This window comes from Gallinula chloropus (assembly GCF_964237585.1).
Source record: "Gallinula chloropus genome assembly, chromosome: 1".
NCBI lineage: Eukaryota > Metazoa > Chordata > Aves > Gruiformes > Rallidae > Gallinula > Gallinula chloropus.
The window spans coordinates 205,647,343-205,769,238 of NC_140085.1; the positions used below are offsets into that span (position 1 = coordinate 205,647,343).

At 43.4% G+C, this 121,896-nt stretch overlaps 3 protein-coding genes across 3 annotated transcripts; 2 read left to right on the top strand and 1 right to left on the bottom strand.

The window, feature by feature from the left end:
• Positions 1 to 20,053: 20,053 nt before the first annotated feature.
• On the bottom strand, positions 20,054 to 40,463 carry SLC35F2 (solute carrier family 35 member F2; the record flags this gene model as incomplete). The annotated part of the gene is made up of 8 exons (XM_084277680.1): positions 20,054 to 20,272; positions 24,735 to 24,889; positions 25,560 to 25,612; positions 26,398 to 26,554; positions 28,249 to 28,408; positions 33,466 to 33,589; positions 34,116 to 34,295; positions 40,327 to 40,463. The coding sequence occupies 8 exons, from the start codon at positions 40,461 to 40,463 to the stop codon at positions 20,054 to 20,056; spliced, it is 1,185 nt and encodes a 394-aa protein (XP_084133806.1).
• Positions 40,464 to 66,408: 25,945 nt separating this feature from the next.
• On the top strand, positions 66,409 to 74,278 carry RAB39A (RAB39A, member RAS oncogene family; the record flags this gene model as incomplete). The annotated part of the gene is made up of 2 exons (XM_084280345.1): positions 66,409 to 66,731; positions 73,852 to 74,278. 2 exons carry the CDS (start codon positions 66,409 to 66,411, stop codon positions 74,276 to 74,278), a joined length of 750 nt encoding a protein of 249 aa, XP_084136471.1.
• Positions 74,279 to 84,645: 10,367 nt separating this feature from the next.
• On the top strand, positions 84,646 to 119,804 carry CUL5 (cullin 5; the record flags this gene model as incomplete). The annotated part of the gene is made up of 19 exons (XM_084265853.1): positions 84,646 to 84,669; positions 91,707 to 91,816; positions 94,024 to 94,123; positions 95,819 to 95,995; positions 98,983 to 99,124; positions 100,192 to 100,337; positions 100,414 to 100,494; positions 101,683 to 101,776; positions 106,388 to 106,518; positions 107,246 to 107,353; positions 107,923 to 107,987; positions 111,455 to 111,587; positions 112,126 to 112,257; positions 112,889 to 113,012; positions 113,767 to 113,942; positions 114,040 to 114,201; positions 114,880 to 114,998; positions 116,288 to 116,411; positions 118,329 to 119,804. 19 exons carry the CDS (start codon positions 84,646 to 84,648, stop codon positions 118,521 to 118,523), a joined length of 2,343 nt encoding a protein of 780 aa, XP_084121979.1. The 3' UTR covers positions 118,524 to 119,804.
• Positions 119,805 to 121,896: the final 2,092 nt, after the last annotated feature.

Genomic DNA, 121,896 nt, shown 5'->3' on the forward strand with positions numbered 1-121,896 from the left:
TATCCTTTCCAGAGATGAGGTACGCTCAAGGGTTTCTGATGACAACTAAATAGCTTTGATTTTTTTTTTCCTTTTATTTCTAACTCTAATTTTTTCCTGCCTTTGGGATTATACAGCACCTTCTAGGTACGAGCTGTCAAGTTGCTCTCCCCAAGATACACTTATATTTGACAAAAAACCAGACTGAAAAATAGCTGCTTGTAAGAATTTGGAGTGGGGAAGGAGCCAGAGGGCGAAGAGCAAGGCTTGAATTCCTGTTTTAAAGAGAGCAATGAGGGAACCTCAGCTCCTTCAATTGAGGGTGGTGAAGTCCATGCATTTCCCCTGAGGTGTACAGGAGGCCAAAAGCAGCATCCGTCTGGCACGCCCTGGGCTCTGTGCCCTGCCGTGCCAGGCAGGCTGCAGTGCTGCCCTGGCTTCTGCTGCAGGCTCCAGGCTGCGTGGCTGGTTGGACTCTCTCCAAGTTGCCCGGCCTTGACGTGCCCTCCCCACGGCACCGCGGACCCCACAGGTACGTTGGCTCGCCCCGTGCACCATAGGGCTGGCACCGCAAGGGGAGCTGAGCAGGAACAGCAGCAGCCAGGGCTGCTGGAGACTAATCCCCAGGAGGATTTATCACCAGGATTTGCAAGGTGCAGACAGGCTGCGCGCAAGTGCTAAGCTGGAGCCGTTTGCAGCAGAGCTACAAGCGCAGTGAGCGCAAGGCTGGGCACCAGGACCACGGCTGTAAGTGGGCAGCAGATTCGTGGTTGCATGTAGGACCCCTCCAGTGAGTCACAGCATGTCACCCAGCACCCAGCACTGCCAAGGGCCCCCCTTTGGGACTTCTTGGATGCTGAGTGCTAATTCTGTTGTACATTCCTCACCACTGAGAGCAGTTGACAGATCTTGGGGAGGAAACGTTTCAGTGCCGCTATTGAAGACCCAAAAGGTCTGTTTCCCCAGGGAGCTTTAGGGAATAGCTCAAGGGAAATCACAGTGGAGTCCCCACACGGGTCTCCACTACATGGACACCCACACTACATGGACACACCTGAGAAAAATGCCTCATGGTGCATTACAGCAGAGCCTGCAGACCCCAGTGCCACGGTGAAGTGGTGAAGGCCATGCTGAGTGAAGGGCAAAGTGACTGTCCTCCCTTGGGCAGCCCCATGTGGGAGAGGGAAGCTCCTCTCCCTACCTGGCCCCACAGCCCAGGCAGAGCATCTTCCCCGACCAGCCTCACACAGGGCTGTCTCCCCCCAGCTACGGGATCTCTGCTTCCACAGGGTCACCCTCCAGTTTGCTTTAAGACATTAATTTTCCTCTTTCAAATATGAGGCCAAGCAGGGCTTTCCCTGGGGCAAGTCTGGGACCCCAGCAAGTCAAATCTTGTTTCGATCACCACTGTCCAGCTTTTCACCATTGAGCAAGTCTCTGAGGCATCTTCTCCCCTGCAGCCTCTGAGATCCACACCAAACCCTTTCTCTCCTGGCCACACAAACCACTACCCCACCATGCACCAGTTTCTAACCAACCTCTCAATTTCCCAAAGCTCCGGAGACTGAGGATAGGATTTATCTGGTTCCATGCAGACATCTCCTGAAGACAGGAGCTGGAGCATGGGGCTCCACTGCCTTTTTCTTTTTGATTCTGCTGCTGCTTGTGGGGACTATGGGTGGCCAAGGACATGCCCTGATAAGCTATGACCAGAAACTCATCCTGAATGAGAGGATGAAAAATTATTTAAGATCGATCAGCTCTCAGCCTTTGAAACAATGCCAAGAAAGTAAGACTGTATTTAAAATATGAAGAGCTCTCCAGCAAAATGTGATGTTTATTAATGTGATATTTCTTTGCATGAAACCAATGATGTTTATTAATACTTGTCACTCATAATGGACATGTTTTGCAGAAACTCGTTTTGTTCCATCATTCTTTGTCACCTGATTGCTGTTATTAACTGCCATGGCTTTATGATTTGTTCCTTTTGGATATCATAGATCACTTGATTCACACGTGATTGTCATCTTCTTGACTGAGCACTGCAGATTTTATGAACAAGAGTCCCCTTATCTCCTCAAGGAGGACATGCAGATAAGTTCAAAATTTTAATGTCTGCCTCTAATTTATAGTCTCTTAACCATTTGATAAATAAAAATTGTTCACAACACCCAAAAAGCAATTTCAGCAAGTGCCCTGACAAAGACATTATTATCACCAGTATATTTTACTACTATAATGGTAGTGTCTAAACATCAGAACACCACCACAAAGTACCGACCAGTTAAAGAACAGTAATATACCTTCCTTAAAGATCCTAGATCTATGCACAACGGTGTAAAAAGGGGTAGCTAAACATGTAGATTTTATTTGTATTTAAGATGCAAATAAATTCATGAGGAAGCCCAAGAAAACTAACGATGCTGCTGGTTGAGGGGCTGGGAAAAAGACATTTCCACTGACACAATCAGTGAGGTTGTTCTTTGTTCAAATTGTCCAGCAGAGAGAACCTGTTCATTCAAACACCTGGAAGATTGTGGCTCTCCTGATGTGTACTGGTCATAGTATCCTCTATGTCATTTTTTGTTTCCCCTATTTATGCAGTCCTCATCTTCAGGACAACCTGCTTTGTCCCACCCCAGCACTGGAGCACTCATCACCCTGCCACAGAGATGTACAAGGAAACTAGGGCTGTGGATGGTAGTGATAAAACAGGGAAACTAGCCCGATCTGGATTAGTTGCATCTTTTGACTCTAGAGGTTAAACAGACTTGAAAACGGTTTCTACAAGGAAGAACAATTTCCAAGTCTGTAAAAAGATTTTCCCCTGAGAGTAAGAAGAGACAAGCAGCAACACAAACTGTCCCTGGCCATGACTCTTTCTACCCAAAGTTTCATGCTTTGTCTTTTTCTCATGGTTTCACAGAAAGCACCTCTCTGGTTGCCTAGAGATGAACTTTGATGGTTTCCCTCCTTCTCACAAATATGCAGTGGCTACCACACCTTTCCTTCCTCCTGAGATTTTTCCATCAGGGGAAACACCTCAGACCCCAGGGTCCAAACTCATCACCTTATCATAGAATCATAGAATTGCAGAATAATGAAATGGTCTGGGTTGGAAAGGACCTTCAAGTCTAGTTCCAACTCCCCTACCATGGGCAGGGACATCTTGAACTAGACCAGGTTGCTTAAAACCCCATCCAACACGACTGAACCACGGCAATGATGGCGCATCCACAACTTCTCTGGGCAACCTGTCTTGGTGACCCACCACCCTTACCACCTTGCCAAAAGGCAGTAATTTTCCATTGCATCTAACCAAGGGGGACATTCAGTTTTGTCTTCTTTCCCAAAGGGAAGGCAACTGCCATGGACAAAAACTTCTGCATGTTGATACAACCGCCCAACCCCCCGGAACACCAAGGATTCACCCATTCTCCTTCTGAGTGGTGGTGTTTTGAATGCATGAACAGGCACAAGTCCAGGCCTTGGGTAAGGCATTGTCCCTTCAAAACACAATATATGGGGGCCCAAAATAATTAAATGCTTTTGCTATTTCTGCCACATCAGTTTTGACCTGGACCAGACCCAGGACAAAACAGAGCCAACTCAGGGTGAGGGAATGGATAATTTGGCCATGAAGCTTTAGATAGGCACCAGTAGCACTTAGTAGCATGGCAATCAGAGGACTATCTCACAGGCAGCATACCTCCTTTGTCCACTCTACAATGACAGTGTCCTTTTAGCTGTCACACATCTTTGATAGGAAGGAGGTCTGCCCTGAGGCATATTAGAATGTAAACTACCAAATTGTGTTTGGTTTTGAGCTTCTTACTTCAAAAAGACAGAGGAAACCCTTAACATGAAAATCCTTGCTCTGTTTTTAATTAGCAGTTAACATGGACCTCAGTGAATGAAAACAACATTGGAAAAAGGAGAAAATGCTTCACAGAATTACATTATGCAAATTGTTTTAATGGAAAGGCATGCTTGCTTTATTAGAGCCCATATTGCCTGCTCTGCAGCCATGTTTTTAATCAGACTAATTGCTCTTGCTTCTGCAGTTTAGAGGAAAGGCAGGGGTGCATGCAATTGTCAATGTAGATACAAACTCATTTACAGGCTCAGAACCTGCAGCAGCTCAGCTGAGCCACAGACACCACCCTGTCCCCTCCTCCGCCTGAGTTTGACAACACTGAGATGTGACAGTTTCTTGCAGCAGAGCTCAAGTGTGGTTGTGCTAATGCACTTGCTCCCCTTTTTAATTTAACCAGGCTCTCTCTCAGAAGATGACAAGCAGCCCAGGAATTGAAGTGGACGTGTATGGACGTCTATTGGGTTCATAGTAGCAGTACTGGTCTAAAAAACTTGTCCCCGAGATGATAAGGGCCTCTGGAGCAAATTCAGACATGCAGAATTGTTACAGAAGCCCCATCCAACCTGGGCTGCTCTGGAATAGTTTGTGGCTGCCCCCTCCCTGGCAGTGTTCAAGGCCAGGTTGGATGGGGCTTTGGGCAACCTGGTCTAGTGGAGGGTGTCCCTGCCCATGGCAGGGGGTTGGAACTAGATGAGCTTTGAGGTCCCTTCCAACCCAAACTATTGTATGATACGATTCTAGGATTCACCTGGAACACTCAATATGAAACTTTAGTAATTTTTTATTCAGTAATAATTCCATTGGTATACATTTCTGATAGCATCAAAATAAGGTATCTGCAAAAGCACAAATGATTTTCGGCTGGAAACAATGTGAGAAACTTCTCATTTCCTACCTACAAAGCAGATTTGTTGCTAAAAGAGCTGGATCTCAGTTTGAAACCTAAATAAAACCTTCAGATCATCAAGTCCAGCTCTCTGCTTTTGCAGGATTTTACTTGGAGAATGGCTCCAAGCCAGTTAAATCAATGTACAATTGGATTTGGAGCTCAGCATTATTTTCCCTCTTGCCCTGTTTTTGAAACACCAAAGGCCAAAGGTGTGCCATTGCTGTGAATCCTTGCACAAACAGGGAAGACTCAGGGCCCTGTGTTTTGTCAGCACCATGATTACCTTGCAAAGAGCCTGTGGAAGTTTTAAGTGGAGAAACAGAGAGTTGGGGTACTACTGCCAGCTTCGAATATTTCATTAACATGAGTCAGATTCTCCCAAATCCAAACAAGCAGTTGGCTTTAAATAGCAGCAAGTAAGGAGCTCTCATGACTTAAACCGTGATTATTCCTTTGGATTACATTTCCTCTGCAATCACAAGGGCAAAAAACTTACTTCTTGTAAGAGGCAAAACCTCATCTCAGATCTCCAGGACCCACAGGTCTAAAGCCTCCTATGGTGACAAAAAAAAAAAATTAAAAAATCATAGTGTTAAATAAACCTGTCTCCAAATGCTGCCTCAGTTTCCCAGTGCACTGACTCAGCACCCAGCTGAGCGTGGGGTTTCTTCTCTTCTCTTCAGCATTCTTTTGTTTTACACGCAGGGGAAAAGGGAGATGGGAGAATAACACCCTTGCACATAGGTCCAGAGTCTCTTTTTCCCCGTTGAAATGCCTTAGATTATGAGATATTTTCAAGTTAAAGAATTGTCAGGGAAGGATATTTCTTCAGAAGTGTCCTTTGAGTCAAAGATAAAAGTGATGCCCAGCAGGTATAGGCTAGCAGTAGTCAAAGAAAAATGAACTCCCAGCAGAAGCTGTGAAATTCACTCCCTCTAGTTCTGCTACTGTATAAGACCACACAATTCTCTATTCCTAATCTTTCTTTTTTTTTTCTTATCCACTGGGTGTACCAATAAATGTGCAATAAATCTGCCTGTGAATTACCCTAATTATCCTGCTGTTTTCCCTGCGAACAGGACTTAGACCACCAAGCATTTCATACAGTGGCCCAAGTTCCATCAAGAGGTGGCCCATCTGGATGCCTCTGCAGCAGGTGGAGCTGACCCCAGGGCTGCCAGAGTGGGCATCAATTCGGGCCTTAGGAAAGTGATCTTTAACTTCCAAATTCTGTAGAATGACAGTCTGGTTTGGGTGGGAAAAGACCTCAAAGCCCATCTAGTTCCAACCCCCTGCCATGGGCAGGGACACCCTCCACTAGCCCAGGCTGCCCAAAGCCCCATCCAACCTGGCCTTGAACACTGCCAGGGAGGGGGCAGCCACAGCTTCCCTGGGCAGCCTGTGCCAGGGCCTCACCACCTTCACAGGGAAGAATTTCTTCCTAACGTCTAATCTAAACCTGCCCTCTTTCAGCTTGAAGCCATTCCCTCTTGTCCTATTTAGCAATGATCTTCTTATACATCAGTGAGCATTTAACATCTGCCTTCATAAATCTGAGATTTTGGGAAAGTTCATTGATATTCTGTGGCTTTTACATTTGGATGTAATTCTGTGGATGCAGGAAACACTAAGATCCTTTTGCAGAAGGGAGAAAATTAACCTGGAAAGGCAGGACAAGCACCCAGACCAGCTACCAGGAGAGATGCTGGTGGTGAGAGGAGTGTTTCTGAGAAGTCTGCTGCAAATCTCTATTACCCTTTCAGCCTGTAGTCCACATTTGCTCTGATCCCAACCATGTTGGTTCTCACTGTAATTTAAACCTGTGGCAAGCCAAGGAGAGAAACTCAGCCCCAGGTCTGTGCCCCTGACTCTCTAATGCCACTCCAGCTTCCCTGAGAAAGTCAGGGATGCAGAGGAGAGTGACACACACAGAGCCATACATTCCCATAGGGAAATTATCCTGCTGGATTCATCGTTGCTACAACATAAAATCAATGTTGCACATTAAAGTATGCTTTAGCAGACTTCAGGAAGGAAATGTCATTCTTGTCTGGCTAGATAAAATAACTTTTAGAAATTAACTACATTCCTAGCACATCTCCAACTGCCAGTCCGTTAAGATTGTTGAGGACCAGACTACTCATAAGGTCCTTCTCATCTCTAACCCCAGGAGCATTTAAAAAGGAAACTGATGTCTTCTGGTCCCAACTTGAGTTTGGAAGTTCAAATTACTTTCTCCAGCCACCTAGCAGTCCTGTGGGCAGACTGAGTCTACCTGGCTCAGCTCCTGGGGTCCCGGCTATCAGTACAGCTGCTCAGACCACAGCAGTTTCATTGTGTTACCTGAGAAGCTGTAATAAAATACCTCCTTTCCGTGCTTTCTAAGTAACCTGCCCTCCACACACCCCCTTTGTGCTGGTAGTGCAGGCAGAAACCCAATAAGCCTGCACTGACTCTTGCATACCCAAACAGCAGCCAAGCAGTGCCATAACCCCTGTGTGCAAAGTGGCTTTAACACACTTCTTGGTTAACTAAATGCTGCTGATGTTCTTTGATAAATAAAATCCCTATAAACTGTTCCCAGAGGTACAGAACTGATCAGGGAGATGCGTATCTCAAGGCAACCCCTTTACACTGAAGTTTTCTATCAAGAACATGCTGAAGCTTCATTATAAATAATTAAATATCTTGCTCAAATATTCATGCAGTTGGCTGATGGGTTCTGTTTTGCTTATGGTGTTTCAAAGATGTTGACTGTAGGCAAGTATAGATCTTATCTCTGATTTTAAAAAAAGCTTTGAAAATAGTCTAACAGCTTTGCAGTTGAAAATGTTTCTCCAGACAGGGACTTTTAACTGAAGCGTGCTGTCTGCAAGGCAGCACTCCTAAGGAGAAAGATCTAAAGATGAAAACAGAGCACAGTAAAGTCACTGCAAACAAATCCATTCCGTGTTTGACCAACTAATGTCACCCGCTTGGAAGTGACAGAAGTTTGACTCTGTAAGGCCACTTCCAGAACTAGGCTGGTCTAGACAGAGAGGGTCTGAAGCAACAATTGACATTATGTCCAAAGAAACTAATTCAGAAAGTGGTTATTCAAGACATTTCAGTGCTGAACAATCAGAGACTGAGCACATTATTACAGTTTCCCTCCATTTGGGAAGAGCTTATTGGTATCAAGGCTGATGGCATCTAACAAGAGAGCACCATCCCACTTTCTGGAGCCAGTCATGGCATCGCAGGTAATCAGAACTGCATTTTTAAACCTGGAGAAATATGACAAGGCTTTTCCAATTATTTTTCTGTTTGGAAAGATCTGATGTTTCCAGTCAGCTGATGAGGGGTGCAGAGATAATGTAGAGGGAGTATTTCAGTTTGGATCCTCCTCCAAGCAAAGGGCACAAATGACACATCTGGTGCCAGATTTTTGACTGAAATACTCATCTAAGATCACTTTTCTAAACTGATCCAACTTGGCCATAAGCAACTTTTGTTGAGAACCACATGCCATCCGCTCCCAACAGCTCCAAGCTGATCCACTGCTAGTACTTCAGCGCACTTGATGATGATAGTTTCTTGGTAAGAGTAAGTGTCCCAGTGGCTTGCACTGAACACTAAGGATTCCGTTAAGGGAAACAGAGCAAATGAAGTACAGAATCAAAAAATCTCCCTGGGGATGAAAATCTGGCAAAACTTATGAGTCCCAGATGTGGAAAAGCACCCCCCAAATCCTCGCCTTTGTGCTGCCACAGTAAAACAACCACTTTCAAAATGCCAAAGTTAAATAACCTCCTGCTACTGAGGCAAACCAGCATCACTGATCTGTGGTACCAAACGTGGGAAGCTATTGTTTGTGTGCTGAGCAGAGGTTCCAATGCTGCACACAACTGCAGGGCACTGCTATGCTGGAGCTGGTGTTTATGTTAAATGGGTGCACCTAAGTTCCAGTGTAAGTGGTCAAGCTCATTATTCCCTCCTAGGAATGTACTCTCTCTTCTTAAAACAAGAAGGAAGTGCTTCTGTAGACTCCTGTAGCTTCATGGGACACCCAGAGCAAGGTCTGTCTGCAGATTGGTCATTGCAACATGACCTGAAGTCAAGTAGGTCATTTGAAAAAAAGAGACTATTGAATGTCACTGCTCTGTGCTTAGTAGATAAAGTCTACAGACATTTTTGGGCAATGGGAATGAAAAGAATAAGCAGATAGAACTGAAATGTTGCTACACTTTGGAGTGGGAACACAGTTTTCTGGGGCATATTCTGCCTCGGCCAAGCAAGAATAGCGGAGCAAGGAGGAGTGGTGTCAGAGGAGGAGTTCTCCTGCAGCCTGCCCTGAACCCTGGCCCTGCCTGCATCACTGAGATTCCTTCCCCAGCAGCCGCCACCCGTGACAGAGCCAAAGTGGAATAATCAAAGCCTTAACTGCTTCGTAGCTCAATCCATCTACCTGTATGAAGAAGGAAGGACACGCACAGCTTCCTCCCAGCTTTGGACAGCACCCATGAGCCTCCCCGCAGTGGTGATGGGGCACAGGTCGTTTTCTGAGTGCCTGGTCCACCGTCCAAAAATGACACTTTCAAAACTACTGAAGTACCTTCAAATGGCTTTTGTATAATATTGATCTAGATTCTTAGCTTAGCAATTTAGCTTCAAAATGCCACTGCCTGATCAAAGCACTGGAATTCATGCTATTTTCCCTCTGCTTGAAGAAGTAAAATTATTAACTAGGTTATTAGAATCAAAACACAACCCTGTATGTATTCACAACGTTTTGCTCCCACTAATTAATTTCTGACTGAATTCCTTGCCAGAGGATCAACTTACTACTGAGCTAGAGATCACAGCACACAGCAGCTTAATTGGATGGGAGGAAGTCCCAGAAGGACACAGCTCCTCTACGGGGTGATGCTGTGCCAGATCAAAGGCTGCCGCGGGCCTGGCAGAGCTGGGACGACGTCAGCCTGTGCAAACGCAGTTGCGAGGTGATGCTGGTGGTGGGGCTCTCACTCCAAGCATCAGAGCATGCCCAGGAGTGTGCATCCTTCACAACAAAGAGGGGTTTTAACCAGCTTTGTATCCTGGAAGCAGACAGGGTTGCATCTCACTAACGGGACTGTCAGGCGTTCAGCAGCACCGTGTCCATGCCAGGGGTCAGACATCAGCGAGACCCACGTCTACCTGTGCAGGGCACATCCCCAAGGCTGGCTGCTGTAACTCTTGCTTGGGTGACTCTGAATTGCCCCATCACACCACAGCATCCTTCCAAAAAGCCTTTGTCCATACAAGCTTCAGCAGGATAGGGGCAAGACAGTGGAACCAGGGATGGGCACCTTGCCCGTGACCTTTGCTACTGGGGCCCACAGGACTACTTGGGACTGCACCCCACCTCCTAGACCATGCTGTCAGGAGCCACCAGAGATGGACATGTCCAGAGTCAGGCAGAACTAATCTCGCCGTGTTTGATGGCAGAAAGGGGAGACCAAGTTTGTTTCAGCCATTATTAGTCATTCAAACCAGGAATGTCATCAAAATTTATCCAGCAAAACCATCCATAGGTCAATCCCTTACTGGGAAAAATTAGATTAGCAGCTGTCATCTCTTTTTATTTTAAGGGAAGAGTGTGAAGTATTTATCCACCTGTCCTGCACTGACCTTTAGGCCACAAAGAGTTCGTTTCAGTACATGGTCAGTACTTGATGGACACAAATCCATCAGCTCTGTCTGGAGGATCTGGGGTATGATTCCCAGAGGAGCTCTTCCTTGAGACAAAAACTGATCCACTAACAACTAACTGAACATGCAGCACGCCCAAATTATAATCAAAACTCAATATTGGATCGTTAATGAAATTTTTCTGATCCATCACTTCTGCTAACTGAATGACTTTTGAGTGACATGGGGCAAATTGAGACAGTTCCTGTGGAAAACCTTGCAACATTATGAAGCGAAATGCAGACCTTCCTTAAAACAACCTTACCTCAGTTTGTTACAAACCTGGCTCCAAGTTCTGTCAGCGTGCAAAAATGCTACTACAAGACAGTTGTGCTCCTTTGCAGAAAGAAAAGTGTGGTAATTGTTCTATTCTCCTCATTCAATACTGAGATGAAAGGGCCTTTTCTTTAAAAAAAAAAAGTTGCTAGCTCTCAGTAGACCATAACCCTCATGTTGGAGTCAAAGGGTTAACAGCCTGGGTTGGGACATTTGTCTTTTGAAATGTTTTTTATGCCTGGATAAATCATTTCCTTCCCTGGATGCAGGATCTTTTTTCCCAGCAGTCATTCAAAAGCGATCAAAATGTCTGTGGAGGAATTGTAGATGAGACAACAGACACCTCTGGATTACAAGGGCTTTTGAACAGAAAGCCCAGGTGAGTGTTTGATGCAACATTTCATGCTTAACAAGCAAGTGTGATAGTAGCTAATGGGAGCCTCTGAAGCACTTCACTGACTCCTCTGGGTGACTTGTTTCTCCCCTAACCCAAACACTACTGCCCATGACAGCTTCTATTGCCATGGTGGAAGCTCTTTGCAAACACCAAGGGACACACACCTTTGGCAAATGATGCTCTACTGGAAACTGAGTTCCAGAGAAAAACCACTTCAGCTGCAGGGCATCCCAGCTGAGGGCCAGGCTCCTGCAGATCCCCCCCATTGCCCCAGGGGAAGTCCCATGGCAGCTCCTGCCAGGGTTAGGGGTGGGCAAGTGGTGCCGATGCCTTGCCCTGCCTCCTCGTGTTTCTGCACAACCAGAGCAACCACGTGCTTCCTGCCAAACCCCAAGACTAAGGACAACAACCAGAAAAAAAAGCAGAATCTCTCTGACAGAGCACAGCGTGTGTCACGGTCTGTGAGCTGGTGCAACACAGAGATAAGGTGGCATTTCCTGTCTGAATGCATGAAATCCATAGGCAGGTGGTCCTCGGATTGTCATCCAGCTAATGTAGACATTTCTCATGTTAGCAGGACCAGACAAACATTGTAGGAAGGAAGGAAGGAACCCTGTCTCTGTGCACAGGGATCCCTGTTTCACTACATTCATAGCCTCAGCGTCACGTTAACAGCCTGTGTGCATCCACACTGTAATTGCATTCCAGCTGCCAGAACGCTCCTCTTAATTTACTCATGCACTTGAGCTTTGTTGTGAGCTATAAATCATTCCTGCTCTCCAGAAACAAATTAATTTACAGATGTTACCAGAGATAGGGTTACCCAGCAGGGTTCCCTTTTTTAACACACGTGATGTATAAACTTCATTAAGTGAAAGCAGTTTCTTCACAGGCATTTACACTAGTAGCAGAGGGAGACAAATTTCAAATATTTTTGAGCTTTGAGGTGCATCTCGGTCTCCTTGCAACTGATGTGAAGGAGCTCTGCTGCAAACAGCACAGCAAAGCAAGAGCACCAATACGGGTGTGCTGGCTTTGGCTGGGGTAGTTAGTGCTCTTCCTAGTAGCTGGTACGGGGCTGTGATTTGGGTTTGTGCTGACAACAGTGCTGATAGCACAGAGATGTTTTCATTACTGCTCAGCAGGGCCTGCACAGAGCCAAGGCCTTGTCTGCTCCTCACGCCACCAGCGAGCAGGCTGGGTTTGGGAGGGCACACAGCTGGGACAGCTGACCCCAACTGACCCAAGGGATATTCCATACCATATGATGTCATGCTCAGCAGATAAAGCAGCAGGAAGAAGGAAGGGGGGGGGGGCGGGCATTCAGAGAGCTGGCACTTGCCTTCCCAAGTCACCGTTACACATGATGGAGCCCTACTTTCCTGGAGATGGCTGAACACCTGCCTGCCCATGGGAAGTGGGGAATGAATTCCTTGGTTTGCTTTGCTTTGCTTGCCCACACAGCTTTTGCCTTACCTACTAAATTGCCCTTATGTCAGCCCGTCAGCTTCCTCACGTTCACTCCCCTGATTCTCTCCCTCCCTCATCTTACCGGCAGGGAGTGAGAGAGCAGCTGCATGCAAAACCACAGCAATGGGGTTTTAACTACTCACTGGTTTTTCAGGGGCACAAGTATTATGCACAGGCACATATTAGCAGACCGTGGCTTGTTCTGGTAACACAGCTTGTTTGAGGTTGATCACATCTTTCTGCCCTGAGCAAACTTCTTAAGTCGGCTCAAATTTTTGTCATGGTTTTGGTGGATTTTTCAAGGAGGGGACGTTTCATTGGCTGTTTGATGGCTAAAATCTAAACCATTGCCCACTTCGTTCCAATGATCTGTGTTTGGGCAAGCTATCTGGTTTATTAGGTACTAATAATGAATTGAAGTAAACCCAGTCTTTTCTGGAGTACTGGCAAGCAGCCATACTCTTGCACAGCCCTCTTCCTGCCACGTTCACTCTATTTCCAACCACCCCCTTGGTCACACATCTACTGGGTTACATCATGTTGTGCAAGGTGCACTTTTACCCATCAGAATCCCGTTCCTAATTAAAATAATTAGATATGGTGTCAAGAGATGGTGCTGTAGAGCACTAGCATTACCCTGAGCATCTGTAGTGCCAAGAATATTCCCAAAGAACTGCACCCACTGTCACTAGCTGCTGTTTACATAAACTTTCAGTGACCGGTACTTCTGGAGATGTTTCTAACCATCAGTACATAACCTTTGGTATTTCTATAAAAGCATTTTAACATTCTTAAATAAACACAAAAGCTTAATTTTGTGCAATGGCAATATGCTCCCATAATTTTTTTTAGCTATCCTCTTCTATGCCTTCTTTGGAAGCTGTCTATAACCTAGTTTCAGAATGCATTGCCTGCTCTTTCAGAGTACTCTGCACACCCTGACACTGTGATTTATGAGAACAAAACACACCTTTCACCTGTATGTAGTCCCAGTGATCTTTCTGCCTCGCCGCCCGAGCTCTGCTCCTGGTTTTGACAGCTAGGGAGAATGGCTGGAGATGAGCCAGTGAAATAGTTTATTTTGGACAGGGTGATGTCATGGGCTTTGGTGATACTGACCCCAGGCCATACATTTAAGATTAAAACATCACAACTGTTCCCAGATGGTAGCTTAAGAAAAATACATTTGTCTTGAAGGGCATGGGAACCCGCTCCTGGAGGCTGCACAACCTTCTCTCTCTGATCTTTGTATATCTACTTTCAGAAGAGATTAATTTGCTATTGCTTTGGGAATGTAGCATCAAGATTTTGAAGAGATGCTGCAACTTAACTAAAACACACACATCTGATTCCGAGCAGTCAGATGCAATGTGCTGACCTGTGTTGTACACGAAGTCAGGTTTTTCCTTCTGGCTCTTTTCTAGAAAATCTGTAACTTTCAGTCTTGGGTGCTCTTATACAAAAGAAAAAATCAAAGCATATCTGGAGAGGAGCAAAGGATGCACGCTCTGGATACCCCTGCACACAAATCTTATTGAACCTGTCATAGCATTCCCATTGCTGCTAGACAAATCTCTCTGTGCCTCTTTCCTCTCTCACATGCATGGTAAGCTTGGGTAGCCCCTTACCACGGACACCAATGCCTGTAACAACAGAGCACTGCACTTGGTTGGGGTCTCCAGACTTGCTCAGTTTCAACTAAAACTAGACATCCCAACCAAGAAACAAGCATCTCCAAGGAGAGCTGAACTACTCCCTCTGAGGACTGCTGGGAGCTCAGGAGGACAGGACTCCAGCACCTGGATACTGTTTGTCTGGTGAGTGTAGCCCCAAGTTAAAAATGAACTGCTGTAACATCACAGCTCATCAGATCTGGCACAGAAATGGCAATAGGCCATACTTTGGTTAAAGACCAAGACAGTCCCATGATCCTTCACTTTGCATTTTTAGGAATCTGTCTGCTTCCTCAAAATTGTTCATGATTGACCATAGAGCTTGTGCAGCTTCCCTCTGTCAAACTTCCCATATTGACTGAGAGAGATCTGGACAGGAGAGATATGAACAAAACAATGAAATAACCCACAATACATAAAGCATGAGTGAATGGTGCTGACAAGAGCTGATATGCTTGTCCCCGACATCACATCATATAGAACTGAGTATGTGCAACTTAGGAAAGGTCAAAACTCTTAAAATAGCTGCTGTCCAAAAGCTCATCCTCCCCTTCAAATTCCAGCACAGATAATGTCAACACTCAATTACTGCTGCACTGATTTTCTCTTTTTCCAACACACCATGACATTCAGATGCCAGATAATTTTTGACATCTTGTAACCAAACCTTGGAGGGAAGCTGGATGTCACACATTTTTATTTGGATATTTGGGATTAATGCAAGTGGCAGCTGCATTTTTTTCCTCCGTCTTACAGCACTGTTTCAAAGATATATGTTAAAGGCTCCTCCATGCACCTTGTCTCAGAGGTACCAGATGATCTGGCACATGCAATTCATTAACTGAACATTTGTTTTCCTGGGAGCAATGTGTATGTTGCTTGTCCTCTGAAGCAATGTATCTCTCCTAAAGAAGCTGCACCTACTTCCTTCTGATCCACAGGAGAGGGGGTATGTCTGTCCCCCCATCACATACAGAACAGTTTTGGGGGACCAACATCCCATGGCTAGGACTTTGCAAGGTCAGGTTTTATGTACTTCTTCTGTCCAGAGCCTGGACCACTCTGCAGTGCCAGTTTGTGATACAGGTCTGTTCTGCAAGTCACCTTTGACTCCTCTCCACCCAGGTAGCTGGTAAACAGGGATGGGAGTAAGAATTTAGGGTGAGGCAGGGTAGGACACCAGGCATGCACAGCTATCAGCATGTGTCTGGCTGCCCTCCTGAGCTGTCAGAGAAGCCCCCAGCATCCAGCGGGATCACAAGGAGAGAAACGAGAGCCTTGTAGCATGGAGACAGCAATGGCATGGAGTCACTGACAGAAGGATTGTCCAAAAATGCCAACCTTGTCTTCACTGAAAGATTGCCCAGACCTCCTTCAGTGCATTAACACTTATCCTAGCATTAGCTATGAACAATATGGCTCAAAAATGTTTTGTACAAAGTGAAGTGGCAGCCTGTGAAACAGTTTTCAGTACAGAATGTAAGCCAGGCAAGACAGAAAGCTGTCCCAGTGTACGTGCTGGGGATTCTGAGATGGCAAGCTGCCCTGTGCCTCTCCCCTCTCCTTGCAGCTTGCCCAGTTTGTTTAAATGAGATCACAATCGATTACAGCCATATTCTAAAACCCTTGGAAGAACAAATCCATAATTAATGGGCTGCACTTGTAAGGTCACCTGTTTTACCCAAGTTGGGTTTCACTGGTCTATATACTGAGGATATCAGTTACTGCCTGTGCACTCACATCCTGCCACAAGAAGGTCCTGTGTTTTGAAGACCAGCCAAAGTCTGAGTCAATACACACTCTTATGCACTTTCATACATTATACTGCTAATTACAGAGAATAAAACAGCATCCCAAATGCTCAAAGGGAGCATTGTACATGGGAGGGGACTGAGTATCAAAATTAAAATGAATACAAACCTGGTTATAATACCATGTTGAACATAGCACACTGCCACAAGCATGATCTTTGTCTTGTCATGGTGACAGCATGGAATAACCACCTAATTAAAACTGTTTTGAGGTTGCACTACAAATATAGTGGCATCTAGACTTTGATAATCAAATGTAGGTGTTTCCCCCTTGATTCTGCTGCAATGGAGCATTATTAGTCTTCACACATGGCCTGTTGATGATGATGGGTTTAGCAGCACAAAACCTTTAGCGAACTGCTCGCACTGTAATCCTACAACAAAGACATCTGAGGAATAGTCTATTTCCTTTCACAATCCATCAAAAATGTAGCCCCTAAATAAGATCTCTGCAAGTTTTCAGAAGACACTGTCAAGGTTACACTATTTCTTAACATATAATCGATATCTAATCCTTACTTTAATTCAGATTCATAAGGTGGGATAACTGCCCTTCCTGAAGTCTTAACAGCCGTGGCATTTTCTGCCCCAGACAAATACGCAACAGCCAGTGCCTATCTAATTCAGACAGATTATTGTCCAAAGAAAGCAATACTGCAGATTAACACTTGAGCCAGGTGCGCTTTTTTTGGCACAGAAAAGCTCTTAAGTTCTCCTGATGTTCTCCAGTATGTTCTACCATTCAATACATCGTTCATTCAAAATTAGTGAAGCCACCTCACCACAACTCAGCAAGACGACCAGCAAGTTGTGTTGAAAACATCCCAAAGAGGGAAACGTGATTTCTACTTCTCACATGGAAATATCACTAGAAATGTTCTTGGGTTAGGAATCTCTGTGAAGACAGCTGCAAAAACATCCCTAATGTCCTTCCAGTGAGTGGGGTTGGGGCAGGGATCACTCTAGATGCCATGGAGTGATACTCAGGTCCAAGAGGGAGCAGGCATAGGCACGGGGACATGGCCCCGCAGCAGGACCTCCTGGGGAAGCATGGCAGCTGGAGGGACCCTGGCAGGAAGCAAAGGATCCACTATTTTCAGGACAAAAGGACACAGTGCTGCCTTCATCAGTAAACAGGATTTCCCCAGAGCTTCAGCAACACACATCAGTGGTCTCTCCTCAAAATATCAACTCATGGGCAAAAGCCACGCCATGGCCTTTCATTTCAGCTGTTTCTTGGTTCCTTGCTGACTGAGGTCCCTTCAGCATTTGCCTTCAGCGTTCATTCTGCCACTTCCAAACACCTTTCAGGGTTTCACCTCTTCCGTTGTCCAGGCTCAGGTTGTTCCACATCCACACTGCTGCAGACACTTGACCCAACTTCATCCACCCAAACGTGCTGTACCTGTTTGCTATTTGGCACTAATGGAAAACCTCCAAGGTTGCCATGTCCCCTCCATGTCAGTGCTGCTGGGCACCAGCCAAGCATCATCTGTTGGGAGCTGCAACATTAGCAAATGGGTCAAGCATCCCCTTTTATTCCCTGCTTTGGCACAAAGGAAAAACCTCCCCATTTTTCTCTCAATGGAACTACCAGAAGGGATGCCATGAACTTCAGCACTAACTTATCTTTACTATTGTCACTTGCCAAGGTAATGCTTTCACCCATCGACACCAGCCTTTGCTTGACCCTACTTTCTATTGTGCTTCTGTTACAGCTCCAGCTGCTGCCTCATGTTTCCCCTTCTTTGCACAGCAATTCAGCTGCCATCTGTGCAAAGCACCCTGCTACTTTTCCTGAGGTGCGTAAAATGAGACCAATTTTCATGCTGTGCTGCACACAGGGCGTGCAGGCACACCAAAGCACTCCCTTAACCACTGGACACACACAGCTCTTCTAGCAAACACTGAAATGCCACCCAGCGACCACAGAAAGAGCATGCTGCTGCCTGGGCCATAAGCTTTCTCTCAGACTCGTCTCACCCAGTTTTAGCTATGTACATGTTAAGCATCACAAACAATCACAAATGGCCATGTGCAGTCACCAAGGAAGCACTGTCTCAATGTGCAGAGACTCTTCAGAGGTCCCAGGGCATCTCATCTGGCCTCCACAATCTGCTCGGGGTCACCGGACTCCTATAGATCTGAGGAGCTATCTGCCAACACCTAGAGATGCCACAGACTCCACAGGGTGCCTCAGATGACATCAAATCATGCTCCACAGAAGCACTGTTGCTGAGGTCCTGTCTAAATTCTGGCACAAAATACATTACTAGCCCCATTTAGAAGCTGAATCCTGTAACATTCACCTACAGACCTATAGGTTCACATGCTGTTTGCTTCATTACCGCACAGTTAGCCAATCACACAGGTAACAGTAGATGGGTTTTAGTTCCAGGTTGAAGGCAACTAAAATGTGGTATGAACTACTTGATCCAGATGATCTTGGGCATCTACTGCCACCAGACTTCCTTAACCCACTTGGTCCACAGCTGCTTATTCCACTTTAGACCTTCGGAGATCTATAGGTGCACCAGTTCTGGTGAACCTAACCCTGAATCTAACTCCAGTGCTAAAGCAAAAGGTAACTGGCCCAAAAGCTTTTCACAAAACATCAGCTCCTCTTCATCCTTCCATGCATGAACTACTCAGTCAAAAGGCAACACTCGCTGCAGTATCATCAGAAAATGTCATATTTACTTCTTATAGCAAAGCTCTGCCACTGAAAGAATCATTTGGTCAGTAAAATCAATTGATGTAGTGTTGAGCAATAAAGAAACCCTAACTTAAAAAAATACAACAAACCAAGAGCCAATTCTTCAGCTGCAGAATACTTTATTCTTTTGTTACTTCACACACCTGAGCTATGAAGGCTTGTACAAAAGAAAAAGATCCCAAGAAAGTTTTACTGCTGTTAAAACTGCAGCCTGGTATTTTTTTAATCCTTTTCTGTAAATACGAAGACAGGGAAGAAAACTGCTAATGAATCAACTGAAAGCACTTAACCTTCTGGAGATTATGTCATATTGTTGCAGTGAGGACTGACTAAGATGCTTCCTTTTTATTTTTTTTTTAAGAAACACCAGTTTTATTCAAACCTTTCTGCAGAAATATGTCCCATTTCAGGGAGAAATTCACTGAGAAAAGAACTTCAGTTTAAACCCCTTTGCTGTCTCATCCAGAAAAAACAAACTTTTAGTCCTTAGTGAACGAACAGAAGGAGGACTTGACTTTGCCTCCTCCAGCCAGTGGGAATGCACCAAACAGAAGGGCACTGACAGAGAGTAAAAAAAAAAAATACATGAGAGCATGTATTGAAACCTTCCTTACCAGCACAATGCAAAAAATACTTGCAGCAGCCCCAGCTGTGCCAGGGAGTGCAGCAGCATGAAGAGACCAGGTGGAATGTCAGAAGGAAATCCTCCAGCAGAGGAATGAAGTCCATCAGCACATGGAAGGTGTGTGTACGTCATATGGCTTGCAGAACTAGAGCCTGGGAGAAGCTGAGGGGCTTTTGCAAGGTGCTCTCTGAGGGTACCCAGCACTGAGGTGTGGGAACTATGAAGCCCTAGGATTGCATCTTGCAGATTTAGGTCCCTAATGCTATATAAAACTTAACTGCTCTAGTTAGTGACCTGACAGTTTGCTTTGGCTTCGTTTTCCCCCCCAAGCATTTGCTGCTAAGTTAATTAAGAATTTAAAAATAAGTCTCTCACTTCCCAGAGACTCCACAAAAATACTACTCTCTTCCTCTAAGGGCCAGATTCTCTGCAAGGGTAAACCAGTAGTTTCACTGACTGAGGATCTGGCCTTAAAAGTCCATCCAGCACATTAAAACCAGTGCAGCATGACATATGCCTTGGCAGCAAAACAATTCTCCAGATTAATATTTGAGGGAAATTTGGCAGTAAAAAAACAACCCAAACAACTGGAAAAAAAGCTCTGTTTTGAAGTGCTGCCATTTTTTTAATCACTTCTGACCACCACAGTTTCTCCTCTCGTGAACTGTACGGTTACCACCGGAGCTTCACTGTCATTCTCCTCGAGCTTCAGCGCAGCGTTGTCCAAGCCGGTGCTGCCAGCCTGCGGCAAGGCCGTGGGTTCTGCCGTCCGAGTCGGAGTGGAGCAGTACAAGATGAAACCCACCATGATGATAACGAAGGACAGGATATAAAGACCTGAAAACTGGCAGAGGAAAGAAACATGTGAAGTCTTGTCTGATGTAAAAACATACAAATGTTGCCTCGTTTTAAGAATGCAAAAGCTACTCTTCCTTGTGAAAAGTATTTTCATAGAATCATAGAATGATCTGGGTTGGAAGGGACCCCTAGGATCATAGAGCTCCAACCCCCCTGCCACAGGCAGGGACACCAACCTCCAGGCCTGGATCTACACAAGGTTGCTCAGGGCCCCATCCAACTTGGCCTTGAACACTTCCCGGGACGGGGCATCCACTACTTCTCTGGGCAGCCTGTTCCAGCACCTCACCACTATCTCTGTAAAAAACTTCCCCCTAATATCTAATCTAAACCTTCCCTCCTTTAGCTTTAGTCCATTCCCCCTTGTCCTGCCATTATCTGCTCTTTTAAAAAGTCAAATCCCCTCCTGCTTATAAGCTCCCTTCAGGTACTGGAAGGCTGCAATGAGGTCCCCCCGCAGCCTTCTCTTCTCCAGGCTGAACAAGCCCAGCTCCCTCAGCCTCTCTTTGTAGGGCAGGTGCTCCAGCCCTCTAATCATCCTTGTGGCCCTCCTCTGAACCCTCTCCAACAGTTCCACATCCTTCTTGTATTGGGGGCCCCAGATCTGGACACAGTACTCCAGATGGGGCCTCACGAGGGCAGAGTAGAGAGGGACAATCACCTCCCCGTCCCTGCTGGCCACTCCTCTTCTGATGGAGCCCAGGACACCATTGGCCTTACGAGCTGCAAGAGCACACTGCTGGCTCATGTTCAGTTTCTCGTCCACCACAATCCCCAAGTCCTTCTCAGCAGGGCTACTCTCAAGAAGCTCTTCTCCCAGTCTGTATCTGTGTCTGGGATTCTTCCAGCCCAAGTGCAACACCTGACACTTGGCAGTGTTGAACCTCATTAGGTTCCCCCGGGCCCATCTTTCCAGCCTGTCAAGATCCCTCTGGATGGCTTCCTTTCCTTCTGGGGTGTCGACCACACCACTCAGCTTGGTGTCATCCGCAAACTTGCTGAGGGTGCACTCAATTCCATCATCGATGTCATTGATAAAGATGTTAAAGAGCACCGGTCCCAAGACAGACCCCTGGGGGACACCGCTTGTCACCGGCCTCCACCTTTTCATTTTAATGAGGATTATCACCAAGATCCATATTCAGGTCTGAAAACCAAAATTCAACAGCTCCATTCACTGACAGGCTCGAGCTGCTGGCTGGTTTTCTCTGCATCTCAGCCTCAACTCTGATGGAGAGGGAGGTTCCTTAGGTCTACACACAAGATTCTTAACAGAGCGCGCCACAGGCTGTGAAACGGTGACAGTGAAGGACAGCCCCTTACACATGTGAATGCTGAAGAACTGAACCCCCAAGAGACTTTTGTTTCAGCACAGCCCAATATTTCACCTCCTGGCAAGAGATGAACCTCCATCCTGCTGCAAGTTACCAGAGCAGCTGGTTCTCTGCACAACTCTTACCCATCTGAAGGGCTAGATAAATGTAATTACAGGACCAAAAGCAGTTTGCTCACTATGCCCAGAAAGTCCTTGAAGGGAGGGCGAGTGGGGCTCCGTTCACAAGGTCAGTGTTTGTGCTCCATTGGAGTGGTGTGAGGTGAGAGTATGAACTGCTGAGACATGTCAGGCATTTGACTTGCTATCGCTCACTTGCCTTTTGAAAGTCCAGATATTGCTGAGATTCAGCCACTTTGACAGAAAAACAAGTGTTTGTGTCCTAATACTAGATTCAAAGATAAAAGGGGTTCAAGAGATCCACAGACAGGAACATGTTTTCAGCAGATTTGTTAAAATCCTCTCTAATCAGTGTGGTCTGGCAAAGGCAATAAACAGCAGGATGAAGGACACAGCAGATCCTACATCCCATTGTCAATATTCCCATACCTCCTCAGCTTCCTGAGGCATGCTTGAAATATATGTTCTGATTTATCAAGCAGCCAAGCTGGATGAAACGAATGGTAGGACCCCAACAGTGGAGTCTGATCCAAAAGACAGAGAGTCATCTACAATGAAAGCACTGCAATTCCTGGCTGGTAGTCACTTGGCTCAGAAACCCTCAGCACCACCCAGAAGGAAAAGCAGACTGAAACACAGTGCCCTTGTGATACATGTCCTCTCCCCTCACCCTGCTGGCTGCTTGCCTGGAGCAGCTTGGACTCAAGCATTGACTCCACACAGGAGGAAGCGTCAGGCCCTTAAGTGTCCTGCCAGAGGGCAGCAGCATCCAGGGTCATTTCCCTGGCTGTCCCATTCCCTTCAAATGGACAGAGCCTGGGTCTGTACCAAAGCATCCACATTTCTTCAGAGCACAACCTAAGGCCACAAGAGAACGTGTGGCTGGAAGGTGAGACTGGGCAAGGCACAGGAATGGCCAGACCCCCTCTCACCGCATGTGCAAGGCAGTAGCTGTCCCTGATGCTGCTCAGAATTAATCCCTCTGAGTGATGCACAGTTATGATGCCAGGGTGCCACAGCTGCTGCAGCACAGCTGTGACTGAAGGCCTGGCTGTGTGCAGGCAGCTATTGCCACAGGCAAACTGTAACTGTGCTCTTCAACAGGCCTGCAATCTTTGTTTCTTTCTTCAGTTTTGGGAAGTCATTTTTCCTGGTGTTTTTTTTTCTTGGGTTTTTTTTTTTTAACCCTTTTCAAATATTGCAGCAACTTTATTGCTTCACACAGTGGCTTCAGCTGTCCCTGGGCAGCTTATATCCACATACTCACTACCAAGCTTAGGGTACTTCGAATGTTACTGGAGGACTGTAACTCCATCTAGTGTCTGTATTTGCAGTGTGCTCCGCTCCACAGGAGTTTATGCAAAAGCATTTGGAGCCTTCTAGAGATTACAGGTATCTATATGATGAGTTTATTAAGAAAAGCTCAGCAAAGATAAAAAAAAAAAGCTCATCAAAACAGATAAAATCCACATTTCACCTTAGACACAGTTGGGGCTGAGAAGTACAGTGTTTTGCTCATGCACTCAACAAGACAAAACTTCTTAAATTCCTGGGACTCTGCTGCAGCAGCTGCACGTTTGTGCTGCTTGTTTCAAAGCAGGTGCAGTGGTGAGATGCTGGAACAGGCTGCCCAGAAAGGTGGTGGATGGCCCATCCCTGGAGGTGTTCAAGGCCAAGTTGGATGGGGCCCTGGGCAACCTTGCCTAGATCATGCCTGGAGGTCGGTGGCCCTGCCTGTGGCAGGGGGTTGGAACTCTAGGATCCTTGGGGTCCCTTCCAACACAGACCATTCTATGATCCTATGGCTCACCCTGCTCCACAGCCCAACCAAGCATTCAGTGACTTGCTGTGAAACATCACCTGGTAATGGGGAATATGGAACAATCCCTCACATTCTGGTTTGTGCCCAGGGTGCTTTTTAATCCAGAAAATGTCCTGCCTGGTATACTGTAAATATAGTTCACTTCCTACGTTAATTTTTAATCTTAGTTAACAGATGCTTTGTAGCTTGGAGCAAATTTTGGAACCCAGAACAGGGAGAAAACCTGAGCTAAAAGACTCTTGAAAAGGAAAATCTAACTGGTGTCAGACCCTAACATTCCCAGACCTTTGTGCTGTAAAATAAAAATTGGTCTTCCTTTTCAGAAACAAATCTGACTTAAAAGCTTCTGGCTCTCCATAAAGCTGAAGAGAAAGCAGCCACATGGAATAATGCATATTAAGTTCTTAAGCAAAGTTCACAGGCTTCTGACTAAGCCCTTCCAGTCACCAAGCAACTGACTCGGTTACTCCAATCGCAATAATGAGCTAGGTTCCCACAAGTGATCCTGGATGAGAGCGTAGGGTGGAATGAAATCTTTTTAGCACTGTCATTTAGCTTGAATAGACATTACCAAAAAGTATTTTAGAGAGTAATAAGAGTAACTGCCTTGTGGACAGTGTACAGAATAAGGTATCTGCCATTTTTTTTCGGTTCTCCTTTAGCATCTGCTCAGCAGTGGTACTGAGGGAGCTTGATTCTTATCCCAAGATGTTGGTAGGTAATGAAACTATTAAATTTCTAGGAGAAAATAATTTCTGGAAATCAAGCCAATATGATCCTACCTCAGATCCCAAATGCCTTTCAGGAAAGGGAGATTCAAACCCTCTCTTTGGGCACTTGGAGAGACAAACCAAATCTAACACACTTCCATATAGGGCGTACAGCAAGAACTACCATTTGAGCACCTCAGGAAGTTATTTACTCTCTCTTAACATTGACATATTCTATCAAGTGTGAAATTGCTTGGAAATCACTATCCGCCAAATGACACAACGCTGTGCAATTAACTAAGCATGGCTCCTCCCGACTGACATCTGCCTTACGATGAACAACCCAAGCTGTAGAAACGTACAACTGCAGACGACTGTTCAGGGGCTTTTAAGAGCCTTATGCTTTATTTATCACTTTGGAGTGAAAACACAACCGAAACAGTGGTGCAAGGACAGTACTTACCTTATAGAAGAAGAGGAAGAGCCCAATAAACAGACTGTAGAGATCCGCAGTCAGAATTCCCAGGTTCACCGAGGTTGCGCTGGTAACTTTAATCACCACTGGCATGAAGCTGTACAGCCCAAACATACACAGGGCAAAGACCGTGAACAGTAATGCTGTAAAACAAGGTGACAATTCACTGCTAAGGCATGGAACAATTATTTTAAAGAACACTGGTACTCTTCAGATGCTTGAAAACCACGTGGTTTTATCTTTAAGGATAAGGTCTCCTGAAAGATATGGGAATGTAGATTTAAGAAAAACATGGAAGAAATACTTTTTTTCTGAGACTACCCTGTATTGCAAAAATTACTCTATCTATATGAGAAAGTTCCCATTTTTTTTTCCTAGTTAACGCAAGAGCTGACTGAAGAAATTTAGAGCCACATTTCTTGGTAACACACAGTTCTGTTGAGGTCAAAATGTGTCACAAAAACTTTTCCAGTATTTCGTTCAGGAAGACAACAGAAAAGTGTTCTTGTGATGTTCCAACACCAAACAAGTCTGTAATTAAGCAGGTTCAATTTTTACTTATTTCAATTTATTCTGAAAAATTCTTTCACTTGCTATATAAAATGCAAAACCCAAGCTCAAAAGTCTTAACGTTCAAACTTCCAAAACTTACCTCTACGGAGATGCTAGTTTGCAGAAAATAAGTTTGTGACAATATTATATGAATGCTGTTTAAAACCCAGAGAAAGGAAATGAAAACCCCAACATTCAAAGTCTAAACTATTATTATTTTCCGGTGTTCTGTAAAAATGCACATCACTGTTATGCACATACCAACTTTCCAGTTCCACTGAATTCTCATTATCTCCCTGTGTTCCACAATGGCTCTAGAGTTAGAGGAAAGAAAATATAGTAAAAAAAAAAAAAGTGTTATTTTCAAATAGAGAATTTAGCTACCAGAATACAGAACATTTTGATTTATAACCCCTTATGTATTTGTTTGAAGCTTTATTGAATGGCACTAACTCCAACATCTAACAAGCACAAAAAAAGACCCGAAAATTAAAGCGCCTGAAAGTCCAGAGCATTTTTATTTAATTTTCATGCCTTCTTCCCAGGCCTTTTCATCCTTCAGAGATTCAGTTTTATTTGATATGCCGTTTGAGGAAGTTATTAGCCATAATGATGAGAAATGAGAAACACAAAGTTCAGACTTAACTGTACATGGTCTGTTACTTGAACGTGGTTATTTGCATGAGGCTTCATTGTAAACTCAAGTTTAATACAGAAGACCTCCTGCAAACAATTATCTCCTCAACTTTTCCACAGAGAAAATCTATTAAGAAATACATTCCTGTGAACAGTCCTCAGCATACTGAGTGTCCTCATGAAGACCAATAAAATAAGAAAATACAGCCAGGTATCATATGCATTCAAACTGCAGCATTTCAGCCTTAGAATTGCTGTAGTAAGAGTAGTGCAATTAAAGAGGATATAAACCAGATGCTGATCAGCAACAAAAATAAAACTCAAGCAGAAGGACTCCCATATAGGCCAAATGTAGATGTAACGAAGAATTAATTTAATAACAACAACAATATCATTTCATGTAGACAAGCAATCATCTGTAGAATATTCTTAATTAGTTTTAAAATAAATATTAGATCCTTACAGCTGTAGACCGCTGATAACAGTCCCAAACAAGCCCACCATTCCTAGAAACTCCACTCTGCTCAGATTTTTCACAATGTATTCCTCACTCACATTAGAAATGGCATACAAAGAAGCACCAAGAAGCACTAAGACATCTCCAATCACCACGTCACTACCTGTACAGAAATATTAATCCACAATAAGGGTAATGCTGTAAACACTTTTTAACTTTCCTTAAAAAGACAAGCAAGTTTATCTCTAACATCTGTATCTTCCTAGCACCTCCTAGCCTACAGGGAAAGGAAACATCCCGTGTGTGTGCAAAAAGCTGCTTGGTATCTGAGTGTGGACTCTGCTACCTGCTCACATCACCCTGCAGAGTCTGGAATAAGCTAAGTGCAGAATTTAAAACTCATCCTAACCAAGCCACTACTGCATAGCCTGCTTCAAGTCTACTTCTGCTGACCACAGGCACTGCAGGGAGAAAAATCCCAGTCAATAGATGTTCTCCGTCTTTCTGAATATTGCCCCTGCTTTTGCAGTGAAGTCTGACCAAGTCTTGCTAAAATCAGTCTATTGATTTCAGCAGGACCTGAACTCAGCTTCAGGTTCATGACAGGCCTTAAGTGGGCACTGCAGATGGGTGATATCATGTGTCCTGCTGCGATTTATTTATACTGTGCAAATGGAATGCCCGTGACACAATCGCTCATCAAGTAAATGTTGTTATGCATCAGCTAAATAGCAAGAGGACCACTGTTGTTTAAACTCCTGCATTGATTTTAAATGTCCTTCCCTGAGCCAGTTGGCAATCACTAAGAAAATATGTCTGAAACATGAGGATAAGCAGTAGTAAGGATAGTCAGATCAGCAAATAAAGCACAACTCTCCTAGAGTCTTAGCAAAAGACATTTTTCCTCCCTGAGGACTGAGATACTTGTACCACATAGCATTAACACTAAACCTCAGTTTGTCTCAATATCTTTCTTACCGTAAGGCCTCAAAATGATGCCAAACAGGCTTATTATCTCTATGCTGCCTGACAAAGGCAATGACCCATTCTTCTCCCCCTGAAAACTACATTGGCTCATAACCACTGGCTCTGAAAATTCAAAACTCATACTCAAAGTAAGATCATTACGAAATGGGTTCATTTAGGCACAGTCACAGAGAAGTTGAAACCTGTCCATATCTGCTTCCACCTGGGTCCTCGTCCCTGGAGCCCACCCTCCCTCCCAGAAGTCCCAGCAATCCCAGCAACCTGCCCATGTCTCCTCTTGCTCTCTATCATAAGCGCCTGCTTTCCAGGCTATGGTCTGTGAGCCTTGGGGATACATGAGCTATTTCTGCTGGGTCTGCCAAAGATAACTCAGAGAAGTCAGCCTGCTCTAAAGTAACTTTTTATTTCCTATCTGTGCTTGTAGAAAACTGCAAGTTGGAGAAGTCTGGCTGCCAGCAGGCTGATACAGCATAAGAAAAGGTTTGCAGGGAGAGGTCACATCTTTCTTTAGACCATCTCACATGATTAGTAAAAACAAACAAGCTTTCAGGAATGAGGCCTTTCATCAGGTGAGATAAACTGTAGCAAAATTTAAGCTTGACAGAAGTGTTTCTCTCAAGATGGAAGAAATAATCCAGTCCTACAAGCAAAGAAATTCCACAGGTCCCTATAAAATCAGGGTCTCCTAACCCACTACTTTCTTGGACAAGAAATACAAACAGCAGTGTGCCTTCTCCTCTGCTTCCCCCCCCCCCACCCAATAAAACTCTGTCCACCCCCCTGAATTTGCTCCTCTTTCTCCTTCACAAGTCAGCCCACCATGGGAACTGTCTCTCTGCTCTTCCCCCATGACAATAAAGAGTTCCTTACCTTCACTTTCCTGCCTTCCCGCCAAAATGTCCGCACCCACCATCGTTCCTACACCCAGCAAACAGACTGCAACAGCAAGAAAATGGATCAGCCTGTATCTTGCACGGAGAATGAACCACGACAAAGCCATCAGCACAGGGATCCCAAAACAGTCCAGCAGCTGTGGATAGAAAGAAATGGTGTGAATTCACAACCTGCCCCAAATCTGGACTGCACTGTCTTGAAAGCAAATGTACAGGATTTTTTCCATTACTATCAGATGTTGATGAAAACCACACCGCAACCCCAGCAGATTCATTTAATAGAGGGCTCAGACCCGCCTTTTACCATGACAGCCATTTTACAAATTAAGGAGGAGCTGGGGCAGGAGCCCACTCTCTCCTGGTAAGAAGGTACTGATCTAGAAACTCTTCTAATGATGGATCTAATAAACCTTTGCAGCTTCGCAAACGAACCTTAGGATGTTGCTCTGAAACCGCATTGCTTCCCATGACACTGCTACAAGGAGGCAGCTCAGCAACATTTCCTTTTCTCCACAGCAGGTTTTGTCTAGCTAATCTTTTCACCCCTGCTCAGAAGTGTAATTAGAGTTTAGGGCTCCAGCTATGCAAAGTGAAATTTTGGAACTATTAAAAGGATACAGGTGATCTGATTTTACACTGAGATGAACAGGGCAAGATTCTGATCTTGCCGGTTTGGGTTTGGTTTTTTTTCCCCCCACTCAACTGAATTGTACTGAAAAAACCCAAATGAATATGCATTGGAAGCCAGCACAAAATTAGTAGAAGGAAGACAGGAAGAGAAGAACAGCTTTCCTCAAGTAACATTCCCAATCTTCCAGCTTCCCACAACAGAATGTGTAAGCCACCAATCTGTTTTCATTACTCTGCTAGAGACAACTCTCAGTTAGTCAGGAGGTAATCCACACCAATTCTCCCTTGCAAAAAACCCTGTATTTTCTGACCTGCCTCAGTAGAGTGCCATGAAACTCCATGAGGGAACAGCCTACAGAACACAGAATCAGCTTTCCAAAGACTGCTCACAAATGACTCTTAAAGGTCACAGAGTCACAGAATCACTGGTTGGAAAAGACCTTTGAGATCATCAAGTCCAACCATACCTGTCCCATATTCCTGAGCACCTTGTCTACCTGTCTTTTCAGCCCTTCAAGCTTGGCTTTTTAGAGTCCCCCACAAAGTATTAGGTCCAGGTCAATAGGATTCAGGCAAAGTCATAAAATCATCAAATCCCAGATTGGTTTGGGTTGGAAGGGACCTCAAAGACCATCTAGTTACAATCCCCTGCCATGGGCAGGGACACCCTCCACTACACCAGGTTGACCAAAGCCCCATCCAACCTGGCCTTGAACATTGACAGGGAAGGGGCAACCACAGCCTCTCTGGGCAGCCCGTGCCAGGGCCTCACCACCCTCACAGCAATTTATTTCTTATATCTAATGTAAATCTCCCCTCCATCATTACAATGGAGACAAGAGCCCTTAATCCTTAGTGTTAATTACCAACCTCTGCCGGCCTAAGTGCACCACTGCATTCTTCTGTGCTGGCTTCTGTTAGCTCTGCCATGGTCCCCAAGGGTTTTAACCAAACTCATAAGACTTTCATAATATTTCTGGCTTTATTTGTTCATAACTACAGCATTAAGGGGAGTTAGTACAGATTAGGTCCTAACAGTGCCTCTAATCCTTCCATTTATCTGGTTTCATTCCTTGGATTGCCTCCACCTTGTCCAGTTCGTGAAGTCTGACTGTGAAGCACAAAAGCATTTGCCTAGGCTGTATTATGAGACATTACAACTGCACAAGTCCTAATATGTCATACCATGTATTTGACTTCAACTTTGCTGTACTGAAAAATATCATGCTGTGGGCTACTATCTAGTAACAGGCTGTTTTCTCTACCTTTCCTTTGGTCTAGGCTCAAGAGGAGCCTTATAACATTTCTTCCAAATCTGGCTGCTTTGTCTAGTATCAAACAACAAGAACTATTACCAACAGTAGAAGGCAAATTTTTTATCCCCTAGTAGTATATGTCGTCTCTACTAATAATTAAGTTTTCCCTTCCCCATTAATTGAGATCTTATCACAGATTTCTAACCTCCCAGCAGTTTTCCAACCCAAGCAGAAAAAGAAGAAAACTTCTTTTAAAAAATTGCCTTAACTAGGTTGTAAGGTAGTAGGAGCCAGAAGCTCTTTCAGTAGTGGTGGATGGGGAATTGCTGCATCCAGACCAATAACATACTGGTTAGAAGACTTGCAGCCAGGGCACACAGGCACCAAACGATGAAGAACACACACTGGTAATTTATTCCTGGGGACAATTACCCTCAATTACAGACAGGAGAAATCTGATTTCCAGCTACTGGATCTTGCCTTCCCTTCATATACTAGGTTACAGAGCTCTTTGGTGGAACGCTCTCTTCTGTACAGGATCAAGATCAAAGGAATGCAAAGCAGATGTAACATCACAATGAATTGTGTCAATGGAATCATTTAAAAGAATCAAGTGGTTTTATTTGGGTTGTATGACATTTACAGCAGTTGCATAGCACTGACTACTACTGCTAGTAAAGTGTCAGCAAACTCATCTTATTCAATACTAGATAGTATTTTTAGAAGGGAAAAGCAGATAACCTGTTGATTTGATTTACCAGTGTTTTGACTGAACACTTTGGCCACACTGTTCACAGGAGGTTTTAAAGGTAGGGCAAGTAAATTATTAAAAGATGTTTTAATACATGGTTAATAAATTATCATAGACTGTTGAAGGTCATGGGGTTTTTTTATAATTACCAGCTCCAGACAGCTCTGTGAGCAAGAAAGCTCAACAGCTCATCCTGCTCACTTCCCCACACAGCTCCCTTTGGACAGCCTCCAGCTGAACCCCAGGGGCTCATCTTGCCTTTTCTCCAGGTGAGGTTAACCCTCTTCCATCAGCTGATATTCTGTCAATACCTAGCTATAAAATGCCTCCACCTGAATTACCTACAGAGCAAATGCTAATTATGCCAAATAATATATTAAACAATGTGAAACTACAGCTATGCTACTTGATTTTTTGCTATGAAATATGTGGTCAAACAGCAGCGCAGTCAAATCCTGCCACAAGATAGAAGAGTGGCAGCAAGACATCTCACCGACACTTCCAAAGCCACCACTGAACAGAAAGAGTTGCAGTTGTGGACCAAAATCATTCACTGTATTTACAGAGAGGCATGAGCTGTCATCCCCATGCTACGTCCTTAAAAATCTCCCAACCCCTTCTGTGCAATGCTAGTTTCTGATAGTTAAAGGAAAACCAGTTCTGCTTTTGTGTGCATGTTTGAGACAATACATGGAAGTTCCCTGCTGAGCTGAGAAAACCTATGTTTGAAGACAAGTTTCATGGGGCTGAGCTGACATTCCAGCCAGACAGCATTTAAACAATGTATTTGGGAAGATGTCCTGCACCCCGGTGCTGCTCTCATGCTCCCCAGGCTTCACTGACAGTACTGCAGCCAGGCCATCCGGCTGGGTGCTCTGAACCACAGGCTCTGATGTACCAGCAGAACTGCTTGTTACTGACTGACACAAGCACCATGCACTAGACCGAATCAGAAGAGTTTTGCCCTGTATCTCATTTCTGACCATGATGAGAAACTGCTGACTCCAGAGATCATGCAAGAAACCTTACAGCAACAGGCAGTTATGACCAATTCACAGTTACAGAACTGACACAAAGCAACATCAGTCTGAATGTTATCACACAGGGAAAAAGGCTCAGCAAATGCTTGAGTTGGGCAAGTAGACAGGACAAACTTATTTCTTCATTTCTATGAAAGAAATCATTAAAATAGCTTTATTACTACTGAGAACTTGGATCAAAGTCCTTACTTTTTCAGCTGTAAATTATATGAACAGTATCTCAATTATCAGCTTAACTTGATCTTGAGACTGAAATGTGTCACTCAACTTAGGCATGATTTCTTAGGCATGATTTGTAAGGAATTAAAGGCCTAATGAGTCGTAACACATTAAGTACAAAGTGGAAGTCTGACAATACTAATCCAACAGGCACGTTACTGGTAGTGCAAAAAGTAACTGCAGATCTCTAAAGGGATCCCAGACCACAGGAGTTAGTTGCTTTACAGATGATTCTTCTAAATATTAACCCTTGTTACTGTGACTCTGTCAAACACTGACACCTAAGCACTCCTTTGCAGCTAACAGCCAGTCCTGCAGGGCAGATTATTTTCTTTTCAGGTACATGGGGCCATGGCCTCAGCCAGCGACCCACTGTCAGAAAGAGCAGGCATACACTGGCACAGCCCTGGACACACAGCCATCTTCCCTCCACAGCTTCTGTACCATCCCTTCTCTTCTTCCACCAGCAGCTCTGCAGCCACACAGTGACCTAACCTGGGCCTGACACTGCTCACCTATAGCCCAGACGAAGGCAGGGTTTACTCTGACTTTACTCAGTGCCCTAAGCCTGTTTGCACAAGGGGTGTGACCACACAAGCTCAGGGGCGTGCAGAGGGAGGCAGGAACTCTTTTCTGTCTGTGTAGGGCAACAAAGAAACGCAGCCTTAGCCCTCCTGCTCCTAGAGCTATGACACAGGATTTATCCTAGTGCAGTGATGCAGCACCTAGTGCCAGTGTTGCAGAGGATGTTTACTGTCACTTCAGGAGCCCGGCACACTTCATTCCAGGTCTTCCAGAAAGGGGCCTGAAATGCCACATCCAAAAACCACAGGTTTACCCTTCACTGCAAAGTGAGCAACACCAGCTAACTATCAGTATGTCTTAATGCATGGGGTTACGACTCACAACGCCTCCCACAGCTTCTAGGACTAGGCAAGAGATCTACATTGCTCTCAGAGGCAAGAACCTGTGCTGTGTGTCATCTGGTCCTAAATCTTTACTTTGCATCAGGATAAAAACCTGAGTGGCTGTCAGCAAACTCTTAGAAGTGCTTTCTATCAAAATAATTAGAGTTCCACTCCAGAGCTGGCACTGGGTAATACCAGCCAATTTTCTCTGCTTCCTGGAAATGTTATGCACGATGCCGGATGCTCTCCTCTGCACGGAGAGAGAAAATAGACATTGGAAAGTTTTTTCAGGCTTAAATAGCTTCCATTCCTGTCCTATGAATCGCATTTCAGAAGCTTGTCCAAAACTGTAATAAAAGCAACAGTTCAAACAGAGAGACCGGTCCTTACCTGCACACTTGTGAGGGTCGTGTATTGGTAGGCTTTCACAATCATGTAATTGGCTTCAACATCAGCCAGTCCCAAAAAAATATACTTCCACCACCTCTGTTTTAAAATTTGCCAGAGACTGTCACTGCCTGTTTAGAAGAAAGCAGCAATCAATATCTGTTTCTTTCCAACAAAATGTTGCACAGGAATCTTGCTCTGTAGAAGCACAAATAAAACCGAGATGGTCGATTTTGTTGGTCCCTGCTTAAGAAGGATACAATAACAGCAAAATGGAGCCTGGGAGGAGACAGTGCAAATGGTGAAAAGCACAGAAATTTTTCAGCATGAGAAAAACCCCGACAAAACCAGAGTTGTTTAAAGAGTAAATTAATAGGAATAGGAGGAATATTAAATACCCTCTGGTAAAGAAGCTTGTTACAACAAAGCCTATCCCCTAATACAGCACAGGACTTAAACCAAAGAGCGGCACATAATTTTAAACAGATACGAGATGAAATAAAATTAAATGCACATTTAACCTGTGAAATTCATTTGTATGTTATTACAAGGCAGTAATTTCAACAGGAACCTTAAAAAACTATTATGAGTATCAAGTTCTTTTGATTCAAAATCTGAAAGGAAAAGAAATATGAACCAGAATCTCCCATCACGTACCAGTCCTAAATGCCAGCATTGTTGTATAAACTAGAAGCAGCAAAGAATAGTTGATAAAACTTTGAAACATTGGTGCATTCACTTGGTATTGTTTTGCTAGATACTGGCTTGTAACAGCTGTCCCACAGATAAACAAGGATAGCATCTGGCCCAGAACTATCGTTTTCAAAATATGCCTGCAAATATAAAAGACAACATGGTAAGTTTAGAATTAAACATTCATTTTTAAAAATAAAAATACTTGCTAGTTTTACAGGGAGAATACCATTTTTTTAGACGGACACTTTATTCTTTTTTCTTCTCCTTATCAATGTTGTTCTGATTTAATGGTGAGCAGGTTTTGTCTACACAGAGCTAGCATGAAGCCAGTTCAAACCACCAGCGATGAAGACTGATAATTTGCAAGGCTCTTCAGGCAGCTCAAAGCAGTGCAGGATCTGCTCTCATCAGGAGGGACGGGGCACAGAGGATACACACGGCCCAAGTGAAGTCCTTCGTCCTCCACCAAACTCTGTTCTCACTTTGGGCAACAGAAATCTGTACCACAGAGATAAGGCACAACTGCCTTCAGGCTTTTCCGAGACCTGTGTCTTTGAAAGCCAGCTGAGCTAACGAAATACAAAAGCATTAAGCATCAAAATAATAAAGAACAGCCGCAGTAAGAAGGACCTTGAGAGGTCATCAGGTCCAACCTTTCATGGGAAAGGGAGGCTGGATGAGATTACTTGGCACCCTGTCCAGTCACATCTTGAAAGCCTCCACTGATGCGGGGTCCACCACATCCCTGAGGAGGTTGTTCCAGTGATTCATGGTTCTCACTGTAAAAAAGTGATCTCTTCAAAGAGGAATGGTTATAATGAATACCTATTGTAGATTTGCTCTGTTATGTTCCATCATATCCTGCTCTGAGAATAGAGTTAAGAATACGTTTTGGCCAAAGATCACATTAGTGCTTACTCCTCCTTTTAAGTTCAACCCATAGCTAGGGGGAAAAAAGGCTCATGCTCTTTCAGTAGCAATTCTTCATCCAATATAAAGTGTCTGTGACCTACTGCAGGTGCTCCTAGACAAACAGAAGCACGGACAGACTGCTGTGTATCTTCTGGCTCGCTGTTTTTCCTGCCAGCAGACCTACTCAGTTAGGTACCACCCGTCTCTGTCTGCATGGTCAGGATACACAGTAAGTGGGGCTTGGTGCTGTCTGTACAGGTCTGCAAATTTCCCATCTCAGCTGTTTACTCTGAAGACTACTGACGACAATTCAACTGTCTGCAGAGCTGATTCACTTGCTCCTCTTCAAGGTGATGGAGCAAGGGAAGACAGCATCCCATTGGCATTCTGCACCTACCTGGTGCCCACATCTCTCCCTGATTTCTGGCAGGGCATGCAGGCACCAGGCACACCACCCAACAGTAACACCAGCTGTTTCCCAAGGTGGGTGACTTTAATGTAGCAAGTACTAGCTCACCCGGCTACACTGTACAACCCAGCTGTTGGGCAATAATAAGAAGGGAGTGTTCAGGGGTGCTGAAGCCAACTGCAGCCATACAGGCAACCCCCACTTTTGTAAGGGAGACATCTCCTTTGAACAGATTTAAAATCAGCTGCATTAATCTCATTTTCAATTCAGCCTGACACAAAAGCTCTTCTAACTTTAAAAACACTGCTAGGAATGTTTTTCTCTCCAAGTCCACTTTGATAAGGCAGTAAATCTCTGCAAAGTACAGCCACATTGCACTTCCAAGGGCTTCAGACACCATGTTTTGCTACAGTTTGCCTCACCACTCCCAGCAACAGTGCACATCCATATTGAAAGTATTCATATATGGTGTGACAATCTCATCAGGTCCTATCCAGCCTCATGTAAGTAACTCTTTCTGGTGCATGAAAGAATTAACATTCTCATTTCTAGCATTTTGAGTGTTGAAATAAGCAGCAGAGACTATGCTTCAGCCCAAAATTTATCATGGCCTTTGTAGCACATTAACTGTAAACAGTCCTATAAAATATGCACACATATTTTATATAGCTAAGTATTTGTATGAAAAAAAACCAACAAATCCCAAAGCCTTTGAAGGTACCTCACTTTTGTTACGTCATTTATTAAAACCAAGAAAGACCTGGTTGGCCTCTTGCAGCAGAGTAACTTCACTAAGCTGATCCTCAGCTTCTCTAATTACAAAGTTTCTCCAGTTTAAAGTACTTAGGGAGTTATCTCCATGAGTTTTCAAATATGAAACAAGACACAGGTCCAGAATCTACAGGACTGTTTGCTCAGTGGTTACTTGCAGCAGCAATCATTGCTGGTTAATATATGTCTCAGCACTCCTACATCATTTACTTCTGCAGGACCAAAGGCATCTGACAAGGTAAGCAGGTTTCACCCTGCCCCATTCCCTTCTTTACTTCACTCTGTATTTCAGGGATTTTCTTCCTCCTTGTACCAAACACATACAAAATGTTAAGATCAAGAGAGACACAAAGAGACTTTACTGATAGCAGAAGGCTGCGCTCAAAAAAACATCCTCTGTTAATCCCAGAACACTGCATTTCGGGCATCTTTCTCAGCTCTGTGCAAAATAACAGCCTCTTGTCCTGATCCCCCCATTGCCGTGTCCCCGGTGTAGCGTGTGGTGTTGAAGGTGGTTTGAACAGAGAAAGCTGCCCCTCATTAAATGTTGGGCTCAAAACCCTTGTTAGTTCAGCACCAACTAAATTCCCATAGCAAATGAAAAAAAAAAAAAGTGGTTTACCCTCTGCAAACCTTGAGAGTAAGCCTTAAATCCTGTTAGTTTCATTTTGCAAGTCAGTTTCTTACCAAAAAAATAAAGCCATGAGTTTCCATTCATCGCAGTACCGACATGAGTATTGACGGCCGTGATCTGCTTATTAATAATTTATCATCTTTTTTGAAATATATTAATTATTAACTTTTCCATGTCATAACTTGATCCTCTCTGCTCCTTTTTTTTAATGCATTGGTAAGGACTAAATCACTTTGGACTCTCAGATGACGCAAGGTAAGTGGTCTGAAATGGCCTTTTCATTTTACAGTTTGGGGGGTTTTGTTATTTTTTACTGCTTTGTAGTTGGCTACGAAGTAGCTCCTCCTGCTCTCCCTTCAGCCACCTTTATTTCACCAAGCTGTGTCTATGGCTATGAGCAAAACTAGGGAGTAATTTTGTGAATTTCTTTTTTTTTTTTTTAGAAAATTAAAGTTTGCCACAAACTGGTCTAAAGCTAACACTGAACAATGTGCAATTCCTGACATGAGAAAGACAGGCTGCCATTCTTTGGCTCCATGGGAAATGGAGCACTCCAAGACACTACAATACGATTAGTCTATATCTGAAGAACTTAAAGAAAATTTAATAAGCCCACATATAACAATTTTATTGTCTATTAGTTTACTAAATCCTGCAATTTTAATGTGATTTTTTTTTCAGAAAATACATCTTTTCAAAAATGTAATGTATATATGCCACCAGTTAAACAGTAACAGGCAAAGTCTAGCATGGCAACAACATTCCTCACATTGACAGTTTACTTGCACTTTACCATTAACTCCTAAGCCTTCCTGAATGGAGTGGGGAGAGACCATTTGACTTGAACACATTTTCATAGGACTAAAGGAAAACACAGATGTACACTGAAGCCATATACCAACATGATTAGGGGATAGCTCAGGTCAGGAAAAAGATATTTTTGAGAATAAACATTTATAGAAAACATCTTCAGTGTTCTACAGAATCCTAGACAAGTTTAGGTTGGAAGGGACCTCAAAGTCCATCTGGTTCCAACCCCCTGCCATGGGCAGGGACACCCTCCACTAGCCCAGGTTGCCCAAAGCCCCATCCAACCTGGCCTTGAACACTGACAGGGAGGAGGCAGCCACAGCTTCTCTGGGCAGCCTGTGCCAGGGCCTTACTGCTGTCACAGGGAAGAATTTCTTTCTTACATCTAATCTAATCTCCACTCCTTCAGTTTAAACCCATTACCCCTTGTCCTGTTGCTCCATGCTCTTGTAAACAGCCCCTCCCCAGCTTTCCCACAGGCTCCTTCAGGTACTGGAAAGGCTGCTCGAAGGTCTCCCCAGAGCCTTCGCTTCTCCAGGCTGAAGAAACCCAACTCTCTCAGCCTGTCTTCATAGGAGAGATGCTCCAGCCCTCTAATCACCTTCATGACCCTCCTCTAGACCCACTCCAACAGCTCTGTGTCTTTCCTGTACAGGGGACCCCAGAGCTGGATGCAGTACTCCAGGTGGGATCTCACAAGAACAGAGGGACAGAATCACCTCCCTTGACCTGCTGGCCTCACTGTTCTTGATGCAGCCCAGGACACAGTTGGCCTTCTGAGCTGCTATCACACACTGATGGCTCATGCTGAGCTTGTCAATCAGCACTGCTAACTCCTTCTCAGGGCTGTTCTCAAACCACTCACTGCCCAGCCTGTAGTTGTGCTTGGGGTTGCGCCAGCCCACAAGTAGGACCTTGCACTTGTCCTTGCTGAACTTCATACAGTTCACATGGGCCACCCCTCCAGACTGTCAAAGTCCCGCTGGATGGCAATTTAATTTATAAGAGGTAAGAAACAGAATAGAAAGACTTGTTTCAAGAACCAGAAAGCATACTTTTTACAAAAAAAACATATAGTAATCTAGCTAATTACATACAAGTATTAAACCTTCCTATGACTCAAGAAGTCCTCTAACAAAAACTGAAGCAGCTCAGCCTCCAGCCATGTGGGAAAAAAATAAAATCAATTCAGTACCTCAGACAAGACTTTGCAAAACTCCAAGGGCTCTGTATTTTCTTTAAAGTACCATCAATAGACTCACTTAGCACAGCCCTCTGGCCACATTCTGGCAAAGCTACTACAGAGGTGGAGTTACAGAACAGTTCAACAAGTTGTGTTTTTGGGTATTCCTGAGAGGCAGGAGGCATGAAAAGAGAAAAATTTATAATCAGAAGAGAAAGGCAGGCTTTGGCCTTTGGAATACAGCTCTGCTCAGCCAGCACACGCCGCCACACAGCCCAGTCACCAAACTCTGCTCACTGGCACCAGGCAGGCAGGACAACCAGCACTTCGTGCTTGCCTGCTGTTGGTATCTGATGCAATAGTTATTAGAAACCAAATCTGCAGACCCCAGAAAAGCCTTTTAAAGCGGGATTTTCTTTTTCTCCAGATGAAAACTGAGGCTGGAAGTGAATGGTAGCTCTTGCAGGCTGCAAGTCGTAAGAGGTAGCCCTGCTCTCAGTAAAGCAGCACTTGGCTCTGGGACACATGCAATGCCTGCCCGACCTGGCAGACTTTTCCCCTCAAGTTTTCCACCCTTAGACAGTGCTCCCATTTTAAGTGATATACTTCAACAGGTCTCTGTACGAAGCTGATTCAAGGAAGGAGGGAAAGGGGATATTGCTCTTTCTGGACTCATCTCAGCTATTCTGCTCTGTTCTTTTCTCTTCCCTCCATGACCTGGTGAATAAAAAAGTACAGACCAGGTGACAGTACAGAAAAATAGGAAATAGATGTAAATACAGAAACAAAAAAGGAAACAGAAATATCTTAGGCTAGAATCACTTACAAGAAATCAGGTGCATAGGCACGACTGCACTCATAGTTTATCAAAAAATCAACTGCATCCTTCACTAACTCTACACGTATCGCAGCCGAGGCGACTCTTCCCACCGCCACACACCAGCCGCCGGGCCGGGCCGAGCCGTGTCTGGGCTTCCCCAGCCGCCCCGGTACACAGCCGGCCCACGTAGCGCTCCGTCAGCACAAGCTGAAACTCTCCTGGCTGCCGCCCGAACCCCGCCGGTTCCCCCTCTGCCACGGCGCCGGCTTTAAAGCCTCGCCCGAAGGATCACCGCTTTCTCGGCCCCGCTCCCAGCGGTAACCCCGGGCGCGCACCGGGGCGCCAGCCCCCCCACCTCCCCTCCCGGCGCAGCGGGTGCCCCACGGCGGCACCGGCTCCGGGCCGAGCACCGCATGGCTCCTGCCGGCAGCACGTATAAGCCACCGCATCCTGACCGCGTTATCAGCCAACGCGCCAGGCACAGAACTCCCTCCGGCGGCTCATGAGCGTGGCCCGAGGCACGGCTCCCCGCTCCCCCGTCATGGGGACTGCCGGGCAGGGAGGCCGGCGCTGTCCGGCTCCACGTGGAGGCCGGGGTGGGGGGGGGCGGGCCGCGGCCGGGGACTCACCAGGTGCAGAGCTTGGCCCCGAGCAGCGCCAGCAGCCGGCGCGGAGCGGCAGCCCCGGGGGCCGTCTCGACCCCGGGCGCAGCGGCCATCGCCGCAGCAGCACCGGGCGGCGGGTCCCCGGCAGCAGCCGTCTCCATGCCGCCGCGCTGCCTCAGCCCTGCTCCCGCCGAAAGGGAAGCAGGCGGGGTGAGAGGGCGCTGCGGCGGCGGGCGGCGCTCTGTAGAAGGAAGGGAGCGAGGGAGGGAATAGCGGCAGCGCCACCGGGCCGGCGCAACAGAGCTCGGCCGACGGCCGCCCAGCCGAGCTTTGTGAGCGCCGAGGGGCCGCCCCCAGAGGGGCATGGCTCGTCCCGGAGCCCGGGGGGACGGAGTTCTGCAGCTGGATACGCTTCATGTTGCCCTTAGCGAGCCGCAGATCCGCTCCGCAGGTTTCCTTCCCTCCCGCCGCTGGGTGCAGGTGCGAACAGAGGACCGGCGCAGGGCTCCTCCGGAAAAGCCAACATGATCATATTCCTGCTGTCCACCCCAGGCAGCCTGCGAGCTTCCCAGAACAGCCCCAGCCCGGTGCCCTGCTCCGGGTCTCTACAAAGCCATTTTAGCCTCAGCCCCACAGGCTTCAACCCCTGGACATACGGCAGCCTGGCTGCGGCTGGCCTCGTGTGCAGCAGCTCGGGTCTCATCTATCATCTAGTTACACGAGTCCAAGTTGCTCTAAACCCTTAAACTCTAACTTCTCCCAGCTTCGTGCATAGTCTTGAGCACCTCTATTTCAATTCCCACCTAATTTTGCTAATGACTTCCATGCCTAAGGCTTTACCTCGTGCTCTTTGTCTTCCCCCACATCTCAGCTGGACTCACCTGGAGACATCTGGCATCCCCCGGTGGTTGGGTTGTTTTTCAGGTGGGTTTTTTTGATGACTTACTTTTAATGATGCTCTGTGTCACAGGTGATGGAATTAAACCCCAGAGGTGTCTTCAGAAAAGCAGTCCTCTGCCCTCCCTTGCCTAAATGTTTGTCACTGTGCAGGCTACGCTGGAATCCTTTCTGCCAGAAGATACTCCTCTCTAGCTCACCTGTTCCCCACAGAGCACCACAGTTTAATCTTTCTCCTTTTCTCCTCCCAGCACCACTGTTTTCTTTCAGACACATTTTTCGCTATCACAGTTCTCTCATTAATCACGTTTATCTTGCTTTGCAATTACCCAAATTCAACATGGTAGAACATGCATTTAGGAGTGTAGAAAAGGCATTAGCCTGCCGTTGGAGAGAGTTCAGTGGAGGCCACAAAGATGATTACAGGGCTGGAGCACCTCCACTATGAAGAGAGGCTGGGGGAGCTGGGCTTGTTCAGGCTAGAGAAGAGAAGGCTGCAGGGGGACCTCACTGCAGCCTTCCAGTACCTGAAGGGAGCTTATAAGCAGGAGGGGAATCAACTTTTAAAAAGGGTAGACAATGCAGGACAAGGGGGAATGGATTAAACTATAGGAAGGAAGGTTTGGATTAGATGTTAGGGGTAAGGTTTTTACGGAGAGAGTGGTGAGGTGCTGGAACAGGCTGCCCAGAGAGGTGGTGGATGCCCCATTCCTGGAAGTGTTCAAGGCCAGGTTGGATGGGGCCCTGGGCAACCTTGTGTAGATCCAGGCCTGAGGTTGGTGTCCCAGCCTGTGGCAGGGGGGTTGGAGCTCTATGATCCTTGGAATTCCTTCCAACCCATGCCATTCTATGATTCTATAATTCTATGATAAATATCTTAAGTATGAAATGCAGGGGGAAGTGGCCATCCCCTTTTCAGTGCTCTGTGGAGACAGGACAAGGGGCAATGGCTGCAAGTTGGAGCACAGGAAGTTCCACACCAACACGTGGAAGAACTTTCACACAGTGAGGGTGACAGAGCCCTGGGACAGGCTGCCCAGGGAGGTGGTGGAGTCTCCATCTCTGGAGATATTCAAGACCCATCTGGATGCCTGTCTGTGCAATATGAGCTGGGGAGCTGCTTTGGCAGGGGGGTTGGACCTGATGATCTCTCGAGGTCCCTTCCAACCCCTACGATTCTGTGATTCTGTGTGATTTTCAGTTCAACTTTCTAACTTCATATGCCTGCCAGTCCCTTTTCCACAGAAAGGTCTCTCGCTTCCCAAGGGCCAGGCCCTAACCACAAAGCTTCGAGGGATGGATTGGTTCTCAAATCCCCTCTGACTCTGTGATCCTGTAGTGTTAAAGGTGGAGGTCAATATGAGAGAAACGCTGCGTAATTACATGTCTTACAAGAGCATTCATAAATATACTTTTATAGATATACATATCCATTTCTACATTACATTGAGATTTCATGTATTTTTCCTTAACTTGTATAAAAAACAGTTTGTGGATTTTTTTTTTTAATTTCTAATCCAATAAAAATCCTGCTGTGACTCCCACAAGAAATCAAAATCTCAGGATTAGCTTCAATCCCATGGTAGGTATGAGTTAGGTCATGCTGGCCACAAACTTCTATAACCTAAAATAAAAACAAGATTAAAAAAAAAAAAAAGCAGCCAAACTATCAGATGCTGCACATTTCATTGTATCTGAGCTCCACAACTACAGTACTATTATCTTTGCCTTTAATTTTATTTATCCTATACTTGCAACCTGTTGGTGATTCTTCAAGGACAGAGAATCATCTATTTGATGCTTTTAGTCTTCATTTAAGCTGAGCTCTTGGAATTCCTTAATGCAGGTCAGCTGCAGCAGCCTCACACCAGAAGCCACTGCTGGGCTGGGGCATCACACCAGAGCTGCTCAGCTGCAGGATTGCTGTCCCAGAGGGGTAACGGTGTACTGGGAAAATATGAAACAAACAAGTGATTGAACAGGCAGGGATCTCTTTTTCATAGGATTTCTTTAACAACAACAACAAAAAAGGTTCTTGTTTAAAAAAAAACATAACAGCAACAACAGTTTTTTAAAACTGTCCTTTGTTAGACTTCGGGGTCTGAGTTCATTTTGTAGTACGATAAACTTTGCTATCTCAGAAAAATTTTCTGGCTTGCAGTCAACATGGCCATGAATGCAGATATACCCGAGATTTCTAAACCTGACTTAGTGTTCATCTACTCATGGTCAAGGCTTCTGCTTTTCCTGTGATTCAGGGTTCACCTGAAGTGTGCCTGTGGCTCTGTGTTTCTGGATATTTCTTTTTATGGGATTTTTTTGTCAGCCCCTGAGTTTGCCTCCTGCCATGGGGAAGGAGCACGGCTGCCTGCAGTGCGGCCTGCCAGCTGCCGGGCTCCAGACACACCCTTGTTCAGCCCAGGATTGGTGGTGTCACTCCCCTGTGCTGCCTCAGCAGTGAAACTTGGGGTGAGTGCATTGGAGGCTGTGCAGCCTCCTTCAGAGGTGAAAATGCTGTTTCTAGTGCTCTACGAAAGAAAGGAAGTCCCCTGGATACTGCGTCCTTCCAGGGTGAGTGAAATCCCTGGAGTGGCAGTAGGATATATCTGGATGCTTCTAGACTAGCAGGCATCTACCTCTTTTTTGATTTCAAAAAACTATTAACAACTATTGGCAATATATTTGTAGAATCCTTAAAAAACGGGTTCTTCCTATTCAATCTGTGTATCGAAATTTCAAACTAATTTGAAGTGTAGAACTGAAAGGAATGAATAATCTAAATACTTCTTACAGCTGGTTATCTTCTGGAAGGGTTGAAGGATAACCCAGAAGTAACGTCATGGCTTTTTTGTTGCTTTTCCAAAAGAATTACTCTTTAGCTGAGAATAAATAAAAGAATTAGCACAGCCATAACACACGAGACCCAGACCTTGCTCTCTTATCTTCATCTGCTTTTAACTCATTTTTGTTGAACAATTTCATTTCAGTATGTCCTGCCAGGCTGTTCCCCCTGCTAAGAAAGTCAGAAGTTTGATTAGGTGATAAAAGTAAATAGCAATAATAACAGGTAAAACCACAGAACATAATTTTTAAGTTGACAGCATCTGCTTTAAGTTCATGGCACTGCAATGCCATTGTACACTTACACTCTTTATTGTCTATTATTATAACAAAATTATATCTTCTGCATTTACCTAATCAGCAAAAGAAAAAAAATGCACAAATTTAACTTAAAACCTGCAATTGCAGAATTGATTTCTTTTAAAATGACGAGCAAGCATAATTTTAGTTTGGTTTTTTTTTTTTAATTGGAAGTATTTATGCCACTAGAGGTCCTTCATGGTCAGATTATGATTTCCTTCACAGTGGGCTTTTTTTTTCCCTTTTCTGTTTGTTTATCCCTGCTACATGCAAGAATTACTGTCTCTAAAGAATTTTGTCTTAAGTAATACATTCTTAGAATAATAAAATGATTTTTCCTTGATTAAGCTTTTTCTTGGAAAATATCAATAAAAGGATTTTTCAAATACATTTTATTTTTAAAAAGTTCCTGGTTTATTATGGAATAAAATGTTGTTTTTAATTCAACAGTTGCACAGATCAACATTGAACATTTCATTTTTTCATCATCTTGCACTCCTCTCCAAAATAACTACTTTTCTCTTAGAAAAATAAAGAAGGATGTACAGGTCAAACTAATGAGCAAAATTAGGATAAATAGCTGGAACAATAATATGCAAGGTAGTTTTTTTCTGCTGCTTCATTGTTTTCTTCTTATTCTTCCTAGTTAGAAGCCAGTTAAAATGTTTGAAAACTATTTGGAAGAACTGTGCAACCTTGGAACTTGAATGATAGGACTGAGATTAAGTTTATCACTACAGAACACAATGACATTTATCAGGAAACTAGTAACAAAGACTTGTAGGATAAGCTTCTCATTTGGAAATTATTAGGAACTAAGGCAAAGAAAGACTTGCTGTTCCCAGGATGGCCATGAGCTGAAAAGGCCTAATAGCTGCACAAAGTGCAAATGTAATCCTAGGATGCCTCAGTGGGAGTCTGGATGGAGATACGTTAGACTATACAAAGTCCTCGGAAGACTTCTTCTGAAATATGGTGTATGTGCTGGTTACTCCTGTTCAAGAAAAATGTGCTAAAAGATGCAGAAAGGTCTACAGGAAACCACAGGAGCTTGGCTTGTTAGTCTAGCAATGGGCCCTAAGGTGGGATGAGACCGCTGTCAAAAATGCACTGAGAGCAAACCCACCCTAGGAAAAGAAATAAACCTCTTTAAATAAAAAACAATGTTAGCACACGAACAAATGTGTATGTGAAATACTGACAGGTTTAGGCTGAACATGGGAAGTTGTTCCTTACTAATATTTGCAATACAGCCACCTCTTTTAAGATCATCAGGGCCTGGAACATTTCTTACATATGAGTAGCAGAAGCTAGAAAATAAGTACCTGGCCAAAGGACATTAGCTGTGATAGCCAAGAGATTCCTTCTTGTTCTCTGTCCAGAGAAAAAACAAAAAGGATTTGCAGATAAAGGAAACATTCTAATGTTCTCTAAAATTGGCCATAAAAACTTCGTCTACCAGGCATGGCTGCACTGACATACCCTGCAGTGTAGTGGTGGGTCTGCTGTCTATACCAAGAAGGAAATGCGAAGCAGAATGCGTTTCCACATTGCAACGACAAAACGGAACTGAACGAGGAAGGGTGTGGATTGCAATATATGGAGAGCTTTATGTAAAAGATCAAGAATGGAATTTACGTACCAGAATGTTGTTGAAAATCACCGGAGCCAATTAGGGGGATGATTAATAGGAGTTTATGCATCACTGGTTCCAGTCTCATACACCACCCTCGCTTCCTGTTCATCTGAGATGTGACTGCCTGCTTGGGACTGTACCCAGACAAAAAACCCTGGGGTTTTGTTGCATAGTGCCCCTGAGGCCTGGGGAAACTCCTGAGGGTGCTCATTTCAGTAGTAACTAGTAAAATCTCAACAGGTGCTGGCTTTGCACCCAGTCCAAACACAGCTCCCTCAAATCTTCAGTCTTTCAGCACTGACACCACCATAGATGATATTGAAAGAGCTAACAGGAAAACTGGAGATTACAGCTTCAAGCCATGAGCATGTCTCAGAAAGGCAGACATAATAAAGCCCAAGGACCATTAAAATTCAAATCTACTTAACACAAGTTGATAGCATAGATACTTTTTCCCAAATCACTCATCCCTGAAATGAAGGAAATTGCTCTTCAATGCTCAGACAGATTTCTTTCCCTTAAGGCAGTTGTATTCTCCCACTGGTTTCATGGAATAGCATTTCACACCTCTGATAGTGCAGCTGCAGCCTACAATAAGACCTCTTTGACAGACATCTTCTGTTCTTCAGACTAAAAAGAATAGTTTTGGCCTTTCTTAGTTGATCACCCTGATGATTATTAAAATAATATTTGAAAAAAAACCAGCAAAATGCCGCGAATTTCCTCTATAAGACAACCCTATCTGAAAGCTTCCCATGTTATTTAGGAATTATAGCCCAATGAATATTCCCACACTTTGGAAACACTTTCCATTGGGAACACATTGCCAGACACCCCTGCAATAGGAATTTGGTGTGGATCACGTGGGTGCACTTGGCTGCATTTCTGTCAGACTAAGCAAAGCACTGAGAGTGGTCATTCTGGCCCGCCCTGCAGGCCTGGAACCTGATAATCCAGTGTGTGCAGCTCATGCCTTCAGCATGGTGGTGGTATGTCGTGGAGCTGTACGGTCCATGATGGTCATATCTGAGAGAAGAAAAGCTAATTCTTTCATTCCTCTCCATTTTTGCTGTATTCTTGTTTTCAAGTGTCGAATACAGTATCTATACTGCATGTGTTTAAGGCATGACAGGTTCCCTTTAAAGAATCTGCGTACCACAAAGTGCTCTGGGTAGTAGCTGTGGAGTTTATATTGTTCATAAGAACCCAGCAAAATCATTAAATTCACAGTAATCACAGTGTGAGTGTCTGTCATCTCCAGTTTTAACACTATCAGTACTACAAATATTAAAATATGCACTGAGTTTTATTTACTTTGCACTTGAACGCCCTAATTGTTATAAGGTCTCCAACTGTTCCACCCTAATGAATGTTCCCTTCAAAGTATCTCTTAAGGCTTATCAAAAAGTATTCATAGAATTGCATAATCATTTCAGCTGGAAGGGATCTCCAGAGGCCATCCAGTCCAACCCCATGCTTAAATCAGGGTCAGCTAGAGCAGGTTGTTCAAGGCCATGTTAAGCTTCAGTATCTCCAATGCTGATGATTGCACAAGTCTCTGTGTCCCTGTTCCAGTGTATAATTAGCCTCATGGTAAAATAAATACATACATTTTAAAATCCTTATATCTAGTCAGAAATCCCCTTGTTCCTAATTGTGATTGTTGGCCTTTGTCCTCTCGCTGAGTGCCTCCAAGAAAAGTCAAGGTCTGTCTTCTCTACATCCTCCCATCAGGAAGGTGAAGACAGCAGGAAGATCCCCTTTAGCCATCTCTTCTCCAGGTGCCCTCAGCTTCTTCTTGGATGTCACATGCTGCAGACCCCTGACCATCTCTGATAGACACCCTCCTACATGCCATTTTCTTTCTTGTATTAGAGGGCCCAAACCTGAACACAGTAATGCTTATTAAGGTGACCCTGCAGGTGATTTCAGTAGTTTTAACGTTTAACAGAAGCATGATTCCTGCCAGTTCCTTTCTGAAGCCTTACATTGTCTTTTCTATTGTTTCTTCATTCATTTTGCTGTTGATGTCTGTATTGGAACAAGAGTTACATATTCTTAGGAAAGACATTATTCTTAAAATCAAAACATGCCTTCTGACATTTTAACCCATACTTGGAGGAAAGGCGTGCTGTGGAAGCATATGAGGTGTTACCACCAGAAAAAGCAGGAATTAAACGTCAATGCCAGTGTGGACTTAAGACCAAATTATTTTTTCTTCATTTTAGTTTCTATCAGTACCAGCTAAACATGAGTAGTAACAGATATTTGAATGGGGTAAATTGAAACTCTTCTACATACAGATACCATAGAAAACAGATACTGTAAGGTTCTACAAATACTGTAGAATTAAACAGCTTTAAAGTCTTTTTCCTAAAATTCCTCTGTATACAAAAGCCACTTAATTGACATTTCCTGCTTGAAGAAATTTTAGTTAAAAAAACATGTCCATGTTTCATACCAAATCCTTCTTACAAAAATAATCACCTTTTCTCAAGAACATTCTATTTCAGTATTAAGTATTTAAAGACTTTTTGTTGTTGTTGTTGTTGTTACTGTGTCTGTTCTTTCATCCATGTTGGAATTTGGGTCTGGATACTTTTATTCTGAACAGTTCCTAAACAATTTCTTTAAGTGAGGAGAAAAAGTGTTCTGTAAAAGTGGAATATATCTTAAAGAAGTTAGGTGTCAACCAGACCAGTGGAACAGCATTCCACTCTCTTTTAATCTTGGCAAGACATTCCACTAATGAGTGAATGATGTAAGCTGCACCTTTAACATGGCATTACTGTAGCTGAAATTTAACCATGTGGGAAGATATTGGAAAAGGTTTGGAGCCTACAGTTTAATATACATTCACAGGGAAATTGTTTAGCTGTTCTCAAACAAATAGGAAATAAGAGGTGTTAATTTGCTTTTTTTTGGTCAATATGAGTGTCAGAAAATATTAGTCTTTCAGATGATTGCAGATCTTAGCTGCCAGGTTACGAAAATGTGAAGTACCCACTTAATGTGCTGAAGTGCTTTCCTGAACAAATTTTGTAACCAGACAGTTTTAGCTTTTCCCATTCCTGTTATTCCATTAGGATTAAGGTTAAGTTATAGGCAACCTTAGTATGATCAATGTTATGTTGAAAAATGAATTATAAATAAATTAAAGATAGAGGAGATTGGTGGGGGGAGGGTTTACAAAAATAAAACATATTCTTATCTGAAGCTTAGCTGTTTCACAGTAAAGTGTTCTCTATGTTTCAGCATTGTGTCTCATTAGTAACGGTGTACAGTAGCAGTAAGTCTATGAAATTTGCTAGTCAGGTCCAAAGATATGCAACTCATAACACTGAAATTTGATTGGGTTTTTCTTACAACTGTTCCTTACACTCTGGGCCTTCAGTCCTAAAAACTATAAGCTAGGTCTTTCCACAGGAAATACACAGGTGGAGAGTTGGTATCCAAGGCTGAATGACCATGTAACAGAGTACTATGATTGTTGCTTTACCAAAAGAAATACACAGGTGGAGAGTTGGTATCCAAGGCTGAATGACTATGTAACAGAGTACTATGATTGTAGCTTTACCAAAAGAAAGAATAAGGCACTCTGCTATTTGGAAATCACAAGAAAGATTTTAACTGGAGTTAGTCCTGAATAAATTCATTGACTGACAAGACTGTACATATGCATATGAATTGAAACTTTGATGGAGTCACATTTCAGGGCCATCACGATGACTTGCAATAGAAAGATGACCTAAATCAGGGGACCAGGTAGTTGAGCTTGCCAGCTGGCTTTGGCTAGCTGTAACTACTGGGTGGAGGCAAAAAAATATGCACCAAAGAATGTCTCTGCAAATGTTGGACATAATCGCATCTGCTTGAATATGTAAACCTGAATGTTCGATAAGACTAAGGAGGCTTAATATGTATTGACCAAGGTAAGGTAGTTTTTATCTTCAGGTCTCACTTGAAGAGAACCTCTCCAAGAGGAGAGCTGTGCATGCTTAGTACTTCCCAGAACGAGGGCACATGCTCATAAAATAACTTTCTTAAAATCAGCTGGGTAATTATCTTCCAGACCGTTTGATAGTCTCATGTGGACAACTGCTTGGACTAAAGAACATTACTTCTGGTGTCTCTGTTAGGGCAGTGAAAGTGATGTTCACTTGAGGAGACTTCAGAGAAGACAGTGAGGAGAACCCATCTTAATGACAGCTATTGCGATTTATTTATTGAAAAAAGTGGGGTTTTTTTGGGGTTTTTTTTAATGACCAGTCTGTAAACCTGTCAGTGGGCCTGCTCCTTGAAAGCCACTGAGAATCTCTTCAGCACCAAGGGTTTTTCTGTCGGCTTCATCAGAATGGGTCAGTGCAATCCCAAGCACAACTAGAGACTGGTCAGGAAATGGATGGAGAACACCTCTGAGAAGGACTAAGCATGAACTGGACACGTGCCCTTTCATCCCAGAAAGCCAACCATATTCTGGGCTGCATCCGAAGCATCATGACCAGCAGGTGATTCTGGCCCCTCTGCTCCACTCTTGTAAGACAACACTTCTGTGACGTAGCACACTTCTAGCAACTTCTTAGCAACTTTCTTAATTAGATAAATTATTACTAATTCATCCATATAAAACCAGTGTGTTCTGTAGGGCACAATGGGCTAAACACAACATGTTTTTTAAGGCAACGTATACATTTTAACAGGTAAAATATGGACCTTTTTCTACTGTTCTGTGTGGGATTTGTTTTTTTTTTTAAACAGTCCTACTTGAACTTCATCACGGGTTTTAAGAACCGCTGCGGGCAACACACCGCGGAGCCGCCCCACTGCCGACGACGGCGGCTGAGGGCTCCCCTCAGCGCAGTGGCGGGCGCCCCCTCGCGTTAAAATGGCGCCTCCACCCCGCCGCCCGACGGCTGAAGGCGGGATGGGAGCGCGCGGGTGCAGCCCGCCCTGGCTGCGGAGGTGAGCGCATGCGCGCTGCTCGGGCCGCTCGAAGCGCGGCGCCAAAGCGTTGCGGTGTCCTGGTGGGGCTGTGAAGCGGCGGGAGGCTGCGTGGGGGTTGGACTGGGCTCTCTGCGGCCGTTCGTTCGTCCTCCGCGTCGGTGTCTGAGGAGGGTTGGCTTCAGCGAGGAGCCTGGCGTGCTGCTCTGTGCGTGGGGGTTTCCCACCCAACATTGCTTGTATCAGAAGCAGAGTGTGGCCAGCAGGTCCAGGGAGGTGATTGTGCCCCTGTACTTGGTGGCACCTCGAGTACTGTGTCCAGTTCTGGGACCTCACATCGAGGTCCAGGAGTGTGTTCAGAGAAGGGCAATGAGGCTGGTGAAGGGGCTGGAGGGCAAATCTTATAAAGTGAGGCTGAGGGAGCTGGGGATGTTTAGCCTGGAGAAGAGGAGGCTGAGGGGAGACCCTATCACCGCCTACAACTACCTGAAGGGAGGTTGTAGAGAGGTGGGCGATGGTCTCTTCAGCCAGGTGACAGGTGATAGGACAAGGGGAAACAGCACGAAGCTGTACCAGGGCAGGTTCACATTAGATGTTAGGAAAAATTACAGAGTCATCGGGGCTTGGAACAGGCTGCCCAGGGAGGTGGTTGAGTCACCATCCCTGGATGTGTTTAAAAAAAGAGTAGATGAGGTACTTAGAGATACGGTTTAGGACAGGAATGGTTGGACTTGATGATCTTAAAGGTCTTTTTCAACCTATTTATTCTGTGATCTCTGTCCTTGTTCTGCCCAGCTCCAAGCTCCTGCAGCGGCGTGGGAGTGCAGTGCAGGCACCCTGGCCCAGCACTGAAGCTGTGGGAGCGTGTCTGCCTGCAGACTCAGACAGGCCTGTGCTGCCTGCAGAGGGAGGTGGCAAAAGGAGTTTTAGGAGCAAAGCCAGACTCCTGCGCAGAAGATGCACGCAAACCTGTTCGATACAAATCAGCTTGCTGTGCCAGTGCACTTCTAGGTACAATGCCAGACACTTTCTCCACCAATTTGTCATTGCATGCATATATGTGCAAGGGTTGTTGAGCTGCTTTTGGGGTAGTACTGCCTATGGTGACTGAAATCCTAGCACTGAAAGTACAAAAACATTGCTTGCAGCTGAATGTGTACATATATTTATATGCATGTTCACATGTGTCGTGGTTCACCAAGAGTGTTTAGAAAATTGTTAGGTCAGTTTTAAACTTCATCCAATTAATATTTCTTAATACATTCCATATTAATGGTTAGTTCTTACTGATAATTATAACCAAATAGTCAAAACTGTCTTCAACAATATATACAAAATTAGATATCGGTATGCGATATTGATACTAGTTGATACTATTTTGCACACACTGATGACCACAGTAATTAATGGTCTTCATCACTACAGTGGAAGAGATTAGGTTCAAGAGCTCTCAAATAAGAAATGCCAGAACCAAAGTGTACTTCTTACCTCCCAGCAAATTTGGGATCTATACTTTTATGAGACTGAATTTCCAACAGTCCTACTTTCCTCTGCATTGGCTGCGCTAGCAGACCTATTGGACTGTGGTCTGTGTAGAGGAGAGCCACTGAGATTCAAAGGGAGGAAGGAAAAACATTGTTAGTTGGGTGTTTTAACAGCTAATCTTTGAATTCTCTTTGTCTGGCAGTAAGACAATGTTGAGGTAACAGTGAAATAAGCACTGATCAAACTATGAATCTGCAAAGATCCTTAATAGTTTCAAAAAAGCCACCTGTCCTTCCAAGCAAGAAAGATGATATGCATGGTAACTTAAGTGATCATTAGAAAGCTCAAAAGTTCCTATAGCAATCACTGTGGAAGAAAATAAAAGGGCAAATGCTGTTCTGTTAAAGAGCACTCTCTGGTATTCTGAGTAAATAATCGATTAAATTGATAATGTTTGATTTTTAAAGAGTGTGGCGGTTTGACCCTGGCTGGAGGCCAGATGCCCACCAAAGCCGCTCTGTCACTCCCCTTTTCAGATGGACAGGGGAGAAAATACATATTGAGAGGCTTAGGAGTCAAGATAAGGACAGGGAGAGATCATTCCACAATCAGTGTCACAGGCAAAACAGACTCAACACAGAATAAAGGAAGAAAACTCTCTAATTTATGACACTGCCCTGCACACCCAGTGGCACCAGATTTGGGTAATGAGAAGTGCAACCAGATCTTAAAGCACCTCCCCCCACCCCTCCCTTTTTAGCAGACTTCACTTTAGTCAGGATTCTGCTCCCTTCTTCCCCCCACTGGGGCACAGGGAGGGGCAGGGACTGAGGAAAGGGGAGTTTCCGTCAGTTCCTCACCAGATGTTTTACTTCATAGCTGGGGGGGCATTCCTCACACCCTTCCCCTGCTCCACCAAGGGATCCCACCCACAGGAGCCAGTCCTTCACAAGCTTCTCCAACATGAGTCCTTTCCCACGGGGCTGCAGCTCTTCACCAGCTGTCCCAGCGTAAGTCACTGCTATGGGGTGCAGCCATAGATCATAGAATGTCTCTCAGTCTCTCAGGCCCAGACTGCTCCAGCGTGGAGCCTCTCCATGGGCTGCAGGTGGGGTCTCTGCTCCCCGTCATCTTCCATGGGCTGCAGAGGGACACCCGCTCCACCATGGTCTTTCCCACATGCTGGAGATGAATCTTTCTCTCCAGGACCTGGGGCACCTTTACCCACCACTTCCTTCCCTGTCTTCACAGTCCCTTACATCTTCTCACTCCCTTCTCTGGTGGCAAAAAGCAGCTGCTTGCGGTTTTTGTCTTCCTAAATGTGATTCCCAGGGGCACTGTGACCATCGCTGATGGGCTCAGCCTTGGTCAACAATGACTCTGGCCTTGAGACGGCTGGTGTTTGCTCTGTGGGGCCTGCAGAGAGCTTCTGGCTGATTCTTGCAGAAGCTGCCCCTACAGCCACCCCCCCACCCCCCTCCATCAGAACCCAGCCCCACAAAACTACAAGAATAAAGAGCGTTTTCCTCAGTACACGTCACACTTGTTCAGTCCATAGCATACGTGTTGAGGAATGAACACTGCTGATCCAGGAAAATCTTCATGGTCATGCTCTAAATGATAAATGTGAATTCTGCCAAATCAGTAATATACACACACAGAGAAGCAGTGCAGATACATGGATGTTACATCTTTGTTTTATGGAATAGGCATATTTTATGAACTGTGAGGATGTTGGACGTGCTCCAGAGATTTTTCTTCAATTTCTCAAGTTAGCTAAAATTACAAATTCTGACCCTGTGCTTCCACACTATAAATTTTGCAAGTTGAGGCTTCAGCACAATTCTGCTGCATTGCATTCATAGTGACCTTTTGTTGGTGGATTAAATGGCTGCTGCACATGCAGTACAAATACTCATCTGAATAGAAGTGCATCCACTTCTAGCATTAGTACTCTAGAAAGTTACGTGTGGCTTGCTTCCAGCTCTGCCTGTTTTATCCCTTTCTCTGCCTCCCTACATACATCTCTTCAGACTCACGCTGTACTTTTCATATGGCTGGAAAGGGAACTTGGATATCTCCTTAGTCAGTCCCAGTTTGTGTGTGGTCTGCGCTGTTTCCCCAAGGGACAAGTGGCTCCTTGTCCCCTTCTACACTTGGCAGGAAGGCAGGAGTACATGGTAGCACTGCTGTTGTCCACTGCAGCCTCTCTGGGGTTTGGAAATTAAAATGGGCTTTCCTTCCATTCTAGTTCTTTCTCATGCTTTGCTATAAGCAAGTCCCTACCAACAGCTTGGCAGGTCAGAAACCACATCATGTCCCCCAGCAAAGGCTGCTGCTGTGAACTTGGGGAGAAGCTGCAACAGCAAACAGAAGCACTGTAGAGAAATACACTCTAGAATCATCTGCCTATCTTCTGGTGTTAAACCATGAAGATAAACACAGTCCCCTGTATCTCCATGTAGTCCCCATAGAGCTCAAATACAGGGATACTCTGTTCGCTATGAGCATGGCATTCCTTCTTCAGCCAAGGGTTCATCCAGCCTTCTCCTGAGCTGGCAATGCACTGGCCCAGCAGTAGTGCAGCTGGCCCACTGACCAGAACTGATGGCCATTTTCTTGCCCGTTTCACTTTTTAATTCCCCATGTTTGAGGGAGAGGTGCTGATCACTGTAAGCAGTTAATAGGTTTGGCCTGTTGTCACGCAGGACCTGAGCTCCTGCTGCCTGCCCCATAGTGAGTCGCTCATCTGCCTTCTGCAACTGGCACATCAAATCCCAGGAAGGAACCGTGGTTTCCTTTGTCTTACTGGGCAGCACATCACCTGAGAAAGCTTGAAAACCTCTGGTGAGCTTGGGCCTTGGAGGATTCAGGAAGGGTGTGGTAAGAACCATGTTCCTTTGTGCAGAATGACTCATCTGCAAATGCTGGAGCTTCTTTCTGTACCTCAAAAGAAACTCATTGGTTTGAGGATTGCTGAAACTGGCAGCCCAACAGGCGTGAGGCTGCCACTAATGAGGTCGACTATTGTATGTGTTCCCTATAGTCCCACAGATGCCGTAAGCTGTATCTAAGTGTATATACACATACACGCATATATACATGTATATACACGTATATACACCCACAGATGGCATGAACTGCCTAAGCCCTTCCCTTTGGCAGTTGAAGATAGAGGTTTGTTAGTGTGAAATGTTACATACATACATCATGGATCCTTCCAGCCTTAGGCTGTCCAGTAACTGACCCTGGACCCTTGTCCTTCCAGTTTACTTTGTATGATCCCACACAGACCAACGTCTACACATACACACTATGGATCTTTCCAGTAACTGCCCCTGGATTCCCCTATCTCCCCCTGACTCCTGCTCAGAGACATAAACATGCATATGGGTCTCAGATGATACACAGTAATTGTCTTGGACTTCTTGGTCTCTCCAGGAGCCAGCTGTCAGACCATTCAGGTCTGCCTAGTATCCAGCCTAGACATATGGTTGCTCCAACATATGGCCCCCAAGGCTGTTATCCTACTCACCAACCAAACCAACTTGATATTTGCAAGTGTGCACACACCAACATGCACTCCTGCAAGGTACACAGCCTTCTCAGAAAAAGCAGCATCCTCCCTCAATCCAAAATTACTTCACCAGCACTTGCTCAAACCACACCTCTCAGATGAACTTCACAAAGACCACTAGAACAAGAGTTGCCTACTGCTTATAGCATCAAGTCAGATCTCAGTGTACAGTGTGATGTCTCTGGAGGTGGATCCAGTGTCCTTCACCAGATTTGCCAGTACTAGCATACATTCACCTATAATCTCAGAATGTATAACAGCTCAGATGGACCTCACACTACAACAGGTCTCTCATACCTTCTTACCTGCAAAAACAAAACATGAGAGCTGCCTTTAACATTTGTTTTCTGTTGTTTCTTTGAAGGGATGAATTTTCTAGGAACCATTCCAGAGCAGATCTTAGCTCAAAGATCCACATTCTGCACCAGGTTACGCCTTTGCAGCCAGTCTGGCTCCTAAATAGAATCTAATCTTAGGACAGATGAGCACTTGCCTTTTCTAGTCTGTCCAGTTGTCATGGGAAAGCAGTCTAGTGTCAGAAAATATCACTGATTTTTAATTTATTGCCAACTAGGTATTTTTTAACTACTAATAATTACTATTTTTTAATGCCTAGGGAGAACACCTCAACTTAATTGAGACACCTCTCCTCCCCACTTTCTACTCGCCACTCCCTGTGCTTTTGCCAAATGTTAGCCAGACCCCAGCGAGGCCCCGGGCAGCACAGGAGATTGGCATCAGTGTGTAGTGGTTTCCCTTCCTGGCACTCCATGTTTCTCATGCTTTTCAGCTGCCCCGGTGCAGATCCTTCCTCAGACTGCCATCCCCCAGAGTAGTACCTGATGCTGCAGGGATTCCTTCATAGGCTGCAGTCCCTTCAGGATGTGTCTGCTCCTGTGTCATCTTGTGTGTGTTGTCACGTGTATCCTCATACATCTCCTCCCAGCAGCTGCTCTTCCTTATTACATGTTCTCACAGAGGTGCTATATGTTTCTCTGAGTGGTTCAAGTTCTGGCACATGGTAGGTTGGAGGTGCCTGTTGTCATGTCAGCTGGTACCAGATGTGACTGAAGTACCATTTTCTTCAAGTTTTGGGCAACTTGGGATATTTTTAGTGAGGGGCAGTATTTAGGCAGAAGCATTTTCAGCCTCACCTCAGACTTCCCCAGTGCATAGTGCTGCTTGCCAGCTTTGTGTAGCATGGCACATAAGGCAGCTTTAAGGAGCTTTTTTAACTTCAACATCATATCCTCCAGCAGATAAAAGGAGAACAACATACCTTCTAGCATCAATATTTTGATTCAAAGTTTTAGCATATGAGTAGGAGCATTCCAGGATTTGAACACCGAGAATCCTTGATTGTTTCCTACAACACCAGGGAGCTTTCATTTTGAACAAGACACATTCTGGGGCATAAGAATTGAAGAGCTGAGAGCAAAAGATGTTCAAATGGTCTTTGAAAAATCTCAGGCAGGTTTTGGGGTGAGGGTTTGACCTGATGATAATAGCTTGGTTTTTTTTTTTTTCATTTCTGGGCTTATTCAGAAGATCTGCTGAGTTCTGTTCCAATTCAAAATATGTTTTACTGGGATCAGGAGCAGGAATTCACAGGTGGAAAGCTTGTCTGTATTTCTTTCTTAACAGAACAGTCTATTTTGGAGGGACAGTAATATCCCTGACAGTAACACAGAATGACTCAGAAGGGGTAGTGGAAGTGAAACCTTGTGAGGGAGTGCAGAGAGCTAGTTCTTCAATGGAGTTGCAAATAAACCCTCAGAAAAACCACCTCTTCTTACCTCTGCACAACTCTCCCCTCTCTTTCTGTCCTCCCATTCCCCCACCACACATTGCCTTTAGTCCCGTTGGTGAGGCAATGGACAACACAGGATATTGGGATCAGTGCGTGGTGGTTCCTCCATCAGTGGCAGTCCCTTTAGAGTGATACCTCATGGGTGCTGCTCTGGCAGCTCTGTGGCTCTGGCCTCATCAGACATGGTTTTCTTTTTCCTCCTCCTCCAACCTGGTCAGTTTTCCTTTTGTGCTGGTGCTTTCAGCCCATTCTTAAATGCATCTTTTTCAGAGGTGCTACAAACCCACATGATGAGCTTAGAGGCACCACCAGCCTGGCTGATGTGCTCAGCTGTGGCCTGTGGTGGGTCAGATGGAGCTGTCTAAGTCACTGTCTGTGTCCAGGGCAGCTGTGACCACCCCACAGAGCTCAATTCTCCTACTCCCTCCTCCAACCTGCCAATTATGCTGAATAAATAAATATATGAAATTTTACAAGTTATGTAGCTTCCCTGTGGCATGGGAGAGATGGTGCAGTGAGGGAGAAAAGTTGAGTGAGGTGATGGTGTGGTTTCTTTCACAAGCTCCTTGTTCCGTGTTGGAGATGGTGCAATCCTGGAGAGACAACGTGGTGGTTCCTGCTGTACTGTGTCATCCCAGCACAGGGTCATGCATGGGTCTTGAGTTCCCCTGCGCGCTTTTCAGCTCCCTGAGTTCCCCAGAGCTTGCAGAGATCGTCCAGCATCCTGGAGCAGGGTCCTAAGCCCTCCTGCCCCAGAGTCTTTTATTCAGTCACCTCCAGCTACCCCAGTACCTTTCTGTCTCCTGAGTTACAGGATTGGTTAGAGAATGCTTTGTTGATGATTACTCCATTTGTTTTCTGAGTTGCTGTTGCTGACGATCACAGTCTGCTTGCTTCAGTTATTTCTGGACTCCTTTGCACTTCTTGACGACCATTGGCACAGCCTGGCTCTCTGATCTCCCTGAACACATCAAACCCATGTCCCTAGAGATGGGGCTCTGGCTGGCAAAGGCCCTTGCTACACTTCAACACTAGCAGACCAGTCAGAAACCAGATTACGTAAGTCCAGCTCCCTTTATCCCCCTTTTTCCATATTTCTGCATGCTTATTCCTCCCCAGTACAATTTGTTCTTTCCCTGTCTTTGGTTCTTCTAAATATCTTCATGTGATGCGTGCCTTTTGAGTAGAGGCATAGTCCTTAAATTTTTAAGAAGCTTTATTCACTTTTAAATGGCTTTAAATACCTGTGGGCAGAGGAAAGACTTCCTGCCCTAAGGCTGGGCTCCAAGTGGAAGCATAGGAGATGGTGTTCAGGGTGAAAGACCGTGGGCCCTGCTTTCAGTTAGACAAGACAAGCCTTTGCAGCAGTGTTGGGGATTAAAATAGTTTATTTATAGAATATTAGAATTATTACGTGATTGCTTAAAATTAGGTTGAATTGAAACTTGGGTGGGTCTGTTTGGCATGAGTGACTGGAGTGCAGAAGCCTTAGGCTGAAAACTGTAACTGAACTTTAGTTGAACCTTTTCTTGGTCAAAAAGGAGAACTACTGTGAGCCTTGCATGAGAGAAACTGGACCAAGCCTATAATTCAAGAGACAGGCCCTCAAAGAAAGAGAGAAACCATTTCACCTCAAGTCAGCCAAAGACAGACAAGACCCAAGTGCAGCTAAGAGGGGAGAATGATGAAACTGCATGAGTAAAATCTGGAAGATGTTACTCTAATCATTGTAGAAGAAAAGTGGCTATTAAACAAACTGATTGGATGAAAAGTTTGTGCATGTCATGTGGACAGGCATGTGATCACCTTGTGTAGTAGACAGGCCTCAAAAGGCACAGGAAAAAAGCTGAGGGTGTCTTTCTTCAGAGGTACCCAGCTTGAGCTAAAATAAACCGACTCTGGCAGAATCTAGAGTCCAAACTCTTCTTTAGAGTTGGAAGCTAAGATTTGATCCAGCCGCACCCAGACTCCTCTCTGAGAAGGAGTTTAGAAAGTAAGGGAGTTCAGGCTGAACCTCACAACTCAGCGGGAGGGTCTTCTTGACCTCTTCCATAACAACCAGGAGGGCAGGGTAACCATCACTTTTTTAGAATGAAACTTGCCTAAAACGTGCATTCAGTGGTCACAAGGAGACAGGGTGGTGTGGTGCTGCACACAGTGACACGCAGTCTAGTGTTTATTTGCCTGGGAGGATGAGTATGGCAAGTGGATAGTGATTCCTGTTCTGCAGATGGGCACATCACACACAGATCAGGGAGCTTCAGCCCCACCAGTCTAGTTTAGACCCATCCTATACCAGTAACCCCAGAGGAACAAGTCATTCATTCAGGCTGGTTGACATGCTGGGTCTACGGATGACAGCTTAGCTTCTGTGTGTTGCAGTTCTTGGGCTTCAGCTTCCTCATGGTATCAGATGACTCTGTATTGTGGTTGCCCCCAAAGGGCTATGTCTTAACTGTTTATAACCTTTTATATTAGGTCATTGATGTATGCTGGCAATGGCTCTGCTAATCACATGGCCTGAGGCCAAATCTCTTTGATGTCCTCCATCCCTAAGGCTAATTAATAGTTACCATGGCAGTTGCTGTAATCCTCCAGCCTCCCACCCAAAATAATTTATAAGAAAATATACATTACATCTGCTACCAGCTCATAGTGGATTCATCTAGTCAGTTTAAGCTTGGCAGATGTAATCACAGCTCAGTTGTCTGGGCAGTTCTTCCAGGTAAGCTAAACTCTGGCACCTACTGTACACCAGAGTTCTTTGTTTAAATTTTGCATACAGTGCAGGGAGACTTGTCTGCCTGTCCTGAATTATCTCAGTGATTACATTTGCATATCACTTTCTTCTCTGTCCTTTGTGAGGCCTCCAACAGTATAAAGAATGAAAAGAGTTGCAGGCACTAGACAGGACAGAGACATTGGGAAGTCAATTAGAAATAACATTTCTCTTAAGAAATTATCAGAGAGTCCATCTGGAGCAAAAGTGGGCATCCGGGAAACACAGATGACCAGGACAGTGGGCAATGAATTGTAGGGTTCCTTCAGAGATGCAATGCGTGCATAAAAAGCACCTCTTTGATCAGCAGACCCAGAGGGGTCCATGGCACAAAGCTCAGGGTTAGACCATTCTTTGTTAGCAGAAATCTGTGATTTTTGCACACCAGCATTTCCTGAACAGAAAAGAGATGTAAGAGATGGACTTCATCAGAGCAAAGAACACACTGAATCTTAGGAGTCATTCCAAATGACACGTGGAAGAGTGAGGTGCAAGACTGGAAAATAACAAAAAGGGAGACATGAGAACAAGTACTTCACTTGTGTTACAGAGTAGAATAAATGGCCATTTTGGGTTTGGTTCTTAATCCCACCTAAAGACAGATTCTTATGTGGTATAGGCATTGACTCTGAAATGTCACCGTGCATTAATTCAGATCAGTGTTTTAGTGGAGAAGGTTCTATGTTCCTGTATTTTCCTGACCCTTTCCTGAGTTAGATGTGCTTCTGGAAGTGTGGCTATCTAAGATGCCATCTTAGATGTCTAAAATGGCAAGATCTGCAGAGATAGATACCAGCTACTACACTTGGAATAAACAGATGCTTGGGAGGCAAATACAGTTCTTCTTGTCCGTCTGAGCTAGACAGCTAACATCAAGATGGGAGTGATTCCTCTGAGTATAACATAATATTACTAAGATTTTGAGGGAGGCTTAATAGTGGAGGGAAAGTGTAAAAACAATTAATGGTTATAAAATATTTGAGTAAATACTCAGTCCTTGGGATTCAATATTCTGAAAAGTTAGGACTTTCAGCTCTCAGGCTTGTCTTTGAAGTTACACTGTAGGTCCTTCTGGAAGATCAGGTATGAGGAGTTAGGAGAAGTTTTTCTTGTCCCAGCTGGGTGTTTCTGTTCTTCACTTGACTATGTCTGTGAGTTCATTCTGCTGTGGAGCAGTTTCACTTGCATCATCTCCACAGAGCCATTTAATGCCTCGTGAACAAAGTGGACCTGTCCATGTAGGATCCATGGATTATGGTGGTTCACCTTTTCTTTTTTCTCTCCCATGTTAATACTGATGTTCTACCATGCACATATCTATCTCAACAACATAAGGAGCACCCTCAATGAACAAGGACATCTTCTCAGAAGTCAGTGCACCATTGAATGAATGACCACATTACCACACAGAGACTTGGGACACTAAAAATATCCTCACTAACCATTTATTTATTGAAATCTATACAGGAAAAAAATACTAATACAGTAAGCTGAAAGAAGCTTGTAATTCTTACCATGCTTTCCTGGAACACTCCTTCTGCTTCACCTGTGAAGAGCTCCAGCTGTTCCAGACACAGTATCAGAAATACCTTTCCAGCAGCAAAGAACAAGTGCAATAAGGTGATGCTAAGCAATAAACACAAAACATTTCAACACATTTCCCTTCACTCAGGGTTTTTTCACCATCTTGCCCGGTGAATATTCTCTCTGCTTTGCTCTGCCATCACTTCTTACCATCATGCAGCTGGCAAAGTGAGATGATCCCCAGCACAATGTGGAGCTGTAGCCACTGTCACCCAGAGAGCTCACAGGTGGACCCAGGCACCTGGGCGTGAGATCAAGAACTGTACCTGGGAAGCTGGACCATCCCATTGCTCCTGTGGGTACTGGTAAAGGCTTCTGTGGACCACAGGGTTAGCAGGCCTCGTGTCCTGCAGGTTTCCTGTCCCACCCAATTGCCTTTGGTGTCTGAGGTGATACAGGCACTCGTGGAAATTTATAGAAGGGAAAGCTTACACCAAGAGTGGTCTTAAAATCTCGGTTTCAACCTTCCACTCCTGCCAACTCTCTCAGACAGCAGTGGGACCATCAGCTTCAGCAAGAGTTGGAGCGGCTCGCTAATTAACACCACAGGAAGAAGTGTGAAACTCATTAAATACTATGAATTGCAAAAAGTAAGAAAGGCAGTAGATTTGTTCCCATACCACTTCCAAGATTTTAAGGCAGACTGATCGTTTCAACATAGTCCTGTTCTGCTACTGGGATACTAAACTTATACATGTACATCAAAGAAGTCCTGAGGATTAATTAAAGCTAAAGGAGGAAAGGTTTAGATTATATACTAGAGGGAAGTTCTTTACAGAGAGAGTGGTTAGGTGCTGGAATAGACTGCCCAGAGAGGTGGTGGATGCCTCATCCCTGGAGGTGTTCAAGGCCAGGTTGGATGGGGCCCTGGGCAACCTTGTCTAGATCATGCCTGGAGATTGGTGTCCTGCCTGTGGCAGGGGGGATGGAACTCTATGATCCATGGGGTCCCTTCCAACCCAGACCATTCTATGATTCTGTGAAACATTACCAGAATGTTGTGGTTTAAGAAATGTCCTTGCCACCATCAGGTGAAACCTACCTGGCTCGATGACATCTTGGAGGAAGGAGAGTCATTCCTCATTAGCAGGGAGAATCACACCTCCAGCACTACTCTAGAAAAAAAAAGAAAAACAAAAACCAGAATGATAACTGGCAGCATCCTCCAGCAGCTTACATCTGTTAAAAGTCTGTGATAAAATGAGCAGCTGTATCAGCTTCCAGACCGATAGTCTAGGCAGTCAACAGGCAGGAGACTGTCTGAGGGAAGGTCAGGTTTGTGTTGCTGCCTCAACCCCTCTGCTTTAACCATTCTGGCTCCTCAAAGCATATACATTTTTGATTGCTTCTTCTGACTGCTGGTCAGAGCAGAAAACAAAAACTGAAAGACTTGGAGATAAAATTCACCCACCTTGTCCACTCCCCAGCAGACATGACAAATGCAGGTTCCTGAGGCAGCTTTTAACATTAGGACACTCAAGAGGTCCCAAATGACGGTATAACATTGTGCTTTAGATATATGTGAATTTATGTACCGCTGCCTTTCTGCAATGACAAGCTTAGCTAGACAGACCAGACTCTGAAAGCCTGAAAATATTTGCAAACATATTTAGCTCAGCTGTAAATGCCATAGGCAAATTGACTTCACTTACCTGTTGGGAATGAAATGAGCTGTGTAACTTGTTTGTGTGAGGCTGTTCCAGCCCAGATGTGCAAAGGGCAGCAATCTGCTGAGCATGTGAGCTAATGAGCACATACTTGAGGCAGATACTTGAAGACCTGTGGGTGTTAGCTAGGGTGGTGATCCATGCAGGATCCCTGTTATTATGTAATGAGCAAAGTCCACGTAATACTTTGCCCTATTCATATTTGGCAAATATCAGAACTACCAATATCACATACCTCACATCTCTGTTTCACACACAAATACATCTTCTATCCAAGTGTCTCTTTTGTCAGATCAGTTAGAAAAGATCCCTAGGCATCACTTGTAATCATGTTCCATGTAGAACTGCAAAAACTGGACTGATGTTACCCTTCTGAAGGTTTATTTCAGAGTTAACATTGATTTATTTTAATTGTTACTCAAAGGAGAAGCTAGTCAATACAAGCTATGCTCAATTTAATTTTTGCAAACACACAGTGTAAGTAGAGGGGAGAAATGTGCAGGGTTCAGGAGGAAACACACTTGGAGGTACATGTAGATACAAAGTCATGAAGTCCTGGGCACTGACTGGCCACCCCAAAAGGTCCCTGGAGAGTCTGGATTCCTTGAGCTGGCAGCATCCTGCAGCTTCAGCTCTGCATGCACAGCAAGATAAATCCCTCTGGCAGCTCCTGGCTGTGCCTTCTATAGACTGTGGGTTGCCAGGCCAAGTCTGCCAGAAACTTCTGGGGTCATCCGTGTAAGTCTGCCAGGGACAGCCATGCTTGTACATCCCACCCAGGCTCCTGTGGGAGCTGGAGGACATGATCTGAGTGTTGCACGCAACTCCCTCTTCTGACTTCACCCTGCCCTTGGTCAAGTGAAGGGCCAAGGTGCCCTTGGATCCACACTGTGGAGCTGCAAGGTCTACCTAAGCCTATGTGAGGAAACTGATTAGTCTGACGCCAGTGACCTCATGACACAGTGGAATAACAAAACCAGGCTTGGGCAATGCAATCACTCATCATAAACTGCCCCACAGTTACAAAAGAAACATAGATACGCCCGTAACCAGCCATGGAGAGTTGTGGGTTTAGCTGCGTCTGCGCCTGACAGAAGAAAACAGCAGGCCGGGGGAAAAAATAGTCACCCATCTCCTCTCCCTGTCCTCTCCACCATCAAAGTGCCCATTCATATGAGCATCCACTTGCTGCTGACCACCTGCCAGCAGCCACCTGCTCCCCAGCTCACCCAGCTCCCCTGCTCAGCTCTCGGGCTCTCTGCTCCCGCCTCCCTCACCCCAGCCCAATCGGCAGAGGAATCCGCTGTGATTCCATTTACCAGAAGTCCTGGGATTTCTGCTTATTTGCCTCAAGTGCCCTTACTGGCAGCCTGGGGCCTGTTAGTGTTTGTTATCCTGCATGGTCCCGAGACTTTAAAAGAAATGTGAGGAACCTATTGCTCAGCAGATTTATCATAACATGATGCTTAGCTGAAGGTCCCAGGGGGGCAAAGAAATCTGTCCAGCAGGCATCTCTACTGACAGAGTGGTTCTATTACTGTAGGTAAAGGTACTTTCAGAAAGGCCCAATACATGCAGCTTGTTCCATGGGGAAATGACGAGTGTGTGTCCCTGTCATTTCCAGTATTACGCCTTTTCTCCAGACAGTTTGCAGGGCTCTCTCGGGGAATATCCAGATTGCCGACTCTGCTTTTCCCTCTCACCGCTTCCTCAGCCCAGCCTCACCCCTTGGCACTTGTTCCCCTACTTGCTCCGGCCCTCCCTCAGCTCGCAGTCCTGCGGCCGGCCCGGTGCAGCTCCCCACCCCAGCAGCGAGCTTCCTTCCAGCTCCTCGCCCTTTCCATCTGGTCCGGTTCCTCCGCTCCTTCCCGGATATCCCCTTTCTGCTCCCAGTTTTCTGTGCAAGTCTCACACTTCTAACAGCCCGATACTATCTCACCTGGTTTTCCGGGTCGGCCGGCTTCCCGCCCCACCTCCCCCTCCCGTATCCCCCTTCTCCCGCACCCCCCGCCCTCACTTGTTGCCCACGGGAGGACCTGCGCTGCCGGGTGAGCTGGACCCTGGGTATGGGCTGCAGCCGCAAGGCAGCGGCGGCGGGCGGCCGGCGGGGCCCCCGCAGAGCCGCCGTGCTGCCCGCCCTGCCCGCCGTGCCGCGCCGCGCCGCGGGGGAGGGCCCGTCTCGCCGCGCACATGACGGCATGGTGGGAGGCCCCGGCGGGCTGCTCGGACGCGCCACCGCAGAGCAGGCGGGAGAGGCGGGCCCCACCGCGCAGCCGGCGGCGGGAGGGCCCGGGGAAGCCGGGGCGGGAGGCGCGGAGCCGGGGCCCGGCGGCCGGGGCCGGCGGCGGGGCAGCGCGGTGCTGAAGGGACAGCGCCCGCAGGCGCCCCGCCCCGCCCCGCCCCGGCCGGGCCGGGCAGCCACCGGGAGCCCGGCGCGGCGCCCCAGGAGCGGGGCGGGAGGACCCGGCCACCGCCCGCCCGCCGCCACCGCCCAGCCCGGCGTGGCCGGCGCGGTGGCCCCGTCCTGCCCCGGCGGGAGCGGCTCCCCGGGCCCCGCGCACCCCCCGCCGCCGCCCGCCCGTTGCGCCGATGCCGGGCGTTGGGGCTATCGGAGCGCGGTGCAGGCACCGGCCGCGCAGGAGCCCCAGGAAGAGCCCCAAGGCGGAGCCGGGCCAGGCTGGGGCCGCCATGGACGCGGCGATTTGGATCTACCAATTCCGGTTGATCGTGCTGGGCGACTCCACCGTGGGCAAGTCCTGCCTCTTGCATCGCTTCACCGAGGGCCGCTTCCCAGGGCCGCTGCACTCCGACCCCACCGTGGGGGTGGACTTCTTCTCCCGGCTGGTGGAGATCGAGCCCGGCAAGAGGGTCAAGCTGCAGCTCTGGGACACAGCGGGGCAGGAGCGGTTCAGGTACGGGACCCGGGGTTTTACCCCCAACCCTTTCCTCCCACCTGCCCCCAAACCTGCCAACACCCGGGCACACCCTGCCCCACAGCCCCAGCCACCACCGCCCTCCCAGCATCCTGCCCTCATCATTCAGCAAATCTCTCGTCCCAAGGACTTTGCCTTGCCCCCCAGCACGTCCCACTCCGTCTGCTGTGCCCCAAAGAGCCCTCCACTCTGTGGCCATCCAGCTTCACCACCCCATTGTCTGCCCATGTCCCCCAGCCCTTTGGCCCACCATCCCTCTCACCCCACTGCCCACCAGTTACCCCCAGAAGCTTCCTCCTTCCCCACCCTTTCCCTTAGCACCCACCAGGAAACCCGTCCCCTCCCAGCTCACACAAAGGGTAACAAGTGGCCCTGTCCTCTTTCTCCTTTTCTCCCTCATCTTTGCCCAGAAGTCCTGGACCCAGGGTGGCAATCCCTCCTCCGCATTTTCTCCTTCTTTGCAGCAGGAGGCCCCTGCTCCACTCTTCATTTCTTACTTTGTCATCACCTCAGAACTCATCCTCCTCTGCAGTATTTTCCTCTGCTGTAACTCTCCCTCCCATGCAGTCCGGAGAGACCGGGCCACCTCCCTGCTCTTCCTCGCTCCAGCACAGCGGCACTGTGCACACCAGTACAGCCTTGGCAGTGTGGAAGCCAGCAGGCAGTCAGCTAGAGTCCCTTAGTAGTGTTTTATCTGCCTGCTGCACCTGCTCTGCACTGATGGTTGCCAGGAGCCTTCACTAATGCCTCTGTCTAGCTCAAATGCTGCACTGAGTATTAAATCTTGTCCGTTCGCTTCTCTGTCACAAACACGTAGCAAAACTACCCTCTTTTCCTGTCTGAAAAGAGTCACAGTCATTCCCCACAATATAAACTGGCATGATGATTCATTTACTCTCATGGCTCAGTTCTATCTGTAGTGTTTACCCCTTGGGAACCTGTAGGTGGGTTTGTGTTTGGACTTGGGGTTCAGGAGGTATGAGCTTGGGTGGGAGGCTAATGCGATAGATGTGTAGCCCATCTATCTGTTGAGGCATGTGGTACCTGCTCCATACAATTGTTACTGAAATGCCAGCTGTAGGGTTGAAATGGGTCTCTTCACTGGCCAGAATCAATACCTTTATGTCCCCTGTCTTCCGCAGCAACAGTTGTGCAGATTCTCACACAGCTAAGAGGTGGGATCTCACTATCTTACCAAGGGACATCCCCCCTGCCCCCCTGTTCCCCCCCCCCTCTCCCAGTAACAAGCATTACAGTAAAACAACAAAAAACATTCCTGGGCTTGCACAAATCACAGCTTCATACATATTTGGCAGGCAGGCCTCTGTTAGCAAAGGAATTACAGTGATAATGGCAAGCTCTTAGTTTTTTTCATCCTCCTTGTGCTTTCCACCAAAGGGCATGAAATACTTGTAAATAAGTAACAAGGAAAGTATAATCTCTTAGTTTCCAGTGTGCTGCCAAACAGCTGGGATGGCCAATGTCAAGGCACTTGACTGAAATGAATGCAAATGCAGAGAGATTTGCATACATTTAAAATCTAATGATAACCACCCTTTAACCTGGGAAGCTCAGGGGATGCACAGTGATGAGTCATGCGCTCAGTTGCTTTAAAATTTACCATTAGTGTATGTCTCTGTTTTTTCCAACACCCAGAAGATACAAACTGAAGGAAGTAGTTTTAAACACCTGGTGTTTGCTTTTCTGCCAAGAGTTTCTTGTCAGTCGGTGTACCAAGTATCACAGTGCTTATTGTATAGTCTGTTTTACACTTACTCAAGTGAATTATAAATATTTTATTAAATTACACATCGTGGATTAAATTCTTGCGCATTCTGTTCTCTGCTAATAGAGAAGAGCACAGATCACAAGCAAAGATGGTCTTGGTGAAGGACTAATTATTCCAAGAATTAATCTAATTTTGTGGAATGCCTAGCAGTTCTGATTCCCAGTTCTGCTCTGGTTCACTGGCATTGGAACTTCACAGGAGATAAGACCTGGCTTTAAAGCTCCCTGGGGTGTTCCCTGCATGCAAAGCAAACCACTGGCTGCGTAATAACCTCCGTCTTTTTGTCCCGGGCGTTAGGGACATTCTCCGGGGGGAAATAAGGTGTGACACACCTGCCCTCACACTCTCTTGAAAGATAGCACTTATTTTCTTGGAGAAATTGTTTTGGAACAATTCTTACATAGATCTAGTTGGTTGCTGCTGCTGTATTTGAGCTGGATTTCATGCATGGTCTCAGATCATCCTCACCGTGTGCTGTTTGCATTGCTGCTTCGGTAAAGCAATTCTCACCTCACCACTTCCACGAGGAGGGTGAGTAGGCTGCAAACACGGGTGCCAGCTTGCTTGTTCTGAGCTCAGGTAGGGCAGACACTGACTGTATTTACTTGACATCAGTGAGGCATCACTAAGCAGCACCTCCCGTTGCGCCAGGTGCCGTGGGGACAGCAGCGATGTCATCAGCAGCCTTAACGCTTTGGTGGAACAAGGACCAACCAGCTTCCTTAGTATAGACCCGGGTCTGTAATGCAGACTCAGGTACTCAGGGTACGCCCTCTGTTTAGTTCTGTCTTCAGATGAGCTGTCATTTAGGGTCATCTGCTGCTTGGGCTGCATTTCATGTTGATCTGCTTTGCTGTGATTGTTTTGTTTATTTATTTTTTCTGTATTTAAATCCAACAACATATTTAAATCATGAAACCTCCAACACTATGGAGTGCTTGGTAGTGGTGCTAAGACTGAAAGTGTTTCAGGAACACAGGCAAAATATTGTGGGGATGCCTCATACACGTTAACCCACTTTTTGGTAGATCGTGATATTAGCTATATTCTAACACACGTGATATTAGCTATATTCTAACACATGGCTTGAAAATAAAACACTGTCTGTATTCTTTTTGAGTAAGCAATGTGTGTTTTCAAAGTTAATACCATTACAATGTAGTCTTTAGTCATAGTATAAAAATAAGTCTTAATAAAATTAGATAAAGCTTTTAGTGAAAGCTGGGCTCATCTGGTAAAGATCAGTAAGATCATAATGAGAAAGAAACACTGTGACTGATTTAAAGTCACCCTAAAGCCACAGACTGATGTGATTAATACATCTTCTCATTCATTTTCAGAAACAATTTTTCAGTGGCCATCATCTTACCAAGGCTTTTCTTGGCAGTATTAATTAGGGTCTCACATCTTTAACGTAATATTTAGCTTAAGCTAAGAGGATGACTTCTGTTCTAGACAGTATTTTCCCCTTCCATAATGCTAGTTTAGGCAGAATTAATTAGCAGAACCAACACGTATTCTCCATGGGAAGTCATAATTTAAAAAAAGAATTTAGGATCCACATTTAACAAATATGCCCAATTAAAACTAAAGACTTCAAAGTTATCCTTTGGAAAAACATTCCAACCTGTCATTACTGTACATCACAACGTGCAACTTCTTGAGCAGTGCTCTCACCTCCAGCAATTTCAAATACAGAACCACCTGGAGGAACCATGCAGCACTCAATGTCACAGCATTGTGGTTCCCAACACTTGGTGCAGTTTTACTTTTTTATCATGTTCTAATGGGGAAAAATTATTTTCTCCAACCCCTTTATTGGTATTTACCTTTCATTTATTATAAATGCCAAACATTACATGAAATGAGCAAAAATACTATTCATACAAGTATTCTTGCTGAAAATAAAAACTTCAGGTGGCCTATAGGATGCAGTTAATATTTAACAGCAGCATCATAGATAAGGAGCTTTGTAATCTGTTTTATTGATGGAGTGGGGGAGAAAATAAGAATTACCTTTTCAGTAATGCTTGCATCACTTTTTGTAACTCTCAGGCAGAGATGGCATGCAGGCTTACATACTTAGAGTGGACTGGCTGGAGGCTGTAGCACACCCATCATCAGTGGCTGGCATGGCATGTATACTCCAGCCTGGAAGTGGAGCTCCCCAGCCACACAGCCACAACCACCACGGGGTTACAGTCCCCCCTATTAAGCAGGGGAGTTACTTCTGTTCCTCTGGTGTAGCCACAGCAAGCCAGCACACTCCCTCCTGAAGCAGCAGCTTGCACCTGGAACAAAGGCCCAGGCAGACACATGGGTTCAGGTACTTCCATTAGCTGTTGCTCTGAGATGGGTTCAGAGTCCTCTGTGAAAAAAGGAACTTGGAGAGGACACAGCAGGGAAATGCCAGGCACAAAGGAACAGAAGAAGAACAAAGTGGTTTAGGCAGAGAGATAAGACACGTCAGTAAAGATGTGTGTAGGGATGGATTTTAGAGTTCAGTCCTCCCTCTTCATTCAAAGTCATGGGCAAATTTGCCAGATTCTAAATCTGAAGAAGTTCTGCATCCCACTTCTGAGCAGCACGTCCTCTGAATAGTCTCCTGGAAGGAGATGGCAGTATTCATGGCTGGTTCCCCAATTTTGGGAGAAAAGCTGCTCTTTAGCCAGCACTTCTTCACCCTAATCCCACCCTGTCCCTAATTTAAAGCTTTCCCCATGATAAAGGAAATACTCACCTTTCCCTCCTTCCCCACAGAAGATTAATCATGGTGCTGCAAGTGACACATTCCCTTCCATAGATGACATGAAGCAGCGGAACAAAAGTTTACAGATGAGTAGCCAGTTCATGGGAACTGGGGATCTACATGGGATAATTTGAGAAACAGAAATCTGAACGTCCTTTATGAGTACTTTGGCTTACAGCAAACCTGACCTGCCACCAGTTCCTTAGCCTGACTTGGAATATCTTGCAGGACCCCAGGGTTTTCTCCTTCTGTTCAAAAAGTGACAACAATAAGGGTGTTAAAAACTTTGCTTTGCTTTTAGTCTGATCTTGCAGCACTTACCAAGGTGTGTATCATCTCTATTACAGGCAATACGTACACATAATTAAATATAATGGCTTAGATCATCAGCTAGTGTAAATTAGCATATCTCTGCAGCAGTGAGTTACAACAGACAGAGTACTGACTGCTCCGCATAAGCACCCAGTAGCACTCGGAGGGCTGTTTTTCAGCACTCCAGTTGGTAGATACATGATAGAACTTTGTTCTATATAGTAATCCTTGGTAAATGATGCACCTCATTTTCAGTGCTACCCTACTTTCTTCCCTGGCTAATGCATTTCTTTGGCATAACTGTTTCCAAGATTTTTTGAAAGGAAATTAGGTTGTATTAGCTTCCACTTCTCCAGATTGAATCCCATTTTTGTCACCCACCTCTGCTCTTTCTAGAACCTCTTTAATGTCCTTGTTTGTGTTTGCAATTGCTCCACAGCAAAAAATGCTGAAGGAAACCCAAACCAGATCTTCATGGCACCTTTATTTACTGCTTCACAAAATGTGTTGCCCCTCATTTACGGTCTCTTAAATATTTTTTCCAAACCCATGTCATTTTTCATATGTAGGCTGTTTGAATTCATCTGAGGGTCAGATCTTGTTGTCTTCACATTCAAACTGTTCAGAAGGACACTCCATGGACTCTTGTCACTGGGAATATAGAAAAGATCTTTCTAAACATTAGGACAAGCAATCCCTCCCCATCATCTAAATAAAACCATTTCAATTGTTTCCTGTGGCTAAATGAACTTAGATATGCCAAGAAACCTAAGCCTTACCTACGTGTGCACTTGCCTATCTGTAACATGACTACTGCTGCTAATTATACAATTATGTGTTCAAGCTGTTATAAAACACTGTATGAAACATGGTGACCTTAAAATCAGAGGGGCAACCATTCTGTGATTCTCTAAGTGTATTTGTCCAGCTCAGTGACTTCTGGACATTTTTGCTTAGGGAATTTCCTTACTTTGTCAGTAACATGTTGACTTCTGCCCACACAAAGAATTATTTATATCACAGAACAGAATCCCAGAATGCTTTGGGTAGGAAGAGACCTCAAAGACCATCTAGTACAACCCCTCTGCCCTCTTCTAGATTAAAACCCTTACCCTTGTCACTCCATGCTCTTGTAAACGGTTCATCTCCAGCTTTCCTGCAGGTTCCTTTAGGGACTGGAAGGCTGCAATAAGCTCTCCCCAGGGCCTTCTCTTCTCCAGGATGAACAAGCCTGTCTTCACAGGAGAGGTGCTCCAGCCCTCTCATCATTTTCATGGCCAACTGCACCACACAGTTTGGTGTCATGAGCAAACTTGCTGAGGGTGAACTTGATCCTGCTGTCCATGTCTCTGACAACGATGATAAACAGTGTCATTACCTATACTGACCCCTGAGGAACACCACTGGTCTCCATGTGGACATTGAGCTGTTGACCACAATGCTTTGAGTGTGGCCATCCAGCCAATTCCTTATCCACTGAGTGGTCCGTCTATCAAATCCATGTCTCCCCAATCTAGAGACAAGGATGTTGTGCGGGATGGTGTCCAGTGCTTTGCTTAAGTCCAGGTAGATGATGCCTGTCACTCTTCCCTCATCCACCAGTGCTGTAAACCACATCAAAGAAGGCCACCAAATTTGTCGGTCATAATTTTCCCTTGGTGAAGCCATATTGGCTCTCACCAATCACCTTATTTTCCATGGGCATAAGCACAGTGTCCAGAAATGAAATACAATTCTCTTTACAAATTTTTCTATCACAGAATTTTTTCTGCAAGGAATACAGAAGGATATTGCTTGTGTATTGGCGAGCTTGAGCTCCGGGTTTCACAACATCTGCCCACACATTCTGTCTGAAATGAGTGATTAGAACAAAGTCAAGTGTGTGTTTGTAGAATACTGAAGGACTCAGATTTTAATGATAACAATTATTTGACAAATAAATATATATGTATTTTATTCTGTGATCTGGGAACACAGTTTGCTAATAAAGAGCACTCTGCAGAATAAGCCAGAATTCCACTAGAGATGTTGGCTTCAAGAATGTTTAGAAAGTGACTTAAATGTAAGGAAAAAGCAACATTTTTGGGTGTAGAAGGTAAATTAATAGATTCCAAATAGCTTAAAAAAACCCCAAAGATATCTCCTAAAGCTTATAGTAGATAAAAACACATCACTACGTGGAAAAGTAACCAATTTACAAAGGCAGTGAAAAAGAATTTTAATTTTCCTTTTTTTCTATTCCTCCCCAGGTCAATAACACGATCTTACTACCGCAATTCTGTGGGAGGCTTGCTAGTGTTTGACATCACAAACCGGCGGTCTTTTGAACATGTGAAAGACTGGCTGGAAGAAGCACGAATGCGTGTGCAGCCCTTTCAGATTGTGTTCCTGCTGGTGGGACATAAATGTGACCTAGTGTCACAGCGGGAGGTTACAAGAGAAGAAGCCGAAAAACTGTCGTCCGACTGTGGTATGAAATACATAGAAACTTCAGCAAAAGACGCCACAAATGTTGAAGAGTCCTTTACAATTCTTACACGAGACATTTATGAGCTTGTGAAAAAGGGAGAAATCTCAATACAGGATGGATGGGAAGGTGTCAAGAGCGGCTTCGTTCCAAACGTCGTACATTCGTCAGAAGAAGCTGTAAAGCCCAGAAGACAGTGCATCTGCTGAATCTGTAGCATGCCAAAGAGCACATCGGGTGTTCAGAAGATGATGCCAACCCAAATAACAGCATAATAATTTTGAAACAATATTAGATCATACCATAGCTGAATCATAGAACAGTAATTTGGTTTTTATCCTTCTGTCTAGGTCATAACTTCATAAAACTTTAAGTGCTTTTTTTCTTTTACAGAGTTCAATAACTTCGTGTGGTCTTCAGGAGAAGAAATTACACTTTGTTAAAGGAAAAAATAGTCCTATAGCAAGACACTGAGGAAGTGCAATAATCATTGTGACAACGTCCTCTCTTGGGCTTTGTATTTTGAACACTGTTTCAAACCAAGGCTCGCTAGGTGAGGATCAGATGAACTCATCATTTTTTTCCATCCTGCCTTAGTTTTGGACAAGAAAATATTTTACCTTATACTTTTTTAATGTGATTCTTTACTCAAGTGCAGGGTTGCTAATGACCGTTAAAGTTTAGAATGCTGTGAATTTCATAATAAAGATAACTCTAAAGAAAGCAAGCTAAAAGATTGCTCCAATAGCAAACTCTTTTGATATGACTATGAATACAAGCCTTATTAAAGAAAAAGAATGTTTTAGAAAAGATGATTTATTTGTCTATGAAAATGGGGAATAGAAGCAATGAAATTTATTATTAAATATTTTCTGAATTGCCAATGAAACTAAATGTAACATCACATATGATCCAGCTGTTATTTGACTTGTATACAAAACCGATTTCCCAACCACTGGAGTTACATTTCGGAGGCCGGATCCTCAGCTGTGTGACTTATAGCCACACTGATGCCTAGGGAATTATGTTCATTTACACAAACAAATTCTGTATTAGCTTTAAAAGTAAATCTACTTCTAACTAGAATTAAAAGGAAGTTAATAAGTGCTGCAACCCACAGGGACCCAGGCCTTAAATTTGAATAGAGCAAGGATTGTTTTATTCTCAGCCAGCAAATGTTAAACTGTTGCTTAAAAAATGCAGGTTTTAAAACAAAAACTGTTATGAGTGTTTGGAGAGTAGAGAATTTCTAAAATCATGCTTGGCTACAGAGAGCAAAGTTGGAGAACCCCTATTATAAGAAAGTATCACATAATAGCTTTTAACAACAATAATAATAGGAGAAATCTGTGATCATGTAGCATTTTACTGAGCTTGAGGTCATCTTCCTACTCTGCATATAACACACACTAGCTTTATGCAAACTGTGTCCTCTATGTCTAGCACTTAAATACCAAATAAGTCTCCTTCTATTTTACTGTAGTAGTATAATGGGATGACTTGATCTCCAGAGTTGATCAGCATCTACAATTCATCTGAGCATACTCGTAACCTTCAACCATCAAGCCAGTTATTGTCAGATAAAGGTGTGTTGTCGTGTTACAAGTCTCAGTTTTAAAGACCAGGCAACATATCTATCCAGCCTAAATGTTTTCTTCAACAAACATGTAATTGGTTTTCCCTCAGGTTACTTTTAGCTCCTTTCACAATCCTTTTGTACATATTCCATAGTATAGAGACAGGTTGTTTGGTTCCAGTTACTTATTTTATTCATTTAGGGCCACTAAACTTGTTGACTTCAAAGGGTACCGAAAGGTTAATTTTTTCAATAGCCTGAGTCTCACTTGCACTGAGGCACAGTTACACTGTCATAGAAGGATACAGAGGCCTTAATATAAACAGGATTCAGCCTTAATTCATTAGCAATTAAAACAATTAATTCTAGTCTCAGCATGTCACAATGTAATTGTTGTGAGCCTGATTTCTCTATTAAGCTACAAATGTTAGTCGTTTACACCAAAACAATTTTGATCTGAGGGATTTTAGGCCCTCTTTACAAAGTAAATGTGAACACAGATGCCAAAAGGTAGTGCAGAATCAGGCTGTGTGCATCTGACAGATTCTGGTGTGATACCAGGCCCATCTCATGGATGTCAGAAGATCGTCTCTTAGTTGTTTAAGAGGACAGAATGGGACAACGAATAAATCAGTGGCGGGGGAGTCAACAGACCCACACTGGTTCACTGTGTATTCCTGAGCAAGGCATTTACATTTTCTGTGCCTCACTCTCTGTATCTCAAAAATGGAGATGATCGTTCTTCCTCGAATTCACAAAGACTGCTGAGACCCAGTCTGGACTGTCTGATCTTCAGTTTGGACTCTTTTCTCTGTGTGCTACCTGTTGTAGAGTATTTAGCACCATGGGATGTGGATACTGGTTTCTTCTGCCATACCAAAAAAAAAAAAAGTATTAAAGCAGCTTTGTAAGTACCAGGTATTGCTATTCCTGTGGATCTACCTTTCATTACATGCTTCATTGCTTTCAGGTTAAAATCTTTACAAACTTTTCTTCCTAAATAGTCTGGAGCCAACAAGCTTTTCATTCTGTACAAAAATATTGGGTGTGTTGGGGCTGGGGTGGGGAAGGGACTGGGAGACGAGGGGAGGGGAGGTATGCACAGAGAAATAAACAGTCATCAGAACAGAGCCTTAATGACCTCTGCTGTCAATGTTGTACCTGTAGTGTCACATTTGTTACACTGGGAATAGAGCTTTTAACCAGATTCACCTGTATGGAACTGGTGCTGTCAATGCAACTAGAAAAGTCCACTGCATTTTTAAGTACTGTGCACATAGCTGTCTTATTTGTAATTCCTGAAAATGTAGATTAACATGTACATTCAAATACTATCTTGATGATATATTAAAACACCACTGTACCTTCTCATGACACACTTGCAGTTAATAGAAGTGCCTGATAAAAGATTTGCTGGAATACATCATCTTGTTTTCAGATGCTTTGCAGTACAGTTTGTAAGTAACAGCTTGAATAGGCTGTAGAGTGGATTGTATTATTACCTTTCTTACTCTCAAGTAAAGGCAAATATGACACTTACTACTGATGTGAGGGTGAAATTTCCAGAAACTACAGAAATCAGAAAAATCTCATTTGGCAGACAAATAAACAAAAATTTTTTAAGTAAACCCCACTTTTTTTTTTTTTTGCAAATTAACGTTTGGCAAATCCCAGTTAGGAAGAGTTGAAATAGTAAACAGTTTGTATTTAGATACACAGGCCTGGTAAATTAATGGATATAAAATACTGGTTTGGACTCTTAAAATGTTTAAATTTTAATTGCTTTTATTTTATGTTTATTTTTACTTATAAGGAAGAATAAAACCCACTAATCAATTAAATAATTTACACATGAATTCTTCAGCCATTTCAGCTTGCTTACAATTGCTTCTGTCCTGTGTAAGCCACGGACCCCAGCCACACACCCGCCCTAGGAATCAACTGGGAAAAAACCTGAGGTACCATATATTCATACTATTAATTTACACCTTTGGTGTAAAGGTTGGTGGCAATCAACCAATTTAACTTCTAACTAGATGGCTTGATTCCTGGTTACTGTCCCATGCTCACAGAAAATAATCCGTGCTTGACCAAGCACACAAGTACACTGCAGCTGCTCTGTGCTGAGATCCCTCCTGCCACAGCCAAAGCATTACTGGTACCCAAGCTCCCCAAGTTAAAGCAAAGATAGGTGGGTGCACCATGCTCACAGACACTGCAGTCTCAGCATTTCAGCTCCCAGACAGAACACATGGTTCATTGCCCTCTTTTCCCATATGAACACCCAGGGAGAGTGCCTGTCCTGTGGCTGTAGAGCCCAGCACTTGACATCAGCTGCTCCAAGCCTCTACCTTTGCCTTTCACCCAGAGCTGGCACAGCAATCTCAGCAGTCTTTATTCAGCCTTGGAGAGAAAGATGGAGGGCTGAGGATGCATTCATTACCTGGGCATGGAACCATACTGCAGGCATGCTGGACTGCTTAAGAAATCACTAAATATCAAAACACAACTGTCAACAGCAAACATTTCCATTGCTCATTTCTCTGAGTCTTAAAGGCAATCTCTCCAGTAACTGAATGAAATTAAAAGAGGTATCTGAAAAATACAAACCTCTCTAAAGAGGCTAAGGGATAGGCCTGCACAGATGCCAAAAACAATCTAGTCCAAGCATTTGTGTAACGATCCTTTGCTCTAGCATTCAACTGCATGCAGTAACCCCGACAATGACCAGATTTCTTAAGGATAATGATGGTATCACTGAATGTATTTAAAACTAGAAGAATTCAACCCAAAAATCATCTGCCTGATCCTCAGATTAAAAAAATGTCTGTATCTTACGAATGCATGTCTATGTACTTCCCAGCTTGTTTCTAGCAGTAATTCACCTAGGTTTAGTGCTATATTGCATGGGGCTCGCCTCTGAAAACCAGCTATGTGCATACCCTGTCACTTTATTCAGCAATATTCCCTCTTCTGTGAAGCAGATGCATCTGAATTTAACTTTTGAGCATGGCAGAATGATCACGTTTCAATGAATGTGTGAATCTGATGAAAGTAATGTAATTGAAGATGTGCCAGCTGAGCATAATAGAAAGACTATGAGGTTGTACAGGTTCCTGAGGACAATTTACCTTGTGTAATACTTAATTAGTGGGAGTGTAGCATACCTGTGAAGACAACTAAGTTGGTTCTGCAACCCCAAAAGCATTCTGCTAAGCAGCACTTCTGACGTGGAAGCGGTGGCTCCAATGACACAGGACTCCACAGAGCAATCGTTTCATTCATGGAGTTGCTGCTTCCTCAGCAACCACTGGAACAGCAAACACACAGCTAAAATGCATCCAAGAAACAAACCTGATAGCACAAATCCCCCCAAAGACAATATACACACTGTGGGATTTTTACTCCTGGGGATACAGGGAACAGTCGTTTGACAACAAGTGCCCCCACAGCACTTTCATGGCATCTCCCTCTGATTGCCCATCATCCACAGAGGCCAGACAGGAATGGGGAGTAGCAGGCTCTTTATACAGGGGGAGGTAAATCTTCATTTAAATTCAAATTGAGGAATCAAAAATCCTAATCCCGAGCTGCTAGAATGGACCACTGTCTCTGAATGCTTTTCATTCACTCACTTCTCACAGAAAGTCTCATTTTAAGCTTGGCCTGAGCTATTCGGGGATGGACACTCAGCGTGTAATCTGCTGAGAGACTCCTTGCTCCATGGGATCAGTGCCATTAACTAACTGCCACCAACCTCCAGCAGTCTCACAGGCTACAAGGGCAGCCCAGACTAAGAAGAGGCCTGATTACCCTCACAGGCTGCTAAATGCCCACCTTGCAACTAAAGAGCTTCTACAAAAACATAAGAGTAGCAGTAACAAAAAGATATCTTTGCACTGTAAATAAAATCAGTGCTTCAGTAACCACGTCAAAGCTTCGGCTACAGGTCAGCTACCGTGATTGCTCATTGCTGTGGCTTCAGATCTGCAAATTGTGGAGGGACAAAGTGAGCCTCCTGTAAGAATAAACTCAGTCACCAGAGCAATGAATGCACAAGACAAGGAGGGAAAGGAAGACACAGATCTCTTCTTTCATCCCTGCACAGCCCTGGGGAAGCAGTGAGACTAGCCATTGCCAGAGCCCTTAAGACCCTACAGAAATTTCCATCACTATTATGGGACTTGTGGGATGAAGGAAGCAGCCAAGGAGCCAGAGTCAGCACAGAGACGCAGGCTACTGACTCCCCAACTCTGGCAGCTCCCTAAGGATCGCTTCATTCTGTGGGATATAACTCTATGCCAGCACTACATCTATGCTGCAGGCTTCCTCCCCTTTCACCCTCTCCCCTGTGTGGTTTCTTTGCTGGAAGGGGCTGCCAGAAGCTGTATTTGGCTGACAGTAAGCAGAGCGATAGCTTAAAATGCTACTGGCAGTTGCCAAGTATTAAGGTATTAAAACTGAGGGGAGGAATTGTGGAAAATATTTCAGTCATAATCTCTGTAACAAAAATCTCGCAGGGCTGGCACTGCTCTGCAGCACTTTGGAGAACTGTACAATTTGGTTAAGTTTTCAATGCCAAGCAAATAGTTTAGCTATTTAGTCATAATTTATATTAATTTTGCTATTTTAAAATAATTACTGCTTATTACTTAGGGAGGAAAGCCTAATTTTTCTCATTTCCCTGACATACAGCCAGTGCTACGTGCATTAAAAGAGCAAGCTATGCCAGGATATAAGTTTAGAAGATCTAAGTCAGTCTGACCACTGAAGTTCACAGTCACGCTGCTCATTTTGTTGGGATTCTTCTTTGCCCAGTTCTCTGTGGAAAAACAGAGTTTGATTCTCAGAGAGACTTTTAAAACAAAAGAGAGACAAAGTTTACTGAACACTGAAAGAGAGCTGCATATGTGGACAAGTGTCAGAGAAGCAGCAGATGAAACTATCATTTTTCATTCTGTCTGCTCTTGCACTCTACCATGCTTCACAGGCTGACCATAACTCCCTGAGTACACAGAGCGAATGGAATAGGAAATTTCTGGCTCACTGAAAAAGGCTAGGAGAGGAAAATTCAGATGTAATTCCCCACAGTAGCTCTCTGCCACTCTGCCGAGGCAGGCAACAATGGCCTAACGTGTGCCACGTGCTTCTCCGTGTCCCGGGAGGAATTCGGCCTCAGCAGAAACCATCCTGCAGGTTCTGCCTGCAGACAGTCGCTCTGTACCACCCCACATCATCCTCTGTGTAGCTTGGGGCAAACAGTGCAGTTTTCCAGCAAGGAAACTGTGAGGGAATAGCACCCAAGGTGAATCAGAGAAAAGTAAACAGCAGGGAGAGAGAAGTTATTTAAGCTAAAGGACAATGTTGGTCTAAGAATAAGCAAGTCATCCCAAGATGCACAGGATAGGCAGTTCTAGGGATGCTGGTACCAAAATCTTAAGCAACTTTCAGTGGAAGCAACCATTATCCTTACTCCCCCAGGCAGGGAGCATGTCCAGAATGCTAGTCATGAACTGAAAGGGTGACAGGAAGTCCCGATAGCAAACACCAGAAATCAGTGTTTGCTTTCTTGTTGAAATAGAAACAAGCATAGAAGTTGTTTCATATGAAAGGTTTGGTCACTGGCAGTGCTGCACTCTTCAGCCACAGGCAGGTGTCAGAGTACCCCTGTCCTTTCAAAAGGATTGTCTTCAGAGACTGTTGTTGCATCGTTTGTGCACAGCGTCATCGTGACTGTGCGCAGCGGCGATCAACAAGGCTTTCCCACTGAAGAGAAAACCCAGAAGATTTAGTATCCCTTCTGAATATATCTAGTTTGGTTGGAGAGGAGTCTAAAACTGAGTTATCAACCATCAAATGTTGTTTTCCACCATGGACTGGGTGAAGATTAGAAGAAACTATGTACGTTTTATTTGTGCCGTGGATTTTGGGGCATTAGAAGAGAACACAGCAATGCATATTTCTCTCTGATGTGACTCATTCAAAGCTGACAGATTTGTGCCTGGAATCAATTCACTTCCAGACACCTAGGATATTATGCATGGTATTAATTTCACTGATGATCCAGTCTTAACGAGCTGTTGCTTTCAAATCACTTTGAACTCATGGACAGCTCTGGGATTAAGGGTCATTTGTGCCATCTTTTACAGTCCAATCAAAGGATATAAAACTGTAATCCAATGCAGTACCATGTACTAATCAATAATTAATATCTTCATTACCGTCAGAATTTAGTAATAATCCATTTGAAATAGAATTAAAGCAAATAAGCAAGATTATGTAACGGTGTACTTTGAAAGCAGCCTGAAGTGGTACTAAAATACCACAAAACCTTGAGGCTTGTAGATGATAAACACATGGATCTTCAGGAAAAACATTACAGCCATTATGTAAGCCATGCAAAATGAGATGCACGTTATTTTTAATATCAGGGAAAAGTACCACTGATCCCCTGTCTCACTGCTTCTCAGTTGTTCACATTCTCTTTTGGTTATCACTACTCATAACTACTGCATTAAGAGCGTGTATGGGCAGGATGGAAGAACTCTTTGACTCAGTTCTTTCATTGTTTGACCCTTCCAGGCCAACCCCATAAATGTTACACTAGTACCTAAGGATACTCAGAACAGACAAGACCACATAAGGTACTTACATACAGATGGGACCTGTGCATGCTGACATTTTTGTGGCAAAGTGTGGTAGGTTTGCATGAAAAGTGCAAATCCAGAGAAAATCCATCCTTTCAAAATACAGCCCACCCAGCTTAAATGCTGGCTAAGCAAAGTATGCAATTATAACGTTCTAATAATTTGTGTTGTGATTTTGTACTCTAAGCTTTGCTCTTAGAGGACCGAGATGAGTCCTCTAGAGTTTACTGGCTGAATGATGTCTACATTATTTCTCAAAAGCAATTTAAAAACATCACCAAATTGTGGCATTAACAGCAAGTATATACTAAAAAAATTAATAGATGCAGTAGAAACTGAAAAGGATTGGAAATAATCACATTTTAAAAGATTTGGGAAAATCAGTTCATGGAGTATCGGCTCTCAGAAATTACTGCCTCCATCTCACACCCTGTAGAATATTTGTCTGTATCTCAGCTTCTCTGGTAATTACATACTGGTAACGTAATATGCTGACTGGAGCGGGGCAGCTGGTGCACAAATACACAATGCGTGCATTTTACTGACGCTGCTGGAGGCCTTGTAACTTCAGCACTGCAATGTACAGTACTGTAAATGATTGCATCACAGAATTGTAGCGGTTGGAAGGGACCTCCAGAGATAATCGAGTCCAACCCCCCTGCCAAAGCAGGTTCCTTACGACGTATCGCACAGGTTGGCGTCCAGACGGGTCTTGAATACCTCCAGAGAAGGAGACTCCACAGCTCCCCTGTGCAGCCTGTTCCAGTGCTCTGTCACCCTTACAAATCTCCATCACCTAATTATATACCACACACAGCTGTATAGCTGCATGCATATGTGTAAAGAATGCTGTATAGTCTTAATACTTGTAGTACAGAATACACAATATATAGTAATGAGAAAAAATGGGAGGCTGGTCGAAGCCTCCAGAAGATGAAAAATTCATCAAAATAGTTAATTTGCTTCCTTTCTACTTCTTGGTTACAAGGTGACTTAATATGGCTATCTTTATAGTTAATTAGGCTGCAGGTGCTATTTAGTCAGCATTATCAAAACTTCCACAGCGCACAGACTTGTTGAATATTTTATTAGAGCTTTTCTAACGCTCCAGGGTCCCAGTGCCCTGTAACATGAATTTATATTGAAACCCTCCCCCTGTGCCCCCAGGAAGGGGTGCTGCCGAACCCAACGCCATGACGCGGCCGTCCACACAGGCGGTGCGCAGCGGGCCCGGCTGAACGGCGGGCAGCGACGCTCAGGTCTCACACGGCGTAAGCAGAGTCCTTTGGCTTCTTCATCACGTCGCGCGTTAGGTGACGGCTAAAGGTTTCATTGGAGAAGTTCTGCTTCCTACAAATAAAACCTGCAGGAACCTAAAGCCGGACTTGCCTTAGCAAACAGAAAACTTGTGAAGGGAAAAGTTGTTCGGCAGGAGGAGGCGTAGGGAAGGGGCCGCTCTGACCACGGGTTTGTGCGGGGATCCGCGCCGTGCTCGCCCCCCTGAGCGCTGCCCGCGGCCGGGCGTGCGGGAGCCCGGCGAGGGAGGGGTCAGCTCGCAGGGCCGGGGCCGGTGAGCGGAAGCTCAGGCTGGCCGACCTCCAAGGCAGAAACCGATTTATTTCTCCGCTCGTAAACCACGAATCCCTCGTGTAGAATTCACTCCTGCGCTTCGACTCTACGGGGGGTTTGCCAGGGTGCGGGTACGGGCGGTTGGGAGGCAGCGGGAAGGGGTTGGGCGGGGGGCGTCTCTGAGGCGGGGATGAGCGGCCGTGCACAGCCGCCCGCCCGCCCGCCGGCTCCCTCTGCTAGGGCCTGGCCCGCCGAGGCCGTGGAGGAAAATCACTCCTACCGCGCAACGACCGCGCCGCGGCTGAGGGAGGCGAGCTGGGAGGCGGGCGGGAGCGCAGGGCGGAGCGGGGCGGCGGGGGTTCCCCCGCGCGGCGCGGCGGCGGGCCGCCAGGGGGCGCTGCAGGCGGAGCCCGCAGTGTGAGCGTCCGCGCTTGGCGGCGGGGCCGGCTCCTCGGCGCCGCATCATGTGGGCCGGCCCCTTTCATGGAGCCGGGGCTGCTGCCGAGCGCCTCCTGGGCGGACGCCGCCATGAGGCTCTGAGGGGCGGCTGCGTGCAGAGTACCCAGCCGGTCGCGGTGCGGAACGTCCCGAGTCTGGTGCCGGCCTCGTCCCCGGGCAGGGGAGCCCAGCGCTGCGGCCGCTACGACTGCCGCCGCCGCGGGTCCGGCCGGGCGGGCGAGCGGCCCGTGGCCATGTAAAGCGGCAGCGGCTGGGGGGAGCCGAGCCGAGCTCAGGGAGAGGAGCCGCCACTGCCGGCCGGGGAGGCCCCCGCGGGGGGGGGATCATGGCGACGTCTAATCTCTTAAAGGTGAGAGCGGGGCCTGGCCGGCCCCAGCGTGAGAAGAGAGGCGGCGGGTGCCGAGCGGCCGGGACTTGCCCCGCCGTCGGCCGGGCCCTGCCGGTGGCCGGGGCGGCCGGGCCGGGCGGTGCGGCCGGCGGGGGGCAGGCCGCGGGCGCCGCTCCCTGAAGTTGCCGTTCCCCGGGCGCGGAGGGGCCCGCGGCCCTCCCTCAGGTGAACGGCCTTGGCGCCGCGCTCGGTGCGGGACCGCCGGCTCTGCGCTGCTCGGCTTGGCCCGGCCCGGCCGGTGGCCTCTTGGCTGCCAGCACCCCCCTTCCCCCTCGGTTCGCTCTTCCCAAATGCGCGTCGTTGGGAAAGAGCGTTGCGCCGTGCTGTGAGACGGGGCACGGTGTCGTCCCTTTGTTTATTTAAGGAGACCTGGGTGTAAAATGAGTTTTAAGTTAAACAAAGAGTTGAAAAATGTCTTTAAGGCGGGTAGGTGCTGTTATTTGGGTTGCCACCGTATTCCACCTTTTTTGTTAATTACAGTTTTTCTGTAAAGAGAAAATAACTCCCGGAGGCCTTTCACTTACCGTAAGCAGCTTTGCTTTTGTAGTCAGACGTTCTCAAGCACTTTCCCGGTGCTTGATGACAGATGTCAGTCACCCCAAGCTGCTGCAGATTTGAACAGAAGTTCTCAGGCTGCCTGTCCTCATATTTGCGGCATGTGTGTGGAGAGGACTGTATGTGGCCTTTGAGGCCATGCCAGCACATGGAAGACGGGCCTGCTCTAAACAACTGTTACTAATGCCTCCAGTAAGTGTTTCTAGAACATCAGTGTAGTTAGGGTGAATGGCGTGGGGAAGGCTGTCTGTTTAACAATATCAGTTAGCAGTTTAAAATGTATATAAATATAGAAATATGCATATATTCAGCACTGTGTGTTATAGTTGAATGTGGTTCTGAAAAAGTGCTGCTTTATTTTAGCAGTCTGACCTATTTTGCATGTATAGATTTGGCCTGGAACTGCTGGTTATATTACTCAGATACACTCATTTTGAAGCTGTAGTAAATACTTGATGCCCTGTTTCTTCCTTGTGTCATAAAAGGTTTTAGTGTTAAAAAGATAAATATTTTTATTAAATCTTTCTTTAAATCGAAGTGTAATTTAGAATTAATTTTAAGGCTGTTCTCTATTTTTTATGCCTAAGCATGTAGTCAGATTTTAATCAGGTAAGACTTAAATAAAAATTTAAAATTGAAGAATCCAAGAACAGTAGGGAAAAAAATAATATCCCATAAGAAGAAATGTGCTTTTTGAGAAGGAGTGTGGTTTTAGAGTGAGGCACAGACATTTCATCTGATAGTCCATCTCTTAGCTGTAAGGATCTCAGTAAAGGCCTATGTATGCTTTGATGAGATGTGGAGTTGTATAGCCCATAGTAGATAGAAGCAGTGTAGGCGTATGAGATTTCTCAGCATTCCACTTCAGCTGATTTGAAATAATAAAAGGTGTACAGTACATGAAAATAGAGCCAAAGGCCTTGATTCTGTGAGATGGCTCTTGCTGAACTGAAGCTTTTGTGTTGGGTAGTGATATTTTTGCAGGTGGCCTTTGAATCATTAATGTTTTATATTGACAACAGGTATGTATACAAAGTGTGTTTTAGAAGAAACTGTCAATGTGGCACTTCAGTACATGGTTTATTAGATATGGTGGTGTTGGGCTGACAACTGAACTTGATGATCTTGGAGGTCTTTTCCAACTCTAAAGATAGTATGATTCCATATGGAGATACCTATCCTAAAATAAGCTTTTCTGGTGACTTGCAGTATTTGTAAACGCTGTAACTTATGTATTAGTGTTTTCTAAAAGACAGTAAGGTATGAATCCTGCATTACAAAAGAAGAGATCAGTGGTTGGACTTTGTGCATAATGACACAATAAACCAGTGCAAGAGTTTGAACCGGTTAAGGCCTTTTGTTCCCTAATTCCACTCATTTCTCTCAGACAAGCTAAGTGTTGATTCCAGGTTAGTGTTGATTGGCAATGCCTCATGCTGTTCGAGGCTGTGAAACTTACTTTAGTGTTGGGGGGGGGGGGGAGCAAAATCCCTGAGTAAGACAGGAGGGGTGTTAAAATCTGTAAGGATTTTCCATGTCTTCCAAGTAAGCCAGCATAATGAAATCTAAGTTGGGTTTAGACAGGTCTTGTTTTTACAACGACAAACAGGGACTAAGAGTTTTCTTTGGTTTTCTCCTGTCCTCTCTTGACTTTCTAGATAGTTGAGAAAATTGAGTGGGATGTTATTTTCTTATTCTAGTAACGGATACAAGCTGAATCCAGATCCAACTGTCGTAATTTTATAGGCCATCATTTAAACTCCACGAGTGCATCACTTCCCTAATTGTAAATTATTTTTCTTTAGTGAGGAGCATGTTCTCAGAGTGCCTCCTTCAAATGCAGACTTAGAATGACCGGTCATATGTTGAATCCTGGTGAGATAGAACAAATTGTAGTGCAATGAAAATACTGAAGCACTGGGTAAGGGCCAGTTGTTCAGTGGTGAGCTGGTCTGTGCCCTACCTGTTGCAGAACTGCTCCCCTGCTTTGAGGCTGTGGCTTTTCAGTAGGTGAGTGAACCATTACTCAGTGGGTCCCCTGAAGTTTTTTCTTTCAATGTACATGTGTCTCTAGCACTTCAAAAAAGTGAGATACCATGTTTTAGGGGGTGTGTTGGACTTGTAACCTGTTCCCTTTGCAGTGACAAGATGGTCTAAACCAGTTTACTTATGTGACATGAAGATATGTGAGTGTTTCTGCAGTTTCTGGATTGGAAAGCACCTCAGTTTATTGCTGCACAAACAAGACCCCTAGCTGTATCTGTGCTAGCAGATCTTGATACTGACCCTTCTGTAGAGCTTTACTGGAGCTGCCAGCAAATGCAAGAGTCCATCCTTGCAAGATGAATTGCAGCTTGAGCCTGGTGTTATGAGGGAAGAAGCAAAGCAAGCAGTAGATTTTTCCATAGACTTAAGTGAAATGAGAACCATTATTTACCTTTGCATTTGTTTCAAGTAGGGTTTTTTTTGAGCTCATGCCTCTGTCACTGACAACTGGAAACTTATCTGAAGTTTCTGAGTTCTTCAACTTGAAGTACATATTTCCAGATCTGTATTTTTTGTTTGTCTGCTTCTTCCTGGCTTTTTTTTTCAATTAGGATATCCTTAAGAAGGTAAGGGATGTTGCGTGCTAACTGGTTATGTAGCAAAGCTTTCCTTATGGCTACTTCTCTGCTTTGTGTAGCAATTTCACTACAATCATTATACTGAATTTTAGAGCTGCTGGTAACATAGAGTCATCAGACAGTAAAATCTCGTGCTTATTCTCAGATTCTTATGAGTCTAGGACCTCATATTTTTATCCCTCAGTGAACTAACCTTAATATATATATATAATGCCTGAAAATGGTGAAGTATTGAAGGTCAGGGTGTTGCTCATATGTAGATGAGATGGACAATAAGATGTAGAGGATATTGCTATCTTACTGTGCTGTTTAGAGCATCTGTCAGATCTGAAGGCTGAAACTATATGAGGCCTGAAATACGTAGAGTACACAGTGGAGAGCTGAAAGTCCACACAGGCACCTTAAGACTCAGGGGGACAGTGGCATGGAGGTCGTGTTATATAGCCATGTCTTATATTGTGTGTTTATTTAGGCTCTTATACAATATTCTGTGCCTGATTCTGCTGCGCTTTTCTGAAACTTGCTTATAGTTAAAGAGAGGGATTTTATGTTATGTGATAATATCCAAATCATGAAAACTGGTTAGTAGAACAATTCCACTTGCATCGTTGTACGATTCTACATAATATCCACCAACATAATCTGGAGTGTCTATTACCTGCTATCCTGAAAGATTGTTTTTAGGTGCTCATGCATAGAAGTGAAAAACAGGAAAAAAGTTTGAGTAAGGTTGTAGTATATACTACAGTATAGTATATGAAGTAGTATATATTTCAGGTAAAGTTTAGTGTTAAAATTGAACTTTAAATCCCTGTAGACAAGTTTAGTGAAGTGACTTTTGAAACATAAAATATTTCCTAAGTGGAGTTATTTTTCAAAGCACTAAATTTTGAACTCCCTGGAATGGTTACTTAGAGTGTGGCTATCAGTTGTAATCCATGCTTTCAGAGAAGATTCGATAAGTGAAGCAATTTTATTTCATCAAAGGTCTGACTTGCTTTCCTGCTTACCTTCCCTTGGGAACTGTGGTTTTAGGCAACAGGCTCGGCAAGAAAAGTTACCCAGGGAATATTGCTCAGAAACTGCAAAGGTTTGTGGGTGGCTCAGCAAAGTGGGAAATGGTTTCCTCATGTTGTCTGGGTCACTGGTGTACGCGTGACTTCAGTAGCAAATAAGAATTGTCACTGTTTGACCTCCTCTTCTGCTATAAGATCTGGTTTTCTTCTGCACTAATAGGGGTAGAATTAATGAATGTGAATACCACCTATTGTGTGTCATTCTGCACCCTTTCTTCTTGTAATTTCCATACAAAAGCATCAGGTCATGGAAGCCTGAATCTCTCTAGAAGATGTTGGATTGTTTATTGAACTTTAAGAGTAGTTTAGTTGAGTGGGGGTTTTAATCCATTAATTTTATTTCCTCTTCTGCCTAATTTAGGAATAAAGAAGGAAGTGTATAAAAAGTTTTACTCCTATATATAGGAAACAAAGTTCTAAACTTCCCTAATGGCATTTTCTGCCAAGCTTTATTTGGGGAATTCTTTTTAAGTAGGTAGATGTTTGTTACAAGTGGACATGTAGTTTTTACAACTGAAAAGGAATTTTATGCCTGCTTCTTCGCATGAGTTGGGTAATCGCAGTCGAAATCGTATAAACACTAGTGTGTGTGTCCCCTACTCACTGTGCTTTGCAGTGAAACCAGTCTTATTCACAAAGATAGAGCATTTGGGTTTTATCTTCAGCTCTTTTCAGCCAGGGACTAAATTGCACTTCTCCAGAATTGCACAAGAGGCTTTTTACCTCTTCCAGGAAACTTACGTGATTTACTCTGAAGTTTCACTCCAAAGGAAAACTTTTGGGGAAGTTGGTTTTACTTATTTTATAATGCCTTCTCTGGAACTTCTAACTGTTCAGCAGCAGGTCTTTCAAGTTCATTATTCTGCAAAGAGCGACTAGGAGCAAAAATATCTGCAAATAGAAGCTAATCACTTTCACAGGAATAGGAAAGATTGGAACAACTCATCAAAGTTTATGGAATAATTGTCAAGCTAGCTCTATGTGGGGGAAGCATATAGTTGATGATTTTCAAAGGTGATGCATTGAAATTTTGTAGGGTTTGGGGTTTGGGTTTTTTTTTTTCTTTGGTTTGGGTTTGGTTTTGTTTTTTGGTTTGGAATTTTTTTACAATGGAAGAATCATAGGATTGTTCAGGTTGGAAAGGATCTTTAAGATCTTTGAGTCCAACCATTAACCTGGCACTGCTAAGGCCTCCACTAAATCATGTCCTGAAGCACCACTTCCACACCTCTTTTAAATACATCCAGGGATGGTAACTCAACCACTTACCTGGGCAGCCTGTTCCAGTGCTTGACAACCCTTTGGTGAAGAGAAGAGGCAAAAATGTCTCTCTGAATGGAACACAATTTCTTTTTTTGTGGTTTTTTGTGGTGGTTTTTTATGTTGAAAGAGTTCTAAACTTCATTGAACAGAGGTTGCTTCTGAGAGACCTGTATTCAGTACCTACTGCAGTAGTTTTAATAATGCTGTGAGGCCTACAGGTGCTATTGCTGTAAAAATAGGTACTGGGATGCCTGTTGCATCTTTATACCTTGAAGATGAGATATCCTTGCACTTAAGAGCAGCAGGGGATACAGTTTCCAAACTCTGGTCATTCTGAATATTAAGTAACAGATTTAATTATAAATTTCCATGTAGAAATTAATCAGGAGGAGAGGGTTGAGGAAACCTGGTGTGCTGCTTGTACGTGTTTATCTGAGAAGATGTTAGTACACTTGTCAGAATTTCAAGTAGTTGGGCTGTATTATTTTCTGTATTTGAAGTCACTTGTGTCAAATGTAGTGTCACTAGCCAAGACAGTGATCTGTTCGAAAGTGAACAGTGCATGGGAACATAGTACTGCAGATAACTCAGCCAGTAGTCTTTCTGCCTCAGAACTCTCAATCAGCACTTTTAATTGCAGGTTTTTCTTTTTAAAATGCGGAGCTATAAACAAATAGGGTTACATCATATGCAACAGAACTGTTGTTTTTCTCTGGAAGTCTTGACTTTTCTTAATAATGTAAGGCAGCCTGCATACTACAGTGAGATTTTTTTTTCAGAATGATACGGGAGCATTTTTAATTTCTTAGCTTTCGTCTTAATTTGTAGTGTAAGTTTGAAAAAAATCAGCTTGGATTCCATTTGTCAGCACGGTGTAAATAATTTCTATTCGTACCAACTGTAGTCTTGGCTGTCAAACTGCCTATGGCCAGTTAACCCACAGGAAGGGAGTCTGTGATACAACCACTCCTATGTTACTCTGCTTCCTTCCTCTCTCTGTTGCCGATGCCAAATGCACAGTGGAAAGAAAAAGGTATGTGGCAGAATCCACAGGTGCTGCTCCTGATTATTAGCTGCCATTTTGGTTGTGGTAATTTAGACAAGATGGGTTTGCAGCTCTGCCTGGTGACTTCCACTGCGGGTATCTTGGCTGGGGCAGTGAAGCTGAACCAGTGTCATTCGTGTTGTCGATGTATAACTCCATTAACAGATGAAGAACACTTGCTAGAACTTGTTGCATTGAAGCTAATGCATTGAATAAAGGAAGAAGTCATCAGTCTGCTACTATAAGAAACTCTGTCGCTTTGTAAAATACTTCTGGTGGAAAGTGGTGTTCGTCTGTGGTGTTGCAGCTCAAATGCTAGTGTATGAGAGACCTCTGTAAAGAAGGTATTTGCACGTTAACCATAGAAACTGCAGTCCTTAAAGATCACTTTAAATAAAATTTTTTATGAATGATTTTTTTTTTTGTTCTATTTAGAATAAAGGTTCACTTCAGTTTGAAGACAAATGGGATTTCATGCGCCCTATCGTTCTGAAACTTCTTCGTCAGGAGTCTGTCACGAAACAGCAGTGGTTCGATCTGTTCTCGTAAGTAATTTTCAGTATCTTACGTCCTCCTGCACAATGGGAATATGGTTATGGTATTGCTTCTGTAACAAGTATCACAGACTGTGACATGGACTGTGTGGGAACACATAGAACAAAAGTACTAGTTTAAGGGTGGGGTTTTTAAAGTGGCAAGTGTGCCTACATTGCTGTAAATGTGCAAAGGTTTCGCTGAGATTCAGATCTTTGCAAATAGGATGGAGAAAGATCAGCAAAGCTTTTGCCTTCAGCTGATCATGGTAAACAGGTTTTGTACCTGCCCACAAAGCTTTTGTTAGAATTGGAGAGAAAATGTTATTTATGGCTTTGTCAGTATGTTCATTTAAAGGCAGTTTGCTGAATGTTACATTATTCTGATTTGAATGTCTGTCTTCTAAAATAACTTAAGAATACTACTGAAGTAACAGGGTAATGCCAGTTTAACTGGTATAATTTGAATAGTTTTATACCCTAAGAGCAATAAGTATAATATTTTTCAGACAGTGTTTGCATTGTATTTTCTAAAAACCCTGCCATTTTCCTCCTTCCAAAAAGCCAGCAGTTGCTTCCTGTTAGGTGGTGATGTTTTTCTTAAAACACATTGTGTGACCTTTGCCAACATAATATGAAAGCGAGTTAAAGCATACATATCAAAAGTATATCTAAAATAATCTTTGTCTCAGCATAGTTATTTTCCCTCAGATACACTTGTAGCATAAAACTGCAGTCTCTCCTTGTGTTTTTGTAAAATCTGTCACAGAAGTGGGATTTTTTTAAACGCAGTCTTGTTGCAGTCTGTACGTTGCTCTTTTCAGTGGGGACGGTGCAGTGATTCTTTTTACACCCATCTTACTGCACCTGTCACGCTTTTCTGCCAACCAAAAGGAAAGGTAGTTTATCATGTAATGAGTTTTAATATCTTATGATGTCACGGCTGTAGTAGTTGCCAGAAACATGGTACAGTGAAGGTACAAATTCAGTTCAGAGTCATTACTTACATTTTTAATAACTAGCTCAATAATTTGCATTGGGATTGAAATGTTACATGTATTATTTTTCTTGTAGCTGAGTCATTGTATAGAACTTAAATAACTTTATGACTAAGTTAAAGATATTGAGGGAAAGGATTCCACTCTCCTCTGTTCCTATTTTTGGGCCGTACTCTTTGTTAAGCTTTTTACTAAAAATTCAAAATCTGTAGGTGTCTCCTGCCTGTCCTTTGGGTATAATTAACCAGCATTGCTTTTTTCACTGCCATCAGGAAGCAGTGGCGTTCTAAATACAGTAACATTTTATTCTGCATGTCAAAGTTGCATAAGTCTCACAAGTTAGGTAAACCTCTGTAAATTCTGTGCCAGCTTTGTAAGTTTACTTTGTAAGTTTTGTCTTTCCAATCAAACTAAAAAAAGGAAAAACGATGCTTTTCTATTGAAATAACTATTGACCAAATAGGAACAAGGTCACACCTTTAGATTACATGGTTGCTTTGCTGTAAGTATGTGGCCTTACTATTGAAAGGAGGAAGGCAGTGAGGCAGAAATGGCTTGCGAGGCTGTATAATGTATGGTTAGGAGTGTAACTTGCTTTATTAAATGGAACAAAAGTAGGAATTGAGTTACTCTTGCTGGGCTAGAATTTTGCTTTTTGATGCTCTTTGGTAGCTTTCGTGCAGTAAGATTTCACTTTAAAATGCTACCACTGTCACAAAGCAGTGATTTTATTAAACTAATTAAAGTGTCTTTCAAATTACCTGATGCCCCTGAGCTCAGATTTCTCACAAGGAATGTCCGTTTCCTTTGTAGCACAAGGATGTTGTTTTGTGAAACTGTGACTGAAGGCTGCATGTTAATTAGAGTATTTTAGAACAATATGGGCTGAGTAGTAATGCTCCTACTGGCAAGAGATTTCTCTCTTTAACAAAGAAAAGCTTTTAAAATTTGCCTTAATGCAATAAGAATTATTGAATAGATACCGAAGGCAGAACTGGCTTCTTCATCTCCTTCTTGACCACAGCTTTTTCTTGGACACAGTGCTGTCACTTCTTCAAATGTGTTTTCTTGCTTGGAATGTAACAATGTGCTGTTTGACAGTGAGAGATAAGAAGTGTGTTAATTTCTTAGACATACTTAAATTATGACAGTTTAAGCATCATACATTACAGCATTAAACTTTGAGTAGCTGTTACTAAAGATGGATGAATTGTTTTCTAGAGATGTACATGCAGTTTGCTTGTGGGATGATAAGGGTCCAGCAAAAATCCATCAGGCTCTGAAGGAAGACATCCTTGATTTTATTAAACAGGCACAAGCAGTAAGTTCTTAATGTTTCATAACTTCTATTCATATTGCTAGAAAAACAACCAAATAGTTCTGACTTCCATTGGATCTAAATGCATTGCTTTTTGTTTGTAATTCTGTGATGTTCTGGAGATAGTAATTACCCTGTGAACTTCTATTGGCAAAGAGAACACTTACCCTTGAGCATTTGCCTTGGCTCATTGTTTACTCACAGTACTTGAAACTGGGGTAGGCAATGATTTTTGTCTTACATTAAAAAAACTCAGAACAACAGAGCATTACTTTTGCTTTTCCTGCAGTACTTATGGAATCTTCTTCCACTTGAGATCTTCTTGAGGCAAAATTTTCTACAAGAAATTACAGTCTGAAAAAATTTTGTTTGTCTAGCTTCAGTGCTCTGCTGAGATGTTCATGGATGGCTTTAAAATAAGCTGTATGTATGGCATACTAGAAATATCACTGCTATCAACTCAGCAAGTTTAGCTGTCCGGTTTTATGGGCTTCTCCCCAGAATGATTGAAGTTACCAGTAGATTCAAACTTTTGTTTGTAAACTGTGTAAGAAAGGATGTTTTCTATAATAAGGGATTTAAGAGGAGGTGGTTCTGAGATTAAAAATAAAAAGTCTCGTGACATGGGTTTCAAAGGGAGAAAATTGAAGTCTGTAAAATCGTTCTTTAGTGATGAGATTTATACCACTAGAACTTCATTTTTTTTTCTGTAGGCCTTTGCATGATCTGGTATGCAAGTTGATTTTAAAGTTCCATCAGCTGCATTGCTTACATGCATAAATGCTGAACTGAAGTGAGACCTTTGATATGGTCTGTGTTGACTGCTGTTTGAGTGGCTTCCTATGGAATCCTGGAATGGTTTAGGTTGGAAGGGACCTCAAAGATTATCTTGGTCCAACCACCTGCCATGGGCAGGGACACCCTCGTCTAGCCCAGGTTGCCCAAAGCCCCATCCCACCTGGCCTTGAACACTGCCAGGGAGGGGGCAGCCACAACTTCTCCGGGCAGCCTGTGCCAGGGACTCACCAACCCTCACGGGGAAGAATTTCTTCCTTATATCTAATCTAAATATCCCCTCTTTTAGTTTAAACCCATTACCCCATGTCCTGTCACTACACTCCCTAATAAACAGGTCCTGCCCAGCTTTCCTGTAGGCCCATTCACATGCTGGAAGGCTACTCTAACGTCTCCCTGGTGCCTTCTCCAGGCTGAAGAAGCCTTAACTCTCTCAGTGTTGTGCAATGTAGTTGTAGTTTCCAGGTTTTAATAAAACATGGGTGTTAACTAGCTCCCTGGATCTAATGAAAGGTTAGTAGATGCCATTGAATTAAGCTTTGCTCTGCACAGAATATAACACGGTTTGGGGTGTTTTTTATACATGGTTGTACCAGTACATGCCTCTAGACTGAAGGTTTTAATCTTTGTCTTGCAGATGACTTAAAACACATTTATTTGGAAAATTTAAACTTAGTGACTACTTATTTCCTGTGACCTTTCTTTTTGTTTTGGAAATGGTCCATATACCATAGGTTGATAACTACTTCCAAAAACTAAATGGCACTTTAATATGTAGACATTATTTTTTGGATATATTTGTATATTTGAATTTTATATGGAGAATTATTTTCTGTATAAGCAAGTCAGTCTGTATTTTGTGCAGAAATTTGTTTATATGTTACCTCTTCTCCCCTTCTCCAGAGAGTGCTGAGTCATCAAGATGATACAGCTTTACTAAAAGCGTATATAGTGGAGTGGCGCAAGTTCTTCACACAGTGTGATATTTTGCCTAAGCCATTTTGTCAATTAGAGATTACTTTAATGGGCAAGCAGGGCAGCAACAAGAAGTCTAATGTAGAAGACAGTATTGTTCGAAAGGTAAGTGATAGGTGTGCAGAGTTTTGTTGCACACTGTTCTGCCTGCAGTAACAGTACAGAAGGGATTCTGTAGCTGCAGATGAAACTGCACCAGTTGTATAATACCATGTATCACTTTGCTTCAGTGTGAGGGTCAGAACAACCTTGCAAATTATTTTTTTTCCTTTTTTGCAGTAGTTTCACTCTTTCTGGTTTTGCTTTTGTTGTTTACAGTTTTGTTCAGGTGGTTAAAGCACTTCTTTGGGCTCTGGGTTTGTTTGGGGTTTGTTCCTTGTTTTTAATTATGACTTGAATCTTGGTGTGAGAGGCAGCTGTAAACTCACCTCCTGTTTCAGTACTTGTGAGTAGCAATTGTACTTGCGTATACATATGAGCAGTTTTTCTACTTCTAGTTTATTTATCAAGGCTCGGATCTTAACCAGATCACATCTCTGAATTATAAATGACCAATTAAATACTGTCATCTCAAGTTGAATACGGCTGTTAATCTCCTTATTTCCCCTTTTTCCTCCAGTCAGTCAGTCATATCATTGAAAAAATTGGACGTGTAGAATCTTGTGATGTAATGTTTTTACTGTTTTATATCAAAGATGTAAAGAAAGTCTAGGGTTTTGAGTGCTCAGTGTTCTGAGACCCATGAATAATGGTCCTTGAAATTGCTTTAGTCCTTTATTAAGAGAAAGTGGAGTGTAGCAGTTGTAACATGTTAAATCCTTCAGGTTAACATCACTTGTTACCCCTTTCCATTGCAGGAAGTGTTTGTAGGGAAATGAAATTTCTTTAGCAACCTTTCATTTGGTACTGAAGATCATTTTAACTGGTCCCTTACTTCCGGGATTGAAAGAATAAGATAGGTCAAATGCATTAATTTGGGCAAGGTGTTTGGTTTTTTTTTTTCTTTGCCCTTCTGTTTTGACATAGTGATCTTTTATACCCCTTGAAGAAAAGGAGGAGGGAACAGCAGCAAAGAGAGGAATCACCACCTCCAGTTACCTTTCTTTGTTTTCATTGTTTGTTGGAGAAAGCATGTGATCTTATTAGGCTGTCCAAGATTTGACAAATTTGAACTCTCAACTGAGCTGTATGCTGAAGGTGAGAGGACTTAGAAATGAAAGAAAAAACAATCTGGAGTGGAGAGAATAGACAGGAGAAACCCAGGGAAGGAACTAATGTCAGATTTTGTTCAGGTCTGAAGCCGATGGAGATGTGTCTTATCTCTCATAGTCCAGTTAGGACCATCCCATGGTTGGGACATCAAAGCCCAGAGTCTCTAGCATGTCTTATTCCATATTCACTGCAGAAGGTCACTTCCTGGTTCTGGCATCATTCTCTGTAGTTTTCTGAAAAGCACCTTGTGAAAACTTTTCTCGTGCTTGAGCCGTTCTTCATATAGTCACTCAAAATGATAGATGTGTTTTATTTCCATTTCCATAAAACTACATTATCCATAATACCTAAAATCTGTTAATGTGCCTGCCAGATTGCTTGACACTATCTCACTGTTTTCTCCATCTTTTTTTTTACTACTTTCAGCTCTTGTAAACAAATTGTATAGTTTGACAGTGCCACCGTAATGCACATATCAGTAATGTTAAAAAAGTAATCAGGGAAGCCTAATCAAATAAGTATTGCTTCTAAGAGTGTTCTGTTGGTTTGAACAATAATTCCCTTCCAATGAATATGACTTTAGTGTCAGAAATGGAAATTTAGCTGAAATTGAGTTATGGAGAAGTTAAGGATAAATGATGGTAAACAATTCTCTCAAGGATATCTGACTTTAGTTAGGTGCTTGTGCTGTCTTAAAATCTGAAACTTAAAAAGCAAGAATGGAACAAGACCATCTAATCTTTACTGTTAACTTTACCATACAACTGTGTCAAGTTGTCCTAAGCTTGTGTTCAGCAGGTTTATTTACAGTCATGAGGTAAAGTTTAAACTGGTAAATGTTATGATTCCAACTGCTTTCCACTGCCAGTGTAGGCTGACAGTTGGCATGCTTAAACTGCATTCATAGCAGTTACCATCAAGTTTGAAGATACTCTACGTTTGAGCTTTCTTCTAAAGCAATGAACTGGCATGAGTTGGATAGGAAAGAAACAACTGTTAAGTTTGGCATAATTTGATTAGGCATTCAGTGGCATAAAGAGCCAAATCCAGTGGCTAAGGGTCAAACCAAAATAACTATGGTAACTTGAATTCTAAAGCAAATTAAGATTTTTAACAAACATGTAGCATACTCTGAGTATTTACAACTGGTGGAGCTGAGGTGGGCATAAATGTGGCCTGGCCTGCCAGTGAGCTTTTGTGTTCCTCAGCTGCAGCACGTTGAGTCTGGTGGTCAGGTGTAATGCAGTGCATTTGCAGCAGTGTCAGAAGCAATCACAGAGAGAAAAAAATAAAAATCACACAATGGGATATGAAAGGACCCTTTAAGTGATGAGGATGTTGTTAAGAGTCCCCATAACTGATTTCAAAACTTTGCAGTGCTTAGATGAGGTTTGGAGGGTTTATCAGTTATATATGTGTTACTTGCATGTTGTGTTAGGCTAAAGCTGGGGCTTTTTATTTACATAACTGTGGTGGTAAGTGACTTTTTTGTTTTAAGTCTGGGCCTGCCAAATACTGAGCTGTATTTGGACGCATGGCTTAAAAGTAGTACCCCTGATAGTGCAACTCCTGGCATACTGCATTGCTGACTGATTACTGAGAACTGTAGAAACAGTACAGAATTATGGAATTAATACTGAAATCAAATACTGCTTCCCATAGCTGTCCAGTTACATAAAGTAAGCGTAGAATGTAAGCTGAATGTTACTTCTGTAACAAGTTCAGAGCAAGATCAAGTTCTGAGGTAGTTGAACTGCTGCATGTGAGCTGAAAATTTAGTTATAAATTGCTTGACCTCTGTTTCACATCTCTTGTACTTTGCTCAAACAGGTCTGTGTGTACCTTTCTGACAGGATTTTGTTTTTCTTCCCCATACACAGCTCATGTTAGATACGTGGAATGAATCCATATTTTCAAATATAAAAAATAGACTTCAGGACAGTGCAATGAAGCTGGTTCATGCTGAAAGACTAGGAGAAGCTTTTGACTCTCAGCTCGTTATTGGAGTTCGAGAATCATATGGTATGTCTTGCACAGACTGATCTCTGTTGCTTCTTTGCTTGGCTATACTAATTTTCATCATACAGAGTTGTCAGTTCTGGTTGTAGGGTTGGAATGATGATCCTAGCATTTTATATTGAGTTTTGTTGTTGATACGTGATACCAACTAAATTGTTTAAAATCTTTAACTTCTAAGCGATTTAGGTACAGCCGGTTACTGCACAGTGTTTTCAAGGAGCAAACTACTTTTTAGGGCTGCACATGCAACCTCATGCCTGTGCTCCTTTCTGTACTGCTGCTGAATCTTCAGACAGTCTGAAGAAGAAATGCTAAACAGGCTGCATCGAAGACTTGTAATGGTTTTTTTCTTCTTTGCAAAACAAATCAGTGTATCTGAAACTTGTATGACATTTCACCATTGCCTGCCTTTTCTTCAAAGCTCTGCAGCCTGTTGAATTAAACATATGCATAAGACTGTCTCAGGTGGCTTTATAGATGTCCAATTCAATTTTTTTATAAAGCTTATTCTACTTAAGGACTTCATTTATTTCTTAGAAATATTTAAGAGGAAGATGAAAACTCTTTTCCTAATGGTGCAAAGCACTGCTGGGTAGCAGTAAGCTCACTGTCTCCATTCTTGTAAAACAGAAAAAAACAACACCCCAAAAATGCCTGAAATGAAGACATTGGGATTCTAAGAACAGTGACTCAGAAAAGCTGTATGGTCTGTCAGGTGGAGGAGCTTTCACTTTATCAGGAATTGTGCCCAACTGCTTTTTTTTTTTAACCTTCATTTCTTTCCTTCTGGTTTTGCAGTTGTATGTGTATTTCTGGTTACCGTGTTTGAATGTCTGAAATGCTGGAGATAAGAATGCAGTTCTACCCAGTTCCTTATAGTTAAGCTTAATCTTTTTTTTTTTAGCAGAATCTGGATGATTTTGGTTATCTTTAGGGATTACAGTGCATTTATAGGCTACTTCAAATCGTTCAGTGTAACTTTTTAATGCAAGACTTTAATGAGAGAGATTTGCTTATTAGCCACATAAATTGCCAAGGCTTGAGAGTAAGTTTGGACTTTCTCTTTGCAGTTAACCTTTGTTCTAATCCTGAAGATAAGCTTCAAATATATCGGGATAACTTTGAAAAGGCATATTTGGATTCAACAGAGAGATTTTATAGAACACAGGCTCCTTCTTATTTACAACAAAATGGTGTACAGAATTATATGAAATATGTAAGTAAAAATTCTGTTGTAATTTTGTTCTGAAAGTGTTAGTACTTAAAATGATTGCTGTTCTACTTTTGCACAGGCAGATGCTAAACTAAAAGAGGAAGAGAAAAGAGCACTACGATATTTAGAAACAAGGCGTGAATGTAACTCTGTAGAAGCAGTAAGTATAATGTCTAGAAAAACTGATGTATTTTATATTTCAATAGCATTATTACACTGCAGCTTTGATTTATGTGTTAGAGTATTATTTGTTAGTAGATTGATAACGAAACTTTTTGTGTTATTTTTGTCTTGCAAAAAACGTTAGTACTTTCTAATCTGAAAATTTGCAATTTCTACAGATGTTTTAATAGTAAATGTAGATCAGAAATTCAGATCAGAGGTCAGGTTTTCATTCAACTTGATTTTTATTCTTTCATTTTGAGTCTGGTATGTCTTTTTTTTTTCTCAATGCTTAGCAGTGGGTAAGAGTGATGGTTGAAAATAAGCTGGCCAATCTAGTATGAAAAGGGTTTCCTCATTGTGCAAATACCTGAAAGTGTTATCATTCACTGTAACAGAAGGAGCAATAAAATTCCAATAAAACTATTCCAGATTTCCTCTTAGTCTGAAATATGGCCACTTAGTATAAAGGATGTGTTTTCTCTTTCCCCCCTCCCCCTGCCTTGAGCAATACTTTATGCAGTTCAGGCTCTGGAAGAAGATTTAGCTACAGTAAATAGTTTATAATTGTGTTGAAATTAGTTCAGAAAAAGGTTATTTTAAATAAATAACTTTTAAATCTGAATCTTCTGCTGTGGATCAAAATGTATTTTATGGCTGTTGTTAAGTACAAGTCATTAATTTTGCACTGCTGTAAATTGTGACCATCTAAAGAGGCTGACAAAAGAAAGATGGTCCTGACATGTACAAGCAATTTCTGTTCCAGATCTAGCCATAGTGTCTTGTTCAAGCCAACCAGCCTGGTCCAAATAGGGTATGCTGGAATGAGAACTATTCTTAGCTCTTGGATGTATACTTGGAAACTAAGTAGGGTAGTTGGTGTTCCAAAACTGATTGGGTCCCTTGAGAGAAAAGAAGTGACAGAAATACTAGGCTCATTACTGGTTTGGAAGGGAGCTTACCACATTTCCTAACCTACAGTTTGAAGAAATATGGTTTCATGTATAGATTTTTTTTTCCAAACTGCACATATTTTACAAACTGGTGAATGAATTAATAATTTTATATATGATACATTCTCTGCTGTTGAGAACAGGCTAGTTTTGTGTCATGGTAAACTTGAGACGGATCAGATTTTGGTATTCGGGTGGCTAAATGAACTAATTCTGTGTTTAATTTATTTCAGCTAATGGAGTGCTGCGTCAATGCCCTGGTGACATCTTTTAAAGAGACTATTTTAGCTGAATGCCAAGGCATGATCAAACGAAATGAAACAGAAAGTAAGTGAAGCTTCAAGAGCAATGCAGGATGAACTCAGCATCAGCTGCATAAAAATAGATTTGTTTGTAGATATATCAAATTACTGGTTTTAATAGATGGTGATAGTATTTGTAGATACAGTTGCCCACGTGCAGTAATATTTTATCCCAGAAAAGATGGCAAACATTGGTTAGTATTTTTTCTAATCACTTCTGCAGTCTGTATATACGATAACCTAATTTGAATGGCTGGACAACTCTTGTCTTTCAAGAAAGAAAATAATATTTTGTGCTCTGTTTTCTTTTATTTTTCCTGCAACTTATTTTCCACGTGTTGACCAACTCTCATGAATGTTTCATGTGTCTTATTTTCTGTTTGAATAGTTCAGATACAAACAGTCCCCATTCATTCCACCCCTGCTATCTGCTCCTCCCTGGGAAAAAAAGTGAAGCATCTCTTTACAAAGCTTCTTTCTGAAAAGCAGGGAGAAATTTTCCCTATTCTGATTATATTAGGTGCAAGACCTATAGGTCAATGAACAGAATCTATGCAAGTTTTTCATCTGTTTTTATAGCCAGTGAGTATTGCAAGTTAGCTCTGCATGCCTTTTTAAAGTATTGAAAAGTGTTTGGGTTTTTTTTTACTCTGCTGCCATAAATGGAGAGGTCAGTGTTGATTCAGAAGTCTTGAATTGGTCTTGTATGGTAAAGCAAACAAGAATCATTAATATATCATCATTCAAGTGAGGAAGTAAAAGGAAAAAAAGGAAAAAAGCTGACATCAGAAGTTGGTTTTTGTGGGTTGTTTTTTCTTTTTGAAGTCTCAGTATCCTGCAGCCATGGAATATTTACTAATGTCTATATGAAGTTTTCCTTTCTATGCAAATGTGGGAACTGTTTTACGACTTAGACCGGTGTAGAAAATACTCACTTCCAAAGCTAGCATTTAAAAAAATATTTGACCTCAAAACTATTTCATACTGATCTGTTCATCCAGCAGCGTGATTTCTGGCAGTAGCCCAGAGCTAAATCTAGAAAGCCACCAAACTTCTTATGAGTATATATTACAGCCTTTGGGAGAATACAGGAGTCTTATTTAAATGCAGAGCTTCTGAAGGGTTCCTCTGTAGCACCCAAAGCATCTTTCTTTAACAACTTGAAGTATTTATGTCGTCTTCTTTTTACTTGTGGCTGCGTCTGCCCTGTGTTGCTGGTTGGTTGCAAAATACTTGTGTTTAGTATGTAAGAGTACAAGCATCTTTCAAGTATTTTTTTTTTCCCCAGACCTACCTAAAATGTTTTAATGAAGGATGTAGCTGCAGATGATTAAGTAGTTACTGAAAGACTGGAGCTATACATAGTAATGTATACACCTGGTAGTATCCTCTGCTGTATTTCACTTACGTATGTGTCTTTCTGATATTAGACACCCCAAAAAATTTGATGTTTTCTTTATTAAGCAACATGTGGCATAAAGGGGCTGGTTTTATTGGCTATGAGCTGAGTGCTGCTGTAAAATACAGTTACATTAAGTACCTGCTGTGCAAAGGAAGGAAAGCATAATGTTTTCCAACCAAAAGATATGGAAGATGTCATAACGTGCAAACGTTCTTCAGAATTGGCTTAGTGCATTTTTGTTGGTTTATAGTTTTGGAGATGGGATGTCTAAATTTTATTAAGGGCTGCATGACAGAAGTAAATACTAAACTTGCTTTTATGGATACAGAATAAAAGCAGAACTTGTTTCAGTGACCTCACAGCTACAGTATGGATTTCTTTCCCTTTCAGTGCTATAATGCATTCTGAGAGAAGCTCCAGTGAAATGTTCCTTTTGGCTTTGCTACTTTGAAGAGTGTCTTTGAAGAATCTGGTTTTTTTTCAGGTTCCCATGGTTTTTAGGGATGTAACTGAAGTCTCCCTTGCCACCCTTTATTAAGAGAAACCACTGAATTTTTTTCCTGGAATTCTTCATGCCATCACTGGTTAACATAAACAGATGTAGAACTCTTTCATGTATCTTTGTTTCCTTTTTTTTTTCCTGCCATCTCTTCCGCCTCCTCACCCTTTTTTAAAATACAGGTGAAAACCACTGGAAGTGGAGTGAGCTTTTTGGATTTACCCTATGTAAAACATCACTCACAATACCTCTGTAATACCTTACTACCATCAATTACAGTACCTCTGAATTGCACTGAGAGTATCTGACTCCCATTTTTTTCTGGTTCTTGAAATCCCATCGTTGAGTCCACTGTGAGGTGTCTCTGGTAGCACTGCAAGTTCTTGTTGAAGGTTTTTGGTAGCTTCCATTCTTTAATTTGTATTGTTTTCTTCTAAAAGGAATTTCTTTTCCCCTCTGTGCATTGATTTTCTATTTGGTTTTGCAGTTGTTAGGATTCAGACGTTGATAACATATTTAATCCTCAGTGGTGTCAGGATCTTGCAGGTCTCACTGACAAAAATACTGCAGAAGAGAAAAAGGCAGGGCTTCTGGCTTCATCCCCTTTCACAGTAGACACAGCATTGAGGAACTAAGCAGATCTATCAATTTTTTTCCTATCAAAAAAGACTCAGAGTTCGTGACCAGTTTATTCTGCTTCATTAAGCAGAGTGCTGTGTTTAGTTCAAATATGTGTGGTCTTAACTGAGGTCTTAACACTCTGGCCTTAATCCACCTGTTCCCTTCTGGACAGCTTTGTCAAGATAATTATTGCTGTTTCAATACCTTTTTCTTTTTGTGGTTTTTTTTGTTTGTTTGTTTTTTGCTTTAAAGCAGTGTTGAAATACATTCACATAAAAATAGACAAATAAACCATATTATTCACTTCCAGAAGAACTAAATAACCCTTTTGGGAAGACAGAAAGGAAACAAATGCTGTTTACCGTAGACAGTTTGGGTTACTTCAGAATTTGGTATGAATCACAGAATCATAGAATGGTCTGAGTTGGAAGGGACTCCAAGGATCATAGAGCTCCAACCCCCCTGCCACAGGCAGGGACACCAACCTCAGGCCTGGACCTACACAAGGTTGCCCAGGGCCCCATCCAACCTGGCCTTGAACACTTGCAGGGATGGGGCATCCACCACCTCTCTGGGCAGCCTGTTCCAGCACCTCACCACTCTCTCTGTAAAAAACTTCCCCCTAATATCTAATCTAAACCTTCCTTCCTTTAGTTTTAATCCATTCCCCCTTGTCCTGCCATTGTCTACCCTTTTAAAAAGTTGATTCCCCTCCTGCTTATAAGCTCCCTTCAGGTACTGGAAGGCTGCAATGAGGTCCCCCCGCAGCTTTCTCTTCTCCAGGCTGAACAAGCCCAGCTCCCTCAGCCTTTCTTTGTAGGGCAGGTGCTCCAGCCCTCTGATCATCTTTGTGGCTCCTCTGAACCCTCTCCAACAGTTCCACATCTTTCTTGTATTGGGGGCCCCAGCTTTTAATGAAAATAAAACATTGTATATGGTATTGGAAGACAAGACAAGGCACAGGTGTGTTTGACTTTAATTTTGGAAAAAAAAAATCTTGGATCCATAGTTGTCATGATCCACAATCCGGACAAGACTTAATTTGGCAGAGGCTAAACCCCCTTGTGTTCCAACCGAACCTCAGATCGCCCTGGGTGGCTGCGGGCGGCTGGGCATAACCCCTGAGTGATGTCCAATTCTTTGCAATTCTTGAAAGGGAGTCGAGGTTAAGGTTGCTTTATTTGGCCCACAACAAATGTGCAGGGAAAGGGGGGGAAGAAAGAGAAAAGGGTGGAAAAGAGAGATAGAGTGGTGAAGAGGAAGAGAGAGAGAGACAGACGGGAAAGGGGGGGTTTATTTACCACCGCGAGGCTATGCCATTCCGTCCGATGGCAGAGTGTTCTTCAGTGTCTCCGGGTCTGATGGAAGAGGAGAGCTTTCCCTCGTTTGTCCCTCAATGTGTTCGTTCTCTGTTGCTTCCTTTTTTTCCTCCCATTTTTCCATGGCAGAATGCTCCCTTTTTGTAGCCATCCTTTGTATAGGCTCCCACCTGGCTTGTGGTGAATGCTTCAGGGTGGATGAGGGAATGTCCAATGTGTGAATGGCTCCTGATGTTTCTCCTGCTAGTGGAATGCTCTCCTGGTGTGTGAATGGCTCCTGATGTCTCTCCTGATATGTTTTGGGCACAAGCCACTTTAAGCCTGAGACTGTGGTGGTGATATGTGCTAGGAATGAGCTTTGGTTAGGTGAGAGGCAAAAAGAGGGGGCATGGTTCTGTTGACAATTGTTAAGGCATATTTCCAGTACCTTACAATAGTTACTTTTATAAACACTTGTAGGCTTCCAAGTGAGAGCCACCCATTTTTGCCAGGGTTTAAGGCAGTTATGAGAACCTGGATGTAGTCCAAACCGCCACTGAATTTAGGGGGTTTTATTCAAGCTTGTGATAAGCAAGTATTGTGTTGCAATAAGCATCTCTCTTTGCCTTCAGAAGAATTTCCTTGTGGTACCAAGATTAGAACAGTATTTAAAACTTTTTTTTCCTTTTAAGGAATTATTGAATTATCTGTTCTTTATTCAGTATTCCACTTGAGATATCCCCAGCAGAAAAGCAGTATATTTGGGTTTTATACGGGTCTTTGACTGGTGGCTTTATCAGTGTTTGTATCTTTCAGAGTTGCATTTAATGTTTTCACTGATGGATAAAGTTCCGAATGGCATAGAGCCGATGCTGAAGGACTTGGAAGAACATATTGTTAGTGCTGGACTTGCAGATATGGTAGCAGCTGCTGAAACTATTACTACTGTAAGTGTATTGTTTTTACTAAAGAAAGGCCTCTGTGATTGTGGGACATCATATGTGTGAATGGAAATAACTTTTGAAGATTTTGTTTAAACATCAAATTTTGATCCACTGGAAGTTTTAAATGTCTTTAGTTTTGGGGGGTTTTATTCTTTATGACTTCAGATGTAGCTTTAAAACATGAATCCCATTTGCAATAAAAGGGTTATAAATTAAGTCTGTGGGATACTTATACAACAGGATTGTGTTAGCAGCTCAATTAAAAAGGCATAAACAGGTTTTTTCAGAATTCTAACTTCCTGATGACATTTTAAATGTGCTTTCAGTCTGAGAGTGGTTGTTCAACATGGACAGCTTTTTCCCCCACTGTTCTTTTACAGCTTTCTATCATGTTTTACTCAGGGCTCCTACACCCAGAGAACCTGCAGCTATTAGGATATGCCCTCTATTGGTTCTTGAAAAGTTGTTTATTTAAAAGTTGTTACACAGTCTTCGGAAGTTAGGTGTTCTTTTCACTAAGTTTATATGTTTGTCTGTTGAAAATACTATTCTGAAAGTCTTTGTTGAGTCTTACATGCTGTAGAACTCTTCAGTACAGAAAATAAAGATAAAATGCTCATTCATGGTATGCAGGCTTGAGGATGCTGCATTATTACAGACCGGGGAGTTATGTGTAAGCTCACACTGAATTCTGTGGAGCCTTGTTTTTTAATTTGATTTTTGCCTCTAGGATTCTGAGAAATACGTAGAGCAGTTGCTCACACTATTTAATCGATTTAGTAAGTTGGTTAAAGAAGCTTTCCAAGATGATCCAAGGTTTCTTACTGCACGAGATAAGGTATGTGTTTCTGCTGATCATTTCTTCAGCTTAAGAATTGTTTGAATTCATATGTCATCTCTAAAATCCTTGTGCCCATTCAATGTTAAATCTAGTAAAACTAAAATGCTGATGAAACTTACTACCAGCTGGTTAGGTGTTGATTTGTGTTGTAGTCCTGCATAAAGTTGTGTTTGTATTTAGCTTTGTAGTGTTGCAGAGCACATCTGGAGATGATCTTTGTGTTGAGCACCTTAATGTCTGATGTAACAATATGTTTAGAATTTACTGTGTATTTGGATGTAGTCTCATAACTGCAGATATGCAGCCCATTCCATGCAATCCCTCTGTTAAGTTGTTGCTGGAAGGTCAGTAGTATGTTAAAAGAGAAAAATGCAAAACTCGAGTTAATGGGGAATTGAGTCATAGGATTTGAACTCTCGTATTGAAAATCAAATCCACAAACCCTAGGCTAATATAAAAAAAATCTGATTAATTTCATGTTGCAGTAATCTAACATGTGCATCATGAGAGTTTAATCTTTTTTAGGAGAACTAGAGTGTAGCACTAATAATTTAATTATTTTTCAGGCTTACAAAGCAGTTGTGAATGATGCTACAATATTTAAACTTGAATTGCCATTGAAGCAAAAGGGGTAAGGCACACAGACTTTGTGAATGAAGGTTTTTAAATTGTTAAAGATTGAGCTTCTCTTAAGTATCTCTCCAAAAGTAACTCTGTTTGAAAGTGTTTTGTGTTCTTTACGTTATGGTATTTCAGATTGCTTATCAACCTCTGGTGAAACATTCCTCACATGGCAGTGAACAGCAGCATATTTGAACTCAGATCTATTTGCATTAATTGGGGATCTATTCCTTTACAGTAATGAGTCAACTTGTTACAACTGAACTTAATGAAATCTTTTGGGTTATTAATTTGAAAACCTGAGCTGTATAACTGCCACAACTTCCCCAAGAGCCCTGGTGAAACCTGAGGCAGTAATCTCTGTTGTGTGGTGGATGAAGGTGTATCCATCCACCTGCTGTTTACCCCCTCCTCCTGTGACAGCTGTGGATGTGACCTGTATGGGTGGTTTAATATTTTTGTTTCAGTGCAGGATTAACCAGGTTAGTTTAAACAAATTCAAGTAGATTAAACAGACCTGTGTGAGTTGAGAAGAAAAACCCTGCTTACAGAAGCCACTCTGCTAGCTCAGTGTCATGGTTTAGCCCTGGCTGGAGGCCAGATGCCCACCAAAGTCAGTCTATTACTCCCTTTCTTAGTTGGACAGGGGAGAAAATATATATTAAGAGGCTCAGGTGTCAAAATAAGGACAGGGAGAGATCATTCTGTCATCAACGACGTGGGCAAAACAGACTCAACACAAAGTGAGGAAGAGAGAAATGACCTACTTTATTACACTACACTATAACTACAAAGAACAGTGAAGAAAAACTGGATTTGAGAGCGTGACCAGATCTGAAAACAAACCTAACCGGATCTTAAAACACTTTCCCCCCCTTCCCTCCATTCTAAGCAGACTTCCCTTTAGCCATGATCTTGCTCCCTTCTTCCCCCTGCTTGCAGTACAGTGGGGCAGGGACTGGGGAAGATGGGGTTTCTCAGTTACTTCTTCATGAGCTGTTTTCCTCTTTCAGATCTTAAAACACCTCTAACCTCCCTCCCCGCTCCCTTCTTAGCAGACTTTAGTCATGATTTCACTCCCTTCTTCACCCCTGATCACAGCACAGGGGGGCAGGGACTGGGAGATGGGGGCTTTGGTCGGTCCCTTGCAAGTTGGTTTCCTTCTTGGCCGGCGGGAGGGGGTGGGTCATTCATTCCACACCCTCCCCCTGCTGCACCATAGGGTCTCACCCACAGGAGGTAGTCTTCCATGAACTTCTCCAACATGAATCCTTTCCCCAGGGCTTTACCTGTTCACCAGCTGCCCTGGCGTGGGTCACTGCTATGGCGGGCAGTCATAAATCACAATGTCTCTGAGTCCCAGTCCTCTGTGGGGTCACCAGTCTCCCCCAGGAAACCTGTTCCGATGCAGATCTTGCTTTCACTCATCTCTGTGTCTGTTTCTCTTCATGGGCTGCAAGTGCTGGCAGGGGCTTGTTCCAACGTAGGGTCACAGCATCTCCTCTGTGTCTCCACCTGCTCCATCCAGCATGGAGCCCCTCCGCGGGCTGCAGGTGGGGTCTCGGCCTTTTCCATGGATTTCTCCACAGGCTGCAGGGGCATCTTTCTCTCCGGCACCTGGGCCACCTCCTCCCCCGCCCTTTCCCAGCCTTGGTGTCTCCACAGCTCATTACACATTCTTGCTTCCTTCTCCAGTGGCAAAAATGCAGCTGCTTCCAGGTTGTTTTCTCCTATATGTGATTCTCAGAGGCGCTCGCTATCTCTTGGGCTGAGACTTTGGCCTTGAATTGCTCGTTGTTTATAGTTTAGGCTGGCAGAAAACTCTTAACTGCTGCTTAAAAAACCTGTCTCAGCAGCACAGCCTCACAAAACTGCAACACAGGCAAGAGAAGGTAGTGCGCTCAGTTAATTGATCGTTAATGTTTAACATCTGATGTGCCACTAGAGTAGGAATCTGTATATATTTAGGTGGTTGGGATTGTTTATATATAGTTTGTAGTTGGATTTACTGTAGAAGCAAAGCTTAAATAGCTGCACTGCCAGCTCCCCTTTCCAATTACTTCTCATTAGGAATGGGTAGGTACAAATACCTGTTCAGCATTCTGGTTCATATTCTGTATTTGGTTTTGGACTAATGGTAAGCCTGGACAGGGATTAGCCATGCTGGTTTTATGTTATTGGAGAAACACCTTCACAAAAGACACCCCCTGCTTTGTATAATTCATACAAATGTAGGCAAGGTAGAGGAGTTTCTTAGGTGTTGTGTTTTCATTTCCCCTGGGAACATACAAATCAATACCTCATTCAAACTGTGTTTCACTCTTAAAGCTAAACCTGCCTAGTGACTTCTTAGAAACCACCATGATGGTGATAGTCTTCCATTCAGCTTTCTTCTTCCCAAGCTCTATAAAGTTGTCTACATGTGCAGTCTGCTTTAAGTAAAATGAAACTTCATCCTGCTTAAGTTGTGCCTAGGAATATGGAATTTGGTAATTTTTCATTGCTGTCAGGATCTTGAAGGCTCCTGTTCCAAAATAACCTCGGAGCACATTGATTAAATAAGGGTTCTGTTTTGTAATAACCAAAAGACTAGTGATCTGCTTTAATTCCAAATGGTCTTCAGGAGGGCAGAAAACAGTAACCTGCAAGCTGCTTCACAAATTAAAAAGGATGATTGTCTGAAGGTTTATTAGCACTGTCTGAACTAGCTGATCAGAGAGTGAAAGAATGAGCGAGAACTCTGGATTCCCGAGCATCCCCACAGCTTCTTACCTGCTATCTTACTGCCTTTTTTGGGGGACCCTTGAGGCTAGCCATCAAGGTGGTGCCATCTCACTCTAGAAACAGGGATTGGTCCTTGGCACTGTTATTCAGTAGTCTAGACACAGGTTCAGAACACGACCTTGTACTTGCATGCCTTTTGAAGTCTATCTACTGAGACATCTTCTCCTTCAACTTTAATCTGTTTGTAATCTCTGAGTTGTTAGTCTGCTGCTGCACCTGTTATAAAATAACTTTATCCTGTTAGTATGTGATAGATGTGTGGCTGTTGCAGTTTGTGAACCGCAATGTAGGAGGCTGTTCTTGAGACTTCCTTAGAGCACCCTGAGGAGTGAAAGATTCCACTGCAATGTTTGTAATTCTTTACTGGAATACTTCTTGCCATGTAATCTTTAGTTGCTTCAAACTGTGGTTTCAACGCAATCCTTCATTGTGTTAAGAGTTCTAAAATTAAAAGCAGTTGGAATGATCAAGCTGTAGAAGCTGTCTGAAAGTGTGTGGTAGTATTTATTCTTTCACGAAGAAAAGGGAGTTATCCCTGCCTTTTCATTAGTTTAACAAGGGTATGAACTCACTGCCAAGATTTTTGCCAAGGGGATCAGGAAAGAGTGGTCTGTCCTGTTAACAGTGTGACTACTCCAGCATAGCAGGATTCTGGATGGTTTGAAGATATGTTGTTGTTGTTCTTTTATTTAGTGTTGGATTGAAAACACAGCCTGAATCCAAATGCCCCGAGCTTCTTGCTAATTACTGTGACATGTTGCTAAGAAAAACACCACTAAGCAAAAAACTAACCTCTGAAGAAATTGAAGCAAAGCTTAAAGAAGTGGTATGTGTTTGCTTTCTGCTTCTTGATTATTCTGAAGAATGAATTTGTTAGGTTTGTTCCCTTTTAAAGGAATAAAGGCCTCCTTAAAGGGAATTAAGGCCTCAATCTTCAAAAACAGTTATGCAAGGTGTTCTAATATGGAGAGGAGTTCATTATGGTGTCAAGTGTGTGTAGTTAAATCTTGTATGCAGTGTTTCATGTCTCTGTGTCAGTTCACAAAATTAGTATGTTAAATTAATGCCTATATCAGACTAATGTAGTACAGTAACTAATGTTAGTCTAGAAAATAATACAGGAGAGCTTTACATACCAGTATCAGTGTCTTTTCTGATTAAAGAGAAGGTTCTTGACAAATGAAGAAGTTGGAGGTGTGACACTATGAAAGATTCACAGCAGATGCCTGTGATAGTATTAACACAGTTGCTGTTAAGGCAATGTCAGATAGCCTTGTTCTACTTCGTGATTTACAGTGGCATTAGATCAGCAGACTCATCTGATTAACAGTAAAATAACTATATTAAAATTACTTTTTTGACAGCTTTTGGTACTTAAATATGTACAGAATAAAGATGTTTTCATGCGATATCACAAAGCTCACTTAACAAGACGCCTGATATTAGATATATCAGCTGATAGTGAAATTGAAGAGAATATGGTGGAATGGCTCAGAGTAAGTAGCCTGACATCTATCTTTGGTTGTGCCTCTTGCTCATGGTGTTAATTCCCACTCTTGAACTTAGATATTCTTCCTGCTGAGGTGGGTTCTGTTTTAAGTTACAGCCTCTCAGGACATGTTATATTTTATTACAGTACTTTGTGAAAGTGAAACAGTTTAGCTCTTTTCTGAGAGAAATGTTGATCCTAATGGTGGTAGTCATAGCTTTAAAAATATTTCAAATATGATTATCTGAAGGCTTAGTATATTCTATATGCAAATGAGCAAAATGCAGTGTACTTGTTTAGGTTTGTATATAATGAGGTATGTTCTAATTGTGAAAATTTATGTAAATGAGAATATTATTTGCATGCCTTAAACACTCATTCAAATCTCAGAATTCACTAGTTCCTTACGGCATGCGTTATGTTCTTCAGTGCTTGGAATCATCATACGTCTTCAAGGCATAACTACTTGTGATGCATGCAGAAAACCTTTATATTGCAATGCAGATTAACTTATTGTCAAGTGATGATACCTGTGTACTTTAATGCTCTTCATTTTCTTGAGTTTATTATTTTAAAAATAAAGGGGTTTCGTTCATAGTTGTCTATGTCATGGTTTAGTGTTCTGGTTTTTTGTACAGGAAGTAGGAATGCCAGCAGACTATGTAAACAAGCTGGCTAGAATGTTCCAGGATATCAAAGTGTCTGAAGACTTGAACCAGGCCTTCAAAGAAATGCACAAAAACAACAAACTTGCTTTACCAGGTATTGTTTTCAAGTGATTGCTTATTTTTCATGTCTCTTAGTGGAACAATAATTCTGTTGAATCTTGAGTTAAGAATTGTATCAACTACAGGTTGAATGTAGTCTTTGAGGCACTGTTAGCCCTAGACTGGAAGTGTCTGTAGACTCTGCTTTCTCTTGCAGTTGACACTGGAGCTGTAACTTTCTGTAAGTTATTGTGGGTTTTCATTACGAGCAATCTTGTAGATACAGGCACCTTACTCTTGTAGTTAAATGCCAAGCAGGGGCTTGAATCAGTGTCAACCAGGCAAATGACTGAACTACCCCTTTTTTTTTTACACCCTCAGTATTCTTCATGAGTGCATCATGCTGTGCTTCTCCTTTACCTGCCAGCAGGAGAGCTGGATGCATGCTATGAAGAGCTCACATCACATTTCCGAGATTAAATTTCACTGATGAGAGAGGCTGGGGAACATCCAGCTTTGGGCCTGCTACTGATGAAAACCCTTGAGTAGTGCTTACAGGCATCAGTTACAAACCTGCATCAGGTCTCAAGGGGCTCTGAAGAGACACATGAAAAAACCAGCTACTTCAATCAGTGGTGTTGGCAGAAAGCCAGTGGGGCATAATTAGGGCACCTTCATGTTAAGTAGGTAGACGCCCCGCTACTTTCTGAAAATGTGGTCCTTCAGAATCGTGTTCAGAATAGAAACAAAAATGCAGTTTAGCTCTCTGTTATACCTGGAGATTCATACAATCCAACCTTATCTTACAGCTGATTCTGTGAATATTAAAATTCTAAATGCTGGCGCCTGGTCCCGAAGTTCTGAAAAAGTGTTTGTGTCGCTGCCCACGGAATTAGAAGATCTCATCCCAGAAGTTGAAGAGTTTTACAAAAAGAATCACAGTGGCAGAAAACTGCACTGGCACCACCTCATGTCCAATGGAATTGTAAGTGTGCAGTTTTCAGTGTATGGATACCCACGACTGTGCTTTTTGTGTGTTTATCCAGAAAGGTCTGGAGGTAAAATTGTCGTTCTGTTCACAGATAACGTTTAAGAATGAAGTTGGCCAGTATGACTTGGAGGTAACGACATTTCAGCTAGCTGTGCTGTTTGCATGGAACCAAAGACCCAGAGAGAAGATCAGCTTTGAAAATCTTAAACTGGCAACTGAACTCCCTGATGCCGAACTTAGGAGGACTTTATGGGTATTTCCCTTTCTCTTGAAACAGATTGCTGCTTCATTTTTGTCCTCTGAAATACTGGATTAGGTTTTTCTTAAATGCTGTCAGATAACACCTTGAAGCTGAAACATGAACACCTTTCTTGCTAATTAATCAGATGTAATACTGGCCTCTTGCAATACTGTTGAGTGCACACAGCCTTTACATTAACACACTCTCTCTACCCAATACTATCTAACTTAAGCTTCTGGAAACAGGAAGATCTTTTTGACCATAAAGCACCCAGTTATGATTGTGGTTTGTGGAGCAGGACTGGTCTAATTCTAGGAAATCAGTGACACCTGATATGTTGTTTAAATAACTTCAGTGCTTGCTCTGCCAGACTTTTAATTATCTGGCTCAAGAATAGAAAAATCACATAAATCAGATTCAACGCCACTGGTGTAGCTGTGAGTTCATGCACTTCACTTCTTTGTATACTTATACTTATGCTAACCCATTTCAGGAGGAGATTTGGTAAACTGTGTCCCCTCTCTGGTTGTACTAGTATCTTCATATTGCCTTCTTGCAGCTTCAAACAAGGCTACGCGGTTCCCTCGCTACAGTCTGCACAGCAGTGAACTATGTTCTTAAACTAATTGTTTCCATTTAGAAAGCCTGGTGTTTTATTTTCATTCTTTCCCCCCTCCCCTTTCTCTGTAGTCTCTTGTAGCATTTCCAAAGCTGAAACGTCAGGTTTTATTGTATGAACCTCAAGTCAATTCACCCAAAGACTTTACAGAAGGAACCCTCTTCTCGGTGAACCAGGAGTTCAGTTTAATGTAAGATGATGTTTGAAAAGTAAAATGACAATGTACTATTTTATAATTGAAGGAATTTACGTTAAGCTAACCTTTGTCCTTGAAAGTTTTAAAGAATCAGCTAGACACTTGCTTTGCTGCCCTGTCCTCACTTAGCTTTAACAACAGTTGTGCTTCAAGTAGGTGGTTGGACTAGATGACCTCCAGCAGCCCCTTCAGGCAAATGCTGCTGTGGTTATGATTTCTATGTGATGAAATTTCTTAAACACCAAGGGGTGAGGTGCAAAACCAGAGGCTTTGCAATATTCCTGTTACTAATGAGCCCGTGAAATGTCACGTAGGAAGACAGCACATAAGCAGAGCACTAGTGCTGTATTACACCCAGATTTTCAAAAGCAGAGTGATAAATTTATATGAGAAGTGAAACAGCTTAATAATATAGTACATGGTCAAAAGCCAGGATTTTTGATGTGGCTTTCACTAGAGGAGTTGTCTTTATTTCAGTGAGAATTGCAGTGCTTTCTTACTGGTGCTCTGAAACCCTTCAGAGCATAAGACACCAAGAGAGTATCTAAATGGTGTATACCATACTCAGCATGTTTTACTTTGGGTTTTTCTCCCTTTATTGTCAATGACTATGATTAGAGCTGGCTCCTTGCTAGCAGCCTCAGGTTCTGGGCCTCCTCAGTAGCAGCTGAACATCTGGATCTGTGGAGAGAGAGGTGGCACATCTGCTTTCCTGCGGCTTAGTTTCTTGCCCAGGGCCATTGACGTTTGTTCCTGTCATCAGGATCATGAGTTTAGGGAAGTGATAGGAGGGGCATGACAGAAGCAGCAGGCTGTACAGAAAACTTGTGGGTGACCACTGAAGAATGCTGTCAGTTTTGTTACAATAGCTGTTTGTCCTTTTTTTTTCGCCAGCTAGACAGACAGCTCTTTTGATGGAAAATGAACTAGTCCAATTTCCTGAACTTCGTTATAAATACTTCCCAGTTTTATATAATCAAGCTGCAATATATTTGTCTCAAATTTTATTCTTTAAAATAGCACTGTTAACTTTTCACCTTTGAACACTGTCAGTTTTAGCTGATTGATTTTGTTTTGTATATTCAGTTTTAATATACCCAGTTTTATTGTGCAGAGACATCGAGTTCTCGTTTGTCAGCCAGCTTTCTCGCTGCTGCAGCACTAATAGTCTATAAATATCTGATATGTGATGGTACTCCTTGTTGCTGTAATTTAAATTTAACAGGAATTCCTTAATTGAAAGCGTATTCTCTGTTTATTCTCATACAATACCACTTTTTCAGAAAAAACGCTAAAGTTCAGAAAAGGGGCAAGATAAATTTGATCGGTCGGTTGCAACTTACTACAGAGAGAATGCGGGAAGAGGAAAATGAAGGAATAGTCCAGCTAAGAATATTACGAACCCAGGCAAGTAACCTGCCAGAGGAATATGGAATTGCCCTGTTGCTTTGGTTGTATTATGCTGTTCAGATGTTGCTGTGTGACATGAATGCTCTTGAGTCCCAGTGAAACTCACTTTTGCCATTTGGCTGCCATGAGTACCAGTTTTTGCCTGTGTGCTTGTGCGGTGGTAGCTGTCAGCCTCCTGTCCTGAGGTGCAGTCATTGTTCTTGAAGAGGACAAAGCAGATACTAAGCAAGAGGTGAAGGCATAACTGTAGTGGTGGGTGGCAGCAGCAAATGGTAAATTTGACTGACTTGAGCCACCAATGTGAACAAAACAAAAAGTGTAAGGTCTTGCACTTGAGCTGGAAGAATCCCAGACATAGATACAGACTAGGAGAACAGCTCCTTGAGAGTAGCCCTGCTGAGAAGGACTTGGGGATTCTGGTGGATGAAAAACTTAACATGAGCCAGCAGTGTGCTCTTGGAGCTCACAAGGCCAATGGTATCCTGGGCTCCATTAGAAGAGGGGTGGCCAGCAGGGACAGGGAGGTGATTGTCCCTCTCTACTCTGCCCTCGTGAGGCCCCATCTGGAGTCCTGTGTCCAGGTCTGGGGCCCCCAATACAAGAAAGATGTAGAACTGTTGGAGAGGGTTCAGAGGAGGCCACAAAGATGATCAGAGGGCTGGAGCACCTGCCCTACGAAGAGAGGCTGAGGGAGCTGGGCTTGTTCAGCCTGGAGAAGAGAAGGCTGTGGGGGGACCTCATTGCAGCCTTCCAGTATCTTAAGGGAGCAGAGAAACAGCAGGAGAATCAACATTTTTAAAGGGCAAACACTGGCAGGACAAGGGGGAATGGATTAAAAGTAGAGGAAGGAAGGTTTAGATTAGATATTAGGGGGAAGTTTTTTACAGAAAGAGTGGTGAGGTGCTGGAACAGGCTGCCCAGAGAGGTGGTGGATGCCCTGTCACTGGAGGTGTTGAAGGCCGGGTTGAATGGGGCCCTGGGCAACCTTGTGTAGATCCAGGCCTGAGGTTGGTGTCCCTGCTTGTGGCAGGAGGGTTGGAGCTCTATGATCCTTGGGGTCCCTTTCAACCCAGACCATTCTATGATTCTATTAAAACAGCATTGTTGAGCTTGAAATGTCTTTGCTTTGTATGAAGAGCGTAATTTCGGAGATGGGATCATGCTTTAGGAATAGCAGTATGACTTTTTGAGAGGCCCCCTCTTCAGATGTAAAGTTTCTAAGTACATCTTGCAGCTTCTTGCTTTGTGGGTGGTTGTCCTTCAGTCAGGTACTCCTGTTAAACCTTTTGGGCTAACACTTGAAAAAAAGAAATTTCAAGTATCAGAGATCATTTACAAAGGAGTCTCATAAATTTCATCTCACCTTCGAATTGCAGGTCTGTTGTATCAGGTAAATTAGGTTCCAGTCATGCCCATTGTGAACTATACCACCTGACTTAGCACCTTGCCCACACCTCCCAGCAGAAGGAGAAATTAATGCTGGGTTCTGTTTATGAAATGGGAATTCCTTGTGAATTCTGATTCAGCGTTAAGCTTGCATTTTGTGAAGTGTTCACAAGTTACATCCCAAGTCACCCCAGAAATGGCAACTTCTGCTTAGAGGGTGAATGGACATTTGGTTTTAGTGACTAATTCACACTCCAGATGTAACATTTAGCTGCCGATTCTCCTTTGACTGGATTTGTCTTCTCTCTCATCTTGCCAGTGCTTCATTCTTTTCCTTTATCAGTTTATTTGTAAAAGCAGTTCAGCATCTACTTAGGCTCAGAAATGCAGCATATATCTGATTTGTAAGGAAAAATGCAGACTTCCTTGCTGTCTTGCCATACCAGCAGCCCCTATTAACGCTGTGTTCACCTGTCTACCTGGGCATCTCAAAAAAGGAATTAACTTTTTCCCTCTTGTCCCCTCCAGGAGGCTATCATCCAAATAATGAAAATGAGGAAGAAAATTACTAATGCCCAGCTTCAGACTGAACTGGTAGAAATATTGAAAAACATGTTCTTGCCACAAAAGAAAATGATCAAAGAGCAAATTGAGTGGCTTATAGAGCACAAATATATCAGAAGAGATGAGTCGGATATCAACACCTTCATATATATGGCATAATTTGAGGACTCTGCAGGATGCTGAGAACATAAATGGAAGGGTGCTTGGACAGACAGCTGCCACAGCTTGTGCTGCAGAAGGACTTGTTTTGACTTTCGTTACGTATTAAAATCCCTGCCTTACCTTACAGAGGACTATATTTTGCCAATCTCATTCAGCTAGCATGATGGCATTCCCTTCATGTTGCACACTTTTAACAGCATGCTGTTTTGTGGGAAACTTGCATTCATGAAGAGCCCATTGTGAACTTTTTAAAGTAGATTTGATTTACACCCACCAGGAAGAATACAGGTTTGGGTTTTTAGATGACCAGTACTTGCACAAGGAAAAAATATTCAAATATTCATGCACTGAGGAACTGCTATTAGTTTTGTTTTGGGTTTGGTTTTGGTTTTTGTTTTTTTAAATGCAATTAGGACTAGAAGTAGCACTTTCACTTTTGTGTTTTGGATCAACAGAGTAACGTACTGTCCACCTTAGATCCTTTTTATGTAATAACATTTGAGAGACACAAACACGTGCATCACAACTGATATATATTTGTTACAGTTAAAGCCTGTTGGCTCAGAGCAGTGCTTCAATCTAGTAACTGGATTTTAATGATCGACACATAAGTGACATAAAATTAATTCCAAGTCATGGGTGATATTTTTCCTTAAGCAAGAGATCATTGTTTTTAAATTGTTTGCTGTAAACAAGTGGATATACATTATTTGTTACCTTATTTGGACAGATGATTTGCTACAATCCTTTTTGAGAAGGTAAAGCTTTCTTGAATGATACTTCACTCTTAAAGCAGTTTTCATGGGTGGGTCTGTTAGACTGAACAGAAATATTAAGTGTATTTCCATGTACATTTAATATTTGTATTCCAGATATTTAAGTATGACTACATATATCTGAATGCATTAAAGAGTCATTGATGCACAACTCCCCTGGGAAGAAAATAACACTTGAGGATCCCTGTACTAATTCTTCATTGGTAACTTTTATATATACAAGCAAGGTTAATCCAATTGAACTGGCTTGTTGCTTAGAGGACAACGTCTTTGGATGGAAAACAAGCCCTCTGCTTTTTATTTTGAAACTGGCAGGGTAGGAAATATGAATGTAACAAAACTGGTAAAAGCTAAGCAAAGAGACCTTGTTTGGTGTATGTGGAGTGTGCCAAATACACATCAGGAATTTTGACTTGTAATGTTACCTCTTCTGTTATCAATCATCTTAAGTAGTCGTTGGGCACTGCCTGCCTGCCTCTACTCTGAAATGTCCCAGCATGTACTGGACTGATAACATGAATCACTGGAGCAGAGTGCCTGTCTTGGGACAAAAGGTAAGTTGGGCTTTACTCAGTTCTGTATGACTATTCTTCTAAGAAGTTGCAAGCTTGCGATTCCTTTATTAATTTTTTTTTTAATTAACCAGTTCAAGTACGATGTCTAAAGGTCTTATCATTGATGATTGAAAGGGGGAAGAGGACACAATTAACTGTAGTCAAAAAGGAAAACCTTCCAGTAAGTAAGAGGAGGAGTTTTGCTTTCACATGGTTGCAGTACAGTATAAAGTAAGAGTGGTTTGAAAGCAGACTCTACAAGACTGGCTGTTTGCATCCTTTAGCAGGCTGCCTGCTCTGTTACTAATGTAAATGCCAGTGTGACTGCCTGAGAACAGTGTGTGCTTGGACATCTGAGTAAGACTTCGTCGGTAGTGAGGGTTTCATGAACGAGAGATGGGGAGAAGCAAGACCTGGCCTGATACCATCGATTGAAATCCCACAGCTTATGTTTCCTGCTTTTATTGATGCTCAAAAGCAGATGCTGTTTAAAAATATTGCATCTTTTATGTTGGCCCTGTGGTGTTGCGATTCAGAATCGAAAGCAAGTGGTGCTCTGTGTAGTTAACCGGTAAAACTATTCGAACATTAGAAAACAAAATTCAAATAAAAAACCATGATGCTGCAAGACTTCCAGTCTTTGTAACTTCAAAGTAATAAATGCTCATTTGGGATGATTAGGGAAAATGTGACAGTGTGAGCGCGCTCTTTCCAATGTAAACAGTTCCATCCCTTAACCAGAGAAGAGCAGGTCTGAAATTGTCCCACAGAAAGAGCTGCCACAGGGGTAAAGTTGAGTTTGAAGCCATTCATTTTTGGTTTGAGAGAGAGGTTTAAGAGACTGCATCTCAGATCCAACTGATTAGGAAGCTGGAGCGTATGCAGAAAGCAACAGGTTGCTAAAGGCTAAGGAGCTACACGTTCCCTTAACTAACAAATGCCAAGTGATCCAACCTAAATGTTATCTAGATATTTCTCAACACCCAGGATGCAGAAATATAATTGGTAATGTGCCTATGACATGGTCTTTTTTCTTTAAATATATTCTGGAAATGGATGTCGGGTTTTTTATTAAATGAGACTCACACCAGCAAATTTGTTAAAGATGCAGAATCACGTTTAGCATCCTTCATCAGGTCGCTTTCACCAATATGCACTTAAAACTAGTATCACCTGGGGCACAGGGAGATACCTGGGGTAAACTGTTCTTTTGGGGAGGGAAGAGTTCAGATCTAAACAAAAAACAACTATTCTTCACTTGCAATATGGCAACAACGCACTTTTAAGGCTGCAGTTTTTAGCTATGAATATATATGTCCAAAGACCTAGCTTAAAGAGGTGCTGCATCTGAAAAACACGTTGCCACACACACTGCCACGGTGAATAGCTACAGAATGAAACCTGGTGGAGAAGAGGGGCGGGGGGTGGGGATTGCTCTGAAGTGGGTTAATTAAGAAATACTGTTAAATCTTTCTCTGTCCCAACACCTTGATGAGGATCTCAGTTTCAATTCTGAAGTCTTCCATTTTCCTCTTTCCACAGTTGGTGTCCCTAGCTTCTATTTTTACTCATCTGTCTTTCATTTCTTACGACTGTAATGCAATTACATTTCTGAAAGACAATGTGACTTTCTCGTTTTCACCTTTTTAAACTTAATATAAATGTTCTGAATGTTCACATGTTGCATTTATTTGCATTGGGATGCCATTGTCCTGTAAAGTGCAAATTTTAAAAATACAATTGGCAAAAAGATTTGATAGTTTTACAGAAAGATTTGCTATCTTAAACTCAAACTGTTTTCTATTTTCATCCAAATGACTGGGATGCTATCTTTGTAATTCTTTGAGGTCATATTTGTGAAATAAACAATACATGAGAGCTTTCCTGTCATATACACTATATGTAGTCTGGAGTGTTGAGCAAACTTGAGTTCCTGAGTTGTAATATCTATCTACGTATGGTATTTACAATTTTGAATGTGTGCCACTACCAAGATAATAATGCTGTACAATTTTGAATGGTGGTAGTTTCTGTATGGCA